This window comes from Macaca thibetana, chromosome 16, assembly GCF_024542745.1.
Source record: "Macaca thibetana thibetana isolate TM-01 chromosome 16, ASM2454274v1, whole genome shotgun sequence".
NCBI classification, from domain to species: domain Eukaryota; kingdom Metazoa; phylum Chordata; class Mammalia; order Primates; family Cercopithecidae; genus Macaca; species Macaca thibetana.
The window spans coordinates 74,547,083-74,683,868 of record NC_065593.1 but is presented as its reverse complement, the minus strand read 5'-3'; the positions used below and the strand labels follow the sequence as shown (position 1 = coordinate 74,683,868).

The window sequence follows — 136,786 nt, the reverse complement described above, 5'->3', positions numbered from 1 at the left end:
CACAGAGGCTGGAGGGCTGCAGAAGGGTGCACATGCGAAGGGACTGACTTCAGGGCGTTGGATGGAGTACAGGGCAGGGACAGATGCTGGGCACTGAAGACAGCACAAGCTCTGATGGGGCCTGGAGGGGCCAGGATACTACACACACAGGGCCAGCAGGCCAGCACACGCGGAAGCAGCAGTGCAGGCGTCCCGCTGCGGATGTAGGCTGCTTGGGGCAGTGGTAGGTCAGTGTAGCGGGCAAGAAGAGCAGGTGGAAATGTGAATGCCAGGCCAAGGCAGCATATGGGCCAGGCTGATTGAAGGCTAGGCCTATGCCTGGTTCATCTTGGGCTCTCCAGCCCCTAGCACATAATAATAGGTGCTCAATAAATGCTTGCAAACAGATGGACTTTGCCTCTAGGTCACTGGGAAACACTGACGCTACCTCCACAGGGGTGACCCAAATGAAAGCAGTGAAAGGAATGCTGGAGTGGCCAGAGAGGCTGGCTGGAGAAGGCCCATGAGGCTTCCGCAGCCTCCCGAGGAGGGGAGGTGAGGGCAGAGCTGAGGAAGGGACAGAAGGATGCGGAGAGCCTCGTCCCCAGGAAGCATTTTGCCGATGGGCAGTCAGGGTAGGAGTGGATCCCTGGGGCCTGGGCTGTGGTCCAGCCTCGCCATGAAATCACCATGTGACCCCAGCAAGTCACCCCCATTCTCTAGGGCTCAGCTCCATCTCTGTGCGTCTGAGAAGTCAGATGAGAAGTTTCCCTTTCAGTCGGACTGTGATGCTGAGATTTGGTGACTGATGTAAAGTGTGGGTGGGGTGGCGTCAGGAAAGGGAAGGAGCATTAAGGGTCAAAGATAGTTTTGGGGAAGATGGTAGAGAAAATGATGTGGCTGTGGGCAGAAATAGGAAGTCTCAGGATAGGGAGCTGAGCTTGGGCAGGAAAGATGACGTGTGGGCGCCTAGGGGAGGCTGGGGAGCTTGGAGGAGACGAGGGCCCAACTCCACAGCAAACGGACAGTGGAGGCAAAAAGGACAGCCAACTGGAACATGCCCCCCGCAGCTGGGTGTGATAGGCTGAAATGTCTCCCTCCCCAAAATATATCCACCCCCTGATCCCCAGAACCTGTGAATACAAGGGTCTTTGCAGATGTGATTAAGTGAGGGTCTTGACATGGAAGGAGATTATCCTGGACTACATGGGTGGACCCTAAATACAGTTCTTTTATTTTCATTTTGTAGAGACGGGGTCTTACCATGTTGCCCAGCATGATCTTGAATTCCTGGCCCCAAGTGATCCTCCCGCCTCAGCCTCCCAAGGCACTGGGATTACAGGTGTGAGCCACTGCATCTGGCCAATGCAGGTGTCTCTGTAAGAGGGAGACAGAGGGACATTAGACACACCGAGGAGAAGGCCGTGTGAAGATGGAGCAGAGAGAGATTTGAACATGCTGGCCTTGAAGACTGGAGTGATGCAGCCACGAGCCAAGGAATGCTGCTGGCCACCAGAAGCTGGAAGAGACCAGAAACGGATTCTCCCCTGAAGCCCGCAGCCAGTGCACAGCTGAGCAGTATGGAGTTTAGACTTCTGGCCTCCAGAACTGTGAGAGAGTAATTTCTGTTGTGTAAGCTACCGAGGGTTTATGGTAATGCCAGCAGTCATTGGAAGTGCATACACTGGCCATCCCACAAATCCTGGGCTCTGAACTCACAGCCAGGTCTCTACCTGGGCTCCAGGTTAAGTGCTTTGAATGTGTTGCCTCTTACTCCTCCAATGAGCGAGAGGGGAGGACCCATTAGTATCCCCACTTCCCAGAGGAGGAAAACGAGGTGTCGAGAAGTCAGATCATCTTCCCAAGGTCATGGAGCAGGTCTGTGACAGAGGCTGATTCTCACTGAGACGGGTGTGACGCCAGGGGGAACACTTCACCATTCTGCCACTCTGTCCCCCAGCTATGAACATAGATTCCTAAAAACGTTATGTACACAAGGGTTCGAGTTCTGGTAAAGGAATTAGGGCCTCCCTCTCTCGGTACCCGAAGTCATAAAAGTTATTACGTATAACAACAGCATTTCAAAATCCCAACTCAGCCACGGGGTGATGGCAGGTTAGTTTGCGCTCCTCCCTCCTAACCCTGCTGTGCCACAGGACAGCAAACTGGGACCCTAAGAAGTGGCGGCTTGCTCCAAGTCTTAAGGCTGGTCCCCTGATGTTAGAGCCAGAATCAGTAGCCAGTTCAGAATCTCCCCAACCAGCACACAGAGTACATTTTCGGAGTAAATCAGGCAGCTGAAATGTGGAAAGAAATGGGGGCTTGGTCACATGATCCTTGCTATTGACAACAGTCCCAAGACCATAGTTCAGAATTCAACTATAAAATCAAATGTACTTTCCAAACACATGCATGATGCCTGCCCTCCACCAGAGGTGGAAGGTGGTCAGGCAAGCCAGACTGGGTGCCACCTAGGTCGCTGGAGATCAGGGGAGGACACTTGACCAGAACAGGCCCATTGCCTGACGGGTGGCCCATGAGGACTCCCTCCAATGGGGCAAAGTATTGAATCCACCAGACTGGCTCCCTGCAGTGGGCTGGACAATTTGTAGAGGACCGGACAGCAGAGAAAGAGACACAGGGGTGAAGGGGCAGGAGAAAACACCCTGTCGCCAGAGCAGCCTCGCATCCTGGCAGCTTTCCCTCCTCACTCTTCATCCTGAAGGAAGCCTCCCTGGGTTCTCCATTCTAACCACGGAAGAGTCGGCCTCTCACGTAGCCCTTAAGGCACAAAACAGAGTCAAATGTACACAGTAGGCATGTTTTCTCCCAGTCCTTGTGCTTGGCATCTTTGCAATCAGATTCCTGCATTTTTGATTCCTTTGTGAAGTGATACACTTACGAATGTCTTACTGGATTAATTTTGCTGCCTGTCACTCTAGCAAATCCACTTCGGGCCAGTCGGATTTGCCAGGGTTTGTTCTCCTTATGGGTCCAGGAGGGCTCCCGGGCGAGCCAGCTTCAGGCGGAGACCACAGCACGTCCCCTTTTTCATACTCCAAAAGCCAAAAGAAGATGGGGTTGGGGCAAGGCAATCTGGGACCGCATTTTCTTTCTATTAATCTTGCCTGAATTACGTGTTGAAAAATTAATGTTAAGGCCGGGCGCAGTGGCTCATGCTGTAATCCCAGCACTTTGGGAGGCCAAGGTGGGCAGACCACTTGAGGCCAGGAGTTCGACCAGCCTGGCCAACATGGCGAACTTTCATCTCTACTAAAAAAATACAAAAATGAGCTGGGCATGGCGGTGGGCACCTGTAATCCCAGCTAGTCGGAGGCTGCGGCTAGGACCCGGGAGGCGGAGATTGCAGTGAGCCGAGGTCACACCAGTGCATTCCAGCGTGGGCAACAGAATGAGACTCTGTCTCAAAAAAAAAAAAAAAAGAGACAAAAGTAAAGAATGTTAAAACCCTTGCCCATTGAGGAATGTTTAATATCTGCCTGAACACAATGCTAACTTTAAAAAATAGCTATTGCTCTTTGGCTTGAGTCACAGAGGGAAAAAGAAAAAAATTTAAAATTAAACAGCTATTGTGTGTTTTCCTGTAGTAAAAATAGAGGAGAGCTGAATTCTGTTGGGCATGGAGTTAATAATAATTTACACCTGTGGTGCTCAGCCAACCACACGGTTGGGGTGCTGGCGAATTTTACCTACAGATCCTATTAATATAAGGTGAACTTCTCCATTTCCACCCTCCCACTTCAACCACCATCAACTCGACTCCTCTCTCAGGGGACTTTTAGCTCCACTATCACCGCAGGGTGGCAAAGGTGATGCCACAGCCCGAGAATTTCACACACTGGTTTCCAGATTTTTGGTTTTTTGTGTGTGTGTGTGTGTGTGTGTGTTTTGTTTGTTTGTTTGACCGAGACAGAGTGTCACCCTTCACCCAGGTTGGAGTGCACTGGCTCCATCCTGGCTCACTGCAACCTCTGCCTCCCGAGTTCAAGTGATTTTCCTGCCTTAGCCTCCTGAGGAGCCAGGATTACAGGTGCACGCCACCATGCCCAGCTAATTTTTCTATTTTTGTTTGTTTGTTTTTGTTTTGTTTTGTTTTGTTTTCAGTAGAAACGGGGTTTCACCATATTAGCCAGGCTGGTCTTGAACTCCCGACATCAGGTGATCCATCCACCTCGGCCTCCCAAAGTGTCAGGCATAAGCCACCACACCCAGCCTGGTTTCCAGTTTCTTGGTGGGGGGAAATTGCCAAAGCAAAACCCAAATGAAATGAAGAGGATGATAGAGAAAGAGGAAAGAAGGAAGGCAAAGCAAAGGGAGTGAAAAAGAAGTAGATAAAAATAGCCGCCCCTCAGCCTGGGCGACATAGGAAGACCCCAACTCTAAGTAAATTTTTAAAAATTCACCAGATGTTGTCGCACGCACCTGTCGCCCTAACTCCTCGGGAGGCTGAGACTGGAAGATCACTTGAGCCCAGGAGGCTGCAGTGAGCTATGATTGCACCACTGTACACCAGCCTGGGCAACCGAGTGAGACCCTGTCTCTAGGGGAAAAAAAAAAAAAGCTACCCCCAATTCCTATCCCATGCCTGGCACTGTAGTGGTTTCTGCATTTGATGTTTAACAACAAACTGAAACTACCTCATAGGTGTTACAGGTAAGGCAAGCAACACCCAGTGAGGCTGGATTTGCCTAAGGCCACACAGCTTAGTAAACACAGAAGCCTGGATCTGAATCCAAGTCCCTCTTAGGCTAAAGCCCATGCTCTTGTTTACTGGTCACAGAAGCACCCTACTCTCATTCCTTAAAGAATCTCACAAAATAAAAGAAAAAAGCAGCACAGCAATTCTCTAGAAAATCCATTAGCAGGCGCGGTGGCTCATGCCTGTAATCCCAGCACTTTGGGAGGCTGAGGCTGGTGGATCACCTGAGGTCAGCAGTTTGAGACCAGCCTGGCCAACATGGCAAAACCCCATCTCTACTGAAAATAGAGAAATTACCAGCCTGGCCAACATGGTCCACCCTGGCCAACATAGTGAAACTTTATCTCTATTAAAAATACAAAAATTAGCTGGGCGTAGTGGCACATGCCTGTAATCCCAGCTACTCGGGAGGCCAAGGCAGGAGAATCACTTGAACCCGGGAGGTGGAAGTTGCAGTGAGCAGAGATTGCGCCACTGCACTCCAGCCTGGGCCACAGAGTGAGACTCCGTCTCAAAACAAACAAACAAACAAAAAATTTAGCTGGGCATGGTGTGGGCACTTGTAATCCCAGCTACTCGGGAGGCCGATTCAGGAGAATTACTTGAACTCGAGAGGCAGAGGTTGCAGTGAGCTGAGATCATGCCACTGCACTCCAGCCTGGGCAACAAGAGTGAAACTCCATCTCAAAAAAAAAAAAAAAAAAAGAAAAAAAAAGAAAAGAAAATCCATTAGTCAGAGTTGAAAGCTTGAGTGAAAAAATGTAGTGAGTTATGTCCTATGCTGGAATCAGCAGTTTGGATCTCTTGTATTGTTGAGCAAAAAGGCCATTAAAGAAATGGAGCACAGTAAGGCTGGCAAGAAAGCGCTGCCCTGCGGGGCTTCATTATAATGAGGCCACAAGGGGCTTCTGGCTGAGATGAAAGATCTTGATGGTCATGGATCCAGCATAACTCAGTCCTTCACGCCTTCTGGTGTGGCCCCTACTCAAGCCCAGGCTTTGAAACGGACTATGTTTACAACCTTTCCCCAATGAGGGCACGATCTCTTTATTCTTTCTCACTTTTTATGATGAAAAGTTTCAAGCATACACAAAATTTGAAAAAAGAGAATCATGAACACCTAAGAATAGAATAATGGACAATTAATATCTTGCCACTTGCTTTATTTCTCTGTCTCTGTCTCTCTCTCTTCCTCGACTTCCTCCTTGGCTTCCTTGATACCCCTCCCTCTGAGAGCACCCGCCTCTCTGCTGCTCCTACTCGGACTGTTCTCTGTCCTTCTCTTGAAGTCAAGGTTTCCTGCTAGCCCACTTTTCTCCTGATTCTAGGCAGTCAGTCCTCTAGGACAGGGGTCCCCAACCTCTGGACCACAGACCAGTATTGGTCCATGGTTTGTTAGGAACTGGGCCACACAGCAGGAGGTGAGCAGTGGGTGAATGAGGGAAGTTTCCTCTGAATTTACAGCCACTCTCCATTGCTTGCATTACCATGAGCTCCACCTCCTGTCAGATCAGAGGTGCCATTAGATTCTCATAGGAGCGCAAATCCTACTGTGAACTGTGCATTCGAGGGATCTAGATTGAGCGCTCCTTATTAGAATCTAATGCTCGATGATCTGTCACTCCTAGCAACCCCAGATCGGACCATCTAGTTGCAGGAAAACAAGCTCACTGCTCCCACTGATTCTACATTATGGTGAGTTGTATAATTATTTCATTATATATTACAATGTAATAATAATAGAAATAAAGTGCACAATAAATGTAACATGCTTTAATCATCCCAAATCCACTATCCCACCTGGTCCGTGGAAAAATTGTCTTCCACAAAACCGGTCCCTGGTGCCAAAAAGATTGGGGACCACTGCCCTAGAACAAGCTCCCTACAACCCATGGCTTCAGCCACTGTGCGTGCAGCTTACATTCTGTGTTTTTGTTTATCAGACCTCTCCACTGAGCTTGAGACCTGTAGATCCAGCTGCCGTTAGATACCCCAAAAGGACCTCAGACGCAGCATGTCCCTCAGAGCCTACCTGGCCCACCCAAGTCTGTTTCTCCCCCTAGATTTTCCATTTCAGGAATGGCTCCATCCAGTTGCTCCACCAGAAACCTGGGGAGCCTGCTAGGTTTCACCCTCTTCCCTCCACCTGCTGCTTCCAGGTGCTCCGTCCAGTTTTCTGCCTGAAGTATCCTTTTCATTCACCTCCTTCTAATTCCATTGCTAATGTATAAGCTCAGGTATCTTGCTTTTCCTGTACATCAGCAGCCCTCACTTTAGTTCTTGCCTCCGGCCAGTTGTCACCCTCACAGGGATTACTGTAATACCACTGAGGTCATGTCATTCTGCTTCTTGTTTTTCTTTTCTTTTCTTTTTTTTTTTGAGATGGAATCTCACTCTGTCACCCAGTCTGGAGTGCAGTGGGACAAACTTAGCTCACTGCAACCACCTCCCGAGTTCAAACGATTCTCCTGCCTCAGCTTCCTGAGTAGTTAGGATTACAGGAGTGTGTCACGCCCGGCTAATTTTTTTTTTTTTTTTTTTGACAGAGTCTTGCTCTGTCGCCCAGGCTGGAGTTCAGTGGTGTGATCTCGGCTCACTGCCACCTCCGCCTCCCAAGTTCAAGTGATTCTCTTCACCTCAGCCTCCCGAGTAGCTGGGATTATAGGCATGCCCTACCATGCTTGGCTGCTTTTCGTATTTTTAGTAGAGATGGGGTTTCACTGTGTTGGCCAGGCTGGTCTCGAACTTGTGACCTGAAGTGATCTGCCCGCCTTGGTCTCTCAAAGTGCTGGGATTACAGGCGTGAGCCACTGCACCCGGCCTCATTCTGCTTCTTGTAATGCTTACTGGTTTTTCATGCCCATGGGATAAAAGCCAAGGGTGTTAATGCGGCACGTGAGGCCCTCCATGACATGTTCCCTGCTCATTTCCTTAGCTTTACCTCTTGCTACTCATCCGCCACCTTTCTGTCTTCCAATTGGCTGGGGTTCTTGCTGCCACCCAACTTGTAAGCCCCACATGCCTCAGTGCCTTTGCACGTGTGGTACCCTCTGTCTAGGACTCCCTTCCATGCCTCTGTCTGACTCATCTTTTATCATAGTCTTTCTTATTTTTGTTTCCCTTACTAAACAGTGAACCTTTGAGGGGTGGGGATCAGGGAATTGTTTCTCCTCCTTACCCTCATCACTTTCCAGAAGGCTATTCAATGAAAAGTGCTTGATCAAAGCTAGATAATGAAAGAACTCCCAGCTTTCTTACTGACACAATGTTCCACCATCTGGCATGCAGCCTTTCCTGCATCTTAAGTCTAGGTAAAGTTAAGACATCTTTAAAGCCCGAGCCCAAACACCTTCTCTTCCACAAAAGTATCCCTGCCAGCCTGGGCAACACAGTGAGACCCTGACTCTACAGTAAATAAATAGTTGGGCACGGTGGCACGCACCTGTGGTCCTAGCTACTTGGGAGGCTGAGGCAGGAAGATCACTTGAGCCCAGGAGGTCAAGGCTGCAGTGAACTGTGATCCTGCTTCTGCACTCCACCCTGGGTGACAGAGCGAGACTCTGTCTCAAAAAAGGAAAGGAAAAAAAAAAAAAAAAAAAAAGACTGGGCACAGTGGCTCGCGTCTGTAATCCTAGCACTTTGTGGGGCCGAGATGGGTGGATATCCTGAGGTCAGGAGTTTGAGATCAGCCTGGCCAACATGGTGAAAACCCGTCTCTACTAAAAAGACAAAAAATTAGCCGGGTGTGGTGGCGGGCACCTGTAGTCCCAGCTACTCGGGAGGCTGAGGCAGGAGAATTGTTTGAACCCAGGAGGTGGAGGTTGCGGTGAGCCGAGATCGCGCCACTGCACTCCAGCCTGGGTGACAGAGTGAAACTCCATCTCAAAAACAAAAAAGAGAGAGAAAAAAAGTGTCCCTGATTCCACCTAGATGAAAGGAATTGCCTTTCTCTGAAGGCTTGGAGCATTTTATCTAGTCCCCTCGAATTATCTTGGCTTAAGTATTTATGCACCTATATTTTCTCCCCTGCTGGACTGTAAGCATCTTAAATTCAACTCCATCTGTGGATCATTTTCTTATCACCCAAAGTGTCCAGCCCATGGGTGATGTGGTAGATATTTAACAAATTCAGTCAAATTCTACAAACATTTTTTGAGCACTTATATATACCCATCAAGTTACTAGACTGAGGATTCAGAGGTAAATGAGACAAATACAGTGATCTCTGACTTCAGGGAGCTTACAGTCTAATCTAGAAGTCAGACTAGAAGACAAATAGTTACACATGTGATGACTGAAATCCGTGCAGTAGGTGAACTCTTGTAAAGCAAGCAAGGAGAGGCATGCTCTTTGCAGGTCAAATGCAGGGCTGATCTTTTGCCTCTAAATGTTTATTTTTTCTTCATATAAAAGTAACCAATCCTCTTGGTAGAAAATTTAGAAAACAGAAAAGTGTAAAGAGGACAAAATACTTTGTGATTCCTATCACTCAGAAAAGCTAACATTTTACCATATTTACTTTTAGTCTCTTTGCTAACTTTGTGGAGTGACTGAAGTCTCAAATTCTTTGAACAGTCTTATTGAGATATAATTCATATACTATAAAATAGTATAATTCATATACTATAAAACTGGAGAACCAGTCTCCATACTGGTAGGTAATCTTCACAGTCAGATTCTCATCACAGTGTGATTCAGATTTGAATTAGGTGAGTCCGATGGGCACTCAAAGAGCTTAACAGGAGCATCTGTGTAGCAATACTGAGTTCACAGCACAGTGGAGTGGAGGAGCTAAGCATCTGTGAACAATAATAGCTTCAAAATAACGTAGAGAGGTCAGGCGAGGTGGCTCATGCCTACAATGCCAGGACTTCGGGAGGCTGAGGTGGGCAGATTATAAGCTCAGGAGTTAAAGAAGCAGCCTGGGCAATATAGTGAGACCTCATCTCTACAAAAAAAAAAAAAAATTAGCCAGGTGTGGTGGTGCATACCTGTGGCCCCAGCTACTTCAGAGGCTGAGGTGGGAGGATCAGTCAAACCTGGGAGGTCAAGGTGGAAGTGAGCTACGATTGTGCCACTGCACTCCGGCCTGGGTGGCAGAGTGAGACCCTATCTCAACAAATAATAGTAATAATAATAATAATAATATTAATGTAGAATGATTTAAGTGCCCTGAAAAAGCAATAACATGGGATAAGTACTCAGAGAAAGAACTGCTTCTAGCCCAGGATGTATAGCAATTGGGAAATCCTCCTTTGAACTAGTCTTGAAGGATGAGTAGGGTTTGCCACGTGGCAAACAGAACAAGAGAGGTGTGGGGCAAAGGAGCCATCTAGTTTAGCTGGAGTGGAGGAAGCTGGAAGGGAAGGCCGGTTAGAAAAAGGTTGATACAGCTGGGCACAGTGGCACACACCTGTAATCTCAGCACTTTGGGAGGCCGAGGCGGGCGGATCACAAGGTCAGGAATTTGAGACCAGCCTGACCAACATGGTGAAACCCTGTCTTTACTAAAAATACAAAAATTAGCCAGGCATGGTGGCGCGTGCCTGTAATCCCAGCTACTGGGGAGGCTGAGGTGACAGAATCGCCTGAACCCAGGAGGCGGAGATTGCAGTGAGCCAAGACCGAGCCACTGCACTCCAGCCTAATGACAGAGTAAGACTCCGTCTCAAAAAAAAAAAAAAAAAGAAAGAAAGAAAAAGGTTGATGCTGGGTCCTGAATGATGTGGATGCCATGCAGGGAGTTTGAACACTCTTCTGTCTCATGCACTACAGAAAGGAATAATGTCCGGTATTCCCGTGTTGGATTAACACTTCTTATTTCCCTTAAGTTGGGCATCCGGCTCTTCCTCTAGAATGTATTTCCTTTTTATATTGATGTGTGGCATCTTCCCCCAGACTATAACCTACTACAAATGCAAGGATTGCCTGCAGAAAATTAGCCTTCATCTGTAATTTCATTAATAGAGCCAATCTGTGGGTGCTGTGAGGTTCATTTTTTCTTTCTTTCTTTCAAGATGGAGTCTTGCTCCATCGCCCAGGCTGGAGTGCAGTGGCGATCTCGGCTCACTGCAGCCTCCACCTCCCAGGCTCAAGCGATTCTCCTGCCTCAGCTTCCTGAGTAGCTGGGACTACAGGCACATGACACCACACCTAGCTAATTTTTGTATTTTTAGTAGAGATGGTGTTTCACCATGTTGGCCAGGCTCGTCTCAAACCGTTGACTTCAGGTGATCCACCCGCCACGGCCTTCCAAAGTGCTGGGATTACAGGTGTGAGCTACCAGCGCCCAGGGAGGTTGATTTTTTCAGAATAAAATTTCAACTAAGTCTGATGGTAAAATCAGCTAGTTAATCCCACAAAACTTACAAGAACTGGGGATTTTCCACGTAGAGTAACAGGAAAGTAAAACGAAACAGCGACTTTTTCTCCCCTCAAGGTCAGCAGTGCTTGGCCTTCAGTTCATCTTATGTTCCTTCTCCCTTTCACGAGTTGGCAGGGGCAGAAAATCAAGCGTGTCTAAAGCTGCAGTGTAGGTCATTACGGCTAAAGCTGCAGTGTAGGTCATTACGGAAGAATCATCAACTTGATAGCTTCTGTTTTCCTACCACGAACATTCATGGGGAAAAGAGAAATCAACATACTCCTCCACTCAGTATAAATGTTAATTCTGTACACAACTTCCCTCAGTATTCTTGTGGCAAACAGAGAAGCTGAACACAGCCTCCTTGAATGGCTAATTTGTATCACATACTTGTTTGAGCCTTTTGTTTTCTTGGTGTACTTCAAAGAAAAAGGAACACTGTGAAACATTCTTGCACAGCATTTGCATGGATACCCCTTACTCCAACCACAATACCGTATTTCAGAGGCCCCACTAATTTCTGAGGAAAAATTACAGCGTGTACTTTTATTTAATTAATTTATTTATTTAGAGCTGGAGTCTTGCTCTGTTGCCCAGGCTGGAGTGCAGTGGCACAATCTTGGCTCAATGCAACCTCCCCATCCCGGGTTAAAGTGATTCTCCTGCTTCAGCCTCCCGAGTTGCTGGGACTATAGGCGCGTGCCACACCCAGCTAATTTTTGTAGTTTTAGTAGAGATGGGGTTTCACTGTTAGCCAGGCTGGTCTCGAATTCCTGACATCAGGTTACCGCCTAGGCCTCCCAAAGTGCTGAGATTACAGGCGTGAGCCACCGCTCCTGGCCTTTATTTTTAATTTTTTTTGAGAAGGAGTTTTGCTTTGTCGCCTAGGCTGGAGTGCAGTAGCACGATCTTGGCTCATTGAAACCTCTGCTTCCCAGATACAAGCAATTCTCCTGCCTCAGCCTCCCAAGTAGCTGGCATTACAGGCATCCGCCACAGGTCCGGCTAATTTTTGTATTTTTAGTAGAGACATTGTTTTACCATGTTGGCTAGGCTGGTCTCAAACTCCTGACCTCAAGCGATCTGCCCACCTTAGTCTCCCGAAGTGCTGGGATTACAGGCGTGAACCACCACGCCTGGCCTATAGCGTGTATTTTAAAACACTGCCCTAGGCCATCTGTTTTTTGAGAATTTGCCAAATTTCCCAAGTCACCAAAACAGACCTCTGGTTTAACCTGTAAACCTTGAGTTTCCTACGTTCTCAGGACCGAAAAGTCTCCCTTTTCTTTTCTAACAACCCACTCTGTGGGCAATGAAACAGGTCATTTTGGGAGAGCATCCTGTACTGACACGACATCCCACGGTGCCAGTTAACCGGGATTGTGCCCACTTTGCTACACGAGTTTGTATTCTTCCTTTTTACACAGATAAATATCCCCTTGTTCCAACAATAGCATAAAAAAGGGTGTTTTTGTTTTTTAAATGACCTCTTGGTTTGTTTGGGGATTCAAATGCTCAAGTGAGTCTAGTTTCAATTTTTAAAGATCTTAAATCTCTCCCAGAAAGACTTCAATGACCTGTTTCCAAAGTCACAGATTTTTAGATATTAATAGTTAGACTCAAAGTCCAAATTTTCTATTCCAGTTTCTCGAGATCAACATAAATTTCATGTTAGAGGTGGGAACCTGGAAAATAATTTTTATTTGCCGGAGAGGTTGGAGCCAGAGCAGCCAGGAGTACAGTCATTAATTTCCTCACACCTGCTTTGCAACACCAAGAGAAAGCCCTTCATTCTGTTTAGGGGAAGAAAAGTACAAGCACAGCTTTATCTATCTGTCTATTTACTTAGAGACAAGGTCTGGATCTATCACCCGGGCTGGAGTGCAGTGGCCCGATGTTGGGTCACTGCAACCTCCACGGCCTCCCGAGTAGCTGGGGGACTACAAGCTGATGCCACCATGCCCACCTAATTTTTGTAAAGACGGGATTTCACCATGTTGCCCAGGCTGGTCTCAAACTCGTGAGCTCAAGTGATCCACCAGCCTTGGCCTCCCAAAGTGCTGGGATTACAGGCGTGAGCCACCGAGCCCAGCCATAGCTTTCAATACACGCCAGTTGAGAAAAGGTGTAAACATGCCAAAAGTGATTTGACAACTGCTAACTTAGCAGAAAGTGTAGAGGGAAAAGATGAGTAGCAACCACAGAAGGTGCACTTGATATGATTTGATGAGAATAGTTTTATCTCTGTGGCTCCCAAACCCACAACCCAGTCTTTTTTTTTTTTTTTTTTTTTTTTTTTTTTTTTTTTTTTTACAGAGTCTTGCTCTGTCGCCCAGGCTGGAGTGCAGTGGCCGGATCTCAGCTCACTGCAAGCTCCGCCTCCCGGGTTTACGCCACTCTCCTGCCTCAGCCTCCCGAGTAGCTGGGACTACAGGTGCCCGCCACCGCGCCCAGCTAGTTTTTTGTATTTTTTAGTAGAGACGGGGTTTCACCATATTAGTCAGGATGGTCTCGATCTCCTGACTTTGTGATCCGCCTGTCTCGGCCTCCCAAAGTGCCGGGATTACAGGCTTGAGCCACCGCGCCTGGCCCAACCCAGTCTAATCAAGTGAAAAACGCCAAATTTCAACAGAGGGAGATTCTACAAAACACCTGACCAGTACTCTTAACTGCCAAAGTCCTCACGCCTGTCATCTCAGCAATTTGGGAGACCGAGGCAGGCAAATCGCTTGAGCTCAGGAGTTCGAGACCAGCCTGGGCAACACGGCGAAACTCTGTCTTTACTAAAAACACAAAAAGTAGCTGGGTGTGGTGGCATGCACCTGTAATCCCAGCTACTTGGGTGGCTGAGGCAAGAGAATCACTTGAACCTGGGAGGCAGAGGCGGCAGTGAGCTGAGATCGGGTCACTGCACTCCAGCCTGGGTGACAGAGGAGTGAGACCCTGTATCAAAAAGAAAAAACAAAAATAAAAAACACCTGCCAAAGTAATCAAAAACAGAAAGTCTGAGAAACAGGAGTCTGTTAATTACCAAGAAGAGCTGAAGGAGACATGACAAGTAAATGTAACGTCGTGTGCTGGATGGATCCTGGAACACAAGTAAGACATTAGGGGAAAACTAAGGAAATAAGAACAAAGTATGGGCTTCAGTTAATAACGTTATCAGTATTGGTTCATTAATTATGACAAATGTACCAAAGTAATGCAAGACGGTAACTACGGGAACTATTATAAGGGGTGTGGAGTATAGGGGAACTCTGCACTGTCTTCAAATTGTTCTGTAAATCATAATCTAATGTAAAGTTTATTTTTTTAAAAAAAGATGAGTGGTCAATGTTGGTTTGTCTCCAAACGTTAATTACAACAGACGTAACAGAATTATTAACACTGTCGCAGCTGGATGAACTGAGCTCAGGTACACCCTAATACAGTTTCAGCGGCCATAAGAGCAGAGAAAACAAGTGGTTTCTCTTCCCCTATTCCCTTGTCAAAATATATTAAGTGGCTGAGAACTTCCTTGGAAGAAGTCCACATCTCCATTTCTAGTAAGAAGTTTCTAGACTAATATTCAAGCCAAGTGGTGCTGGGATTCTGCTGAAGTAGATTTCTGTGCTGTAACTGGGTCTCTAGATGAAACTTTTGCTTTCAAACTTTTAGCATCTGCTTTACGCTTTACAATTACCAAACTGTTAAATAACATCATAGTATTGAATCATTTACAAATGTTTATTAAATGTAATTTTTACAAAGCAAATATTAATAGCAAGAGGCAAATGTTTTGCAAAATATGTACAAAAGTAAAAAGCTGTCATGAACTAGCAACTCATTTTATAAAATCAAACCATTCTTTCCACTTTTAGACCTCCTTTAGAAATAATTTATTGCCCATCCTGAACTAAAGCACTGACAAAAAAATTTACAATTATCAGATAATGTGCTTAGTTCCTGGAAAGTTATAAAAAGACATATGTTTAAAAAAAAAAAAAAAAAACCCTAAGCCACAAGTATTTTATAGAGCTAATACAAATCATGTTTAGTTAGGTACAGTATCTATGGGGTTATTACAAAATATACTTTCTAAGGCTTCTTGTGGTCAATGAGCTCTCAGCAGAGTAGAGTAGTTTAGAAAAGCCATTTCAAACATTTTGCGGTTCTGCCTTCAAGTAAGAGGTAAAAGGTAAATGGCACAGTTCGTTGCACTGTTGCATATACTTTGCAAGGATTAATCTCTACCCCTTTCTTTCCTAGTACCATCAAATAGGCATGATTAAGGACAAATTTATCATTTACTATGGTAAGAAATATTATAAACAAGCTTAATACAAACCAAAGTCACATACCAAGTAAGTAGTATATGACTTTCAGTAATATTCACTGACTGAAAATTCATGCAGTGAGTCCCAGCACACGCTGATCCATCTGTAAACTTCCATCATCAACAGCAGATTTGAATAAGTCACAAAACTCTCCTTACCAAGCCACAAAATACTGCCGTATCATTCATGCTTTCAAAACAATGTTCCATATAAGCTCTCGCATTTGAAACCAGATGGTTAGACCTGAACGCTGCAAGAGTGAACATAACTTAAATGCTAACTATACATTCAAGTACAGACATAAGAATGCTAGTGGTACAAACACTGTACTCCAAATAATGCTGTTAATCACCTACCAGCCTAAGGCTAGTATCTACTTGATGGAACCTGAAAAAGCCATAAAGTCCAACTTGTTTAAAATGTTCAGACTTAGACTTACACTTCAAACTCTAGTATACATTTACTAAGCCCTAACCTCGTACCATAAAAAAATGGGCATGTGCTATATTTGAGACATGCAGACACACCCGCACCCACCCAATCTCTCCCCTCCTGTTTACTAGACTGAAAAGCCACCCTGTATCCTATCCTCAAAAACAAACAAACAAACAAAATCAGTGCTTTTAGTCAAGCAGCACAACACAAGGATGGATCATCTGTGATTAACAGAAGTGAACACCTTGAAATGATGGCAGAGAGACAAACTAAGTACTAAGATTTCTAAGTGAAAAAGACATGAGCAAAACTTCTGGTCTTAATTCCTCAAATAAAACTAAAATAAATGAAATGGTAACAGAGTGACTTTCTCTAAATTTATTAGGGAGTTTGTTACAAACGTTTGGGCTTTACAGGCACGATTTCATGGATTCAAACAAGAAATTAACACTGATATTTAGCCTTCTCATGATATACACAGAAATAACATTGCTACAAACTGCAATGGAGAGAATCTTGTTTCAAATGGCTTGGTTTGGGGTTTTGTCTAAATGTATCATTATATAATGAAAGCACCAATTTGAGGGTTTCTCAAATAGTGATTTGAATTTTAGGACATAACAGTATAACATGGTAACTTTACTCTTCGTATATAAATAAGGCATAATCGGATGTGTAATAATGCTGAAAATACATTTTATCAAAAGCATAAATACAAGTATTTGGGTACACATTGAAAGTTAGGACTTACCCATTTCTTCTCACAAAAAACGATACGGGCATATGGTATCTGTTGAATCTAAATCAGCACTTCTAATCATTTCTGGTATTAAGGTGATCTTATTTCCTTCTACTTTAAACCAACCACTGCCACCAATTGAATAAGGATTTCCCTAAACAGCCTCAATTTGAGAGACTAACCAGAGGACCTTCTCTATGCAAATTACATGCCAATACACCTTAAAATAAGACAAAGTGAATGATTTGTTTCATTCTACATTTGCTTTCTTTGGTTGCAGAGCAATCCAGTGCCCTTTCCAGATAATAAAACTGCAATGAAGATTTCAGTTTAATATTTGGCAGACAGCAACTATGGAGGTTATTAAAAATATTAAAGGGGCAGAGGCATGTTTTGAATTACTCACATTTTCAGAAAACATTTGACAAAACCCTTTATAAAAGTTATGGTCTAAATTTGTTTTATAAGGCAACTGTGTATACATTTCTTCAAGGTCAATGAAGACACGTGTGGTATTTCTTCAGAATTAAATGAGAAGGCATTCAGATTTAAGAACAGAATGTAATACAGGATTAGGCACATTTTATTCCAAATCATAACCATAAAGATTTAGAAAATCAAATACATCAAAGAACTTTATATCCAAATTACTTTTTTAGAGACTGGGGTAAGTTGGCATAGTGAAAATTATGAGCACCTTTTCAATTCTGTTCACTAAATTTCATATCTCTCTCCCTATACTGGTATTTCAAAAGGATTCTATTTTCATGATATAGGTATAAGACTCCTTTCACATGGTTTGAAAATAAAACATATAAAAAAAATGTGGACTACAGCCTTTAGATTGAACTTAAAGTTCTACTGACTGTCAAAACAAGCCCAAGTTGAATATAAGTAATTCACTGCCTCAAAATATAGTCTAGATTTTAAAAGAATGTTGATTCTGAGACATTACATGCAGCAGGGAAGAAAACTGCAAATGCCCAAAATAACACGCTATCTATTTGGTGTTTTAACACTTCTTGGTGGTAAGTCAAAAGGGGGAAACTTGGTGATTTCTGCTTTGTCTGGCAATATCTATGGTTCATATCACAGATCTTAATTATGACTTCAGTAAGATGAAGTGTCCTCTTTCTATAGGGATCTAACTTGAGCCCTCACCGGAGTCAAATGTTTTGGCCATTCAATTTGCTAAATGTAGGGGTAAACTCTCCACTGAACAGTCCAAATGTTACTGTGCACACATTCCGATATTCATCAGCACTGCCGTTATGTTAACTTTGTGAATTTCAACAATGTATTCTTTTTGGCAAGAAGCACTAGATGTAGAACTATTCAAATATGCATGAATGATACCATGAACACCTGCATCACGGTGCCAGGCTACGTATGTGTAGCTCATGTATTACCATGGCATGAAAACACTGGAAGTTATATGGATACAATGATAGTAGAAGTTCAAATGTGAGAAAAGTCAGGTATGTCAAGAACAATCCCTGGTTAGTTTACTGAAGAGCCCCACTCTCGTATCAGACATCAAGACAGAACAGCCACTGACTTAGAAAGGCTGGGTGATCCATAACGACCAATCTTTCAAGGACCAATAAAATACCTGAGTACACAGTCAGCTATACAGTAAAACGACAGATATCACAGTCTTAAAATTTTCAGGAAAAGTAGAAAAGCTGTCAGACTTTTCAAGCTGTTGCCAGCCTTGGACTTCTGTTTCTCTGATCTAACTGTAACACTACATACAGCCTACAAGATAGTATTTCAGTACTGCAAAGCAGCCATTCTGATGAGTTCACTATGAATGTATCTGCAATCACAAAGCTACTTCATCGACACATTTTAATTTGGTAAGCAGTGGGGGGGGGGGTGTCAATGTAATCATCTTCAGGTGCGAACTAAAAAAATTCCTACTTATCCTTAGAAGCATCCTTAAAACATTTAAAATATACCTCAAAAAAGCTGGACTTTCATAAACAACAATTATACAAATGTATACATACTGTATCTTTTAGAGACACACCAAGAATGAACAGGAATCTCAAATAATGCCTTCTTGAATAGTTTGACAGAAAAATACTGCCCTTGGCAAGCTCCAAATAAACAAAACAATCCCACAAATGCCACAGTGTGGAACTGATGGGACTGGACAGGACAGCAAAAGATATCTAGATGTTTGTGATGATACACAATGATTTCCTACAGTAAGGACTGGTCTTTACTGACCAACTGAGATAGGGCTTAAAAGTCAACTATATGACATTCTGGAACAGGTTAAGTTTATTTAGAGAGTTCTGTTACCAAGTTGCTTGCAGTTTTTAGTTGCTGCTATGGCCAGAATGTTTCACATATGGTACATTAAACTACATGATAATTAAATATGAGAAAGGCAAATGCTATTTCACTCATTACGTTTGACCAAAACACGGTAAATAGCATTTGCTTGCCTTTTGCTCTCCCGTACCACCTGTGAATTCTTCATCAGCATCAGACCAAAGACCTTATGTAAACTTGAAAACACGAAGAACATTACCTTCAGAAACACAGAAATCTAAAAGCAAAACAGCTGTTGTGTACACAAGCAATTAAAACATGAAGGCTAAACCTTCTATGAATCTACAGAATGCCATTTATTAGATCAAACTTTTTTCTAATAGCCCTTACAAAATGGGAGGTCACCACAGAGTTAGGCAACAAGTGGCACTGCTGTGTGTAAGGCGGACAGAAGATACCTTACTTGCTTTGGAACTGAATATTCCTAACCTCATCCCTACAAGTATTTAAGGACACCTTTGATACTTGGCACTGCAGGAGAATTCAGTTTGAAAAGTAGAATAATTTAAAGCCTGAAATATGCCTAGTCTGAGGTCAGCTGGGAAGTTTTAACCGGACTTGAATAGAAGCCATGGTGAAACAGATCAAAGCCTGCATTACAGCAAATCTTGGCGATGTGTCACTCAACAGCTTTCAGCCACAAACCAAAGGCCGCAGAAAAAGTACTAAGATTTTCAAGAAGTTAAACATAGAATTAAGATTGTTCTAATTCTGGTTGTAAACTGCTATTTTAAAAAACAAAACAAACAGAAAACATCAAAAACACAAAAAGATACTAAAACAGCAAGTCTTTTGTACATCACTGTAGCATAAGCTGCTTGAGGTTGTCATGCAGAATAGTATCCTTCACATCACGGAAAACAAGGCGGATGTTCTCCGTATTGATAGCAGTGGTGAAGTGGTGGTATAAGGGCTTCTGCTGCTGGTCCCGGCGTTTGTTCCGGAAACATTCCACCAGGAATTTTTGGACGTCTCTTAAGCAGTGGGGATCCCCTTCAAATTCTAGGAAATAGTCTTTGATGCTCACAATTTGCACCTTCTCCTCAAGCAAGTCTGTCTTGTTTAAGAACAGAATTATGGAGACATTGCTGAAAACCCGGTTATTGACGATTGTTTCAAAAATGTTCAGAGACTCTGTAAGGCGATTGGTCAGTCGATCTTCCATAAGCACCTGGTCAAATTCACTTGAGGAAACAAGGAAAAGTATTGATGTGACACTGTCGAAACACTCAAACCAACGTTTCCTTTCTGATCTCTGACCACCTACATCAACCATTTTGAAAGGAACATTTTTAATTTCAAAGTCATATTCATGAATGCCTTTGGTGGGTCTTCTGGCAAGCAGAATATCTTGTTGTGATGGAATATAATCCTGGAAAAGGAAAAATTGTTTTATACTTAGCAATCCAGAAGTAATTCGAATTCTTAATGGACTACTAACTGGACTAGTGAATAGATATGCAACAAAATGACCTTTTAAATGACATTTTCAGATAGATTATGCTTACTATAAAATGTTAAGACTAGTCAGACATGGTGGCTTACGCCTGTAATCCCAGCACTTTGGGAGGCTGAGGCAGGAGGACCACTTGAAGCCAGGAGTTTGAGAGTACACTGAGCAATAGAGCAAGACCCCATTTGTGCTCCCCGCAAAAAAGCCAACATACATTAAAATGTTAGCAGGATGGGTTCAAAATTTACTACAAATGGCCAGAATCTACTTGTTTTCATCCTTGCAATACTACTCCAAATTTAAGCTGAAGTCTTATCAATTGTTCTCACTCGCCCTCACTGCTATATATCTACCTGCAATTTTACTCCCCACTATTAGCCACTCTTGGTTCTAGCCAGAGTGATCTTCCTGTCTGCATATCCACCTTCTCCACACTGCTCCTTGCTCATCTATTAAAAGCCATGGGGGTTGGGTTCGGTGGCTCACACCTGTAATCCCAGCACTTTGGGAGGCTGAGACAGGCGGATCACGAGGTCAGGACATCGAGACTATCCTGGCTAACACAGTGAAACCCCGTCTCGACCAAAAATACAAAAAAAATTAGCCAGGTGTGGTGGCGGGCACCTGTAGTCCCAGCTACTTGGGAGGCTGAGGCAGGAGAGTGGCGTGAACCCGGGAGGTGGAGCTTGCAGTGAGCCTGAGCTGAGATCACGCCACTGCACTCCAGCCTGAGTGACAGAGTGAGACTTCGTCTAAAAAAAAAAAAAAAAAAAAAAAAAAGCCATAGGATCTGATTCCAGTGCCAATTCACAAGGATCACTCCCTAGTTCCAAGTTCTGCCCACCTCTCTCTAACCTATTCTAAAAGTTCCTTTACTGTGCAACCCCACTCACAACTTAGAACTTCTATGTTTTCACTGCTACTGTATTACGTGTGAAAAACCCTTTCTCTCCTATAATTAACTATGTTCCAGCTTTCTTACTTATTGACCCAAGAACTCAAACTAGTCACTTACTCTGAGTGCCAGCACCTGTGTCTGTGAAATGGAGGTGATCACACTTGGCCTGTCTACCTGGGAGGGAGGGCTGTTGCAAGGATCAAATGAGCTCTTCTCTGCACTCTTGGTCAGTGAACACCCCGAACAAACAGAAGCTGCTGGTCACACAAGTCACCAGCTACTCTGTGATGGCACACTTCCTTATGCAATGTAACTGGTTCTTCCTTCTTAGTCTAGCATTTTTCCAAAACTACAACACAGCTTTCTGGTACTACATGGGCAGAACAGCTAATATTTATCATCAAGGTCAAAATATTTTAAAAATCAAGGCAGGATTTAAAACAATGCTGACCGTTATTCACAATGCTGCACTTTATGCCTTTCTGAATAGTGTAATATGATTTTGAAATTTCATTACAACAAGAATACTCACTGCCTCAAAATACTGCAATGGAATTAAGAACATATATATACATACTTTTTTGAGATGCAGACTTGCTCTGTTGCCCAGGCTGGAGTGCAGCTCACTCCAACCTCCACCTCTTGGGTTCAAGCGATTCCCCTGCCTCAGCCTCCCGAGTAGCTGGGACTATAGGCGTGCACCACCACGGCCGGCTAATTTTTTGTATTTTTAGTAAAGATGGGGTTTCACCATTTTGGCCAGGCTGGTCTTGAACTCCTGACCTCAAGTGATTTGGGACGCCATGGCCTCCCAAAGTGCTGGGATTATAGGCGTGAGCCACTGCGCCCAGCCAGAATTAAGAATTTTTAAAAAGTAGGTGGGTTCTTAGCTACTGGCAACCAACAGCCATTCATTAAATAACCCTAGGACTCAAGTGTTAGCTTTTGCATGTTTTCTTCTAGCTTTTGTATACACGCCTACTTTACTTATAATCAGCATATGCAATGTTCAGCCTACCTCTACGTTTTTGCTTAATATTTTGTGAACTGCTCCATATGCTGATACAGTCATACCTCATTTTACAAGACAATCACATAGACCAAATGCATTCATGTGTTGTACTTCACATGAACATTCCCCTACTAGTGGTCATTAAGGTTGTTTCCAATTTTTAGCCATAATGAACAGAAATACTGCAATTAAAATTCTCAAGCACATTATTTTTTCTTTTTTTCTTTTTTTTTTTTGAGACGGAGCCTCGCTCTGTCGCCCAGGCTGGAGCGCAGTGGTGATCTCGGCTCACTGCAAGCTCCGCCTCCAGGGTTCACACCATTCTCCTGCCTCAGCCTCCCGAATAGCCGGGACTACAGGCGCCTGCCACCACGCCCGGCTAATTTTTTGTATTTTTAGTAGAGATGGGGTTTCACCGTGTTAGCCAGGATAGTCTCGATCTCCTGACCTCATGATCCGCCCACCTCGGCCTCCCAAAGTGCTGGGATTACAGGAGTGAGCCACCGCGCCCGGCCTATTTTTAATTTTGGACTATTTCCTAAGATTAAAATAATCAGGGATACGATTATAAGATTAAAGGTTACAAACATTTTAATGACTCTGGATACTTAACACCCAACTGCTTTCTAGAAGGCAATACCAATTTACAGCATACACCTACACCAGCTCCTTCAGAAACATGCTGGCCCTGAGCTTTGAAAAAATATAATTCCATAAAAATAAAAAGTTCTCTATTATTGTCTCTATTAAAGCTAACAATCTAGTTGGCAATCTAAAGTCTGCTTCACATGAAGCGCAGAACTTCATGTAATCAAGTGCTAAATAGTCTGGTAGAGCAGAGTATGTTGATGAGGACACACTCATACCAGCTGTGTGAAGAAGACGACATTTGCCTTATGAGGAGGCAAATGAAGCTGCACTACATTTAGAGAGTAACAGATGACTCTAAGGCAATGATTTTCAAAATTTTCCTAAACAGCAGAAACCTTTCTCCCAGCGAACTCTTCTGTGTACGTCCAATACGGAGGTCAAACAAGCGGAGCTGTTCTGCCTGCAGTGGGCCCCGCTGGCCACAGCGCCAGCTTAGAGCTGCCGGCTCCGAGGAATACCTACAGGAAAATGACAAACTCTCTTTCCAAGGGCGACTCCTCCTACCTCGTGGAGTCTCTTCGGCAGGCCTTCAGAATCTAGCCCTCCTGCTCCGTAACTCAACACAAAGGGGGCATGAATTCGAAAATGTCATTTGTCAAAAGATTTGGAAATCAGTCAGCCCACTGTGTTCTACTTCTGTTTACAAACAAAACACCCAAAGACACTAAAGTATAATAGATAATGCACAATATCATTTTCAAACATAAACTTCTTTCTCTAAACAGTTTTACTTCCAAGAAATAGCAGATAAAGCATTCCTCAAGAAAATGGTAGAGACCTGGACAGTTAGAGGGAGAAAAAAGTGTCATGATTAAACAATATAAATATTTTCATTTTGAAAAAATAAAAATCATTCAATTTTCTGAGCTACCAATCACTCTAAATAAAGCAGGGAAGAATGAGAATGCCATCACTTGAAAAAAAAAAAAAAAAGAGAGAAATAGTTTAATACATAATTTTTCTAAATTTCCTAACATCGATATCCTGACTTCTGCTTTCAAACGGCACTAAACATAAACATTCAGTTTAAACACTTACTGGTTCTCCAAGTTTATCCAAGTTATCCAGGAAATATTTTACAGATTCACCCTAAAAACAAGAAGAAAACAAATAGTTATTAGGGCTTAGAAATGGAAGATCTTGTTACAACAGTTTATATTATACTGTCTAGTTGTATACTTAACCCAAACAGACTTTGTTTAGTCACCAATTTCAGACAGCTAACCTTCCTAAAAACATATAAAACGTCTGTTCTGTCACAGAATGCTATATCTGCAAAGGCAGGCTGATTTCACAAATGCTTTATAGCATCAATATCCCAAGTGATGATCTATTTGGACAGAATTACACGCATGCTTTTTGCTATAACTATGTACCCACAGCGAAGACATATTAGAAAACTGCTTTTGAGATAAAACATAAATTTAAAACTGAAATTTAAGTGACAGTCTTTTTGTCTACATTTTCTAGCTAAAGTGAGTAAGTTAGTAGTGATGGTAGTTATCTTCAGAGACAAACCAAACCAGAGATAAGGTGAGAATACTATACAAAATCCCCCAGTCACAGGCAGGGACAGGAGTGCCTTGCTCAGGAAGTTCCTGGATAGTGCTGCTGGCTTCACATCTCCAATACATCTTCTACCAAGTGGCCTACCCTCTCTGAGCCCAGTTTTCTCTACGAAACCTCCAAGCAATTTCAAACATCTAAACTATATGAGAATACATTCCTAACATGAAAATGCTTGACCAGAGGACACAGAAAACAGGGGAACTATTTTGGGAAAGAAGGGCTCTGTGTCCGAGTCTCCTAGTCCTCACCCGCTGCGTTTCCTTTCCCGAGGGATTCTACAGCTGCAGCACCGCCCCTGCCTGAAGCTACTTCCAAGTGTTCCTGAAAGCAGCACCTCATTTAGTATGCCTGGGAATCATAAGATCTCCTCACACTGCAGGCTCCGGTTTAGTAGGTCTAGGTGGGACCCCAGTTCTCACACTGCAGGCTCCGGTTTAGTAGGTCTAGGTGGGACCCCAGTTTCTGTGATTCAAGGAGTGCCTTGGACCATACTTTGAGTAACAAGACTTGAAAGTAGCAGTTATGTAATTTTTTGGTCTCAAGATCCCACAATATGATTCGGCAATGGCACTGCTAGGTATATACGCAAATGAAAGGAAATGAGGATATGGAGGAGAGAAATATCTGTACTCCCATGTTTACTGCCGCACTCTTCACAACAGCCACGATTTGGAAGCAGCCTAAGTGTCCATCAAAAGATGAATGGATAAAGAAAATGTGATACATATACACAATGGAGTACTACTCAGCTATAAAAAAGAATCAGATTCAGTCATTTGCAACAACATGCATGGAACTGTAGGTCATTACGTTAAGTGAAGTAAGACAGGCATGGAAAGACAAACATTGCATGTTCTCACTTATTTGCGGGAGCTAAAAATCAAAGCAATTGAACCCATGGAGATAGAGAGAAGGACGGTTACCAAAGGCTGGGAAGGGCAGCAGGGGTTGGGGTGGCAGGAGGTGGGGCGGCTAATAGGTACAAAAGATAGTTAAAGTGAGTGAACATGGCCCAATATTTGATAGTAAAACAGGGTGACTATAGTCACTAATAATTTAAGTGTACATTTAGAAATAATTAAAAGAGTATAATTGAATTGTTGGTAACATAAAGAATAAATGCCTGAAGGGAGAGATACCCTATACTTCCATGATGTGATTATTATGCATTGCATGCCTGTATCAAAACAGCTCATGTACGCCAGAAATATATGAATCTATTATGTGCCCACCAAAATTAAAAACAGAAAAATTAAAAAAATAAAAATGGAGGCCATGGAAACATGATGATGTCTCTGGATTCAGTGAGCTCAATAGCTTCTTATCACTTCTTTTTGTCTGTTTTGTGTCCTCATTCAAATTTTATACGAAGCTCAGTACTAGGCAACTAGTTTCCTCTCCTCCTACCTTCCTAAAGTGTCTGGCAGATAAAATATGAATTACTGGGAGAAAGTTACCCTTCAATAATTTTTTCCTAACAATTTCAGAAGTGATCAAAGTCTTCTTGTTGTCTAATATTAATGTTAAGGAAAAGATGTGAATTTCAGTCCTTTCTCTAACAAGGAGTGATCTGGCCAAGTCTCTAAACTTCTTCAGGCCTCCATTTCCCCTAGAGTTACATGAAGAAGTTCAGTGGTTCAATGGATAACCAACCACTTAAGTTCCGCCCTATGCAACAATTTCAGTTAGTTCCACTGATTTAAAGTTAAGTTCTCCTTTCCTCATATGCCATGTGGCTGCTAATCCTAAATCTGCTTTTGTTGTGACTCATTCAAGTGGTGTTGCTTCCACATTCTTTGCTAATAAGTAAACGATTTAAGGTAGTGGGCAAGAATATTATGGGTTTAAGACTCACTTTTCGCTGGTTATAACTTGAGACTTGAGACTTTTCCCAGTTCATTTTATGTTACTGAAGGGAATTTTTGTTTTTGTTTTTTATTTTGAGACAAGATCTCAATCTGTTGCCCAGGCTGGGGTGCAATGGTGCGATCTTGGCTCACTACAACCTCCGCCTCCCGGGTTCAAACCATTCTCTTGCCTTAGCCTCTGGGGTAGCTGGGATTACAGGTGTGTGCCTCCACACCCAGCTAATTTGTTGGCCAGGTTGGTCTTGAACTCCTAACCTCAGGTGATCCACCCATTTCGGCCTCCCAAAGTGCTGAGATTACAGGCATAAGCTACCATGAGTGGCCTGGGAATTTTAAAAATAAACTTTCAAAGAAATTTCATTTCACAGTTAACAGTTTAAAAACTTAAGATGTTTTATTTTGCCTTTAGCTCTTTTTTCTCTGTTCAGAACACTACAGGTAACTTTCTAGGTTACTGCAGTAAGGCTGAAAAGTATAAAGTAGCATGGCACTCTGAAAAGTGTTCCAATATTTCTTTAGCCTTGTGGATATTTCAGCTCCATTTAAATGGCATAGCAGCCAGTGGACCTGGGTTCTAGCCACAAGATAGACTTTATTATTGACAAAGTCAATGAACAATATTAGGTGAGCTTCAGTTACCCTTTGAGTATTAGAAGTCTATGAGGTTCCATGAACCACATTTCACGTAAGTTTTACAAAGTAGTGTCTAAGCTGGAATGGCCTCAATGTTGCCCCCACTTCACAAGAATAATTTGTTATAAACATTCTTTGCTTGTAAAGACAAAATGGGTCAGGAGTCCTAAGCCTGAAGGTAACAGAAAAGCTAAGAACAAAAGTTAGAAAATAATTTCTATTAAACAAATTCATAGTCATAGAGAGGCTTAGCAGCTTATCGACCCAGTTACTGAACAGGTGACATTTGTATTCAACGCTCTCTTCTGCACAGCTAAAATATATAAAGGAAAGGATTCAGAATGCACTTCTTTAAAAGGATATGGAATTTAAGCTGGATAGCCAAAAAACACACAAGAAGAACTGATCTCCTGTTTCAGAACATACTCTAAAACACCACTGGTTTTATGTCAATAAGAAAACAGCAACTCTGCTTATAGAAAATAAGTAAAGAGGAGAGTCTTAGCAAAGTCTGATCCATGCCTGAAGAATAAAACAGAAAGTTTATAGAGATGGGTATCAAATATAGATTTTCTAATAAAAAGAAGGTAAACATACTCTAGAAAGCCATTTGGCAATATGTATTAAGATCTTTCAAATGATCCTCAACACAGCACCACTGAAAAAGTATACACAACTACAGCAGTGCTAGTGAAGTACTATTACGGCAGAAGGAAGAGCTGGTTGAGAGCAAATGGATTGCTCCTTGTATTTCTCTAGATTCTGGACCAGGGGTCTGTCCACAAACTATATAGCCTGAAGGCCAAATCCAGCCCAATGCCTGTTTTTGTATGGCTCATTTTTAAATGGTTGGGGAAAAAAATTAAAAGACTATTTCATGACATGTAAAACTGATATGAAATTCAAACTTCAATATCCATAAATAAAAATGTATTGGAACACAGCCACGCTCACCTGTTGGTATACTGTCTATGGGAACTTCCAGGTTCCAACAGCAGAGGTGAGGGGTGGAGACTGAGGCAGTGTGGCGCTCTCATCACTTTGCACCACTGCTTGGTGCACCACAAACTGCACTGACAGTTAGAACTTGAAAATGTTGCAAGTGTCACCAGTATTGCCACACCATGACATTAAAAAAAAAATAGTAGTAAATACACATCCATCCAAATAAAAAGAAGGCCCTGAACACCACACTTTTAAGGCACAGCGGGATGTAAATAATTTTGCTATCAAATTCCATGGTAAAGCATTATTTATTATGCAATGACACCATAGCTATGCTAGAAGAATACAACGTATGCCAACATTTACAGACTAAGCTTTCTTCAATCCTCCTAATCCACAGAAAAGCAACGGTCATAAAACAAAAACAAAACACACACAAAATTTTAACATAGAATAGCTTATTGTTGCAGAATTTCTTCACCAAAACAAAAAATGAAATGAGACTGCAACCAAAGTGTTTTCAAAGTTTTTGTTAGACAAGCAAGGAATGCCATTTGCCGAGTTAGTAACTCATGTTTGATCGTAACAGCTGAAGAAATATGGCCAGAGAAAATAATCTTGTTTAAGACTATTGGCCTTTCAGTGATATCAGCTGCTCAGAGTTGAGGACACTGGGAACAACCATCAACTGTCAATTAAGAAACATGGCAAATTAGTTCAGTGGTTTTCCTTGGCTTTTGCTGAGTTTATTACCACAATGCTCAGTTGTTGTTTACTTGGGGAAGCAATGCCAAGTTTGAAGTGACTGAAGAACCAGCCTGTATGAATAGACCACACGGAAGAGCTACGTGTGAGAATATTTTCAGAGAAGCTGAGAAAACACTAAATGAGTACAACCTAAACTGGAATATGCTAGGCTGTGTTACAACTGATGGTGGTAAAAATGCGTGGAACAGAAAAGGGGTCAAACATACAAAATGTGTGTAAGGATTATTCACTGCATTACTCATGAGCATGGACCCTGTGGGAAACACAGGAATCTATCATGTGTTCCTGAACGAGTAGTGTCAATGATGAATTTAACACGCTCCTGTGTACTTGACCATCATCAGGTCACGAGTTTTTGTCAGAAACAAAAAGTGAAAATTCTGACAGTTTGATGTCTTAGCAGTGCTAAAGTTTTACTGACATTTTTCTGAGCACAGGGATGGAACTCATTTCTTTTCCTGAACAAGAACTACCCGTAACCACCACTGTTGAACACTGAATGGTTTTGGAAATTAGCCTGAGGGCAGACTTGATTTGATTTCTGAATGAATTCAGTCTAAAATTACAAGGCAAAACGGCATTGTTGGTGAAACTTACACTCTGGTAGTCATTTCGACAGCTAGCATAGTTTTAATCAAAACAATGTCAAACTGCTTTATATACTTCCTTTGCTGTCAAAAGTTAAAACAAGAAGTGAGACTTCCATTCCTATACAAATTCCCAGTGGACATAATATTTCTAAACTCTAACTACAGTTCCAACAGCATCTTTCAGACCCCTATGTAAGTGCAAAGAAAATTTCCACATTTCAAAATCCATTTATGCAAATGAAGAGCTTCTACCTAACCTTCAAGTGGTTAATCTGCAATGTAATGACATGCTAAGAGGCAAACACTGAGAAGAATCTAACAGAATTCTGTAAGTATCTCTCAAGCAATGATTATGCTCAATAAAAATCATATGCTATGGCTGGCACAGTGGCTCACACCTGTAATCCCAGCACTTTGGAAGGCGGCCAAAGCGGGAGGATTGCTTGAGCCCAGGAGTTTAAAACTTGCCTAGGCAACATACTGAGACCTCATCTCTACAAAAAGTTAAAAAATTAGCTTGGTGTGGTGGCATGTGCCTGTAGTCCCAACTACTAGGGAGGCTGAGGTAGGAGGATCACCTGATCCCGGGGGTTGGGGCTGCAATGAGCTGTGATCCTGCCACTGCACTCCAGCCTGGGTGACACAGCAAGACCTTCTCCAAAAAAAAAAAAAAAAAAAAAAAAAAAACATATGCTCATTTGGCAGTATCTGTGTGAAAATATATTTTTGAGGATGAAATGTGTAAAATCTCATTACAGATCAGAATTGAGGAACATTTGCAACTGATTTTGACAAAAAAAAAAAAAGCTAAAATGTTGAATCCCAATAAGCAAAATGTTATCCCTGCAAAAGAATCCAATTTTTTTTCACATTCCTAGCCACAAAAACTCACACACAAGTTTATATTTTTAATCTCATTGATAAAAATTGTTATATAAATACATACATAACGCCCTTGACTTCTTCCCTTGGCATGCAGTGCCTAAAATATTATACTATCTGACCCTTTATGCATTTCTAGACCAATGATTCTTAATCCTGGTAGTAGTCTGTCAGAATTACCTAATGTGCTTATTAAAAATAGATTACCAGGTCTCCAAACAAATCCACCCAATCAAAATCTTAGCAAGTTCCAAGAGAATTGATTGTGACGCAGTCAGACCTAGCATTACTTCAAATCTGGATATATATTTTACTCAAAACTGGATTCCATATTAATTTCATCTTTTAGGATCAATTATACAAAATCTGTTTTTAAAGTCTTCTAAAAATGCCAAGGTAAGAAATTTAGCGTAGTTTTATCTTATTGTAAAAATAGGTTTGTTTTTTGTTTTCTTGAGACAGGGTCTCAAATTTGGTTACCCAGGTTGGAGTAGTGGCACAAATGTCAGCACAGCACACTGTAGCCTTGACCCCTGGGCTCAGGTGATTCTCCCACCTCAGCCTCCAGCATAGCTGGGATTACAGGCACTCGCTACCATGCCTGGCTAATGGTTTGTATTTTTAGTTGAGATGGGGTTTCAGTATGTTGCCCAGGGTGGTCTCAAACTCCTGGACTCAAGCAACCCACCCACCTCAGCCTCCGAGAGTGCTAGGATTACAAGCAGGAGCCACCGCACCCAGCCGTAAGAGTGAATTTCAAGCAGCATTTGCATTCTTCATAATTCACCATGTCTCACAAGAAAACATCAGGCCTTCTTTTGGGATATCTGAATCATAAACAATAAAATTAAGTCTACTTATAGCTTCCTCTTTTAAAAAAACTTAGACAATTCTGACAAATTTTACTTCCTACTGTACTATAGCTCTAGCTGCCTACCTGTCTATACCCCTAGAGCCTATTTTCAAATGTTCACCATAGTCCACAGCTTTCAAGCTAACTCAGACTTTGTGGTTAAAAATTAATGGACCTGATACTCCAGATTAACATTACTGAACGTGCTAAGAAGTGCAAATGGGAAAAGTTATCGTAAGTGCTACTTATATTTTAGCAATAGGACCCTAAGGAACCTGAAACCTCACTTAAACTTACAAAATTAATTTGCTTCTATAATAGACACTTACACATTGCATGATAGGTAAATAAGCAATTAAAAATGCTTAATAAGCAGCACTCCCTGGCCAGGTTCCGTGGCTCAATGCCTGTAATCCCAGCACTTTGGGAGGCTAAGGTGGGAGGATAGCCTGAGCCCAGGAGTTCGAGACCCAGCCTAGGAAACAGAAAGAGATCTCATCTCTACAAAAAAATAAAATTAACCAGGTGTGGTGGTGCACGCCTGTGGTCCCAGCTATTTGGGAGGCTGAGGTGGGAGGATTACTTGAGCCTAGGAGTTCAAGACTACAGTGAGCCATAACTAAAAAGCAGCACTCTCCATCTTTTTATGTGGTAAATAGGTAAAAAACTGCACTATGATGAAAACAGCAGATAAGACACAACAAATAAAAATTATAAGTAATGTGTAAGGTTTTAATTTTCAGAGTTAAAATGAGAGGCCTACCCTGCCAAACATAATTATCATTTTATATATTTGTTAATCGTCACTAAAAACCCAAAAACTATACGATTTTCTATATTTTATACTCCCAAAATAAGACCAAATCACTACTCTCCGCCAAAATAAAAAAAACCCGTAAGATAAAACAAAAATCACATCCAACCCTTAAACCTCAAATCCTTCAAATCAAGACTACACTATCCCTCTGAGTCAAGTCAGAGTCCCAATACCAACATAATTGACAAATACAATCTATCACTTCATCATCTGATCCCCAAAGGGAGTGATGATCTATAAATACTTATCAGTATCAGGAAGCCATGACTAGAAAATACTCTATGGCTTAGACGTAAGACTTTCCATTAAAAACAAAAACAAAACAGTACTCATTTTCACAAATCATAAGCCAAGTTTATATGGACTATAAAACAAAGCCACTTCCAAAGTAAGTATAGTTTAAAAAATATGAAGCAGAGGAGGTTCATTAAAATACAGAACTTCTAGATCATACAAGATCTAATATAGTATGAACCCCCTTTTAAGAAAACTGCACAGAAAATGAGATTATAAGGAAACTCATCAAAATGTAACAGTGGTTATAAAGACATACACATGAACCTTTTCCTAGCATATTCCTTTTTTTTTTTTTGAGACAGAGTTCCGCTCTTGTTGCCCAGGCTGGAGTGCAATGGCACAATCTCAGCTCACTGCAACCTCCGCCTCCCAGGTTCAAGCAATTCTCCTGCCTCAGCCTTCCAAGTAGCTGGGATTACAGGCATGAGTCACCATGCCCAGCTAATTTTGTATTTTTAGTAGAGACAGGGTTTCTCCATGTTGGTCAGGCTGGTCTCGAACTCCTGGCCTCAGGTGATCCGCCTGCCTCGGCCTTCCAAAGTGTTAGGATTACAGGCATGAGCCACCACACCTGGCCTCTTTTTCCCAGCATATTCTTAAGGCTCACTATTTTCTGAAGCAGAAGGAAATAAATCATTTTGTGAAAATCTAGTTTACTGACTTCCTAAGCATTTTTCTACAATTCCGATCTTAACACTAACGCTTTTATGTCCTCTCTTGCCTCGGAAATCCAAAGTGCACCTGTCTTTCTCAAATCATCCAGATCTATTTATACAGTAAAGCCAAATTCCCGCCTCACACCCCTCCCCTGCCCTTTTTTTTTTTTTTTTTTTTTTTTTTTAAAGAGATGGGTTTTCGCTTTGTATCCCAGGCTGGTCTCAAATTCCTGGGTTCAAGCAGTCCTCCCGCCTCAGCCTTCCGAGTAGCTGGGACTACAGGCGGACCACCACATCCAGCCACTGGGGACCCTTTAAAAAACTAAGAAAATCTTTTGCTTAAATTTCCATGGCGGTTTTATCAGTACCTCCTATGGCATGAGTCAGTTTCTACCTCATCGCGATCATCTGTGTACTTGTTTTATTTCCTTTTCTATGAAGGATTGTTCCTGGGGATGGTTTTTGCCTTATTAGTCATTGTATCCCTCGTATTATTTGCATATAGCGTTAAATAATATATACGTTTGAAAAAAATGAGTATCACAGAATTGGACTCTTCTTGAAACTAGGAACACTGACATGCTAATTTCTCCTTTACAACAAAAGGCTTTCCTAAGAATGATGGGAGAGGCAAAAACAAAACCAAATATTCAAAATTTCTATCATTTAAGAAAACAATGCTGGGCGTGGTGGTTCATGCCCATAATCCCAGCACTCTGAGAGGCCAAGGTGGGCAGATCACTTGAGGCCAGGAGTTTGAGACCACGCTGGCCAGCATGGTAAAATCCCATCTACTAAAAGTACAAACATTAGGCAGGCATGGTGATGGGCACCTGTAGTCTCAGATACTTGGGAGGCTGAGGCAGGATAACTGCTTGACCCAGGAGGCAGAGGTTGCAGTGAGCTGAGATCACGCCACTGCACTCCAGCCTGATAGAGTGAGACTGTCTCAAAAAAGACAAAGAAAAAGAAAAAAGAATACCGCCTACCATATAAGGAAGAAAGGGGGGGGGCAGGGGAAAACACTTCACAGGTGATTCTTAAGGTTGCTCATCATCTACTTGCAAGAACCACTGTAATTAGAATTTTCCTAAATGGTAGCAGTTGCCTCTTGAAGTAATTAGCTCACTGGTACTTAGGGCATTTCATGAAATACTTGAGCCTAAAAAGAAGACTATTTCATATACCATGAAAGGTATGACTCTAGATCACTTGTCTTGCTTCAACACTAGGATGACAGCGCCACAACCTTAAGCAACTTTCAGGTCACCAAGAAAGATGAAAGTCAAGGAAAACAGATCAAACTATCTCTAATTCCTGCCTCCCTACTTCACTCTTCAGTTCCACAACACCTTCTTCTTCCAATCTGCAGCCCCCTTTCCCCTACATACACACTTTCCAGAGAGCTACAGCCTCTGCATGCAGTCTCTAGAATCTAGCCTTCCCCAACTAGGTGACAGTTTCCTTAAAGAGGAATACTACAGATTTTTGTTTCTTAAAAAGGAGGTAAAAACAAAAAGAAAGAAAGAAAAAAAAAAAAAGAGGCAGAGTTACTGATATAAAACTGAGAAGTTCACCTGAATGAGAAACGTTAAAGATGTTGGGAGAAACTTGGTGAACACTGAAGGATCGAGGATACTGTTGGGTTGTGCTGCTGAGTCAAAAAGTATTTACCAAGAACTACCTAAAATAGGAGAGATAATAGTATCTGATAAAATGCTGAATTAGTTATGCAGTTAGCATGTCGTGTTTGAATTCTCCAGCTAGTCCCAACTGACTATCTCCAACATTATCTCCTACTTTTCCCTATGAAACAAGCTCCATGCTCATCTCCTCATGCTTCTGGAAAATTCTGTGCATATTCCTACCTCCTCTACCTAACACCATTTCCCCCACACGCCTCTGCCTCCACCTCCCCTTCTCCTTTTCTGGGGTTCTTACTATTATACAGGGAACAAAGGCAAATTTTAAGTTGAAAGACAGCTTGGAGAACAAGTAACCTTATGCTCCATTTTACAGATGAGAAGCCTAAAGGTCAGGGAAGTTAGGTGGCTTAGCCAACAAAACTGTTTTAGTGGCAGAACCAAGAATTTAATATATCCTGATTCTTATTTTTCCCCTACCTCCACTGCAACTTCCCAACTCTCGGTAATCAGACACTTCACTCAGTATCTTTTTCACTTACAGTTTATACCACTCATGGCACTTCTTTATTTTTATATGTAGTCCTATATGTCAAATTTAGACTCCAAATCTCTTTGCTACACCTCCCTGTATCCTAGGATAGCAATTTTACCCTGTACATAGCAATAGCTACATAAACATCTGCTGAATTTTTTGTATTATAACTTCCCTTTTATGACATCCTGTTTCCATCTTACTATTTCTACAAATGTCAGAGTTGTTACAAGCATAATACATTGAACGGGAAGGTTTTTTTTTTTTTTAAAGGCAACTTTCTGCCACTAAATTCCACTTGTTTATAAATGTAAATGCTAAAGACAGAAAAAGAGATCAACTCAAATGTACGTCGCAAAGATCTTCAGTGGCATAAAGTGCATGACTCTTTTCAAAGAAAGTCTGAATGCTTTGAAGAGCACTGTAGGCAGAGGTTCGGGAAGATGCTAAGACAAAATGGGAAGCTCCTACTCCATGTAAGTAACCATTCAGTGTTAACATCAATCAAAAAGACATCCCATAAAAGAGAAATAAAGTATCCTGGTAGTTCAAAGAAAATAATATAAAGATAGAATTTGGAAGGGGCAAAGATGATGACAAAACTTCCTAACTGCTTTTTCTCTGATCAGATTTAGAAACTTTCAGAATATTTTTAAACCTGAAGTTTTAGCAGATCCAAATTCAAAGTAATGACCAAGCAGGGCTATTAACTACTCCAAGATTATATCTCCAGATTCTAGTGAAGAATCACAGATTATGCAGAATTTGAAAGGTTTTGTTTTTGTCATAGACAGTATATATTCTAATGATTAATACTGGGAATTTGACAAAGGTCAAATTCTGACAATGAGAATGTTAGGTAATAATATGCAACACACATGTAATTAACTTCATTTTACTGGATTTTATAGACTATAATGAAGGTCACATTATAATGAAGGTCACACTGAAGTAGGCTATTCAAAAGTTTGTTTGCTACTAAAATAAAACATCATTGCTTAGTCTTGTAAAATGTCCAGAATTTAACTGCAGGCCAATTACGTATGTACGTAAATGGCAGAAATTTCACTTTGAAAAAAACAAGCCAATTATAAAGAACTAAATAAAGTGAATTAAAAAGTATCCAATTTTGGCTGGGTGTGGTGGCTCATGCCTGTAATCTCAGCACTTTGGAAGGCTGAGGTGGGAGGACTGTTTGAGCCCAGGAGTTCAAGACCATCCTGGGCAACATAGCGAGACCCCATCTCAATTTTTTAAAAAAGTATCCAATTTTTATGTGTTGAGATCTTTTTAGCTATGAGGCTAACATCAACTATATGCGTCTTTTAAAAGTAAACAGCTCAAAAAATATTGAAAGTAAAACAATCTTTCTAAGAAGAAACAATCTTATTACCAAGATAATTAAGTAGAGTTTCTTCTGAAACTGAAGTATACATGTGATTCCAAAAATGAAAGTATAATTCAAAGTTAATATCCAGTTTTTCTTTATAGAGAGCCAACCAAGTGCTATAAAGAGCAGGACATCTAAATTAAGTACTAGTACACACAGCCTACTACAGACCTAGGCTATATGATATGGCCTATTGCTTCTAGGCACAAACCTGTATAGCATGTTACTGTACTGAATAGGGCAGGCAACTGTATCACAATGGTAAGTATTAGTGTATCTAAACATAGAAAAGTTTCAGTAAAGATATAGTATGAAAGATTTAAAAATGCTACACCTGTATAGGGCAGCGCCCTTATAATCTTATGGGGCCACCATCTTATATGCAGTCAGTCGTTGACCAAAACATCTTCCTGGCACACGACTGTAAATGTCTGTGTTCTAAAATAGCTAAGCCCAATGGTTTAAAATGGTTTACACACTTCCCATGCATATGTTAAGTCCTTTGTTTTGCAAGTTTGGAACATTTCAAAGAGGAAAAAGAATCAAGTGATATGAGAGAAAACTGGAAATCTAAGTGTATTCATACTTAATCACAACTGTGAGGACCTTTATTAGCATAAGGTTTTTATAGACCTATAATATGCCTTTAATTTCCATCAGAGTTATAATCCCAAAACAAATCCAGGTCAAAATGTTTTCTAAATATTCATTAGGCAGGACTCATTAAGCATATGCTTGGGGAAAGCTATTCAATAGCAAAGTTATTGCCTTGGTTTTAAAAAAGACCTAAGAGTTGGGCATGGCTGTGCATGCCTGTAATTCCAGCTACTCAGTAAGCTGAGGCAGAGGGATCTATTGAGCCCAGGAGTTCTACACCAACCTGGGCAACATAGAGAGACCGTGTGTGTGTGTGTGTGTGTGTGTGCGCGCGTGTATAAAAGAGACCTAGATATAGGCTTTTATCAATAATTCACATACGTATACAGTAATAACTTCAGTCCAGGTTCAATACAAGAGTAGGCTTATAATGGAGTCTATTCAGAAGACTTTCCATCTAGCATGTACTTACATAAAGTTTTCAGCAAGAATTAAATGTCAAACATAAATAGATACAAAATGAAAAACTCTGGGGTTAAGGCTGGTTAATCAACCAAGACTTTTCGATTCAATCCGAGGATATGGCTAGTAAAAAGACAGAAGGTAATATTTGTTACTACTTACACTCAATTTCCCATCCTATCTGTCCTTTCTCTACTGTCTCTCCACATATTAACATAAAAATATGAAATATACCATGATATTGTTCTGCCTAGACTATTTATCTGAAGTCTATTACATGCAATACAAAACCAGGCCTGGTTATATTTTAAGTTTATTCACAGCTTTGAAAATGATTTTAAAGTTAAAAAATCTTGGAACCATCTTATTTCAAACATTTGAAATATACTACCTCGAAGGCCTTCCCAGTCCAGAGGCTGGCTTACATACAGCATACAAAACTCTCCTCCTGGTTCTCAGAGCTTACCATGGACCAGTTTCACTTCTTTTATTTAATGCCTTTCCAACATTCTCATTTTGCCTGGTTGTCACAAGAGACCTATTCTATTGGTCTTTATGTTGACATTGCCTTTTTTGCCCCATGGCTTTCTCTACGACTGCATTTTTCTCTGGGGAAAAAACACAGTATTAGGCTGGGCACAGCAGTTCATGTCTGTAATCCCAGCATTTTGGGAGCCTGAGGCGGGTGGATCACCTGAGGTCAGGAGTTCCACACTAGCCTGGCCAACTTGGTGAAACCCCATCTCTACTCAAAATGCAAAAATTAGCCAGGCATGGTAGCTGACGCCTGTAATCCCAGCTACTCGGGAGGCTGACGCAGGAGAATTGCTTGAAACCAGGAGGCAGAGGTTGCAGTAAGCCAAGATCGTGCCACTGCACTCCAGCCTGGGCAACAGAGCGAAACTCCATCTTAAAAAACAAAACAAAACGAAATAAAATCCACAGTACTTGATGTGATGCATAGCGTATGTTTTCAACAAGGGTAATACTGTCATCGTTATCATTAGAGCATAGTTAGGCTGGGCACACTGGCTGACATCCGTAATCCCAATGCTTTGGGAGGCCAAGGTGGGAGGATCACTTGAACGCAGGAGTTCGAGATCAGCCTGAGCAAAAGAGTAAGACACCATCTCTAAATAAAGAGAAGAAATCAGCTGGGTGTGGGTGTGTGGTAGACCTGTAGTCCAGCTACTAGGAGGCTGAAGCAGAAGGATTACTTGAGCCCAGATGTGCAAGGCCATAGTGAGCTATGATTGCACCACTGCACTCCAGCCTGGGTGACAAAATGAGACCCTGCCTCTAAAAATAATTTTTAAAAATTACAGTATACTTAAAGTACCACCTGTCATGCCTTTCTGTTTAGTTGAGGAGGAGTAAAATGTTTAGTTCATGAGGAACAAAACTTAGAGCCAACAAGCCATTTTCCTTTGTTGTGTAGATATATAAAAATTAAGCAGACTCCAAGTAAATACACAGTTCCAAATTTCTTGCCAGCAATTTCTATGTTTATCAGTTAAAATTTCCAAAAGAGGCCGGGCTTGGTGGCTCATGCCTGTAATCCCAACACTTTGGGAGGCCAGGGTGGGTGGGTCACAAGGTCAGGAGTTTGAGACCAGCCTGGGCCATATGGTGAAACCCTGTCTCTACTAAAAATACAAAAATTAGCTGGGCGCGGTGGCGGGTGCATGTAGTCCCAGCTACTTGGGAGACTGAGGCAGGAGAATCACTTGAACCCCAGAAGTGGAGGTTGCAGTGAGCCAGATCGCCCTGCTGCACACCAGCCTGGGCCACAGAGCAGGACTCCGTCTCAAAAAAAAAAAAAAAAAATCCAAAAGAACTAAAATTAGTTACATTATAAACCATCCCAATATTTGAAAATTTCTTTTTCAAATTAAGTATCTTTTCAGACCAATGTAAGACAGTCTATAATAGCATGAGTAGAACACTACCTTTATCTCATTAAGTTATTTCAATGTTTTCTAGCATATAAGCTACAAAAATAAATTACTGCACATGAAATAAGAGTTTTTTTGGAAAGAACTTACTACTTTATTCTACAAATTGCCTTTTTCTTGTTGCTGCTCACAAATTAATAACTTCCTCTTTATATCAAGTTGCTGTGTTGGCTTTATCACCAAAATAATTTAAGGCTAATAATTTTTTTTTTTTTTTTTGCGATGGAGTCTCGCTCTGTTGCCCAGGCTGGAGTGCAGTGATGCTATCTCGGCTCATCACAAGCTCCGCCTCCCAGGTTCACGCCATTCTCCTGCCTCAGCCTGTGGAGTAGCTGGGACTACAGACGCCCGCCACCATGCCCGGCTGATTTTTTGTATTTTTAGTAGAGATGGGGTTTCACTGTGTTAGCCTGGATGGTCTCGATCTCCTGACCTTGTGGTCCTCCCGTCTCAGCCTCCCAAAGTGCTGGAATTACAGGTGTGAGCCACCGCACCCGGCCCAAGACTAATAATCTTAATGATCCAAGTGTTCTAGGAGTATTTCCACACTCCTATCAAATGTTAACACAAAATGTACAATGCAGTTTAGTAATTCTCCTACTACAGAAGTCACAAAAAAAGGACCTTACTAAAATGCTTCATCGTGGAGAAACAGAGAAAAAGGTTTTAGTTGTATGTTTAGTATTTGTTTTATTTTTTTGAGACGGAGTTTTGCTCTCGTTGCCCAGGCTGGAGTACAATGACACAATCTTGGCTCACTGCAACCTCCACCTCCCTGGTTCTAGTGATTCTCCTGCCTCAGCCTCCTGAGCACCTGGGATTACAGGCATGCACCACCACGCCCAGCTAATTTTATATTTTTAGTAGAGATGGGGTTTCTCCATGTTTGTCAGGCTGGTCTCCAACTCCCGACCTCAGACGATCAGCCCGCCTTGGCCTCCCAAAGTGCTGGGATTACAGGCATGAGCCATGGTACTTAACAAAATTAAGTACAAATTGTAAATGTGAGAAAGGAGTTTAATACTGCACAAATGGGTCAGCTCTGACATTATATATACTGCTGATCAATCAGGTAGCAACATGGTCATATTAAAACCATATTTGCTCCATGTTACCATTTAGCACCACTATCTTCTGTTGGCTAAAAAAATACATATATACAGGGAAGAATTTTCCATTTAAATAAGAAATCCACATCTATTTCTAAAAAATGCCTTGCTGTTCCTCTGAGAAAATCACCTCCTCCAGGAAATGCTAATGTTGCAACATTAAATTAACAGGATATAAAGTTGTACAGAAAGTACAAACAAGCTTATCTCAACAACCAATATTGTATTCAAATACTGGAAGGAAATACACCAAAATGTCAGCGGAGATGTCCTGAGGTGGTAGGATAGTGGCTAACTGGATATTTTACAAGAAACCATGTAGTTTTAAAATTTTAAACTTAAAAAAAAAAAGCTAATTTAGGTTCTGGAGCCTGTAAGTCATTCCCTCAGAACAGACAAACCACTTTCCTACTCTTGAGTTTTCACATAATGATAACAGAGCTTCAGAGTTCTGAGCCTTGAAAAATCCCTCAAGGTTAAAATACTTTTTTGAAAAGGGCCAATCATATATAATCCCATCAGCATAGCAAGAAATATTTAGCTCTGTCAGAACTAGAACCCTTCACTGTAAAAAAAATTTTTTTTGATTCCCAAAAAGAAATGACTTCAATTATTAAAAAGAAAAAAAGAATATGCTGCTTTCCAACACAGGACATACTTCCCAAACGCAGTTTCAATTCCCCTAGTATCTAAACAGAAGGGCCTATAAGAGTGCTTCATAATACCCCAAGTCCTCGTGAATGTACTCCAGATGGAAAATTCTGCTCTGTGATGTTGTGCTAAAAAATACCCTACAAGTCAAACATTACACAATAATCAACACTAATTAAGTAATTCTACACATATGATCACAAAACAGGTGAAAGGAAAACCCAGATGACTTTATTCCCAGTTTAGAATTCGATCATTATCCCAACCAAACTCTCTCCAGCAGAAAATTTCCACACAGCCTATAAGGTGCACTAAATACCTTCCCCATCTTTATCCTTCAACCAGTCAGGCAGCAAAGCAGGCCAACCTCTAAATATTTTCAATAGCTGATGAATGTGAAAATTAGCTCAACATGTATAACGGCACATCAGCTCCTGTTTCTAAGTCCCATCTGGTTAATTTTGTTACTAAGGAAGCAATAAAGCAAGGCAGCGGAGTATCAGGCTTGAGCTTTGGAATCCTACAACCCGGAGTCTGATTCTTGGCTCTATCACTAAAACTAGCTGGGCCAGGCACGGTGGCTCATGCCTGTAATCCCAGCACTTTGGGAGACCAAGGCGGGTGGACTGTTTGAGGCCAGGAGTTCGAGACCAGCCTGGCCAACATGGCAAAACCCTGTCTCTATTAAAACTACAAAAATTAGGTGGGTGTTGTGGTGCATGCCTGTAGTCCCAGCTACTCAGGAACCTGAGGCATAAGGATCGCTTGAATCTGGCAGACAGAGGTTGGAGTGAGCGTACATCATGACACTGCACTCCAGCCTGGATGAAAGAGTGGGACTCTGTCCCAAATAAATAAATAAATATATAAATAAATAAAACTAGCTGTGACCTTAACCTCTGTGTCCTTCACCTCGGTGGCCCTATGCTCTATATATAACATGAACAGAACTCGACTACATGCTCTCTTAGGTCTTTTTTAGGTTAATAAAGAGTAATTCTGCACACTCTTGGCAAAACAGCTGCAAATGTGCAGTATATGATCGCACTGATCATTTCATTTGCTCCCCACTAGATTGGGAGCCCCCATTAAGGCAGCCAGACAGGCAGTTCACTTGGGTTGCTAGGGCCTAGTCTGGGCCAAGAACATACCAGGGGCAGGTATTCAGCACGTCTGCTGAAGAATGAATGAGTGCCATGTATATAACTGATCAGGTTATTACCCTAAATTGGAAATGATCATAAATAAAATAATCAAGTACAAAGTGAAAAACTCTTCTGTATTTGCCTGACCTAACAGATTAACAATCTTATGAATATTTAATACTTCTGAGATTGTAATTCAAATAAACTGGTTAATATAAATACAATGTCCTCTCAAACTTTAAAAAGATCAGAAGTAGTACCATAAAAACCCTAGAAAAAAACCTAGGCAATACCATTCAGGACATAGGTATGGGCAAGGACTTCATGTCTAAAACACCAAAAGCAACGGCAACAAAAGCCAAAATTGACAAATGGGATCTAATTAAACTAAAGAGCTCTGCACAGCAAAAGAAACTACCATCAGAGTGAACAGGCAACCTACAGAATGGGAGAAAATTTTTGCAATCTACTCATCTGACAAAGGGCTAATATCCAGAACCTACAAAGAACTCAAACAAATTTACAAGAAAAAAACAAACAATCCCATCAAAAAGTGGGCAAAGGATATGAACAGACAGTTCTCAAAAGAAGACATTCATACAGCCAACAGACACATGAAAAAATGCTCATCATCACTGGCCATCAGAGAAATGCAAATCAAAACCACAATGAGATACCATCTCACACCAGTTAGAATGGCAATCATTAAAAAGTCAGGAAACAACAGGTGCTGGAGAGGATGTGGAGAAATAGGAACACTTTTACACTGTTGGTGGGATTGTAAACTAGTTCAACCATTATGGAAAACAGTATGGCGATTCCTCAAGGATCTAGAACTAGAAGTACCATATGACCCAACCATCCCATTACTGGGTATATACCCAAAGGATTATAAATCATGCTGCTATAAAGACACATGCATACGTATGTTTATTGCGGCACTATTCACAATAGCAAAGACTTGGAATCAACCCAAATGTCCATCAGTGACAGACTGGATTAAGAAAATGTGGCACATATACACCATGGAATACTATGCAGCCATAAAAAAGGATGAGTTTGTGTCCTTTGTAGGGACATGGATGCAGCTGGAAACCATCATTCTCAGCAAACTATCGCAAGAACAGAAAACCAAACACCGCATGTTCTCACTCATAGGTGGGAACTGAACAATGAGATCACTTGGACTCGGGAAGGGGAACATCACACACCGGGGCCTATCGTGGGGAGGGGGGAGGGGGAGGGATTGCATTGGGAGTTATACCTGATGTAAATGACGAGTTGATGGGTGCAGCATGCCAACATGGCACAAGTATACATATGTAACAAACCTGCACATTATGCACATGTACCCTAGAACTTAAAGTATAATAATAAAAAATAAAAAATAAAAAAAAAAATCAGAAAAACCACAACTTACTAAGCCAGAGGGTTGAAAGTACCGTAAAAGGGACAAGAGAACAGTCGGCTTGACTTCAATTGAATCTTCTCCACTTCCTTGCCTCTCTCTCCTTTTAAGTCCTTCTAGGCTGGCATCTCCCTCAGCAGGGCACCTGCTGCCAGTCAGCATATGCAACTTTCCTGTGCCAAACATCAATGCACATGTCATTCTTCCTAGACCTCTCACCGGCACAGGACACTGCTGACCACTTTTTTCTTCTTGAAACACTTTCCTGGCTTCCATGACATGACATGTTCCTAAATTTCTCCTACCTCTCTGGCCATTTCTGCTAGGATCTCCCCCTCTGAACATTCTCAAAAGATGTGGAGGTTTCTCAAGACTCTACTGTCAGACTGAGTACAGTGGCTCAAGCTTGTAATCCCAACACATTGGGAGGCCAAGACAGGCAGACTGCTTGAGCCCAGGAGTTCAAGATCAGCCTAGGCAACATGGCGAGATCCGGCCTCTACAAAAATGAAAAAAAGACTCTACCATGAGCCCTCATCTCTTTTTACACCCTTTCCCTGAGTAATCATATCAGAAACATTATACTCAGTAATTGTTTCATAGACTTTAAATATCTCCTAGATACAAACACCTCCTGAATTTCTATCTCTAGCCCCAAACTGTTCTGGATTCAAGACTCATGTATCAAGCTGTCTACCTGGTATCTCCACCCAGACATCTCACAGAGATCTCAACCTAGTACTTAAGCTCATTGACTTCTGATGGGGTTATGCCCCAACAAACCCAGCACTTAAGATGAAAATATCGTAAGTCAAAAACACATTTATGGCTGGGTGCAGTGGCTCATGCCTGTAATCACTTTGGGAGGCTGAGGCGGACAGATCACAAGGTCAGGAGTTCGAGACCAGCCTGGCCAATATGGGAAAACCCCGTCTCTACCAAAAATACAGAAATTTACTGGGCCTGGTGGCACGCACCTGTAATCTCAGCTACTTAGGAGGCTGAGGTAGGAGAATCGTTTGAAGCAGGTAGGCAGAGGTTGCAGTGAGCCGAGATTGCGCCACTGCACTCCAGCCTGGGTGACAGAGCGAGACACCATCTCAAAAAAAAAGAAAAAGAAAAAGAAAAAAAACCATTTATTTTTAGAGACAGGGTCTCGCTTTGTCACCCAGGCTTGAGTCACAGTGGCATAATTATGGCTCACTGCAGCCTCAACCTCCTGGGCTTAAGGGATCCTCCCACCTCAGCTCTGAGTAGCTGGGGCCACAGGCATACACCACCGTATACCCAACTATTTTTTTGTATTTTTAGTAGAGATGGGGTCGGGCGGGGGCGGTTCTCACCATGTTGGTGAGGCTGGTCTTGAGTTCTTGGGTTCAAGCAATCTGCCCACCTCCGCCTCCCAATGTGTTGGGATTATAGGTGTGAGCCACCGTGCCTGGCCCAAAAATACATTTAATACATCTAACCCACCAAGCATCACAGCTTAGCCTAGCCTCCCTTAAACATGCTCGGAACACTCATATCAGCTGATGGCTAGGCAAAATCATCTAGCACAAAGCTTATTTTATACTAAAGTGTTGAATATCTCACAACGTTTACTGAATACTATACTGAAAGTGAAAAACATAATGGTTGTATGGGTACCTGAAGTACAGTTTATACTAAATGTGTGTTGCATTTGCACCACCATAAAGTAAAAAAAAAATCATAAGTCAAACCACAGTAAATCAGGGACTGCCTGTAGCCCAAACTAAACTCTTAATCATCCCCCTCAGATATCATTCTCCCATGAATCTGTGATTTGAGTAAACAGCACCAATATCCACCTAGTTGATAAAGCCAGAAACTTGAGTCACTCTTAATATATGCCTTTCTCCCCTACCCCACATTCAATCTATCAGATTCCAATGATTTTCCCTACAAAGTATATCCTGAATCCATTTTCTTCTCTTATCTCTATGGCCACCACCTGACAACAAGCTGCTTGCTCTGCAATAGTCTCCTAACTCTGGAACTGGTTAGGACCAAAAACAGTACCTGGTGCAAAGGCTCTCCCTCACTCCCCTCTAATTTCCACACAGCAGCCTGAGTGATCCTGCTTAAAATCCTTTGGTGGCTTCCTAAGGCAGAGAAACCTCAAACTCCTCAACATGGGCTACAAGGCCTGGCAGTCACAGGCTGCTGCCTGCCTCCTCCACCTCAGTTCTCCCTCACTTGCTCCTCCCTCCTGGCCTGGATCACGTTTTCTAACCGGCAGTAAGTTTTTTTCCAACTGTGCAGACGGTGCTCATTCTGCCTGGAGCATTCTTCCCCCTCCTTTCCTGGAGGACTTTCTCATCCATGGGATCTTAACCTAAATGTTGCCTCCTCAGACCATCCTCCTGGTCTCTCATTGTTTCTTTTCCTTCAGAGCATTTACCACGTGTGTCATTACATATTTGTGTGCATATTTCATTACTCTGACTAGCACCTAAGATCAACGCACAGATTACTTTCATTTGGTTCATTAGCAAACACCTAGCCCACAAAAAGGTAACTGACTCATTTATAGGTGTTCAGTAACATGTGACTGCATGGCTGCTGAAAGCTACCAGTGAACTGTTACCAGACCTGTTTCAGAATAACACATTTCCTGTAATTCACTACCTAGGGCTTTCTTGTCCTCATCACTTTTTACATTCGCTATTTACTTTCCATATAGAATAAAATATAATTACATACAAAAATATCACATGAACGTATTCTTATCAGAAAAAGTATTTTTACAAAATGAAGCTTTTTAATAAAATACTCTTTTTCAAAAAAAAAAAAAAAAGATACAGTTAAGGCCAACTGTGCAAAATACTATACAACAAGGGGAACCTTGGTTCTCTTACTAAACGATTAAACTATAGCACCAACTTTAAAATCGGTTGCAACATTTAATCATAACATACCATAATTGGAGTCAAGACAAAATGGAAGCAAGTATAATTCTCCTTGTTCTAGTCTAGAGTTGAAATGTATATTATCTTTATGGCAACAGTTTAAAGTCCCTACCATGTTTGAAACTGTGGCAAATAGTTTAACAGTAAATGTGGCAAGCTGGTAACAGTTAAAAATAGCAAATTATTTGTATTACAATATTTTTAACTGAATTGGAGAAATCATATTTTCTTTTTAAAATCTGCAATTAGGATAAACAGTATTTGCAACTTTGTGAACATACAGTATCATTCAGGGTTTGTTTGTTTTTTTGAGAAGGAGTCTCGCTCTGTCACCAGGCTAGAGTGCCGTGGCGCAACCTCCGCTCACTGCAACCTCCGACTCCCTGGTTCAAGCCTCAGCCTCCCCGAGCTGGGATTACAAGGCACACGCCACCATGCCCAGCTAATTTTTGTATTTTTAGTACAGACAGGTTTCACCCTGTTGGCCAGGATGGTCTCGCTGTCCTGACATTGTGATCTGCCTGCCTTGGCCGCCCAAAGTGCTGGGATTACAGGCATGAGCCACCCCACCCAGCCAATAATTTAGGTTTTTAAAAACCCATTAAAAATTTAGAGACCATCTTACAGTTGAATAGCAACTTTATCTTTCTAAAGTATACTCCTGTACATTCTCTCATGTGTTAGGCTTACTGTAGCAGAGCTGGCCAGGCAATAACTTGTGAGCAACTCTCTGGCAACATGGAAATTCTGTGGCAGCTGCTCATTGCTAGTAGCTTCCATATATGTTTATTTAATATCAATGAAAAGACACAACAACATTTCACATCATGATGCTTAAATAAAAATCACAAGATGATATATCTGATTTTCTATATAATTTCTGAGCCAATTCATCCTATTTAGCAGAAAATTTTTTTTTTTTTTTTTTTTTTTTGAGGCGGAGTTTCGCTCTGTCTCCCAGGCTGGAGTGCAGTGGCCGGATCTCAGCTCACTGCAAGCTCCGCCTCCCGGGTTTACGCCATTCTCCTGCCTCAGCCTCCCGAGTAGCTGGGACTACAGGCGCCCGCCACCTCGCCCGGCTAGTTTTTTTTGTATTTTTTAGTAGAGACGGGGTTTCACCATGTTAGCCAGGATGGTCTCGATCTCCTGACCTCGTAATCCGCCCGTCTCGGCCTCCCAAAGTGCTGGGATTACAGGCTTGAGCCACCGCGCCCGGCCAGAAAAAATTTTTTAAAGTTACCCAGAGACTAAGAAAACAGTAACCAAGATGTTGAAAAGGAAAGTGAAAGTCTCTCACCCCAATTATTCATTATTCCAGCTCTTTTTCTTTAACCTTTCCAGAAGAGTTTAAAGGGAAAAGAAATGGCCTATTTCCAAGCTAAATATAGCTGCCTTGGCTCAAATAACTCAATGGCATTGTTTTATGATTTTTGGGGAGAGGGAGGTAGTATAGAAGAGTTTTGTTTTTACATTTTTTTCTTTGAGGAGCAAATTTGAAATTTGCTAATTTTGCTCTCTGAGAAAAAGTAGATATCCTCCAGATTAACTTTTTAGTTGGTTTTTACACAAAACAGAAGTGCTGAGATCTCACAAAAAACATGGAATCTAAAAAAAAAAAAAAAAAAAAAAAAAAAAATTCTGTATTTTGTGAACATACGAATTTTTTTACCTTGTAAATGAAGCTCTAACACCCTCTTTAAGTACTCTCAACGCCTCTGCCAAGTCACAGGGCAGAGAAATGACAGAAAGGGAAAGAGTATGTCCGTGTGTGCATGTGGAAGGGGTGTAGGGAGCACCTCAGAGACAACGGTGAAGGAAGAGGGGACGAAAGCAGCACATTCAGTGGGAGTGGTGAACACTCTGCACCTGAGCCACTGGTTATCTCCCCATGCCTCCAGCAGGAAGATAAATGACTTGTCTCACTCTGGTACGTCTGAGGCATTTCAGGAACACATTCTCCAAACAATCAAATAATTCTGGCTACAAATCTCATCGTGATAATGAGAAGGACCAATACTGGTTAGTTTCACCAACCATCTATAAAACAGTCTATTATTTTCAAATGACATTTGATTCTTTAGAGTTTTATGTTTTTACATTTACAAAGACACACTAGGACTAGCCATAAAAATATAGACCTATCGTTTGTAAAACGTTTTCACTTGTTTAAAAAGGCACTGTGAAAAAATGAAGAACCAGCCAGCCGTGGTGGCTCACGCCTGTAATCCCCTCACTTAGGGAGGCCAAAGCGGGTAGGTAACCTGAGGTCAGGAATTCAAGACCAGCATGACCAAAATGGAGAAACCCTGTCTCTACTAAAAATACAAAATTAGCCAGGCATGGTGGCACATGCCGTAATCCCAGCTACTCGGAAGCCTGAGGCAGGAGAATTGCTTGAACCCGGGAGGCAGAGGTTGCCGTGAGCCAAGATCGCGCCACTACACTCCAGCCTGGGTAACAAGAGCGAAACTCCACCTCAAAAAAAAAAAAAAAATGAAGAACCACATCATAAGTTTTTGATCTAAAAATCAAGCACAGCGGTATCACTAGGCAACAAGAACTAACATAACAACGTGGCCGGGCGCAGTAAAGCCTATAATCCCAACACTTTGGGAGGCCAAGGTGGGCAGATCAATTGAGGTCAGGAGTTCCAGACCAGCATGGCCAACATAGTGAAACCCCATCTCTACTAAAAATACAAAAATTAGCCAGGCATGGTGGCGCGGGCCTGTAGTCCCAGCTACTTGGGAGGCCAACGCAGGAGAATCACTTGAACCTGGGAGAGGGAGGTTGCAGTGAGCCAAGACTGCACCACTGCACTCCAGCCTGGGCAACAGAGCGAGACTCCATCTCAAAAAAAAGAACAAATTTAACAAGGAAAACCTCAAATCTCTCTTCAACTTGTGGTCCTACAGACAACATACAATCTAATAAGAAAACACAAGTAATATATTCTACATTATTCAGAATTTTTTATATTGGTAATCAGGTTTAGAGAGTAAATCAAATCAAAGTTTACAGTGCTTTATTTTTCTATGAAGCTATTTAGGTGCATAAAGACCATTAGGAATATTAATAATGTTAATAATATGGTTAATACAAGTCAGGTCTGGGGCTTTACATGGGTGATCTCATGTCCTCGTCACAATAATAATAGTAGGCCCCTAATAATAGATCATCCTCATTTTACAGTTGCAGAATTAGAAATTCAGAGAGGCCAAGGGACTTGCCTGAGCTCACACAGTGAGTGGCAGGCAGAACAGGAACTCTGGCTGCTGCCTTACTCCACGTTATCCCACAGCACGGCACAAAACCAAATCCAATCTTAAGGCCATCACATGAACCCAAATGTAAAAATGTTTTGCAATATATAAAATCATTAAGTTTGAACATGTTTATTAATTTTTTTTTTTTTTTTTTTTTTTTTTTTTTTTTTTTGAGACAAGGTCTTGCTGTGTCTCCCAGGCTGGAGTGCAGCGGTGCAAATCTTAGGCCACTGCAACTCTGCCTCCCAGGCTCAAGCAGTCCTCTTGTTTCAGACCCCCGGGTAGCTGGGACCACAGGTGTGCGCCACTATGCTGGATTAATTTTTGCGTATTTTGTAGAGACAGGGTTTTGGCATGTTGCCCAGGCTGGTCTCAAACTTCTGGACTCAAGCAATCTGCTACCTCAGCCTCCCAAAGTGCTGAGATTACAGATGTGAGTCACTACACTTCGACAAAATATGGTTATTTTTTAATTTGTATGGAAGATAAAAGCTTTTAAAAAGTCACAGCACAACCAAGCACACAGATTTTACTACTTAGATTAAAAAACAAAAATATCTGTAGGCCAGGATTGATAAAAAATGAAAACAAGAACAAAAAACAAACAAACAAAAATCAACAAAGACTTCCACTGAAGTATTTTGGATCTACTGCAGAGTAGATGGGGATGAAAAAGTTTACCCACTGAATGGATTTAAAAATCCTTTTGAGGCTGGGCACAGTGGCTCACGCCTGAAATCCCCCCACTTTAGGAGGCCAAGATGGGAGGATCATTTGAGGCCAGGGGAAAGGCCACCCTGGTCAACATAGTGACCTTGTTTCTGAAAATAACAAAAAAACTAGCCGGGTGTGGTAGTATGTGCTGGTAATCTCAACTACTCAGGAGACTGAGGTGGGAAGATTGCCTGAGCTGGGGAGGTCAAGGCTACATACAGTAAGCCATGGCTATGCCACTGCACACAGCCCTGGGGAACACAGCAAGACCCTGTGTCAAAAAGTAGAAAAAGAAAAACTACTTTCAACTCATTTTGCCAAAAGAAGAGTGATTACATTTGGAAGATTAAGATAAACAGCTACCATCAACGCAACAGATCAGTACTTTGGCCAAGTGCACTAAAGTTCAGTTTTCAAAACAAAACTATTTTCTTGATCCATATCAGCTCATTCTATGCTCTGCTAATGTGGCTATAACAAGTTCTTTTGAATAAAAGGCATCTTGCAAACAAGATAGGTTCACAATATAGACAAAGGTGAATAGTATATAGCTAGGGAAAAACGAAATACTTTCAAGTAGGGAAATAAAAATCACTTCTAATTTCCAGAAATACACACTTAAAAAAAAATTAGGTCACTTTTAACTGGAACAAAAATTTGTGACAAGCCAGGCATGGTGGTGACTCACGCCTGTAGTCCCAGCACTTTGGGAGGCCGAGGTGGGAGATTAATTGAACCCAGGAATTCAAGACCAGCCTGGGCAACCTGGCAAAACCCCATCTCTTAAAAAAACGAAAAAGAAGAAAAAACTGTGACAAATTGCAGTCTCAAGTGCTCATAGGCAGTATGAAAACTGTGACATGATTACACGGGAAGCATTTCAAAGGAGTTCACAAAAAGTTAACAATAGGCTGGGCGTAGTGACTCACGCCTGTAATCCCAACACTTTGGGAGGCTAAGGCGGGCAGATCACTTGAGGTCAGGAGTTCGAGACCAGCCTGGCCAACATGGTGAAACCCTATCTCTACTAAAAATACAAAAAATAGCCAGGTATGGTGGCCCACACCTGTAATCCCAGCTACTCGGGAGGCTGAGGCAGGAGAATTGCTTGAGCCTGGTAGGTGGAGGTTTCAGTGAGTCAAGTTCATGCCACTGCACTCCAATGCGGGCAACAGAGTGAGACTCCATCTCAAAAAGAAAAAAAAAATGTTCTGGTGTCCTCCTTTCTAAAACAAACTCAAATCTGACCAACTACATATAAGACAGGCACTAATTTCCAAATGGCACTATCCTAGAAAAATGCTGGCAATCTCTTTCAGCTAACTGGTTGCCACTAAACTTCTATTTTTCAGAATACATTAAAAACTGTGTTCAGACAGGCACGGTGGCTCACGCCTGTAATCCCAGCACTTTGGGAGGCTGAGACATGCAGATCACCTGAGGTCAGGAATTCGAGACCAACCTGGCCAACATGGTGAAACCCCATCTCTACTAAAATACAAAAATTAGCTGGGTGTGGTGGTACACACCTGTAGTCCCAATTAATCGGGAGGCTGGGTCAGGGCTTAAACCTGGGAATTGGAAGATGCAATGAGCTGGGATCATGCCACTGCACTCTAGCCTGGGCAACACAGCAAGGCTCTGTCTGAAAACAAAAACAAAAACAAAAAAACCTGGGTCCACTGATGAAACATCAGTTGAGAATCACTATTACAGTTAGTTTCAAGGAGGTAAAGATTCAAACTGAACCTTTACCAAGCTGAATAGTGATTAGGATAAAATGTACCATTCAGAGTTAGTAAATTTACTATTAAACATCGCTTAAGATTACTTATATCATTACTATAATAAAGAAGAAATGATACAAGGATATTAGGAAAGTTCAGGATATAAAAATAACTATGTGACTATGAGCGTAACACAAAACACTCTTAAATAAAACCTTACATGCACTTAAAATAATGTGCTAGAACTTAATAGGGAAGTGTTAATTATTTGTATGTATGGGTGGTGGTCAGAAGTTGGGAATGAAAGACAAGAAGAATGCTCCACAGACGCCATGTCTGAGTGCCAGTAAAATGGTGTGGTGGCCGGAGCTGTGGACTAGGAGTCAGCAGATTGGGACTGCGTTGTCTAATCTATTATTATTTACTAGGTCTGTGAATTGAAGCATCTCAAGGAATCTTTCTGAGTCTCCATTTTTTAATCTGTGAAATGGGCATAACAGTATATCTTGTTTTGCTCTTTTTTTGGGGGACCTGACACTTCAGGATTCTGTCTCCTTTTTAAATATAGGACTATATGATCATGAATGTGATAGGGCTTTGAAAAGTGCGAAGCAAATGTTATAAAACATAAGGCATTAAACAGTTATTATATTAAACAATTATTATAATTATCAGTACTATGAATTTTATTTTTATTTATTTTTGAGACAGGATCTCACTGTCGGCCAGGCTGGAGTGCAGTGGTGCAATCACAGCTCACTGCAACCTCAAATTCCTGGGCTCAAGCGATCTCCTTCTCTCAACCTCTTAAGTAGGTGGGACTACAGGCACGTGCCACTGCGCCTGCCTAATTTTTAAAATTATTTGTAGAGACAGGATCTTGCTATGTTGGCCAGGCCGTTCTGGAATTCTTGGCCTCAAGCAATTCTCAGCCTGAATTAATTTTCTAAAGAAAGAAACTGGCACCTGTTTTGGGCTAACAGGACTGGATACCCCAACTTGGTTGGCTGCTGCATATCTGTGAAAGATGAGCAGGGAACATTCAATCCAAGGAGTTCTTTGGCCATTATGCTTTTCTTTAAAGTAAGCTCACAAACCTTTTTCCTGGGTTAGGTTCATACTCTAGGCAAAGAGTTCTGAAACTAAAGTCTACTTTTCATAACAAAACTATTTACTTGTTCCACCTCTTAGTTGTTTAATAACCATTTTCAGAGAATCATAAATTATTGTGCCACTAGCTTTGTTTAGCAATAAAAGGTAATATAGAGAGCAGCAAGTATTTTCCAATTCCCCTTTACAAGAACCCAGACATCCTACAGCCTGACAAGTTTTCACCCAAAAAAATGCAAACATGAAAATTTCAACATAATAGAACACATCAAATGATATCACCTATGTATGCATGCACACACACCTCACAAAGTTGTATTAAAACTATAAGTGTAAACTTAAAGGAACTGACGGAAATTTAAAAAAAGAAATTAAAAAGAAAAAAAAAACCTTTGTGTTTAACGTAAATAAACATAAAGCTCTGGGTTTACAAGATTTGGATAAAATGTAACCACTCTGACATCTGATCAATTTCATCACAAGGAAATTAAAGTCAATTTTAAAATCTCTACCATCTCTGGCTGGGTGAGGTGGCTCACTACTGTAATCCCAGCACTTCAGGAGGCTGAGACAGGAGGAACACCTGAGTTCCAAGGTTACAGGGAACTATGATCACACCACTTGCACTTCAGCCTGTTTAACAGAGTGAGACTCTGTCTCTAAAAACTATTAATAAAGTAAGATAAAAACCTCTACTATCTCTAATGTTATATATAATCTTTATTTTATATGGGATGAAGTATTTAACACTAACCCTAGAACCAAAAGATACCCAATAGGTTTTTAGCAACTCAAAGTCCTTGCTTGACTATACTTAAGAGAAAATGGACCAATCATCCAAAAGAAACATAATATTTTACAACTGAAAGTAGCAATTCTTTACTATTTAAAGCAAATCCAAATTTGCATTAATTTATAAATAAATGACTCTGATTCTTTTTTTTAAGCGGGGGCTGTCCTCACTATGTTGCCCACATTGGACTTGAATTCTTGAGCTCAAGCAATCCTCCTGCCTCCCCAGTAGCTGGGACTACAGGAGCTTCAAATGACTCTTGATTGTATTATATTTCAAATACGTGCTGCAGTGCAAATAAATTTTTTAAAAAATTAGCTGAAACTGAAGTTTCTAGAATACTTAGTTGGACCTCAGCTTTTTAAACGCCAGTCATGGAGCTAAATGGTTACCTTGTTACACAGATTGAGGGAGTAAATCTCTGTGTTAATGAATACACTACCTTATGGGCTTCAAGAAGAATAACATCAGGCACAAAAAGAAGAGAATTAAGTCTAACTGAAGGTACCATGATTAGCAAAAAACAGTTTGGTTTCAGGAATTGCAAAGACAGACTGGCCATTACAGGAAGCTGTATTAATGCTGACAATGTTAAACTGTTTACAGAAAGTAGGAAGCTGTGGGATGTTCCTCCCACTGTCACACACGCTGTCCTGTCCTACGTAACCAGTGTTGCTTATACTTCTCAATAAGCGAATACAAATTAAACAAAAAAATTAGTTGGAAATGACTCCTAGCCATTTTGTTAGCTTTCATCCATATCTCCAATTGTATCATCCAGCCAACCCCTGACTCCCATCTCTTTATTCATCTGAGTTACCAAATTATCTAGTTATTGTCACATGAGAAGGTTTTCTAAAACAGGGTAACTCAAAAGTGCAGTGGCAGGCATACTGAACGTACAGCCAAAGTAGAGTATTTTAAATATTTAATTCAGTACTAAAAGAGGCCACTTCTTACAATATATTATCCTCAATGTGTTGATTTATAGTAACTAGAAAGGTACCTTAAGTTATAACAAGAATGTGAATCTTGTATTTTTCTTTTCCACAGTAAGCTATTTAGCTGACCCATAATGGAACTAACCAAAAAAGGAAATGTTTGCCTTTGGGAACTTAGAAAGAAAAACATTCATGTTTACACCCAAAGTTATTACTAACAAATGAGTAGCCTGCTAAAAACCTAAGCTGTGTTATCAATACCCTATCCCTTGTCCCGAAAATTGATTAAAGGGCAGTTGTTCATCTTAAGCAAAATGTTAAGTCATGTAGAGCCTTAAAACCTGTCAGTTTTTAATTTTCATTAATAAGTTTAATAATCAAATCATTAGTTGAAATGAAAAGGTTAATTTTAATTTTAGTTACTTTATCTGCTAACCTCTTCTATTTCTTCTGATGTTTACTTTTCCTAACCAAAATTCAAAAATATGTTGCTAAACATAACAAAAACACATTCCAAAACCCCCCAAATAAAAATTATAATTATACGAGAACTTTCCACTTCCTAGAAAATTAGGAAATGGTTACAGAAATAATCTGTATTTCTCAAAAGGGCAGAATTAAATTATATTATTTATCTTTACGTTTTTATTTTTTTGAGACAGGGTCTCACTCTGACGCTCAAGTTGGAGTGCTTAGCATGATCCCCAACACTGCAACCTCCACCTCCTGAGTTCAAGCAATTCTTGCGCCTCAGCCTCCTGAGTAGCTAGGACTACAGATACATGCCACCATGCCTGGCTAATTTTTGTTTTTGTTTTCTTTTTTTTTTTTGGTAGAAATGGAGTTTTAACATGTCAGTCAGGCTGGTTTCCAACTCCTGACCTCAAGTGATCTGCCTGCCTCAGCCTCCCAAAGAGCTGGGATTACAGATATTTTACTTTTTTAGAAGACCTCTGTAATTAAGAATGTCTGAAAAATGAGGAAACAAAAGTGTCAGGCACTATGCTAGTGGGAGAGAAAAAGACAAACAAGGCATACCAAAGGACGTCTACATGACTGACAGCTACACATGAAAGTTGTAACTCTAACACACATAATGGGTACCGTGAGGAGTGACAGAAGTAAGCATGCTAGGGAAAGCAAAGGACACAGAGCTCTCCATTCTAGCCAGGAAGACTGGAGATGTTTCAAAGAAGGAGACATAGCCCCTAATGCACTGGTCCTGGGGAAAGGGAGGCATGGGGCAAATTCATCCAAATCACCTATGGCTATTTGCTAAAAATACAGATCCCTGGGTCCCATCCCAGAATCCAGAATCAGATCGTCAGGTATGAAGTCTGAGCATCTACTTGTTTGTTTTAACAAGCATTCCAGTCCATGGGGTCCGTGGGCCACAATGAGTGTGATTATCACTGCATTAAGTGAAGGGCAAGACCTAATAACAGACAGGGTAAAGAATAATTCTGGCAGAGGGACTACGCATGACGACAGCTATAGAAGCAAAAAATTAGGGTATGTGGGAATCAAGAGATTACAGAGTATGTCCAGTGGCCTAATGAAATATATTGGAATCACAGGTAAGCTAGCTAGAGTCTTGACTCACACAAAGAAGCTGAACTCTGTTCTGGAGGTAATGGCAAGCCACCAAAGCTTTCTGAGCAAAGCAATGCTGTGTTTGAACAAGACTGCCTTGGAATCCAAGCAAGAGGAAGCAGGACAATAACATGGAGGGAATGAATACAAGACATGTTACAGAGGTAGAAAAATCAGAACGTGGGGAGCTGCTGCATGTAGATGAGTAGATGGAATTGATGACTTTGAGGAAAATTTTAAGTAAGCCAGTGCCTTCTCAGTGCCTGACACTATGCCAAGCACCACAGCACATCCAAGAGTTTAAGAGCCATTAAGTCAACATAATAATGGAGCATCTATATGTGTCAGGTGCTATTAACAATGCTGAAGCCACGCATAGTGGCTCACACCTGTAATCGCAACATTTTGGGAAGCCAAGACAGGAGGACTGCTTGAGGTCAGGAGTTCAAGACCAGCACAGGCAACATAGCAAGACCCCACCTCTACAAAAAGTTTTAAAAAAATTAGCTGGGTGTGGTGGCACACACCTGTAGTCCGAGCTACTTGGGAGACTGAAGCTGGAAAACCACTTGAGCCCAGGAGTTGAGTCTACAGCGAGCTATGATCACAACGGTGCATTCCAGCCTAGGCAACAGTGAGACCCTGTCTCTTAAAAAACAAAAGCAAAGAAACAAAAAACAATGCTGAGCATAGACTCAGGAAAAAAGAATGTCTGTCCTCCAGAAGTTTAAAATTAGATCTTGCTCTGTTCCTCTTTTCTTGTCTCTACTTTTCATCATGGAAAAAAGTATTTCTGGAACTTATCTCTCCTCATCTTTGAGGACTTCTTTACTCCTTAAGCATCAAGTGGCTCAAGTCAACAACAAGCAGGTCCTCATCCTGAGTGGTTTTACCTACTCGTTCTTAATCACAAAGATACACTTAGGGATGCTTTCTCAATGATGATGACATGACAGTCCTGATGTGAGACAGTTAGACCTAAGCTTCCAAATTTAAAACACTGTCCATGAAACCCAATTTTAATTAAACGGACTTAGGGCAAATATGCAACTTGCCCACAGAGAACTTTCAGGTATGCAGTTCTTCATTTATTCATTTAATCCATATGCACTGTACGCTTATTACAGATGAATGTTTCTTCTCTGACCTGGAAGGATGAATAGAGCCTGAGAAAACTGAGTTGAAAGCGTGTGGTTTGTTGAGAAAATGAACTAAGAAGAAAGGAGAATAAGCAGCACTTAAAAACAGGAGGTAGATGGCCAGGCGCAGTGGCTCACACCTGTAATCTCAACACTTTGGGAGGGCGAGGCAGGTGGATCACCTAAGGTCAGGAGATTGAGACCAGCTTGACCAACATGGAGAAACACTATCTCTACCAAAAATATAAAATTAGCCAGGTGTGGTGGCGCATGCTTGTAATCTCAGCTACTCAGGAGGCTGAAGCAGGAGAATCGCTTGAACCTGGGAGGCGGAGATGAGCCAAGATTGCGCCACTGCACTCCAGCCTGGGCAACAAAAGCAAAACTCTGTCTCAAAAAAACACAAAACAACAAAAAAACGAAAAACAGGAGGTAGGGTGATGGGCGATGGGAAGGGGTATATGGAAGAACTCATGCAAGCAAGTCTACCAAAAATAAAGTAAGAAACATTCATCAAAGGACAAAACTAACCAGAAATCTGGGAATTGGATGGAGGTCATTTGTCAAGTTAAATTCATCATTTTCAACATGCAATACTGGCAGCTATTCATTTTAACAACAATGTGAGACAGAAATAAACACATTACTTGAAAAGACAAGATACAAACATGATAGAAGAGAACTATATAAGACGGTAAATAATCCAATGCTAGTTGAATGACAGATATAAAAGCTATAATTCAGATATAGTCAAAATTAAGGTGTCAGTTTTATAAAAAGCTATCAGGAACACTTTCCTAGAACTTTTAAAAGGCAAGACTGCTTCTAAGTACAAATAATAACAGCAAGGATGGCTGGTTGTACATCACCTTGTAGCCACACCCATTAATGTGGATTAATGTTGGTGACATCATCAAACAACTTCCTAAGCAGTTTATTTATTTACTTTTTTGGAGACGGAGTTTTGCTCTTATTGCCCAGGCTGGAGTGCAGTGGAGCAAACTCGGCTTACCGCAACCTCCACTTCCTGGGTTCAAGCGAGTCTCCTGCCTCAGCCTCCTGAGTAGCTGGGATTACAGGTGCCTGCCACCACGCCCGGCTAATTTTTGTATTTTTTAGTAGAGATGGTGTTTCCCCATGTTGGCCAGGCTGGTCTCGAACTTCTGACATCAGGCAGGTGATCCACCCGCCTCAGACTCCCAAAGTGCTGGGATTACAGGCATGAGCCACCGCACCCACCCAGCAGTTTTACCTTTAACTGTGACTCCATTTTAATCATACTAGAGTAAAACACTTCAGATCTGAATTACTTCCAAATGGCATACAGTCTAGATTTCTATCACTGCTGGAATCTTTCTGGCCTTTGGCAAGTAAAACCCAATCACAGCATTCACAGTTAAAGTACCAAACACTTGATTAAAAATCTGTTTCAACTGTATTCTGTATTTTTAACCTGGACTGGATACTTTTTTTCCAAACCTGTCTTCAATGTTGTGTAACAGCTACAAAGTATTTCATGGGTAGTCTCCTTTAAGGAAAAAGGGGAAAAGTGCCTGGCGCAACGCCAGCAATTTAGGAGGTCAAAGTGGGCGCATCACTTGAGGTCAGGAGTTCCAGATCAGCCTGGCTAACATGGTGAAACTGCCTCTCCTAAAAAGACAAAAATTAGCCAGGTGTGGTGGAACGTGCCTGTAGACCCAGCTACACAGGAGGCTGAGGCACGAGAGTTGCTTGAACCCTGGAGGCAGAGGTTGCAGTGGGCCAAGATTACGCCACTGCGCTGTAGCCTAGGCAACACAGTGAGACTCCATGTCAAAATAAACCCCAAAAAAACCAATTTCTGAGGCTACAATTTTGGATAGATACATTATATTATGGAAGTCAGTGAAAAAGGTGTGCTAAAATCAGATACAGGTTGAGCATCCCTTATCTGAATGCCTGGGACCAGAAGTGTTTTGGATTTGTAATTTTTTCAGATTTTTGAAATATCTGCATACACAAGAGATATGCTGGGAGTGGGACTCAAGTCTAAACTAGAAATTCATTTATGTTTCATATATACCTTAAGACATGTAGCCTAAAGGTAATTTTATGCACTATTTTTACAAGTAGTCATTATAGACTAGGACACATTAGGTCTATCCCTTAGCCTCTCAGTCTGCTCCTCCAACTCAAATACTTTGAGATTTGAGAGCATTTCGAATTTTCGCATTAGGGATGTGCAACCTGTATTACTAAACGTCGCTAAAATAAAACCACACGTTTTAAAAGAGCAAATCTCTTACCAGCTGAAATTCTCGACGCCGGTCATAGGCATTCTGTATGCCGCTGTCTGCCCATAATGCTCTTATAGCAGGAAGATATTGTAAGAAAACCCTTGTTTCCACCATTCCTTGGGCTGCCATGGGGGCCCGGGTATCAAACGACATCATCTTATCTCCATGTTGTTGGTTTGAATTATCTCCCCAGGGAATATGAAGCTTCTCTCGAGCATCAACCAGCACCCTCATACCTTTGTTCAAAAAGAAGAAAAAAAAATGTATGGAGAGGAGTCATTACATATTATCATAAGTTTTTATTTCAGTATTATTTCCTTACACTTCTGAATTATCCCAGACAAATCTTCAAAAATGAAGACCAACATTAAAAACAAATGTAACTTCTCAGAGGTTAAAAAAAAATAACAGTTGCTCACTGTCTTAAAATTAGAGCCTTGAAAAGCAAATACTATTAGCACAATTCCTCTTTCTGAAGGATTTTTAACATGTTCCAATTTATAAAATAACTTCTGGGGTAGAAGGTAGTCAAAAAAGAACCCAACTCAAAAAGGAAAAGGAACTTATGTTGCACAGACCAATGTCCAAGCTCACAAGAAAACGGACACAACCAAGATTTTACGAGCCTAAAAGATGTTCATTTATGACACACTAAGAACCAACTATTACATTATAGCTCCATGTTCTGTTTGTTCCTTCGGCACCGTAACCCAACATTGAGTCTTCTAGGAACACATTCAAAATTTAAAAACTTCTTCCAGCCTAAGTTTCAATCCAGTTTAAGTCACAGGACGGCCTTCAATTTCCCTAAAAGGGAGGAAGAGCAACTGCAAAATAATACAAAATCGGACTCCAGCTCACAGAGGTTAGTCAGTTCAAACTCATATTTCATATCACTGATTTACTACTTTCATTACCTTTGATCAATCTGAACAGTCACTTGGCTATTAGGAAGTCATCTGTTTGAATAGCTGAAAAACTGGTGTTTTTTTGGTTTTTTTTTTTTTTTTTTTTTTGTTTTTTTTAATAGAGACGAGGTCTGGCTATGTTGCCCAGCTGGTCTAGAACTCCTGGGCTCAAGCCATCCTCCCACTGTGGCCTCCCAAAGTGCTGGGATTGCAGGAGTGAGCCACCACGCCCAGCCTGAAAAACTGTTCTTCTGTCAAATTTCATGTCAACTCGGAAAAACTAGATTCCTGACGACTTACATCATCTCGCAACAATGCTCAAGTAGATCACACTTACAACTCAGTGTACATTAAGAAGAGGTGTTTACCTGGCTCACAATCAGTTAACATGCTGATGCTATTCATTAACATAATTCCTTAAGTTCAGCTGCATCAGGTTACAAAGGTTCCTTCAATTAAGGACTGTCAAGGCAGAGTCTGCAGCCTTGAAAGAGACCTTAATTAGTTTTGTGCTAAACATTACAGCAGGATAAATACAACTGTTCTTTATAGTTTAACTGCAGAGGCACTAGGGCTACAGCGGGCTGTGGTCTAGTGATTCTCTCTAGTTCATTACTCCACAATGCCTGGCTCTTCAGGCAGTTTTTCCTTTAACCAAACGCTGGAAGGTGGGGGAGCAGGGGTGACATTAAGAAGTCCCTTATGTACTTCCTGACCAAAAAATCCCACTTAAAAGGACCTGCAATCTGTAGCAAACTCCTAAACTGCTCCCCAGATAAAATAAAATCCAGATGCACCTGAGGTACCAGGCTCTGCACCTAAATTCTGCCAAAATGTCTTTTCTATAGAACACACCTGACACACAGAAACACGAGTGTTAATTATCTTTCAAATGACAAAAACCGTCTTTTTTATTACTTTGAATGCCCAGAAATAAACAACTTGTTTTTAACTTAAGAACAAAGTTTAATTTTAAAACTACTGTCAATAAAGGGCAGAACCAATTATCTAACTCAACACTCATTCATTGTTTCCATCTGTACAGCATCCACATGACTTTTAGGCCAGTCTTCTTACCACTACATTTCATCTAAACAGAAGTAGTAGTACTCCCTTCCCGCCAGCTCCCAGTTACTTAGCGAAAAGGAGAGTCGAACGTGTTGCACAGAAATTACACGTAAACATCCTACCTGACCGTGACACTGGGGCGAAAAAGCACAGAGGCTACTTTTTCAGACTAACTGTACGGGTCCATTCTCTTCTGATTCCAGTACGGTCAACCTGACACCCTCTCAAGTTTCATATCCTTGCTTAAAAGGAGGCTGTCACTCTACGCCCTTGACAAGAAGTATCGGGGGAAAAAGTTCCCTTATTGCGACGGTTCCAGAACTCGCTTGCTTAGGAGACTGCCAAGGAAACAGGGAGTTGGGAGCGCACGCGACCCCATGTGACTGGGGTCACCCAGCGGGGTAACGAGGTTCGGCCCACATCGCCCGAGCAGGGGATGGGGGTGAAGCGGCTGGGGCTGCTGTTCGGTCTTCCTGCCTCATCCGCAGCGGGGAGGACAGAAGAGGTCTCCCCACACCCCGAGGCAGCACCCAGCTCGCCCCACTTCCCTCTCGTAGGGGGCGAGACCAGGACGCGGTGGGGGGTGGGGGAATGGCCGTGACGCCCACCGGGGAGACAAGGAGGAGAGCAGGGCGACCCCGAGCATCCTCTTGCCTGGGGGGCGAGGGCACCCCGGGCGGGCAGGGTCGGTTCCCGGGGCGCGCCCCCTTCCCGCCAGCCCGCCCGCCGGGCCCGGTCCTCCGCCAGCGACAGAGCGGACGAGGGCGGTGCCCGGCCGCGCGCCCGCCGCCGCCCCAGCCCCCTGGCCCCTAACCCCCGGACCCCGTTCCCGGCCCGGCACCTTTGATCACGTTGCTGTAGATGGTGGGGCGGAACTCCTCGCGCGCGCGCTGGTCGAAATCCTGCCCGTGGATGATCCGCATCTGCTTCAGGAAGGTGGACTTGCCGCTCTCGCCTGCGCCCAGCAGCAGGATCTTCACCAGCCGCTTCACGTAAGTCTTTTCCCGAGACAGGCATTTGTCGATCTCCTTGGACTTGCGTTGCTGCTCGGCCTCGCCGCTCGTCAGCAAGCAGCCGGGGAAGCACACGGACAGCACGGACCGCGACGGCAGGAAGTCCGCCATCTTGCCGCCGCCGCCGCCGCCTCGGCGGGCCCCTCCGGCTCCCTCCACCTCCTCCTCCGGCGGCGGGCGGCTCCGGCACCGCGGCTCGAGGGCGGGGTGCGCGGTGGCGGCCCGAGCGCGCCCAGGGAGGGAGGGAACCAGCGAACTGACTCGCAGGGCGGGCCGAGCAGGGCGGGCCAGGAGAGCGGGGGAGGGAGGGAAGGAGGGCGGGCCCGGCCCGGGAGGGGCGGTGGCCCCGGAGCGTGCGCGCTCCCGCTGTCTCCCGGAGGCGCGCGCGCACGCCGTGGCCGCTCCCCCGCCTCCCGCCTTGGGCGGCGAGTCACGCGCTCGGTGTGTCGCTCGGGTGCCCACGGGGAGGGATGAGGAACCGCGGTCACGTGGGCCGGGCTAGGGAGCACAACTTTCTGTTTCCCTTTCATGGTCTGAACCTACTTGTGGGCAGAAGGGCTTGCCCGAGGCCTGGAGGCCGGAGACCAGGTCCCGGACGCGGCTCTTTGGGCTCCCACTCAGCCGCCCTTTCTCCCGCGTTTCGCGCCCGCTGCCCGCTGTTACCGCCCACCCGACCCATTTCGAGGCCACTAACTCGAAAGTTATTTGAACAGAACAGCTGGCTTGAGCCTGGCAGGCCTTTGGTGCATTTTCTTTATTTTATTTTACTTTATTTTTTATTTTTTGAGACGGAATCTCACCCTGTCGCCCAGGCTGGAGTGCAGTGGCGCGATCTCGGCTCACGCAACCTCCGCCCCCCAGGTTCAAGCCATCCTCCCGTCTCAGCCTCCCGAGTAGCTGGGATTACAGGCGTGTGCCATCACACCCGGCTAATTTTTTGTATTTATTTTTAGATACAGGGATCTTCCCCTATGTTGTCCAGGCTGGTCTCGAAGTCCTGAGCTCAAGCATGCCTCTAGCCTTGGCCTCCCACAGTGCGGGGATTCCAGACAGAGCCAGCGGGCCCTGGCCTGATGTGTTTTCTTAAGGTGATTCCTTTGACCTTCTCTAGTCTTCAAATCCCAGAACGGTAACGAGACGTCATCCACCCCCACTTCCAGCTCTTTCTGGCATTTTCAGACCCCTGCCAGGGCCATCTATGAGGGGAAAGAACTGAAGTTGATGTTCACCTGAGACGTGCTACGAGGGACTGTTAATGGCTCACTCGTGCATTCCACCTGGGCTGTGATGTGACTTCGGGGACGCTTGGCCGAGCCGGAATTAGTGAGTGGCAGCAGGAGGGTGAGGTCATGGTGAAAATCCCCTACACCGGACACTGTGATGCAGGCTCTTCCCAACAAGGAAGCAAATACACAAACAACGAGGAATGGGAGCACGCACATTTTAGCTTTCCTGCCAGATTACAGAGGATATGACCCGTCAGGGGACTTTTTTTCTTTCCTAATGGCAGATTCAGGCCAGGACACCTGAAAGGAGGCCAGGAGACAAGCCTCAAGGGACTGCTGTGGGTTGGCAGAGAAACTGCTTAACCGGGACCCCCTAAAACCGACCTCTTCATTCTTAGTATTTAGTTTCAAGTGGAAAAAGCCACTTTGGTCTGTCCTTGTTTTTGGCAATGCAACATAGCTTTGGGCTTCTGTGGCTCAGAAACTTCCTATGTGTGAGGGAGCTGAGGTAAGAGGTCAGCATGCCAAGAAACTCCTGAACAGGTTTAAATTTTAAAATCGGTACTAGTCAGTTACTGTCTGGGGTTGGGTTAATGACTGAGAAGCCTCAACTCAGTAGATTGGCTGCAGTAAACAATGCCTGTAGTAGGATTATCTCCTGTGGCTCTGGCAAGCCTGGAGGTTGGACAACATACGGTATATAAGTACAGTAGGCTCACCTCCGATATCTGTGGATTGATAGAGTCAGAATCACTGAGCAGTGCTGTCAGGCAAAATATATGGTAAAAGCCTGCCCTGGATGGAGAATTTCTCCATCATCCCATCTAGTGTTTGGGAGGCCCTGTTCTCAGCATGCAAGGACTCGCCTCTCCTAGGATTGGGGCATAGAACCTGTCCCCAAGCACTGTTTTTGCATTGACCCCAGGTGCTAATCTGAACTCCAACAAAGACAGAGGAGAGAAACTTGTAGGTTGGTAGTTAACATCTTTTTTCAGAAGTGTGTGTAACATAATGGAAAACCAAGAATGCCTAGGAGGCAGGAAGGTATTCCTGCCCAGCCAGTTCATGTTGTGACATGCAGAGCAGCAGAGAAAGCCATTCAAAGTCCTCCGTGTAAGCTTGCCTTGGAACAAACTTGGCTCACATCGAGTCTGGCTCTTCTACTCAGTGTAGTTTTTTAAAAGAGACCTCTTTGACCTGAAAGTCAAATGAAGGAAGAAGAAGAAGGAGGAAGGAAGAAAGAAAGAAAAAGAGGGCCAGGCACAGTAGCTTATGCCTGTAATCCCAGCACTTTGGGAGGCTGAGGCGGACAGGTCACTTGACGCCAGGAGTTTGAGACCAGCCTGGCCAACATGGTGAAACCTCATCTCTACTAAAAATACAAAAATTAGTGGGGCTTGGTGGTGGGTGCCTGTAGTCCCAGCTACTCGGGAGGCTGAGGCAGGAGAATTGCTTGAACCCAAGAGTTGGAGGTTGCAGTAAGCTGAGATCACGCCACTGTACTCCAGCATGGGTGACAGAGTGAGACTCTCTGTCTCAAAAAAAAAAAGAGGAATGAATGAATGAAAGAAAAAGAGACCTCTTTGGGTCCAACCTGGGGTTTGGCTGCAGCTGTCCAGCTTCTCCTAACTGGTGATCAAGACACCTTGTAAATTGTAAACATAGAAATGAGTTAGAGACTTGGTGGTTTCTCAAAGAGTTGAACATAGAATTGCCATGTGACCCAGTAATTTTGTCCTGGGTATGCCCCCCAAAATACTAAAAAGAATTGAAAACAATGTTCAAACAATAACTTGTATACCCACATTCATGGCAGCACCATTTATAGTAGCCAAAAGATTAGCTGGCCGCAGTGGTTCACGCCTATAATCCAAACACTTAAGCCAGGAGTTCAAGAGCAGCCTGGGCGACATGGTGGAACCCTGTCTCTACAAAAAAATATATAAAAATTAGCTGAAAGTGGTGTGTGCCTGTGGTCCTAGCTACTCAGAAGGCTGAGGTGGGAAAATCACTTGAGCCCAGAAGGCGGAGGCTGCAGTGAGCCGAGATTGCACCACTGCACTTCAGCCTAGGGAACAGAGCCAGACCCTGTCTCAAAAAAAAAAAAAAAAAAAAAAAAAAGCCAGATGTGGTGACACACACCTGTATCCCAGCTACTCAGGAGGCTGAGGCAGGAAGATTGCTTGAATCCAGGAGCTCAAGGCTACAGTGAGCTATGATCATGCCACTGAACTCTAGTCTGTGTGACAGAGCGAGATCCTGTCTCTAAAAAACAAGACACAAAGAGGGGAACAACAGACACTGGGACCTACTTGAGGGTGGAAGGTAGGAGGAGGGAGAGGATTAAAAAAAAATACCTGGCCGGGCCCGGTGGTTCACACCTGTAATCCCAGCACTTTGGGAGGCCAAGGCGGGCGGATCACCTGAGGTCAGGAGTTCGAGACCAGCCTGGCCAATATGGCGAAACCCTGTGTCTACTAAAAATACCAAAAGTTAGCCGAGCATGGTGGCGCATGCCTGTAATCTCAGCTACTCAGGAGGCTGAGACAGGAGAATTGCTTGAACCTGGTAGGCTGAGGTTGCAGCGAGCCCACATCACGCCTTTGCACTCCACCCTGGGCAACAAGAGTGAAACTCTGTCTCAAAAAACAAAACAAAAGAAAACCTATCGCATACTATACTTATTACCTGAGTGACTAAATAATCTGTACACCAAACTTGAGATGAGCAGTTTACCTACATAACAAACTTGTATGTGTACTCCTAAACCTAAAATAAGAGTTTAAAAAACCCCACAACAACAAAAAGGGAATAACCAAAAGATGTCCACATGTCCATCGATGAATGAATGGATAAACAAAATGTCATATATCTGCATTGCAATTATTCTGCCATAAAAAGGAATGAGGTGCTGACACATGCTACCATATGAATGAACTTTGAAAATAGTAGGCTAAGTGAAACAAAAGGCCACATATTATAAGGTTCCACTTATGTGAAATGTCCAGAATAGGCAAATCCATAAAACAGCAGATGAGGTGAGGGAAGATGTGGGGAGACTGCTTAATGGTGCCGAGTTTCGTTTTGGGATGACGAAAATGTTTTTGGAAATAGTGATGATGGTTGCAGAACATTGTGAATGTACTAAATGCCACTGAATTCTACACTGTAAAATCGTCACATGATGAATTTTATGTTATGTGAATTTTGCCACAATAAAACAAAAGAATTGGGGAAAAATAAATATATATTATATATTTATAATATATATACTATAAATATTTATTTTATTTTATTTTATTTTATTTTTCCAAGACAGAGTCTTGCTCTGTCACCTAGAGCTAGGGTGCAGTGGCATGATCTCGGCTCACTGCAACCTCTGCCTTCCGGGTTCAAGCAATTCTCCTGCCTCAGCCTCCTGAGTAGCTGGGATTACAGGCGCTGCCACCATGCCCTGCTAATTTTTGTATTTTTAGTCTGCCTTCCAGGTTCAAGCAATTATCCTGCCTCAGCTTCCTGAGTAGCTGGGATTACAGGCGCTGCCACCATGGCCGGCTAATTTTTGTATTTTTAGTAGAGACAGGGTTTTACCATGTTGGCCAGACTGGTCTCGAACTCCTGACCTCGTTATTCACCCAAAGTGCTGGGATTACAGGCATGAGCCACTGTGCCCAGCCAGAAAAATATTTTCTGTACAAAGTCATTGGCATTTAAGGTTGAAGTGCTCACAGTGTGCAACATTCAAAGAATGAAAGTGCCATTGTGTTTATTTCAAAATAATGCTGACAACTGAAATTCTTTGCAACAGAAGGAAATCTAGCAGTTGCTTCAAGTTACATTGTAATCATAATAATGATATTTTAATTTTCAGGTATATTGTTTTGTAACTTTAAAAAAATCCAAACTTTTTAAGGGAGTATAAAGTCTGCTAGTTAGAATTGAATCTGCTGGATGCTGTATTTCCAACGGACCCAGATGTGAACTCATTGGAAGCATCTGTTTTGTTGCTAGCCCGTTAATCCATATGCAAATGGATTCAGATGCCCTGTGGAGCTGTGATAAAATAGTTGCAGCAGTTGATTAGTTGCAATGTTCGTTTCTTTCTGGAAACTCAGTTTAGTGTCAGTCTTGCAAGATAAATAATTAAAGGTGTGACTGAAAAGGAAATACATTTCCAAATAGCTTTTCTCCTCTTGTCACCCTAGAAAGAAACAAGCTCTTTCCAACAATACTGCCAGTCTTGAAATCTATTTCTAACTCTTCTGGAAAGATAGGCTTCTTATAGTTACAGTTTATTTTCAATTTAAAAAAAAAAAAAGGTCTTACTTTGTGCCAAATAACTTTGGGCTGTTTACAAAAATCAGAATCATCCACAAAGGACAAAAAATGTGTCACCCTCAGACATATTCAGAAGAATGTGCCAAAGGCTGTAGGAACAGTTCCAAAAGAGGAGTTAAAAAAATTTTTTTGATGGGAAATATAATTTAAATAAGTGTTTCCCCTGCCAAGGTGACTACTCACTACTCAGGATGGGACAACGACCATTTACATATGTTTATTTAAAAATCCGTCACATTACTTGATGGTTAAACCTTGTGTTAATCCAACCTTCTTATTAGAAAACTCTCTTTTGTTTCACCATCAGTACAAAATAGGTGGATTCTAACCCTTCCTTACAGATAAAACAGGCGTAGACTTTTCTTACTTTCCATAGGGAAAGGAAGGGAATTCCCAAGCTCTCCCAAAATACAAATCCCTTGCATTTGTGTCATGTTTTAAATGTCTCAAAGCACTTTGACCTACTTTATCTCATTCTCTACTCACAGTAACCTGACTAGGAACACCCAACATTAACCTCGCTCCCATTGAGCAAATGACTCTCTGAAAGCCTCATTCACTGTGGCCAGTTGCAGAGCTGGAACTGGAAGCTGCTTAGTCCAGTGGTTTTTTTTTTTTTTTTTTGGTAAGAGATAAGATCTCACTCTGTTGCCCAGGCTGCAGTGCAGTGGCACTATCATAGCTCACTGTAGCCTCGATCCTCCCACCTCAGCCTTCTAAGTAGCTAGGACTACAGCTGTGCCCTACCAGGCCTGGCAAATTTTTTTAGTTTTAGTATGTTGCCCTGGTTGATTTTGAACTCCTAGGCTCAAGTGATCCTCTTGCCTTGGCCTCCCGCAGTGCTGGGATTATAGACATGAATGACTGTACTCTGCCCCAATGTTCTTGACTTTCTCTGTTGTTGTTTTTTAAGAGACAGGCTCTCACTATGTTGTTCAGGCTGGTCTTGAACTCCTGGCCACAAGCGATCCCCCCACCTTGGCCTCCCAAAGTGCTGAGATTACAGGCATGAGCCACTATGCCTGGCCCTCCGTGCTCTTTTTGATGTACCAAAATTGCCGTAGTGCCCAGAATGCTCAACTGTATGAATTTCAAACCTGAGACAAGTAGCTAACTGGACTTAACCTCCAGGCACCATAGAGTTCAGTACTTTCTTTATTATTTTTCCAGCCTCTTTCAGGCTGACTGCCATCTTGAAGTTCCCCAGCTCAGATGGATCCTGGTAAGATGTTCTGTACTTTTAACTCAGGCTCTGGTTTGTAAAATATTCCAGGTGGCTGATGGAGAAATAAGAAAAGAAGAGCCAAACTTGTTTGTTTGTTTATTTGTATGATGCACAAGCCCCACACATTGTTCACTTACCATGAGGTAGATTTAAAAAGAAAACCGTGTGTGTGTGTGTGTGTGTGTGTGTGTGTGTGTAATGAAATTTGGTGTTGCCTTTACCAGACTAAGCCTCTCATGTGGAAAATTTTGTATGAAACTAGACATGTGGAATCAAATTGTTGGTGGTTTTGTTTGTTGTTGTTAATAACGGAAAACATGACTTTCATTATTGGTTTTATTTTTCTCAGCCTCCAAAAGAGACCTATGGGCTGCTGTTGACCAGCTGAGACCTCAGCTCCCCCAAAGTCAGAAGCTGGTACTGTCTTAAAGGCACACTGGCACTCACAAAATCCTTCCACCTTGCTCACTGCGTGAGATAGGTTTAAGGGCAATCTCTTTATGTAACACTAATCACAAGGCTTCGCCCGTAAATCTGAGATTCGGAAAAACTCAAAACATCATGCTTTCCCCCGCTCCTTTATTTTTACTTACAGCTTTTAAAGCAGAGGGATACGTTTTTAGTATTTTATTGCCTGTCAGTGCGCTGCCCCTTGCCAGAAACGGGTAACGATACTTTTAAATCATTTACGTATTTATTTTTATGAGACAGAGTCTCACTCTGTCACCCAGACTAGAGTGCAATGGCACGATCATAGCTTACTGCAGCCTCCAACTCCTAGGCTCAAGGGGCCCTCCTACCTCAGCCTCCCAAGTTGCTGGGACCACAGGCCACCACATCCAACTAATTATTTTATTTTTTGTAGAGACAGGTTCTCACTTTGTTGTCCAGGCTGGTCTTGAGCTCCCGGCCTCAAATGATTCTCCCACCTCGGCCTCAAAAAGTGCTACGACTACAGAGGAGAGCCACTGTGCCTGGCCTAAGGACGCTTGAACGTAAATTCTGTTTCTCCAGTGAAGTTCAAGTTGGCAGTCTCAATTCATTCCTCCACGTGAAGATCTTCTGCTCGCAACCCGGCAGTAGGTACCAGTTTTCTTTCCCTTGGAACACTGGATTAGCAAGCTTGGACCTGCCCCTTCCAGCAACCACACTTCTGGCTAGCTTGCTCTGCCTACAGGTAGCATCACATGTCATGACCTGTAGACCTGGCCTTTGCCTCAGTGCAGAATGCCAGGGCATGTCCGCTGGTTGAGTTTATCATTGAGCAGAAAGGGCTCACAGAGTGCTGAGATATAGTCCATGCAGCCTTTGTCAGACCATAACATGTGGCCTCCCAGTACAAACAGTATCATAAGTTTTCTTTAAACTCCTGTGTCAGCTGCTACAGAAAGGAAAGGCCTGCTCACGATAGGAGTCAGGGAAAGGTAGCAACTGCTGAGTCAGAATGACAGACTTAAAGGGCTTAGCAGATGAGGCACTGTAGCTGAGGTCTCTCATTTACTTTATTTATTTAGAAACAGGGTCTTGCTCTGTCACCAGGCTGGAATGTAGTGGTGAGGTCACTGCTCACTGCAGCCTTGACCTCCTGGGCTCAAACGATCCTCCTTCCTCAGCCTCCCAAGTAGCTGTGACCACAGGCACGTGCCACCATGCTCTGCTAATTTTTAATTTTTTTGTAGGGATGGGGTCTCACTATGTTGCCCAGGCTGGTCTTGAACTCCTGGGCTCGAGCAGTTTGCCCACCTCAGTCTCCCAAAGTGCTGGGATTACAGGCGTGAACCACTGCAGCTGGCCCTCATATACTTTAGTTATTAGCTTTCTCCTGGTTGTGGAAAAGTTATGCCAGGCCCAAGGAGGAGAAGAGGAGAAAATAAAAACAAAGGAAGGTGCTGGGTGTGTGGCAAGCAATTGTGTATTTGTGATTGTTTCCCCTTTCTTTGCTAATAAGCAGAACTATAATAGGAAAAACTCCCTTAAGATAGTGAGATACTGGGTGTGGTGGCTTATGCCTGTAATTCTAGCATGGTGGGAGGATTGCTAGAACCCAGGAGTTTGAGACCAGCCTGGGCAACATGGCAAGATCCCATCTCTATATCAAAATATATATATGTGTGTGTATATATATATGTATAAACACACATATGTGTACATATATATACATATATACACACACATATATATACATATATACACACACACACACACTTTTAAGATAGCGAGGGAGTTGACTTCTGTGGAAACCAGTATGGATCATAACAGATTTTTTTTTTTTTTTTTGAGGTGGAATCTCACTCTGTCACCCAGACTGGAGTGCAATGGTGCGATCTCGGTTCACTGCAACCTCCGCCTCCCGAGTTCAAGTGATTCTCCTGCCTCAGCTTCCTGAGTAGCTAAGATTATAGGCGCGCGCCACCATGCCTGGCTAATCTTTGTATTTTTAGTAGAGACGGGGTTTCACCATGTTGGTCAGGCTGGTCTCAAACTCCTGACCTCGTGATCCGCCCGCCTCGGCCTCCCAAAGTGCTGAGATTACAGGTTTGAGCCGCCGCGCCCGGCCCATATCAGATTGTTTGCTATTCTTTTGGTTTTCCAGAGAAGAATGCAGTACAGTGGGGAGAACCCCAGGGAGAACTCAGTTAATAGAAGAGAGCTTTGCCTTTCTTATCTGTAAACTGGGAGTTATACACACAGATTTATTGTAGGAGTAGATTACAGAACCCCCAGACTCAGTGTTTGTCCATAAATGGGAGGTTTAGTTTTAGATTTTTTGACGAAGGAACAACAAAATTTCTTTAAAAGCCCTTTGAAGGTTTAGCAATGTTGTTATTGTCAGAATGCTCTTGCTGTATCTTTACAAAGCTCTTCCTTCTGTGGTTTAAACATAGTCGCTCCCTTTCTCATGCTCAGGCTCACAGCCACAGGTGTGTCCCCAGACAGGATCCATTTCTGGTGGAAAGGGCCTGATGCAGCAATAAGAAAAAAAAAACATGGCCAGGCACGGTGGCTCAAGCCTGTAATCCCAGCACTTTGGGAGGCCGAGATGGGCGGATCACGAGGTCAGGAGATCGAGACCATCCTGGCTAACACGTTGAAACCCCGTCTCTACTAAAAAAAAAAAAAAACTAGCCAGGCGACGTGGCAGGCGCCTGTAGTCCCAGCTACTCGGGAGGCTGAGGCAGGAGAATGGCGTGAACCTGGGAGGCGGAGCTTGCAGTGAGCTGAGATCCAGCCACTGCACTCCAGCCTGGGCGAGAGAGCCAGACTCCATCTCAAAAAAAAGAAAAAAAAAAATGCCTATTTAGGGTTATATCCAGAATCTCAACTCTGAAGAGAGGAAGGATTTATTAATTCCTACGAGCCTAAGGAATTACTTCTTCAGCCAGAAAGCAGAGGTTCGAGTAGGGATGCTGGCACTGTACAGTAAGAGCAAGAGCTTTTATCTGAAGGGGCGGGGGGCTTGTGCAAAAGGGGGAAAAAAAAGGAGCGCATTTTATATTCTTTTTTTTTTTTGAGACGGAGTCTCACTCTGTTGCCCAGCCTGGAGTGTAGTGGCATGACCTCGGCTCACTGCAACCTCTGCCTCCCAGGTTCAAGCAATTCTCCTGCCTCAGCCTCCCTAGTAGCTAGGATCACAGGTGTGTGCCACCATGCCTGGCTAATTTTTTTGTATTTTTAGTAGAGACAGGGTTTCACCATGTTAGCCAGGCTGGTCTCGAACTTCTGACCTCAAATGATCTGCCCGCCTCAGCCTCCTGAAGTGTTGGGATTACAGGCATGAGCCACTGCACCCGGTCTGGGCTTTGTATTCTAATCTGGAAACTGGACATTATAATTTCAGAGGGTTTCGTAAGGGTTATATAAAAGAGCAGGCTATCCATGTTACCACATTTTCTTCTATCAAAGTGCTCATTGTCCAGTTGATGGACTGGTATCTATGCCATCAAGGTCAGGGGCAATGGGGGGTGCCTCATGGGCATGAATGTGGATGAGTCAGCCTGCACACCCATGCTCTGTGCACTCCTTCACCCCCAGCAGCTGCCACTGGACAGCCCTCAGGCCTAGGATGGGCACATCAGTGTTGCAGTCCTCCCTCAGCACAGCCCTACACCCAGACCTTGGCCTGCTTGAATGAAGAGCCTTGGAGTTCCCCGTACCCAGGGTTTGGTCTGAGGGGAAGTACAGGCTCTGGTAAGTCCCTTGGCCTTGCTTCATGCGTAGGGGTAGCACCAGGTGAGGGCCAGAGCAGGATCCTCTAAAGCACAGGTGGGCAGGGGCCTCTGTTGCCTGGAGCTAAGAGTGGTACTGGCTGGGAAGACATAATGCAATAGCATCTAAATTGCCCCTGTTTGACAGGGGCTGAACTAGACCTCCAAGTTCCTAGACTCTGAAAGTGGATCCCAATGGGGACACTGAATGTTCAGCTGAAACACTGCCTTGAATGTATGCAGTAGCCAGAGTTTGGCAGGGGCTGTCTGTGCCCTTCCCGTGGGAGCCTGCTGAGGCTCCTGTGGTCACTCCCCTTCCCAAGGCTACCCAGGGCAAGAACCCAAAGGGCACTTTATAGAACAGCAGATATAAAATGCATTTTGGACTGTCCCTCAGTTATTCTGTCACCCTGGATTTCTGCTAAGGGAAGAGCGTTATCCTTAAGGAGTTAAACACACTTCAAGAGGAGGTGAGAGTTCTGCCCTGAGGCAGGGTGTGAAGCCCCTAAGCCCCTTCCTCCATGATTAATGAGCTAAGCATAGGCATTCAGAAGAGTGGAAGGTGCAAAGTGCTCAGATGTATCAAGATTAACACCTACAGGCCGGGCGTGGGCGCGGTGGTTCATGCCTGTAATCCCAGCACTTTGGGAGGCTGAGGAGGGTGGATCATCCAAAGTCAGGAGTTCAAAACCAGCCTGGTCAACATGATAAAACCCCATCTCTGCTAAAAATACAAAAATTAGCCGGGCGTGGTGGTGCGTGCTTGTAGTCCCAGCTACTTGGGAGGCTGAGGCAGGAGAATCGCTTGAACCTGGGAGGGGAGGTTGCAGAGAGCAGCCTGGGGAACAGAGCAAAGCTCCATCTCAAAAAAAAGAAAAGAAAAAATTAACACCTACTGTCTTAGATGGTTTTCTAAGGATCACAGATCCACAGAGACTGGGGGCAAATTTGTTACAACAATTAAGGAATTGGGAAAAGGAGTGCTATTTAATTCCTCTTGGGGACAAACAGTCTTCACCCAATAGACTCACCAAGGACAGCAACATGAGTTCTGATGGAAAATCTAAACAAACTACATACTTAACAATTTTATGTCTTGTTTCCTAATAGATCTGACCCTCAATGGTCCTATTCTTAATTACTTAATCCTTGACATAAAAGACGGAACAAATAATGGTAGTGATCACTTTATCAATAGGCAGAAACTATGAAGTATTTCTACAACACCTTTCCCTCCATCCCTCAACCTAGTCTTCTCTTAAAATAACATTTCCCTTTCCCTTTCCTTTCCTTTCCTTTCCTTTCCTTTCCTTTCCTTCCTCCTTCCCACCCTCCCTTCCTCTCGCTCTTCTCTCTCTCTTTCTCCCCTCCCTCCCTCCCTCCCTCCCTCCCTCCCTCCCTCCCTCCCTCCCTTCCTTCCTTCCTTCCTTCCTTCCTTCCTTCCTTCCTTCCTTCCTTCCTTCCTTCCTTCCTTCTGTCCTTCTGCAGGGGCATGATCTTGGCTCACTGCAACCTCCACCTCCCGGGTTCAAGTGATTCTTTTGCCTCAGCCTCAGGGATTACAGGCACCCACCACCACGCCTGACTAATTTTTATATTTTTAGTAGAGATAGGGTTTCACCATGTTGGCCAGGCTGGTCAGAATAACAACATTTTCTTAGGAAGTTTTTTTTTTTTTTTTTTTTGACAAATTACTATCTTGGTTAATTTTATGTCCATTTAGTGCCAGCCATTTTTCGAGTTTCACCAGCAGTGGTAGAAAACACACAAAGCTCTCCTTGTTTTTGGTTTCCAGTCCATCTTGCCCCCGTTCCCATCCTTTCCTTCCCGCCGCCCCCCCCCCCCCCGCCAGCTCTTCCTTCCCTAGTCTCCTTTCCCAGGCTGCTCAAGGTACCTTGTGTCTGAGGTTCTATGGCATCCTCACTTCTTTCCATCACAGCTCTTGTTACCCTAGATTGTAATTGTCCCCTTCCTTGCCTACCACACCGGAATAGGGGTTCAAGTAAGGGACACAGCTAACTTATTCTGTATCTTCAGCACCTAGCATGACATATAATAAAGGCCCAATAGTGTTTTTTAAAATTTTTTACTTTTTTAGAGACTGCATTTCGTTCTGTCACCCAGGCTGGAGTGCAGCAGCACAATCACAGTTCACTGCAGCCTTGAACTCCTGGGCTCGAGTGATCCTCCTGCCTCAGCCTCTCAAGTAGCTGGAATTACAGTTGTGCACTATCATACCTGGCTAAGTTTTAAATTTTTTGTAGTGACAAGGTCTTGCTGTGTTGCCTAAGCTTGAGTGCAGTGGTATGATCACAGCCGGCTAGTTAAATTTTTTTTTTTTTTTTTAGATGGAGTCTCGCTCTGTTGCCCAGGCTGGAGTGCAGTGGCATGATCTGCAAGCTCCGCCTCCTGGGTTCACGCCATTCTCCTACCTCGGCCTCCCTAGTAGCTGGGGCTACAGGCAACTGCCACCACACCTGGCTAATTTTTTTTGTATGTTTGGTAGAGACTGGGTTTCACCGTCTCGTCCTAGCCAGGATGGTCTCGATTTCCTGACCTTGTGATCCGCCCGCCTCAGCCTTCCAAAGTGCTGGGATTACAGGCATGAGCCACCGCACCTGGCTAAACATTTTCTTTAGAGATGGGATCTTGCTGTGTTGCCCAGGCTCATCTTGAACTCCTGGCCTCAAACAACTTACCTACCTCAGCCTTCCAAAGCACTGGAATTACAGACGTGAGCCACTACACCTGGCCAAGATGCAATAATTGAACATAATTTAAATGAGTATGCATTATCTCCAGGCAGCCACCCTTCTTCCTGCATTTCTGAGGGTTGGGAGCTGGAGTCTCTGTCCACCAGAACTATAGGGAACTATGCAATGACTAGAAAAGAGACTTTTGGCTCATCTCTACTTGTTAGAACCAGAGTCCTGGGTCTTACTACACACTATGCTACCTAAAAATGAGTAAATAGGCCGGGTGCGGTGGCTCACTCCTGTAATCCTAGCACTTTGGAGGCCAAGGAGGGCAGATCACGAGATCAAGAGATCGAGACCATCCTGGCCAACATGGTGAAACCCTGTCTCTACTAAAAATACAAAAATTAGCTGGGCATGGTGGCGCATGCCTGTAGTCCCAGCTACTTGGGAGGCTGAGGCAGGAGAATTGCTTGAACCCAGGAGGCGGAGGTTGCAGTGAGCTGAGATCCTCTGAGATCTCACTGCACTCCAGCCTGGTGACAGAGCGAGACTCCATCTCAAAAAAGAAAAGGGTCGGGGGGTAAATAATACCACATTGTGGGCTATGAAGTGGATCTAATTAAGGATGTATGTATGTTGGGGTGGGGGTGGAAGATTGGGGCACAACAGCATACAACAGACATCAGTCTCGTAGCCTGCTCACAGACAGGCGAGCGGGACAGTCACGTTTCCCTGTGTGGGCCAGGGTAAACCAGAACTTCAGCCATCAATATCAACAGCAGATACTTCATGGATGCCCTCCTATCAGATGTGAGGTGGGGTCAGAAAGAAGTCAGCAGGCATTTTTAAATCCCAGCTCTGGCACCTCATGCATCTATCAGTTCCCGGTCATGACCCACCTAAGTTCTTTGAGCATCATTTACCTTATCTGAAAAATGGAGCTAATTATGCCCACACCTCAGGGTTGCTGAAAGGGTTAAGTATGATAACATATGTAAAGCATCTGGCAAAGTGCCTGTCCCATAACAGGAGTCCAGAAATAGTAGCCTTTGCTGCTAGGTAATGGAGATAAAAAATGGTAACAATGAGTTCATAATATACATACGAAGTTTTAAAAAACCAACACAGAGTTTGCATATGCTGAGTTTTAAAGAAGGTGTGCTGATCATTGCTTCAGGAATGCAGCGACCGGAGCACGGTTAATATAAATACAATGCGAGTCACTGTGTGGGCACCATGGCTGGGATCACCACCATCCAGGCGGTGAAGCGCAAGATTCAGGTTCTGCAGCAGCAGGCAGATGATGCAGAGGAGCGAGCTGAGCGCCTCCAGCGAGAAGTTGAGGGAGAAGGGCGTGCCCGGGGTCAGGGAGAGGCTGAGGTGGTCTCCTTGAACCGTAGGATCCAGCTGGTTGAAGAGGAGCTGGACCATGCTCAGGAGCGCCTGGCCACTGCCTTGCAAAAGCTGGAAGAATTGGAAAAAGCTGCTGATGAGAGTGAGAGAGGTATGAAGGTTATTGAAAACTGGGCCTTAAAAGATGAAGAAAAGATGGAACTCCAGGAAATCCAACTCAAAGAAGCTACGCACATTGCAGAAGAGGCAGATAGGAAGTATGAAGAGGTGGCCTATAAGTTACTGATCATTGAAGGAGACTTGGAATGCACAGAAGAATGAGCTGAGCTGGCAGAGTCCCCTTGCCGAGAGATGGATGAGCAAATTAGACTGATGGACCAGAACCTGAAGTGTCTGAGTGCTGCTGAAGAAAAATACTCTCAAAAAGAAGACAAATATAAGGAAGAGATCAAGATTCTTAGTGATAAACTCAAGGAGGCAGAGACCTGTGCTGAGTTTGCAGAGAGATCGGTAGCCAAGCTATAAAAGACAATTGATGACTTGGAAGATAAACTGAAATGCACCAAAGAGGAACACCTCTGTAGACAAAGGATGCTGGACCAGACTCTGCTTGACCTGAATGAGATGTAGAACACCCCAGTCCCACCCTGCTGCTGCTCCTCCCTCTGACCCAGACTCTGCCTGAGGCCAGCCTGCCCGAAGCTGCCCTTTAACTGAGGCTGATCTTTAACTGGAAGGCTGCTTTCTCCTTTTGCCTCCCCCTTCTTCCCTGTGTCTTTTTCGCCAAACTGTCTCTGCCTCTTCCCGGAGATTCCAGCTGGGCTAGAGGCTGAGCACCTTTGGAAACAACATTTAAGGGAATGTGAGCACAATGCATAATGTCTTTAAAAAGCAGGTGGTGATGTACACATTTTGTCCTTACCTTTTTTGTGGTTTTGTAGCAACATTTGTAAAACATTCCAAATAATTCCACAGCCCTGAAGCAGCAATCGAATCCCTTTCTCACTTTTGGAAGGTGACTTTTCACCTTAGTGCATGCATATTCCCCTCTCCATAGAGGAGAGGAAAAGGTAGAGGCCTGCCTTACTGAGAGCCAAGCAGAGCCGGGGGAGACTCCCCTGTGGGAAGCCTCATTGCTCTGTACAAAGTACTAGCCAAACCAGAAAGGTGATTCCGGGAGGAGTTAGTCAAACAACAACAAGGACAAAAAATGTGCTGTTCACGTTTTCAGCTTTAAGATATCGTTGGATAATGTTATTTCTATTTTTTATTTTTTTCATTAGAAGTGACCAAATTAAGATGGTAAGACCTCTGAGACCAAAATTTTGTCCCATCTTTACCCCGTCTCAACTGCTTACAGAATGGATCTTGTCTCCCTTATGTGGAGGTGACCACGTAATTGCTTTCCTGCCTCCTTGAAAGAAAGAGATTGTGTTTTTGCCACTGATTTAAACCATGTGAAACTCATTACCCTTTTCTGGGTTCGAAGCTGCTGTCTCTAGAAGTGCCATCTCATTGTGCTTTGTATCAGTCAGTGCTGGAGAAATCTTGAATAGCTTATGTACAAAACTTAAAATTTCATATTATTTTGAAACTTTGCTGCTTTGGGTTTGTGGCAGCCTGGCCACCCCATCTGGCTGTGACAGCCTTGGCAGTCCGTGGGCTGGCAGTTTGTTGATCTTTTAAAATTTCTTGCCCTACCCAGTCCCCATTTTCTAGTAAGGTTTCTAGGAGGTCTGTTGGGTGTACATCCTGCAGCTTATTGGCTTAAAATGTACTCTCCTTTCGTGTGGTCTCTTTGGGGTCAATTGGGAGAAAGAGAAATCAATAGTGTGACTGTTTTAATACTGAATATTGATAAGTGACTTTTTGAAATAAAGAACCAGTCCCTCCAAAATATACACACACACACACACACACACACAATGCAAGCCCACCTAGATAATTTTAAATATTCTGGTAGCCACATTAGAAAGGTTAAAAGTCCAGGTGAGGTTTCTTAAAAATTAAAATTGTATAAATAAAAATATTAAAAGAAAGTGAAATTGATTTTGATAATATTTTATCAAGTCCAATATCTCTAAGGTATTATTTCAACATGTAATCAATATAAAGATCATTTAAGAGATACGAGACTAAGTCTTCAAAATCCAGTGTGTCTGGCCAGGCAAGGTGGCTCGTGCCTGTAATCCCAGCACTTTGGGAGGCTGAGGCAGGCAGAATACCTGAGATCAGGAGTTCGAGAGCAGCCTGGCCAACATGGTGAAACCCCATCCCTACTGAAAAATACAAAAATTGGTTGGTGCGTTCCTGTGGTCCCAACTACCCCAGAGGCTGACCCAGAAGAATCATTTGAACCTAGGAAGTGGAGGTTGCAGTGAGCCAAGGTCGCACCACTGCACTCCAGCCTAGGTGACGGAGTGAGACTTCATTTCAAAAAATTGAAAAAAAAACAACAACCACCACCAAAAAAAACCAGTGTGTCTGGAGGAAGAATTGTTTCTGAAAAAATGAAAGGGAAAGAAAGAAAAGAAAATCCAGTGTGTATGTTTTACATTTGCAGCAATCTGAGTTCAGATGTGAAATTTTCATCAGAGATACTTCATCTGTATTTGGATTTCATAAAATTTGCAGTAGAAAAAGTAGATTCACAAAACCAAGCTGCTCCAAATGTGGTCACACAATTTCTAGTCAGAGTTAAGGATCAGTCTTAAAGTTAATTAAAATTAAATAAAATAAATTCCAATTCGTGACACTAGCCACATTTCAAGTGTTCAGTAGTTACCTGGAACTAGCAGTTATTTCCTGGGCTAGTCCATGGCAAGTGGGCAGAAGCTTTGAATGATTGGATATGAGGAAAGGAGTAGGGAAAGGCAGGTGGAATAGCCAGAGAGCTGGCATGCAGCTGGCGTGAGCCTGGGACAATGTGGAAGCCAGTTTGATTATTGGACCAACAAGCTGAGGCTGATGAGTCAGGGTAGAGTCAAATCGGGAAGGGTTTGGACCTCAGGTTATGAGGTTAGCATTTTATTCTGTCGTTAAACAGTAACCACTTGAATATTTCTTTTTTTTCTCTCTCTCTCTTTTTTTCTTTCTTTTTTTTTTTTAGCTAGAGATCTGTCACCCAGGCCGGAGGGCAGTGGTGCCATCTTGGCTCACTGCAACCTCTGCCTCCTGGGTTCAAGCGATTCTCCTGCCTCAGCTTCCCGAGTAGCTGGGATACAGGCATGTGCCACCACGCCTGGCTAATTTTTGTATTTTTAGTAGAGACAGGGTTTCCCCATGTTGGCCAGGCTAGTCTCAAACTCCTGACCTCAAGTGATCCGTCTGCCTCGGCCTCCCAAAGTGCTGGGATTACAGGCATGAGCCACCACGCCCAGCCAACTGGAATATTTCTGAGCAAGGGGCAGGCAATGTGAACACTGTTTTAGGTTAACTGTCTGGCACCAGTGCCTGTGAGGGGATGGAGAAAAAAGAGACACCATCCAGTGAGAGCAGGTTGGAGATGACTGCAGTGGTTCAGGTATGCGGTGAAAGCACCTGGCTAGCATGTGAGCCCATAGAACCATTCAGAGACTTTATAAAGCCATACTCCAAAGGACTTAGAAACCAGCCAGTCTGTTTAGAGATAGCTCTTTAGAGGAAAGAGCCAGAGAGGGCAGGAAGCTTGGGGCCTACGTGTCTGGGAGACTGGGTGGACACTGAAAAGTTCAGCGAACCAGGGTGATTCTGTTGGTTAGGACATGACTCCCTAAGACAGATAACTGAACCCAGACCCTGGAATCTGTATTTTTTTTTAATGGGTTTTTAAAAAGTAAATGTAAAATGCGTGACACCCACCCCACCCTCTGAATCACAGTGACCCTGGACTTTGCCCTGAGTCTCTGAGTTTGTTGAGAAACACTCCTTTGTTCTAGGGAACTCTTTGAGGTGCTGGGTCCAAATGGCATTCGAATTAAAGACACTTCATACTCAGCAGTGAGGGGAAAAGGCTAGAAGGCAACCCCTGGGCTCTCTGGCTTGCTATTTCTTACCCTGACACCTTCCCTGGGAAATGCATTACTTCTAATGTGAATTTAGGTTTTGCTGTGCCTCATGGAAGAGGCTCTGCTGGGGAAATTGCTCCTCCCCTTCCCCTCAGCTTCCCTAATCTTCCACTCCCCTGAGTCTCGCAATGTCCAGTCACCGCGCGCAGACAGTCCAGGTCAAAAGCAAGCCTCTTGGGACTCAGGCTGCTGGCACTCAGCGACTGACCCATGGACTGTGCTTTCTGTTATGTGAAACAAGCCCAACACTGCCTTGTTCAGACATGTGAGGAGTGCCCGCCCTGGGTCGGGCACTGAGCTAGCTGCTGGGAGTAAGAGTTTATGGGGTGATCACAGTCAACCTGGGTGAGGCAAATGTGTCACCCAGCTCCTACAGTGCTAAGTGCTCTGTGCCATGATGGGGGCAGGGACAGCTGCCCAGGACTCTGGGAGTAAGAACCAGCCTGGAGTTTGGCATGAGTTTCAAAAGAAGAGGAAGAGGCTGGGCATGGTGGCTTATGCCTGTAATCCCAGCACTTTGGGAGGCCAAGGCGGGTGGATCACCTGAGGTCAGGAGTTGGAGACCAGCCTGGCTAACACGGCAAAACCCCATCTCTATTAAAAATACAAAAATTAGCTGGGCATGGTGGCATGCACCTGTAGTCCCAGCTACTTGGGAGGCCGAGGATCCCTCAAACCTGGGAGGCAGCCGAGATGGGGCCATTGCATTCCCGCCTAGGCAACAGAGGGGAAGGAGGTCATTCTGGGCTGGGGAACCACGTGGGGTAGAGACACAGAGATGTGGAATAATAATGCAAAGATAATAAGATGATGATAGCGCTTGTTGTCTGCTGAGCTCTTGCTGCATGCTGGGCACCGTTCAAGGGCTTCTCATCTATTAGCCTTCTCCTCATTGCTCAGATGGAAAAACTGAGCTCTGAGCAGTAAAATGCACTTGTCCAAGGTCATACTCAAAGAATGGTGCGCATTCAAACCCATAAAAGCCTGACTCATGTCCACTTCTTTAAGCAGCGCAGATCTGCAAACCACTGAGCGGCCTATTGGGAGCACCGGGGAACCCCACAGTGGTCTACAAAACATTAGGTTTTATTACGGTTTTGATGAGTGGACCAAAGTCATGAAGTGGGGGTGTCATGAGGTACTCTCTATTTCTCATTGGAATAAACTGGAAGAACTGAACTTGTAATTCTGTGCAAGACATGAAGGGGATACTTAAGGTATTGTCATGGCTCTGCCCAGCCTGCAGTATGGAGCCAGCAGTGTGCGGGCAGCCCCCGCCCCTCTCCCCCAGCCCCCAGCATGTTCCAGCAGCTTAGAGCCCCCTGGCTGGGTGGGTCTGGGCAGACGCTTCCTCCCGGAGCTGGCTGGGCACCGCTCCCAGACCCAGGCTTTTCTAGGTCAGGCAGTTCTATCTTCAGGCTGGCCCGAGGATACGGTTTGTGTAAACTGCAGACATCGCAGGCGTGCTGTGTAAACACAGACTATCTCCCACTGCAGCTTTTCCTTTGGGGAGGCTTCCCCTCCAGTTGGGATACTGGATTTCAACTTCTTATCAACTTGTACTTCCTATTCTGATATAAGGAAGCTATTAAAGTCCCTTTCCTGGTATTGCCTTGACCCCATCAGGACTTAACTTGTGTAGAAGCAAATGTCCTTTAGAGGAGAAGTTTTACACACACCACCCAGCAACCCCCCAACCCATCTCCACCCCCCACACACCCTCCCACAATCCCCCACACCCCACCCATCCATCCCCACACCCCCCACCCCTTCACCCCCACACCCCCACCCCTCCACCCCCACAACTCCCACCCCTCCACCCCTACATCCCCCACCCCCCCACCCCTCCACCTCCACACCCCCACCCCTCCACCCCCACACCTCCCACCCCCCCTCCCCCCCCCACACCTCCCACCCCTCCACCCCCACATCCCCCACCCCTCCACCCCCACACCTCCCAACCCTCCACCCCCACATCCCCCACCCCTCCACCCCTACACCCCCCCCCCTCCACCCCACATCCCCCACCCCTCCACCCCCACATCCCCCACCCCCCCACCCCGCCACCTCCACACCCCTACCCCTCCACCCCCACACCTCCCACCCCTCCACCCCCACATCCCCCACCCCTCCACCCCCACCCCTCCCACCCCTCCACCCCCACATCCCCCCACCCCTCCACCCCACACCCCACACCTCTCCACCCCCACACCCCCCCCACCCTTCCACCCCCACACCCCCCACTCCTCCACCCCCACACCTCCCACCATCCATTACCCAGCCTCAAATCCTCCAGTTTAAACAAACCTGCAGGAATTTGTTTTCAAAGCCTTAGGCCCTGAACATTTACTTTCTACTCCAGCTAGTTAAAATGTGTTTTCTTGGCTTTTTGGGCCCTCCTTGATGGGTCCACTGCTTCTTTCAGCTTCTTTCATCTTATTATATCTTTTTTTTTTTTTTTTTTTTTTGAGACAGAGTCTTGCTCTGTCCGCTAGGCTGGAGTGCAGTGGCGAGATCTCAGCGCACTTCAACCTCCGCCTCCCGGGCTCAAATGATTCTCTTGCCTCAGCCTCCCAAGTAGCTGGAATTAACAGGAGTGTGCCGCCATGCCGGGCTAATTTTTTTTTCTTTTTTTTTTTTTTTAGTAGAGACAGGCTTTTACCACGTTAGCCAGGCTGGTCTCGAGCTCCTGACCTCAAGTGATCCGCCCATCTCAGCCTCCCAAAGTGCTGGTGTGAGCCAATGCGCCTGGCCTCATCTTCATTATTTATAAACTTTTTATTCTTTTCAATGTCAGTCTACTCTTCACCGCCCCTAAATCAGGCCCTGCTCGACTATTTTTAAACTTTTCCTCACATTTCCCTGCTTCCTTCTTGCCCTTCTGACTGTGAGTCCTGTCCTCCATCCTCCTTTCTTTCTGAGTTTTGCTGAAGGGAGGAATATGTAGAGAAAGAAATGAGGAAAGACATTCCCTCAAGATCTAGCTTATAGACCAGATAATAATCTGAACATGCCCTGAGCCCTCTAACTTTCATTTCTCTCCCTTTCATCTGAACTCCTGTGGAGCTCATGGTCTCTAGACACAATTCACTACTAGCAGTAGCCAGCCTCCAGGGTGGCCCCAATGTGACTTTATGCCTGGTGTTCATGCATACAGGTCTGGTGGCATGCACCTGTAGTCCCAGCTGCTTGGGAGGCTGAGGCAGGAGGATTGCTTGAGTCCTGGAGCTCTGGGCTATAGTGCACTATACTAACTGGGCGTCTGCAGTAAGTTCGGTATCAATAAGATGACCTCCCAGAAACAAGGGACCACCAGGTTTCCCAAAGGCTTAATAATAAGGGCCCTGGCCAGGCGTGGTGGCTCACACCTATAATCTCAGCACTTTGGGAGATGGAGGCGGGCAGATTACTTGAGGTCAGGAGTTTGAGACCAGTTTGGACAACATGGTGAAATCCTGTCTCTACTAAAAATACAAAAATTAGCTGAGTGTGGTAGTGCACACCTGTGATCCCAGCTACTCGGGAGGCTGAGGCATGAGATTTGCTTGAACCCAGGAGGCAGAGGTTGCAGTGATCTGAGATCATGCCATTGCACTCCAGCCTGGGCAACGAGAGTGACACTCTGTCACAAAATAATAATAATAATAATAATGGTCCCAATAAGGGCTCAATAGATGCCTGATGGTCAGGTGCATCCCCTAGCTCAGTACTGTCATTCAACAGGTTGAATGATAGTGCCATTGTGGCACTTTTCACATGGAAAGACCTTAAAAGCTTTTCCCTGGCACAAGCAGAACTGCTGCCACACAGAGGCCCAGATAATGACACTGCATGAATAAATGTATTTTCTTAGCTAGAGTCATGAGGAATCGTACCCCGATGGGTTGACCCAAACAGGCTGCTACCAAATGTGAGGCCGGGGTTGGGCCACGGGATTTGACTTGTGGTCACTCATGTTCCTTGATCCTCTATGCTCCTATCCTGCCCATTCTGGGGTGCTCAGCTCTCATCATGGACCCAGGGATATTAAAAGTCCCATTCCCTTTATTTGTCAGACACTTGCAAAAACCTCTGGCATCTATTTCACTTAATAGCACAGTCAGTCATGTTCCACATAAACATCAGCTCATTTCAGCTCCTGTCTCCTACTCTGGGAGTTGGAGCTTTGAGAACCTCGGAAAAAAGAGGATGAGGAGACTGTAAAATTGTGGAGTCCTTGTTTAAGAGGATCACTAGCTGGGTGGTGCCAGTGGGACCCCGATGGGATGGGTGCCCAGCAAACCCCAGCGGAGTAGGCTTCTTTGTGTCATTTTGCTCCAGTATTGACCTGAAAACTCCACAATTGTTTTTTTATCTTTCTTTTTTTCTTAGAGATGGACTGTTGCTGTGTTGCCCAGGCTGGCCTTAAACTCCTGGGCTCTTGCTCTACATATTCTCAGTCCAATAAAAAAAGAAAAAAAATATGGCAGGGCACAGTGGCTCACACCTATAATCCCAGCACTTTGGGAGGCCAAGGCAGGAGGATCACTTGAGGGCAGGAGTTCAAGACCAGCCTGAGCAACATGGTGAAACCCTGTCTCTACAAAAAAAAAAAAATACGAAAATTAGCTGGGGATGGTGGTATGTGCCTGTAGTCCCAGCTATTTGGGAGGCTGAGGGAGGAGGATCACTTGTGCCCAGGGAGATCGAGGCTGGGCTCTAGTAAGCTATGATTGTACCACTGCACTCCAGCTTGGGTGACAGAGCGAGACTCTGTTTCAATTAAAAAACAAACAAATAAATAATAATAAAAGAAAAGAGAGGCCGGGCGCGGTGGCTCAAGCCTGTAATCCCAGCACTTTGGGAGGCCGAGACAGGCGGATCACGAGGTCAGGAGATCGAGACCATCCTGGCTAACCCGTTGAAACCCCGTCTCTACTAAAAAATACAAAAAACTAGCTGGGCGAGGTGGCGGGCACCTGTAGTCCCAGTTACTTGGGAGGCTGAGGCAGGAGAATGGCGTAAACCCGGGAGGCGGAGCTTGCAGTGAGCTGAGATCCGGCCACTGCACTCCAGCCCGGGCGACAGAGCGAGACTCTGTCTCAAAAAAAAAAAAAAAAAAGAAAAGAGAAAAAAAATTCCAGGGCTCAAGCTATCCTCCCATCTCAGCCTCCCAAGTAGCTGAGACCACAGGAATGCACCACTATGCCTGACTCTCCCCAGTTTTTTTGTTTGTTTGTTTTTTGTTTTTTTTTTTGAGATACAGTTTTGCTCTGTCGTCCAGACTGAAGTGCAATGGCACAATCTCGGTTCACTGCAACCTCTGCCTCCCGAGTTTAAGTGATTCTTTTGCCTCAGCCTCCCAAGTAGCTGGGACTACAGGTGCCGCCAATACGCCAGGCTAATTTTTGTATTTTTAGTAGAGACAGGGTTTCACCATGTTGCACAGGCTGGTCTCGAACTCCTGACCTCAGGTGATCCACCCGCCTCGGCCTCCCAAAGTGCTGGGATTACAGGCATGAGCCACCATGCCCGGCAACAAGTTTTTAAAATTCATTTTACCCAACATTTGTTGCGTCTTAACTACAGCAGAACCCAAGGCCCTAAGGATTAATATATCAAGGTCCCTGCTTTCCAACATGTTGACATCTAGTGAGGAAGAAAAGTGTAATATATATTTCAGATCATCCTGAGGACCTGGAGAGGGGAGGGAGAGGGCTGAGAGCAAGGGATGAGTATGGAAGTTAGTGGAGTCCAGGTTTCAAATTGGAACATCATGGCCACAGCCACTTAAATGTGATCCTGGTGGCCTGCTCAGCCTTCTGCATCTGGAAGCAGGATGTCAGGCTGGATGGAAAGTGCTGCTTTTACATCCTGTTCCAAGGGCTTCCTGGAAAGACAGAAGAAAGAAAAAGAAAGCACAGGCACTTGAGTCCCAGCCCGCTTCTCTCCCTGGAGCAGTGACTCACCCTGGGAAACAGTCAGTAGAACCCACTAGAGCATCCTGAAACTTGACTTGTTTGTTTTGACCATGGCATGAGACTGGAATATGTCCTGGGGGCTGGCCTTTGGGAAGGGAGACAATAGCTCTACCAGGCTCCTCAACACCCTTCAAGATCCCAAGCACTCCACGGACTCCTGGTGCCTTAGTTGAGCAGAATTTATTGACTCAGTGCCCAGCACTGGAAACCTGGGGGGTGTTAGGCCCTGTGCTGGGAGCTGAGAATTTGAGCATGCTGAGGATCACATCCTTGGGGCAGGAGACTCAGGTTTACAAATTACTGCATGTCACAGACTTATGGGGTCACTGGAGCCAGTTGGAAGCGTAATTTAAAATCAGTGACTGCATCCAGGCACAGTGGCTCACGCCTGTAATCCCAGCACTTGGGAGGCCGAGGCAGGCAGATCACCTGAGGTCAGGAGTTCGAGACTAGCTTGGCCAACATGGCGAAACGCTGTCTCTACTAAACATGCAAAAATTAGACAAGTGTGGTGGTGCATGCCTGTAATCCTAGCTACTTGGGAGGCTGAGGCAGGAGAATCGCTTGAACCCAGGAGGCAGAGGTTGCAGTGAACTGAGATCACACCACTGCATTCCAGCCTGGGTGACAGAGTGAGACTCCGTTTCAAACAAACAAACAAAACAAAACAAAAAAACACCAAAAAATAAAATTGTTGACTGCCACTTTATTTTTTCTTTTTTTATTGCACTGAGAATATGCAGAGCGAGAGCCCAGGAATTTAACACCAGCCTGGGCAACATAGCAAGAGTCTGTCTCTGAGAAAAAAAGAAAAAGAAAAATAATTGTTGAGTTGTCAGGTCAATGGTGGAGCAAAATGACTCGAAGAAGCCTACTCAGTGACTGCCAGGATCCACTTGGCACTCCCAGTAGAGCCCCAGGGGGACTCCACATCCAGTTAGGATCCCAACCCCCCCCCACCCCCTGCTTCCCAGCGAGGAGGGGCTTGAGCCTCCCCAGATGTATGCGTTTCCTGGGGCTACCATAACAAAGAACCAAAAGCTGAGAGGCTTAAAACAACAGACATTTATTATCTCCCAGTTCTGGAGCCTCAAAGTCTAAATGCAAGGCGTCAGCTGGGCCGGCCGTACTCTCTCCGATGGCTCTGGGTTAAGAACGCTTCCTTGTCTCTTCCAGCTTCAGTTGCTGGCCAGCATCCTTGGCATCTCTATTCATATGACTCTCTCTTCCCCACATCTTCACACCACCTCCCCTCTGTATTTCTGTGTCCAAATTTCCTGTTTACCAGGACACTAATCGTATTAGATTAGGGCCCCCTGACCTCATTTTATTATTTTTCATATATATAATGAAAAAATAAATATTATAAATCTAATATAAACTATATTCATATTAATATAATTAATATATTATAAACATAATATATAGCTTATATAAATATTATTTTTATATTATATGATGTATAAATGTTAAATTATAAATCTAATATAAACTATATTCATATTAATATAATTAATATATTATAAACATAATATATAGCTTATATAAATATTATTTTTATATTCTATTATGTATAAATGTTAAATTATAAATCTATTATGTATAAATGTTAAATTATAAATCTAATATAAACTATATTTATATTAATATAATTAATATATTATAAACATAATATATAGCTTATATAAATATTATTTTTATATTCTATTATGCATAAATGTTAAATTATAAATCTAATATAAACTGTATTCATATTAATATAATTAATATATTATAAACATAATATATAGCTTATATAAATATTATTTTTATATTCTATTATGTATAAATGTTAAATTTATATATAATACATGAATATATAACATATTTATGTTTATATTTTATTATATATTATATAAATATATATTAAATGAAATATATTTAAACTATAAATATATAGTAAATAAATATATAACAATATGTACATATATGTGTGTATATATATTTATAAATATAATTGAGATAGTGTCTCACAGTGTTGCCCTGGTTGGTCTCAAACTCCTAGGCTGAAGTGATCCTCCTGCCACAGTCTCCCAAAGTGCTGGGATTACAGGCGTAAGCTGCTGCCCCCAGCCCTGACCCTCATTTTGACCTGATTACTTCTGTAAAGACCTTCTTTCCAGATAAGGCCCATTCTGAAGCAGTGGGCGTCAGGACTTCAGTGGATCCTTTTGTGAGTATGGGAGGGGGTCACAATTCAACCTGTAATGCCAGTCTTAATAAAACTATTCTTGGCAAGACCCGCAGCAACATAAAACTGTTGCCAAAAGTATGAACTGTGCAGCTAGAAGGACTTGGTTTCACACCAAATCCAAACCTCTTGGCAGTTTTCTGAACCTGGCACATCACGGGAGCCTCGGCCTTCTGGGTATCCTCTAAGATAGGGACAATCGTGCTTCTCTCATAGTGCTTGTAGAAAGGGGTCACTATTGATATCTCTAGCTATCTAGCGCCTAGAATGCCAGGATCAATAAATATTTTGTTAAATATATTTATTTATTTATTTATTTATATTTATAGCCTTACTTTTTTTTTTTTTTTTTTTTTTTTTTTGGTAAGAGATAAGGTCTCACTCTCTTACCTGGGCTAGAGTGCAGTGGTGTGATTATGGCTTACTGTAGCCCTGTAGCCTCAAACTCTTGGGCTGAAGTGATCCTCCTGTCTCAGCTTCTCGAGTAGCTGGGGCTGCAGGTGTATGACACCCTGCCCAGCTAATTTTTAAATTTTATTGTAGAGGTGGAATCTCACTACGTTGCTGAACTTAGTCTTGAACTCCTGGCCTCAAGTGAACCTTCTGCCTCAGCCTCCCAAAGCACTAGAATTACAGGTGTCAGCCACCACATCTGGCCTAGTCCTTTCCTTAAGAGGCACTCTCTGGGCAGAAAAGACAATACAGACCTAAACAAGAAATTATAATATATCATGATGTCATAAATAATGGAAATATCTACAAAATACAGTAGAAGTAGAAAGGAAGGCCTGGGGGACTTCCCAGAGGAGGCAACATCTGGAGAATGGTTTTAAAGGTTAAGCAAGAGTTTGGCAGGCATAGGCATGGAGGTGGGAAACAATAGGGCCCCTTCTAGCCATATAAGCAACCTGGCATTATAGGACTATAAAGTGCAAGAGAAGGAGAGGTGGGAGATGAAGTGGAAAGAGCAGGCAGGAAACAGATCATAAGTGACTTCAGGTGCTCTTCAAGTAAGCACAGGCTTTATTTTTCTCCTGTGGATGACGAGGAGGCATTTCAAAGCTTAGAAATATCAATCAAGTCCCAGAAGAAACGGATAACACACTCAATCTGGACAACCAAGGAGAGTTTAATAAATGGACCATGAATAAAGGTTTGAGAAAGGCTGGGCAAAGTGGCTCGCGCCTGTAATTCTAACTTTGGAAGGCCAAGGTGAGAGGATTGCTTGAGCCCTGGAGTTCGAGACCAGCCTGGGAAACATAGTGAGACCCTCATCTCTAAAAATTAAAACGAGAACAAAAAAACCGACCTGGGTGTTGTGGTACACACCTGTTGTCCCAGCTACTTGGGAGGCTGAGTTGGAAGGATCACTTGAACCCAGGGGGTCGAGGCTACAGTGAGCCATGATTGGGCAACTGTACTCTAGCCTAGGCAAGAGTGAGATTCTGTGTCAAAAAAACAAACAAATAAACAAAAAACAAAACAGTTGGGGGGTGGTGTGCAGGGGGATGGAGAAGTGATTAGGGAAACAACAAAGGGCAGCTCAGTGCCCCAGCAGAACCACAGCAGGGAACTCTTACTGCATCTAGGCTGGAAGCAGCAAGTGAAAAGAGTGAGAACCAGAATCCAGTGGCCACCTCATGGACATGCGCTTCGGTAGAGCAAGGCAGCCACTGACAACCCTAGGAGCTCAGGGGTTATATACACCAACCTCTTCCCACCTTCCAATCTTCCTGAACTAGTTGGAAGTCCAAGAGCAAAGAAGTCCAGGTGACAGAGTCTGTAGAAGCCAGCTACTAGGGCATCAGGATGGAGAGGGTGGAGATGGAGAGGGCATCTGGAGAAGCAAAGGAAGGCTGTCCAGCTCAGAGGTCTGCTGGTGGCTTGGCAGAGGCTGGGTGCAGGGAATTGGTAATAGCCTGACAAGAGAAGCTTTGATTCTGAACTCAAGCCTTTGAGAAGGTTTGGAAAGGTAAGGATGGAGCTACAAGAAATTTAGGAGGGAGAATTGACCACATAATGATAGAAGATGAATGAAAAGGAAGAGCCTGGAAGTCTAGAAGTTTAGGCTTTGGGTAAAGGCATGAGTGTTGATGCTGTCAATTCAGGAAGGGAAATCAAGAGAAAGAGAAGGTTTTCATTTTGCTAATGGGCATGGAGGCGAAGGTAGGGGAGAGTGTGATGCTAATAAGCTCAGTTTGGGACTTGTTGAGGAGCCAGAGAGACATTCTAATCAAGATGTCCACAGGCAGTTGGCAATGTAGGTCTACAACTGTACTGTCCAATACAGTAGCCACTTGTAGCTATCGATTTTTTTAATTTTTAATTTTTTTGTTTTCTTTGAGACGGAGTCTTGTTCTGTCTCCCAGGCTGAAATGCAGTGGTGCAATCTCAGTTTACTGCAACCCCTGCCTCCCGGGTTCAAGCAATTCTCCTGCCTCAGTCTCCTGAGTAGCTGGGCTCACAGGCGCCCACCACCGTGCCCAGCTAATTTTTGTATTTTTAGGACAGATGAGGTTTCACCATGTTGGCCAGGGTGGTCTCGAACTCCTGACTTCGTGATCCACCTGCCTCAGCCTCCCAAAGTGTTGGGATTACAGGCGTGAGCTGGCCCTGTAGCTATTAAAATTAAAATTAAATAACGTCTAAAACTCAGTTCCTTAAACACACTAGCCACATTTCTTTTTCTTTTTGTTTTTTTAAATATATAGAGATGAGGTCTCACCATGTTGCCCAGGCTGGTCTCTACTTCCGGGCTCTCACTTCAACCTCCCAAAGTGCAGGGATTATAGGTGTGAGTCACCATGCCTGGCCATTAGCCACATTTCAAGTGCTCAGTGACCACATGTGGCTAGTGGCTACGATATTGGACAGCTGAGTTTATAGAACATTTTCATCATTACAGCGAGTTCTATTGCACAGCGGTCATCTAGAAGATTGGAGAGTAAGTGGGGCTGGAAAGGAGAGAGTTGGACATCATCAACATATAAGGTGGTTCACCATGATGGGATGAGTGAGGTCAGCTTGAAGAGCACGAAGAATGAGAAGAGAGATGGACTAAGAGTGAATTCTTTCATGTCCTTTGCAGGGACATGGATGAAGCTGGAAACCATTCTCAGCAAACTATCACAAGGACAGAAAATCAAATACTGCATGTTCTCACTCATAGGTAGGAATTGAACACTGAGAACACATGGATACAGGGCGGGGAACATCACACACCAAGGCCTGTCATAGGGGGAGGGATAGCATTAGGAGAAATACCTGATGTAAATGACAAGCTGATGGATGCAGCAAACCAACTTGTATCAAAGCTGCACGTTGTGCACATGTACCCTAGAACTTAAAGTATTGAAAGAAAAAAAAAAAGAGTGAACTCTTGCAGAACACACACGTTTACTGGGCAGCTTGAGGAGCCGGCAAAGAAGACCAAGAAATAGCTATCAGATGAAGAATAAGAACTAGAATAGAGTCATGTTCCAGAAACCCAGGAAGAGCCATCAAGAAGGGAGAGGTGAGCAGTGTGAAATGTTGCAGATATAACAAAAAAAGGGGAGCAGGCAGACTGGCCCTCTTTTATAGAGCTGCAAATCCCAACATTTTGGGAGGCTGAGGTGGCCAGATCGCTTGAGCCCAGGAGTTCCAGACCAGCCTGAGCAACAGCGTAAAACCTGATCTCTACAATACATATATACATACATACAAACTAGCTGGGAGTGGATGGCACACACCTGTAGTCTCAGTTATCCAGGAGGTGGAGGGAGGATCACCTGAGCCCCGGAGGTTGAGGCTGCAGTGAGCCATGATCATGCCACTCCAGCCTGGGTGACAGAGTAAGACCCTGTCTGGAAAAACAAACAAACAAACAAACAAACAAACAAAATGAATGCGGGGTGTCTCTTGCAGTTGACATTTGGCAGGACATTTGTGGAGAGAGCAGTTTAAATGAAACAGGGATGGGGCCAATTCCAGATTGCCCCAGATTAGGGAGTAGATGGGAGGAGAGCAAGAGACAACCACTGCCCAGAAGGCACAGAGAAGGGCTGAAAACAGATAGCGTGGTAGCAAACAGATAAAAGTGGTAGCTGAGGGCAGGGAAGGGAGGACCATAATTTTTTAAAAGATAGAAAAGGTGGCCAGGCGCAGTGGCTCATACCTGTAATCCCAGCACTTTGGGAGGTTGAGGCAAGCAGATGACCTGAGGTCAGGAGTTCGAGAGCAGCCTGGTCAACTTGGTGAAACCCTGTCTCTACTAAAAACACAAAAATTAGCCAGGCATGGTGGCAGGCCCCTGTAGTTCCAGCTACTCGGGAGGCTGAGGCAGGAGAATCACTTGAATCCGGGAGGCAGAGGTTGCAGTGAGCCAAGATTGTGCCACTGCACTGCAGTCTGGGTGACAGAGCAAGACTCTGTCTCAAAAAAATAAATAAATAAAAATAAAAATAAATAAATAAATAAATTTAAAAAATAAAGGATAGAAATGACTTTAGCATATTTATAGACCAAGAGAATAGGGGTGGGCAAGGTCAAAAAGGAGATAGGAGGAGAGCACACACAGCTGGAGGGGGTGGCCTTGAAGAGGAAAGAGATACATCACCCTCTAACACTGCAGATGAAGATGCATTTGTGGTGGGGGAGGTAGCAGTCAAGGCTGCCAGCTGCTTAGCTTAGCAAATGCATTGTCACCTGCCAAGAATGAGAGGAGTGAAGCCTTGGTCAGGAGCTTGAGAAGATGGGCTAATGTGTAAGAGCCGCAAAAAGAGCTGCCAAGTTCAAGAGGGGGATGAACAGTTTACGGACCCTAGTCGGATGGTGAGCGTTGGGAGTGTCCTGATGTGATGTCACAGTTATGTTTTGTGAAACGTAACGCAAATGGTCCCACACCTGGGGGACTTGAGGGAGAGTCTTCACACCAGGGTGGGAGGACCCGAAGACTGAAGGAGATGGAATTTGAAACTCCCTGTCTAAAGAAAGAAAGTGGAACTTGTGGAATAGTAAACAAAATCCTTGCAGGTGCTCCCGTTTTCATTTCCTTTGCATATCCTGGCTCAGTCATCTTCCTGCACCCTTCCAGATGTTGCCATTCCCAGGAAAATCAGGGGCAGAGAGCAGCAGGGGTGGGAACCGGAAAGTCCCTGTTGTGAAGCGTCTTGGGTGGATACACCGGCTCCTGTTCCGCCATCTGCTGCTCACGGAAGGAGATGCCTGCCGGAAGCAGAAGGAGGGGCTGGGGGTCTGGAAGGCTGAGCTTGAGTAGCAGGAACATTAGGGATGCTAAGACCCCTAGGGAGGTCTTGGTGGCTGGTGTCTCTGAGGGCCATCAGCTGGTGTCTCTTTGGCCGAAGCAGCCCAGGCAGGGATTGGGAAGGGTTGGGAGTGTGGACTCCAGAACCAGCCTGCCGAGGGCGAAACTCCAGTGCTGCCACTTACCATTCAAAGCTACAGGACCCGGGCGAGTGATTTAAAGCCTCTGTGACTCAGTTTCCCCAAGTGATTTAAAGCCTCTGTGACTGAGTTTCCCCATCTATAAAATGTGGATCATAATTGCTGCTTTCTCATAGGGATGTTTTTGTGAGAATTAAATGAATTGAGAGGTGGGGACCCCAAACACCCAGTAAAGGTGGGTTATGATCCTTTAACTCATGGCTGAGTGCCTGCTACTGGGAATTCAGCTTCGGGTGTCTGAGTCAGAGGAGCCTGGCACTGAACCCTAGCCCTCCACCCAGACCACTCAGTACTCCCTTAAGATCCTAGTGGGTGTGGAGTGTGCCTGCCCTTCCTTCCTTACCTTCCCTTCCTTCTCTTTCTTTCTTTCTCTTTCTTTTCTTTTCTTTTCTTTTCTTTTTTCTTTTCTTTTCTTTTCTTTTCTTTTCTTTTCTTTTCTTTTCTTTTCTTTTCTTTTCTTTTCTTTCTTTCTTTCTTTCTTTCTTTCTTTCTTTCTTTCTTTCTTTCTTTTCTTTCTTTCTTTCTTTCTTTCTCTTTCTTTCTTTCTCTCCTTCCTTTCCTTTCCCCTTCCCCTTCCCTTTTCCCCCCCCCCCTCCCCTCCCCTCCCCTCCCCTCCCCTCCCCCCCCCTCCCCTCCCCTCCCCTTCCCTTCCCTTCCTTTCCCTTCTCTTCCCTTCTCTTCCCTTCCCTTCCCTTCCCTTCCCTTCCCTTCCCTTCCCTTCCCTTCCCTTCCCTTCCCTTCCCTTCCCTTCCCTTCCCTTCCCTTCCCTTCTCTCTTTCTTTCTTTTCCTTCCTTCCTGAGGCAGGGAAGGAAATGTTGCCCTGGCTGGTCTCAAACTCCTAAGCTCAAGCAATCCTCATGCCTTTGCCTGGCCTACGCTTTCATTTCTGATACAGGCTAAGTGAGGACCTTAGCTTAGTCTGAGAGCCAAACGGGCCTGCCTAAAGTCAGAGTGGGGTGGACTCTCCCACCTGGTCACAGTCACGCTGGCCCCAGGCAGGGGCTGGCCTAGGGTGGAGTAATGCATAATAGATGCTGTCTGCAGGAAGCTCAATGCCTAAGAGGAAAGGCATTAATATAAATATGTTATGTATTCATGTTTTATGTATAAATTTAACGGCCGGGCGCAGTGACTCACGCCTGTAATCCCAGCACTTTGGGAGGCCGAGGCAGGCGGATCACGAGGTCAAGAGAATGAGACCATCCTGGCCAACACGATGAAACCCCATTTCTACTAAAAATTACAAAAATTAGCTGGGCATGGTGGCGGGCACCTGTAATCACAGCTACTCGGGAGGCTGAGGCAGGAGAATTGCTTGAACCTGGGAGACGGGGGTTGCAGTGAGCTGAGATCATGCCACTGCACTCCAGCCTGGTGACAGAGCGAGACTACGTCTCAAAAAAATTAAATAAATAAAATAAATAAATAAATAAATTTAACAGTTATATATATTTTTATAAGCTATATATCGTATTTATAATATATTAAATATTTTATTAATATGAATATAGTTTATATTAGATTTATAATATTTATTTTTCATTATATGGTTCTTCCCAAATGTATTAATCCAGTAAGTCATTCCACCTCTCCTAGGGCCCAGCCAGCAAAGGGGCAGAGCCTCAGCAGTTGTTGAGGGGAGGGCAGACTCAAGGAGGGAAAGGGAAATGGGGAGCAAGCCTTCCCCTAACATTCAGCTACTCCATGTCTCTTATGCCTATTCTACAAACACTTTTATGCCACACTTGGGGCAGGGCGTTGCAATCAGTATAATGGTTCGGCAATGGACTTTGGAGCTGGACTACCCAGGTTTTGAATCTGAACTTCGCTACTTCGCAGTTCTGTGCCAAGTCCACACCTGCCTCCAGATTCTCATCTGAACAATGACGAGGCTATCACCATATCCCCCTCAGGGCCTGGTCATGAAGATTAAATGAGTGGTCTTTATATGAATGTTTTACAGATAGACTCTATAAGTGTTGGTTATTACCTTTGCTATTAAATGAAAGGCCTTGAGGGCTTTTTTGTTTGTTTTTTGTTTTTTGAGATAGGGTCTCACTCTGTTGCTCAGGCTGGAATGTAGTGGCGAGGTCTTGACTCACTGCAACCTTGACTTCCTGGGCTCAAGTGATCCTCCCACCTCAGTCTCCCAAGAAGCAGGGACCACAGGCATGTACCACCACACCTGGCTAATTGTGTTTATTTATTTTTTGTAGAGATGGGGCTGTCTCACTATGTTGCCCAGGCTGGTCTCGAACTCCTGGGCTCAAGTGATCCTCCTGCTTTAGCCTCCCAAAGTGCTGGGATTACAGGCATGAGCCACCACACCTGGCCCATGAGGCTCGCATCAGCCTCTCTTTTGAAGAGGGAAAAAGCAAAGTTCCAGCTCTCCAGGAAGAAAAAGGACCTCATGCCACCTTAAGTAAAGGAATTTAAATGACATGTCTGTGCCTCCATGGACAGCGGACAGCTGAGCTTCTCCAGGGCTGGAACCCAGCAGGCAGAAACAGAGGCTCCTGGGGCTGTGTGGTTTCCCATCTCTGGTCTCTGCATCTCTCTCTGAATCTTCTTCTTTTGTGTATTGATGGGGGAACTGCTCTATGCTAGGTATGGAGCCAAGTGCTGGGTAGAGAGAGTGAATAATAAAATCTCTGCCCTGCAGGGACTGAACAAGCCAATGAGCAAGACAGACAATATGGAGAATCACATAAAACTCATCCGCGTTGCAGCGTGGATCAGGATTTTCTTCCTTGTTAAGGCTGAACGATGTTCCATGGCATGTATATAACATTTTATTTGTCGCGTCATCCGTTGATGGGTACTTGGGTGGCTTCCGCCTTCGGGCTATTGTGAATCACGGTGCTATGAACATGGGTGTGCATTTAACCTTTTCCTTTTACAAGTGAAAAAAAAGTATGGTTAAGGAAAGTGGACTAAAAAGAGGCATAATAGAAGGATCTAACCTAGTAGGGGGAGAGAGGGAAGGTTTTCCCTTGAGGAAGGTCTATTTTGGCTGGAGCCCAAAGGATGAGAAGTTAGCTGGGTAAAAGGTAAGTGAAGAATAGTTTTGGCCACACGTAAGAGCCTCGAGGCAAAAAGAAGCTGAGATTGTTCCAGAAATGGAAAGGGAACAGTGTGACCGGGGCACAGAGATCCATAGAGGGGCATGGGGGGGATCCCTGGGGTGGGCAGCACCCAGATTGGGGGGCCATGCGGGACTCATTACAAATGGGCTGTTTTCTAAGAGCTGGGGTAGACAACTGAAGCCCTCTAAGCAGAAAAGTGGAATGTCTAAATATAGAGTTAAAAAAAAAAGTTGCTCCGGCCACAGTGGAGGAATGAATTGGAAGCTGGAAGGAGGTGTGGGGCAGGAGCAAATGCAGGAAGACCAGTGAGGCACCATGGGAGTTGCCCAGGCAAGAGATACTGGTAGGGTGGGTGGCAGTGAAGATGACTGAAATTGATCCATCAAAGAAACATTAAGGAGACAGATTTAATTAATTTAATGATTGATTGGCTCTCAGGAGTAAGGGAGAAAGAGGTCTCTGGTTGACTCCCAGGTCTTTGAGCTGAGCAAGTGAGTAGGTGTTGGTATTACCTGCTGTGATAGGAAACAGTTAAGGAGACATGGACTGTAGGTGCATAGAAATTATTCACTCGGTTTTGGATATCACAAAGTTGAGATCCCAAATGACATGTGAGGTTACGGTGTTGCTGGGTAGACAGCATTGGACATGTGGCTTTCAGAAAAGAGGTCTTGTGTGACATGAGATACAGCTGGAAAGGTAGACTGGGCCATGTTTAAGATAATAATAGCACGCCTGTAATTCCAGCACTTTAGGAGGCCAAGGTGGGCAGTTGCTTGAGCTCAGTAGTTCAAGACCAGCCTGGGGCAACATGGAAAATCCCCATCTCTACAAAAAATACCAAAATTAGCCAGGCATGGTGGTGTGCTCCTGTAGTCCCAGCTACCTGAGAGGCTGAGGCGGGAGGATTGCTTGAGCCCAGGAGTGGAGGTTGCAGTGGGCTGAGATAGCACCACTGCACATTAGCCTGGGCAACAGAACAAGACCCTATTGCAAAAAGAAGGAAGGAAGGAAGGAAGGAAGGAAAGGGAAGGGAAGGGAAGGGGAGGGGAGGGGAGGGAAGGGAGAGATAACAATAGCTGACATTCACCAAATCATCAATATGTGAGAGATATTATCATTTTTCATTTATAGATGAGGATGTTGAAACATGGAGAGGCTGTGAAATTTACCCAAAGTCAAACAACTCATAAGTGGCAGTGCTAGGAATATAAACCCAGACAGACTGATTATTATGTTTCCTGTTGAACCATTCTGTGATCCTGGAATGCTAGAAGAGCAGGTCTGCCCAGCTTAACCTTTTCCTTTTACAAGTGAAAAAAAAAAAAATCATCAAGGATGAGTTACTTGCCCAAGATCACCCCAGCTATTAATAGTTACGGCAGACGTGAGGCTATAATCCAAGTCTTCTGACTCTCAGTACATTCCTTTCTACCATACATTTAATTTCATGTCTTTTAGACTTCTTTTCCCAGATTCATTGTTTTTAGAGATGGAGTCTTGCTCTGTTGTCCAGGTTGGAGTACAGTGACAAGGTCATAGCTCACGGCAGATGTGAACTCCTGAGCTTGAGTGATCCTCCTGCCTGCCTTCTGAGTACCTGGGACTACAGATGTGAGCCACCATGCCTCATGCAGATATTATTACATCTGTAAAAATTTGCTTTTCTCTATTTTCTGAATTTTCAGTAGGGAACACGTATAATATTTATAGTGGGGAAAAAGAGACTTGCGAAAGCAGAGACATCAATATTAAACAGAATTCATCTGACTTTGGTCTAAAGGAGGCATGTGGGGTGTCACGGGGAGGGGGGTCAGAAGACGGGATAGTATTGCCATATTTATCTTTGATAATTTCTAGCAAGTGTTTCTGGGAAATTTCTACCATTGCAGGAACTCCATTCCTTAGGATGGAAAGGAGGAAACATCTCTTATTGTAGGGTAGCACATGGAGGAGGTGACCAGGAGGTCTGTCTTCAGTCAAATAATTCTCCATGAAATCCCTAAAACCCACTCTCCTCCCCACTCCTCCCTTCCTCACCTACTCACTGGCCCACCTTGCCTGGAAATGATGGAGGTGGAGGGAGAAGAACAGAGTTCCAGGCTTATGGGAGCAAGACATCCTTTTACTGTCAAGCAAAGCCAGTTGATTTAGATGGAGAGAGGTGCTCTAAGCAGTGTTTACATTTTTAAACAAAGATGCAAAAGAATGTAAGGATAAGAAGGAGCAAGCTTATCAAACCTGAATACACTTCTTCAGACTGTTCTCCCTCTAGCAGATGTCTTGGACCAAAGTAAAACAATGTAGATTCAAAAAATCAGTTTGATACAGTTATTTATCTTGAAAACTATTGAGATTGCTCCTTTTTGCCCTTTTTTCACCTACCTTGTCCAGTTCATCAAGCTGTCTTCCACTTGTTATTCAAATAGGATCTATTTAGTTTATTTATATCCCAAGTCATTTAAAAAAAAAAAAAAAGTTGTTGTGGCTTACCAATAGATAAAAGCCCAGATAGTAAAAGCCAATTGTATAGGAATCAAAATAGGAAAAGAGTGGAGAAAATATTAGAAATCAAATGTTTATTCCAAGGGAGCCTGATGGCAGGTCTGAAGGGATTTGATGGTCAAGATGAAAAAAGAAACATGATACACATCTCTCTTGAGCAGAGAAACATTCTGAGTTTTTTTAAGGAAAATTAAGTTTTTCTTGGTACTAAACTTTGAAAGAAATTTATCCTATTGTACATGGTAGAGAGATAGAATGGATAATTCTTTGACAACAGTGTTTGGATCTCATTGGTATCGAATCACAATTTTTTTTCAAAGAGAAATTCACACAACTGATTCTTGTTTCTTGCGATCTCGGCTCACTGCAACCTCCGCCTCCCAAGTTCAAGCGATTCTCCCACCTCAGCCTTCCCAGTAGTTGGGATTACGGCCACTATGCCCAGTTAATTTTTTTGTATTTTTAGTACAGAAAGGGTTTCACCATGTTGGCCAGGCTGGTCTCGAACTCCTGACCTCAAGTGATCTGCCTGCCTTGGCCTCCCTAAGGGCTGGGATTACAGGCGTGAGCTACAGCACCCAGTACAATTAATTCTTATAATGATTTTAGATAATAGTGGGAAACTGTAACACTGAACTTTAGCCCAGAGATGCTGATTCACAGTGGAGATATGATCAGTTCCTGAAAGCACACTGGCTTACGCTTAGATTGGCAAGAACTTTTGGAAGCAAATCCTATTTTCTAACGTGTTAGTCATTCTTTCCATTTGCATCTTTGTTTGAAAATGTAAACAGTGTGTCATCAATGTTGTTATCTAAATCATTTTAATTTTTAACAGGAGGCAGTTTTGGGTGAATCCTGTGACATGCTTCTATAGACCTATCTCTACGCCTGTGATGATGATTAATAGGAGGAATTGGGATTATGGTCATTCAGACACAAATCACTTCACTTAGCTCTCATCTGGTACATTTATTTATTGTTGTGTCTCTGTGTCTCTTTTGTTTTCTGTTTTTTTGTTTGTTTTTTGTTTTTTTTTTGAGACAGAGTCTCGCTCTGTCGCCCAGGCTGGAGTGCAGTGGTGTGATCTCGGCTCACTGCAACCTCCACCTCCCGGGTTCACGCCATTCTCCTGCCTCAGCCTCCGGAGTAGCTGGGACTACAGGCACCTGCCACCATGCCCGGCTAATTTGGTTTTTGTATTTTTAGTAGAGACGGGTTTCACCGTGTTAGCCAGGATGGTCTCTATTTCCTGACCTCGTCATCCACCCGCCTTGGCCTCTTAAAAAGTGCTGGGATTACAGGCGTGAGCCACGGTGCCCGGCCATTGTGTCTCTTTTCACAAGTGAGTCGAGAAAGCATTTAGGAGATGCATCAAATAAAATGATAAAGTATAAATTAAAAATCAGGACAAAAAAAAAAAAAAAACAAATTAAATATGGAGTCAAGACCAGGGTGGATATAGGGTGAGGTTGGAGAGAATGAAGATATAAAGGCAATAAACTTCTACTATTGCTTCAAGTTGGCTGCAAATTGACTTTGGGCTTTCTAGAGGGAAGGGGGCAAAGTTCACTTTTTCCCCTCTGGTCTGAAAATGGTGAAGCCCTGTCTCTACTAAAAATACAAAAATTAGCCGGGTGTGGTGGCGTGCGTCTGTAATCCCAGCTACTCAGGAGGCTGAGGGAGGAGAATCACTGGAACCTGGGAGGCAGAGGTTGCAGTGAGCCAAGATTGTGCCACTGCTCTCCGGTCTGAGCAACAGATTAAGACTCCATCCCAAAAACAAACAAACAAACAAACAAACAAGAAAAACAGAAAAGTCTCATTGAAACGTAACTGTATTATTCTTCTAGTCTGTAGCCTGTTACCATCATGAAAAACTAAGTTGCTCTTTTTGACCCAGCAATAGCCCCCAGCGTCTTTCCCTTCTGTGTTGGTTCCTGAAGAAAAGGGGTTTAATTGGCTCACGGTTCTGCAGGCTGTAATGGAAGCATGGTGCCAGAATCCCCTGCAATTCTGGAGAGACCTTAGGGAGCTTTCACTCATGGCTGAAGGCCAAGCAGGAGCAGATATGTCACATGGTGAGAGAGGGAGCAAGAGAGAGAAAGGGGAGGTTCTAGACGCTTTTAAACAACCAGATCTCATGTGAAGTAACTGAAGGAGAACTCCCTTATCACCAAGGGGATGGTGCTAAGTCATTCTTGAGAAATCTGCCCCCATGATCCAATATCTGCCACCATGTCTACCTCCAACGTTGGGGATCACGTTTCAGCATGAGATTTGGAGGGGACACACATCCACACCGTATCAACTTCCATTTCTAAGAGCTCTTGGGGGCATCTCTGAAGTGCTCTGTGCTTCTATTCCATATTGGAACAGAACATTCTGCTTCTGTGTCTACCGTGGGCTTTCACTGCCCGCTCAGAGTTCACTTCCCTCATAACGTTGCTCTCTTGTGGCTTTGCCTCAGCATGGGCCTGATTCCACCCTTTTCAAATTTGTCCAACTCTACCAACTGTCTCAACTGGCTGTTTCCAAGAATGATCATGTCGTTGATTGGTCCAGGTCATCTTTTTTTTTTTTCTTTTGCAGGGTCTCTCTCCGTTATCCAGGTTGGAATGCAGTGGTGCATTCACAGCCCATTGCAGCCTCGACCTGCTGAATTCAAGTGATCCTCCCACCTCATCCTCCTGAGTAGCTGAGATTACAGGCATGCACCACCACCACTGGCTAATTTTAAAAATTTTTTTGCAGAGACGGAGTCTAACTGCGTTGCCCAGGCTCAGGTCATCCTTTTATACCTGGCCGTGTTACAGGTTGATTGCCAGTCTGTGAGTCAAGTCCCATGGTCCAAAATGGAAGCTAAGGGATTGGGTGGGAACGTGAAGGGAGCTGTGGATGAAACCAGTTTCTTTGCAATGAAGTTTAAGTATGGCAAGACATCATCTTTTCATCTGGGAGAGGGATTGAGCAGGAGTGTGGGAAAACCAGTTGCCCTCTTGCCTCTATTGCAAATAAACACTTTTGTCTTTCTGAAAAACTTGTTTTCTAAGTTGCTTAAGTCATTCTATTTGGAAGTATGTCAGAGGCTTTGGGGAGCTCTGCACTAAAAAATATCCCCCCTTTTATTTTGAGACAGAGTTTTGCTCTTGTTGCCCAGGCTAGAGTGCAATGGCGTGCTCTCGGCTCACTCCGCCTCCCAGGTTCAAGCGATTCTCCTGCCTCAGCCTCCCCAGTAGCTGGGATTACAGGCGCCTGCCACCATGTCCAGCTAATTTTTGTATTTTTAGTAGAGACAGGGTTTCACTATGTTGCCCAGGCTGGTCTCGAACTCCCAACCTCAGGTGATCCATCTGCCTCGGCCTCCCGAAGTGTTGGGATTACAGGCGTGAGCCACCGTGTCCGGCAATAATCCTTTTTAAATGTATTAAACACATAGACTTCTGAATGTGTTTGGCTATAATACACCCCACCTGTACCTCCATTTCTTATATTTCTTTATATCAGCTGTTAGAAGCTAACATGCCATTGCTTTTACATCTTGCTACTCAGATTGAAGTTGGCTTGGGCATCACCTGGCAGCCTGTCAGAAGTGCAGAATCTCAGACTCACCCCAGAACTACTGCATCAGAAACTGTACTTGATTTATTAAAATTTAAAAAAGTTTTAATTATTTTAAAAATAATTACATTATTAATGTAATTTAATAAATTTACAATTTTTATAAATTTAAATTTACTTAATAAATTTATAAATTTACTTAATTTAATTTAATAAATTTATAAATTTAAATTAATACATTTAATTAATTAAATTAGAAATTTACACCTTATACAAAAATTAACTCAAGATGGATTAGATACTTAAATGTAAAACCCAAAACCATAAAAACCCGAGAAGAAAACCTAGGCAATACCACTCAAGACATAGGCAAGGGCAAAGACTTCATGACTAAAATGTCAAAAGCAATAGAAACAAAAGCCAAAATTGACAAATGAGGTGTAATTAAACTAGAGAGCTCTACACGGCAAAATAAACTATCATTAAGAGTGAACAGGCAACCTATAGAATGGGAGAAAATTTTTGTAATTTACCCATCTGACAAAGGTCTAAAATCCAGAATTTACAAGGAACTTAAACAAATGTACAAGAAAAAAACAACCCCATCGAAAAGTGGGCAAAGGGTATGAATAGACACTTCTCAAAAGAAGACGTTTATGTGGCCAACAAACATGAAAAAAAGCTCATCATCACTGATCATCAGAGAAATGAAAATCAAAACCACAGTGAGATACCATCTCATGCCAGTCAGAATGGCAGTTATTAAAAAGTCAGGAAACAATAGATGCTGATGAGGCTGTGGAGAAACAGGAACGCTGTTGGTGGGACTGTAAATTAGTTCAACCATTGTGGAAGACAGTATGGCAATTCCTCAAGGATCTAGAACCAGAAATACCATTTAACCCAGCAATACAATTACTGGGTATATACCCAAAGACCCAAAGGAACATAAATCATTCTGCTAGAAAGACATATGCACACGTATGTTCATTGCAGCACTATTTATAATAACAAAGACATGGAACCAACCCAAATGCCCATCAATGTTAGACCGGATAAAGAAAATGTGGCACATATATACCATAGAATATTATGCAGCAATAAAAGTAATGAGATCATGTCCTTTGCAGGGACATGGATGAAGCTGAAAGCCAGTATCCTCAGCAAACTAACACAGAAATAGAAAACCAAATGCCACATGTTCTCACTTATAAGTGGGAGTTGAACACTGAGAGCACATGGACACAGAGAGGTAAACATCACACACCGGGGCCTGTTGGGGAGTGGGGGGTGAGGGGAGGGAACTCAGAGGATGGATCAATAGGTGCATGGCACAGTATACCTGTGTAAAAAGCCTGCATGGTCTGCACATGTGTCCTGTTTTTTTGTTTTTGTTTTTTTTTTTTAGAAGAAGGAAAAAAAATAGAGACAAGGTGTTCATCTGACTTGAGACCAGCCATGTTGCCCAGGCTGGTCTCAAACTCATGAGCTCAAGCAGTCCTCCCAGCTTAGCCTCCCAAAGTGCTGGGATTACAGGCGTGAGCCACCATGTTCAGCCTGTTTATTTTTGAGAGAAGTTCTTGCTCTGTCACCGAGGCTGGAGTGCAGTGGCTCGATCATTGCTCACTGCATACTCAAGCTCCTGGGTACAAGCTATCTTCTCACCTCAACCTCCTGAGTAGCTAGGACTGCAGGCACACACCACAGCATCCGGCTCCTATTTTTATTTTTTTTGTAGAAATGGAGGTCTCACTTTGTTGCCCAGGCTGATCTTGAACTCCTGGCCTCAAGAAATCCTTCTGCCTCAGCCTCCCAAAATGCTGGGATTACACGCATGAGTCACTGCACCTAGCCTATTTATTTATTTTTGAGACAGAGTCTTGCTCTGTTGCCCAGGCTACAGTGCCGTGGTGTGATCACAGCTTACTGCAACCTCAAACTCCCGGTCACAAGAGATCTTCTCACCTCAGCCTACTGAATAGCTAGGACTACAGATGCACGCCACAGCATGCAACTCATATTTTTATTTTATTTTTTTAGAAATGGAGGTCTCCCTTTGTTGCCCAGGCTGATCTTGAATTTCTAGGCTCAAGCGATCCTCCTGCCTCAGCATCAGAAAGCGCTGGGATTGCAGGTGTGAGCCACTGTGCCCAGCCAGAATCTGCACTTTTAACAAGATCCTCAGGAGACGAACATTTGCATTAAATGTTGAGAAACATTGATCTTCAGCAAACTTTGGGAAACACTGAACACGTCTGATCAGTGAATGTGGCTCTGAGAAATAATGTGCCTTATCTAAGTTCCCTAATCAATCAGTAGATCTGGGATTAGAATCCAAGTGTCACAAGTCCTAGTCATATTAACTTTCCAGCACACCATGGGTGTCTCCCTCATCTAGGAAACAAGGAGGCCTGGTTTGATAATTGTTAGAGAAGGAAATTAGCATGTGATGAGGGTAGCCACATGAGTTATCATCCAAACATAGTCACTTTTTTTGTTTTATTTTGTGTTAGTTATAAAATAATTTTCTTTACTAGAGACAGGGTCTCACTATGTTGCTCAGGCTAGTCTCAAACACCTGGGCTCAAGCGATCCACCTGTCTTGACCTCCTAAAGTGCTGGGATTACAGGCATGAGCCACTGCACCCGGCCTAAACATAGTCACTTTTGAGAGTGCAAGAGGGCACCATTAGCTATTTCAGGACAATAAATGCAACCTGACATAAGCTGTCACTCTATATACCTAAAGATATTTGTAATTTACAGGGCCCCCTCATATTTGTTAACTAAACTGCATATATATCTGATGACAAAATAATTTTAAAGTTCTAACTTTTATTTATGTATTTATATTTAGTCATTTATTTTTGAGACAGGATCTCACTCTGTCGCCCAGGCTGGAGTGCACTGGCACGATTTTGGCTCACCATGGTCTCTGCCTCCCAGGCTTAAGTGAGTCTCCTGCCTTAGCCTCCCAAGTAGCTGGAATTACAGGCATGTGCCACTACTGCCCAGCTAATTTTTATATTTTCAGTAGAGATGGGTTTCACCATGTTGGCTAGGCTGGTCTTGACCGCAAATGATCCACCTGCTTCAGCCTCCCAAGGTGCTGAGATTATAGGCTTGAGCCACCGTGCCCGACCTAAAGTTCTAACTTTCAAAAAAAAACCTGATTCTCAAGGAAAAATAATACATGCATCTCATTATAATAAAAAAAAAAACTATCTAACCTCATTAAGAATAAAAGAAGCTGGGCGCGGTGGCTCAAGCCTATAATCCCAGCACTTTGGGAGGCCAAGGCGGGTGGATCACAAGGTCAGGAGATCGAGACCGTCCTGGCTAACAGCATGAAACCCCATCTCTACTAAAAATACAAAAATTAGCTGGGCCTGTAGTCCCAGCTACTTGGGAGGCTGAGGCAGAAGAATGCCATGAACCCGGGAGGTGGAGCTTGCAGTGAGCTGAGATCATGCCACTGCGCTCTAGCCTGGGCTGCAAAGCCAGACTCCATTTCAAAAAAAAAAAAAAAAAAAAAAGAGACAGAAAGCCCAAATTAGGAAAATAAGAGAATATGGGAACCAACCACAGAAACACACGAAGTTGAAATGATTTTGAAATTGCTTTGCTGAACCGATTCAACTAAATTTGAAAACCTGGTTTCCACGTTGTCATTCACTGTGGCCGTGGCCAAGCTAGGGCTGGAAGCTACATCTCAGGGCTTTCTGCCTAGTCATTTCCCTGTGAGTCAACCAGACTTCAGAGTCTCATTTCTGAAACTTTTATTCCAGTACTCTAACCTGGAGCTAGGATGTCTCGGTAGCTTGGTGGAAACATGGCTCTTCCATAGGAATGAGACGCAGATGATCTGAAGACATATCTTCCGAGCATACCTCTTATGACAAATGCCCACATGCCTCCATCTGACATCAGCTTTGTCTGCCATGCTCAGGCCACCTGGCTCTAGAAATAAAAGATGGGAACGTCCCTGATCCTGAATGTTAAACCTGGAAAATCTCCTCCTGCCGGAGATGTAGCTAGCATTCCATATTTAAACTATCTTTAAAGATTTTAATGTTGATAATACTAACAACAACTGGTATTTATTGATTCTTTACTCTTTTGTCCCCTGTCATTGCACCATCCTTATTTTACAGAAATCAAAGCACAGAGGGGTTAAGTAACTTGCCCAAAGTCACACAGAGGGTAAGTAACAGAGTTGATATTTTACCCCAAGTAATCTGATTCCAGAGATTATACTTTACCTCCAGTTATGACTCCAACAGTTTTCATATTATTTTGAGAACTCTGAGAATTATTTTCAGAATTTTATATATATATATATATCAGTATATCAGACTATGTATATAATGGAACCACTACGCCTAGTAAATTTTTTTTTTTTTAGAGTCCCAAGAGACATAAGAGAGAAACTATTGGTTATTGGACATTCACCAAGTGTCAGTCATAGTTCTAAGTGCTTGTACATGAATCAGCTCAGTAATCTTAAAACCAAAACCAGAACCAAACAAACCGCTGCCCGCCCCCTGGGGAGGGTGCAGTGATTCTCACTCATCGGATAAGACAAAGGAAGCCCAGAGAGCTTCCATAACTTGCTTGAGATCCTATAGCTAGATGGCAAATCCAGGGCTCAGAGCCAGCCCATCTGGCCCGTGAGCAGCATTCTTCGCCACCAAGCACACCCCACTGCCAGTCCTTAACCCAGATATTTATTCAGTCCTCACAGCACATGAGTCATTTCCTAACCACTTGCTTTTCTCGTGTTAGCTGGGGAAACTGATGCTGACAAAGTTTAAACATTAGGTTGGTGCAAAAGTAATTGTGGCTTGCCATTTTAATGTGGCTTGCCATTTTAATGGCAAAAACCGAATAATTTGCTTAGTGCCATTCAATGATTTGGGGGCTGGCTAGCCAGGGAGCCAAAGCGTGTTACATCTGTTTTCACTTCCCCAGTCCTTGGTGGTGCAGTCTAAGGCTCGCCCTCTGCCATAGATCCTCCTCTCCCTCCTGGCCACAGCTCCTCCTCCTCCTCCACCCTCTCTCCCTCCTCCTCCTCTCCCTCCTCCTTCTCCCCGGCCCCTCCACCCCCGCCCCGGGGCCCTGCCCTGCGGGTCTCACCTGCCGCTAGGCGGGGTCCCGGCGGGGGGCGGGCAGCGCCCTCTGGCGGCAGGTGGGCGCCCGCGCAGCGCATGCTAATAAGCCCGCGGCGCCGCTCGCGGATTGGCTGGCGCGGATTCCAGCTGCTTTCCAAGTTGGAGGCGCCTAGTTAGGGTCGGGAGGCCCGGCCCACGCCCTCCCCGCCCAGCCACCTCCCCGTCGACCACCCAGGGCTGGAGCGAGGCAGGCTGCCTTTCGAACTTGGGGGGCTTCTCCTCTTGTCTCCCACTGGTGCTCTGGCTGTGAATCCATCCAGGGGCCAGAATGAAAATCCGACACCAAGGCCAGCAGTACAGGCCGAGGATGGCATTTCTCCAAAAGGTAACCCTGGTCCCTCACCTGGGCCCTGGGAGGCAGGCGGGGACCACATCTGGGAAGCATACGAGGACACGTGGGGCAGGAGTGGAGGGCACCCCTTTGGGTCGTTTTGTGCAGCTCGATTTCATTAAGTGACTGGTGTGAGTTGTGATAAAGACAATTCCATTTAGGTTTGCAAGCTGCGTCCTGGGCCTGGAGACGGAGACGGTGATCCACGGACTGCAGTGCAGGCGGCCCGCCCCAGCTCTGAGTCACATAAGGTAACCCAGACAGCCACCTACGAATTTAAAGCTCCTATAAGTTGCCCTTTCTGGATCTAAAGTGTGATATTTGAAAGTTAAAAACGTATCTTACACACATAGATCTTAAAAACGTATCTTACACCACAACCTACTCACAGATGCAAAGGCAGTGGTCATGGTCTTCCATTGCTTGGGGTCCTGGGGCTAGGTTTGAGGTTGAATGTCAGGGTTTCCTTTGCTATAACCTCATTCTGCACCACGTGCTCTCTGTCAGCCAGGCAGCCAATGTGGACTTGGAGGCTGGCATCTGCTGAGCACTGCTCGAGGTACCAGGAACACAGTGATGAGCAAAATGAGCATGGCTCCTGCCCTCAAAGTCCCTTGAGGCTAAGTGGCCCACCCAAGGGCAGCTTAACAGTGCCCAGCCTTGGGGGATGTGGGCTGATGGAGGACTGGGCCCACCACAAGGTACCTTAGGGTGCCGGCAATCAAATATATCTACTTTTTTTTTTTTTGAAACAGAATCTCACTCTGTCACCCAGGCTGGAGTGCAGTGGTGCGATCTTGGCTCACTGCAACCTCCACCTCCCAGGTTCAAGCGATTCTCCTGCCTCAGCCTCCTGAGTAGCCGGGATTACAGGTGTGCACCACCACACCTGGCTAATTTTTGTATTTTTAGTAGGGCGGGGTTTCACTATGTTGGCCAGGCTGATCTCAAACTCCTGACCTCAAGTGATCCGCCCCCGTCGGCCTCCCAAAGTGCTAGGATTACAGGCATGAGTCACTGCACCTGGCCAAATATATCTACCTTCTAGAAGAGTGAAGCTCCCTCAGCCAGCCAATGGCAGAGCTGCAGGTGAATGACATCAGACGGTGTCGACATCCCACCCAGCATCAGGGACTTACACGGGAAGTGCCTGAGCCTCTCTGCTCAGGGGGTTTTCTCTGGTCATAGGAACATGACTGCCACACATGTGGCCAGAGCGCCAGGGAGTGGATGCCCCCTAGATCAACCTGCAAATGATAGTGAAAAATAGTTGCTTGATAAAAAGTACCAAGCTTCCTCCCCGCCCCCCAGGGGGGCTCTTCTGAGGGTGTTCTACCTTGTTTCTCCCAAAGGCTCCCAGTAGGGCAGAACTCAGGTGGCCCACAGGGGTTGCTGCTCATGAATGAGCCCTGTGTTGCCCACCTTACTTGCCCCGTCCCACCTCCCCAGGCACCAGCCGCTTTCGGGGATCAATCTTCCCACCCATGCGAAAGGGTAGTTCAATTATTATCTCCATTTTACAGGTAAGGAAACTGAGGCTGGTAAGGACTAACACTGGAAGAACTGTTGACATGATACAGAAAAACTGGTCTCACTACAATTGTAGAAACATATTTATTTTATTATTATTATTACTATTATTATTATTTGAGGCAAAGTCTGACTCTGTTGCCCAGGCTAGAGTGCAGTGGCGTGATTTCAGCTCACTGCAGCCTTGACCTCCCGGGCTCCAGTGATTCTCCCTTCTCAGCCTCCCAAGTAACTGGGACTACAGGCAGGCACAACCATGCCTGGCTCATTTTTCTTTTTTTTTTTTTTTTGTATTTTTAATAGAGATGGGATTTTGCCATGTTGCCCAGGCTGGCCTCAAACTCCTGAACTCGTGTGATCTGCCTGCCTCAGCCTCCCAAAGTGCTGCGATTACAGGCATGAGTCACTGTGCCCAGCCAGGAGAAACATAAAATTAAGACTGTGGTGAGAGGGAGCTTCCGATTCTACATGAAGAGTCGGGGTAGTCATCTATGAAGAGAGAGCCTTGAAGCTTGGAGGATCCTGAGGCTTCCGCTGGGTAGAGGAAGGAAGACCGTGGCTGCCGAAGCACAGCGATGTATGAGTCTGGCGTGTCTGAGGGCACGCTGATTGCTGTTCGCTGAGCATAGAGTACAAGGGGAGTGTGAGGTGGGACAGGCAGGCAGGGATGGAAAGGAAAGGTCTATGCCTTACAAAGGTGGTGCTATTTTTCCCCAAAGAGCAGGTGAGTGAAGTGGCCAGATTTACATTCAAACGAGGACTCTAATAGAAGCCAGAGGAATGGATGGGATATTTTTTTTTTTTTTTTTTTTTTTTTTTTTTGAGACGGAGTCTCGCTCTGTCACCCAGGCTGGAGTGCTGTGGCCGGATCTCAGCTCACTGCAAGCTCCGCCTCCCGGGTTCACGCCATTCTCCTGCCTCAGCCTCCTGAGTAGCTGGGACTACAGGCGCCGCCACCTCACCCGGCTAGTTTTTTTTTTTGTATTTTTTAGTAGAGACAGGGTTTCACCGTGTTAGCCAGGATGGTCTCGATCTCCTGACCTCGTGATCCGCCCGTCTCGGCCTCCCAAAGTGCTGGGATTACAGGCTTGAGCCACCGCGCCTGGCCGGGATATATTTCTTTCCCTGAGCCGAGAGAATTCACTCAGTGTCTTTCTGTGCTGTCTGCAACTCCAGTCACCTAGGAAATGACAGCTTTTCGTGGGGTCAGAGGGAGTGGTGCTGGTCAGAAGGCCCTTCTCCTGTGATTGTCGAGGCTTTCACACCTATCTCTCCTGTGATGTCCCACCCTCAATGCAGCCTTGTGTAGGTATGTTTACCAGCCACGCTGGCGCCAACCAGCCAAGCTGATGCCCACCTCTGATGCCTGGACTTGTTTAAAATGTGGTGGAGGCTGGGCATGGTGGATCATGCCTATAATTCCAGCACTTTGGAAGGCTGAGGCAGGAGGATGGCTAGTGCCCAGCAGTTTGAGGCCAGCCTGGGCAACAGAATGAGACACTGTCTCTACAAAAAAAAAAAAAAAAAAATTAGCCAGGTTTGGTGGTGCACACCCATAGTCCCAGGTACTCGAGAAGCTGAGGTTGGAGGATCGCTTGAGTCTAGGAGGTCCCGGCTGCAGTGAGCTGTGATTGCACCATTGCACTCCAGTCTGGGTGAAATAGTGAAACACTGTCTCAAAAATACATACGTAGATTTTTTTTTTTTTTTTTAAATGTGTAGAAGGAGATGAAGAATTCCCCTGTCCAGCGGCTCTGCCTGGGGGTGTTAGCTGGTGACACATAGTGAACTAAACAGCAGGGCTGGGCAACCTGCTGTGGCCTCCAGCACATGCAGGGCTCTTGTTTCAGCCTAGCCTCTCATTTCCTGTGTTCCCACAGCCCTGACCACCTGCGGCGAGGTGGAAAAAATTTCCATCTGGACTACTAAAATGCTTTCCTATTTGACTTAAGGAAAACTCGGGGATGTGAGGGTGTTCTTGCAGCAGATGGGGTTCCAGGAAGAGAGTTGAACTTAGATGAGGGCTACAGGAAGGAAGGGTCTTAATAAGGCTTGGGCAGAATTTAGAATTGCTTGTATCATTGGTTCATTCCTCCATGTAACAGACATTTATTGGGCATCTACTATGTGTCAGGTATAGTTAGGCACTGTAATAACACAGACTTCAGGACCTTCAGGACACAGTCCCTGTTCTCAAGTGACTTGTAGTCTAGTGGTAGGAGATGGCCACGTGTATCAACTCAGTGGCATGGCGCAGGTGCCATGCAGACAGCTGGAGGGTAAAGAAGGTGCTTAAGTGTGGGCCTTCACTTTATCCTGGGTGGAATGTCAAGAAAGCGTTCTGAAAGATATGGTGGTGATTTCTCTGGGTCTTGAGGATGTGAGGCTGTTCTTAGGACAGATGGGGTGCCAGGAAGAGAGTTGGGACAAAGGTAGAAGGGGAACGTGAACTTGGCTTGGATCTATTGTGTGTCAGCTGTTGGTCAGAGCCAGATGGTGATGTCCAGTAGGCAATTATGTGTCTGGAGGCAGGGCCTGAAAAACCTGGGAGACACATTAAACGGGTCATTGAGAATGTAATAGAGATGAGAGACGTTTCTGAGGCTGGGTACAGTTAACAGGGCATATTAGACTTGGGCATTTGGACTGTGGCTGGCAGTGCTATAGTTGGGATGTGAGTTGCCTACTAAAAAAAAGAGCACAATGGTTTGGGGTCACTATTTACATCTCTGCACAGCAAACCCATAATTACGATTGTCTTCCAGGAAGCCTGCTCTGGATTACAGGAAAGTTCTAGTCCCCGAAATCTTGTAGAGCGTGACGCCCACTTACTATGGGAAGAAATCATGACTATGGGATGGATGGAATATTGAGACTATCACTTTCTGATACTTTTAGTGACTGTCTGAGTTCTTTAAAATGTTCAATGTTATACCTCACTCAGCTGGAATCTGAGAGGGGTAATGCTAGGCCTGTGATGGAATCAGAGAGAGTCCAATGATGACGTTTTTTTTTTTTTTTTTTTTCCGACGGAGTGAAGCGGTGCGATCTCGGCTCACTGCAACCTCCGCCCCTGGGTTCAAGCGATTCTCCTGCCTCAGCCTCCTGAGTAGCTGAGATTACAGGTGACTGCCACCTCACTTGGCTAATTTTTATATTATTAGTAGAGATGGGGTTTTGCCATGTTGGCCAGGCTGGTCTCGAATGCCTGACCTCAGGTGATCCACCCGCTTTGGCCTCCCAAAGTGCTACGATTATAGATGTGAGCCACTGTGCCCGGCCCAGTGATGGCCCTTTGGTGCAGCATTTGTCTGAGGCCTCAGGAAATAGTTGTGGAGAAGTCAGGATTCTGGGAGAACTGGGCAGCTGTGGTCTGGTCAACGGTGGTGGGGTGGGGTGGGGAGGTGATGGTATGGGGAAGGACCGGGGGTCTTCAATGTGTCTCACGAAAGGAGATAGCTCAGAAGGGATGCACGCTGGACAGAAGAAGGGGTGGCCTGGAGAAAGGCCACAGCTGCACCCTTCCTGGGGAGCTTGAATATCAAGGTGGGTTTTCTCCCGTCGTGAGTGGACACCAAGATCACCTCTCGAAGACCATTCCGGACTCAAGGAGTCAGTCATATTTTTTGTAGTTTAGATTTATTACAATTTAAAAAGGAATCCCTTAAGTGAATTTGCATGGGAAATGGTTGGAGGAAGATTATTCTGTCCCCTCACGGGAAGACTCCTAAAAATGTTCACGACACAGACTCCCCTCTTCCCAGCAAATCCCTCCTTTGTGTAAAGAGACGCCATCGCTGGAAAGCCCCTCTTGATTGTGCTTTTAGAAATAACTCCTGTTAATCTTCTTTGAGGGGTAGTTGCAAATTCTTCAGAGATTTTTTTTTTTTTTTTTAAAACACAAAGGGAAAGAAATAGAGTGACTGTCATTTTTATCAGAGAAGTTTAAATTTCTAACTGGCAAAGTAGGTACAACTCCACCATCCGCCATTTAGCTGCCTCTGCCTCACTACTAAGGAGATGGTTATTTCACCCGATGAAGTACTGTATTTATAATCTGAAAAGTTATGACTGAAAGGATGAGGATGCTTTAAGCCCTGTCATCAGAAACTAGCATAACAGAGAGAGAGAGAGAGAGTGTGTGTGTGTGTGTGCATATGTGTGTGTGTGTGTGTTGGGGAGGAGGGGACCGTTGACTGCTGCTGAAAAGAATCACTCCAGCAGCCTTGGCTCCTCAGTCCCCTGGCCATCCCAGGAAGAGCAGGACCACCTCTCAGCATCCCCCAATACAGTCGGGGGTTGTGCCTTTGCTCCCCTCTCTGCTGTTGGCCTCATGGCTGACCCAGTGGCCAGAAACACTGCCAAGCCCTGACACTGCAGAAAGCCAAGGACTGTGGCTCCAAATCAAGCTGAAATGAATAGCTTTTGTTCCAAAACAATTCTGTGAGCCAAGAAAGTGTCCATGCAGATAAAGCTTGCAGTCAGTCTTGCACAAGGAGCCCCAGCCGTGTTTTGTATGCTGTCTGAGCGGCTGGCGCTGTGCCCGGAATGCTGAGTGGTAAGGCTCTCCTCAGAGCCTTCCCTGTGCACCTGATCTTGGTCCATTTCTTGAGATTGTGGTTCAGCTGCAAATGCTTGTTTAGCAACAGAGATTGAAATAGGAAATCCCTTTCCTTAGTATTGGCATAAGACATTGTTCCATACTCTTTCCCTCCTTGGGAAGATTGGAGCCTTCTAGCTTCAGGAGCAGGCTGGCTGAGAGGGAGGGGGCAATTAGGATTTTTCTGATTCAGCTCTCTTCTGATATATCCAGGTTAGTCTACACCTCCTTCCTATCTGCCTGGCCATATCATGGGCTCCTTCCCAAGTTCACTTTCTCTAGGAAGCATTTATTGACCACCTGTCTTAGTCCATTTTCTGTTGCTATAACAGAGTGTTTAAGATGGGCTAATTTAAAAAGAAAAGAAGCTTATTTGGCTCACGGTTATGGAGGCTGGGAAGACCAAGGGCATGGTGACGGCTTCTGGTAAGAATTTCTTTTTTCTTTGAGACGGAGTCTCGCTCTGTCACCCAGGTGTGCAGTGGCCCGATTTTGGCTCACTGCAAGCTCCGCCTACCGGGTTCACGCCATTGTCCTGCCTCAGCCTCCCTAGCAACTGGGACTACAGGCACCTGCCACCATGCCTGGCTAATTTTTTGTATTTTTAGTAGAGATGGGGTTTCACCGTGTTAGCCAGGATGGTCTCGATCTCCTGACCTCGTGATCCACCCGCCTCGGCCTCCCAAAGTGCTGGGATTAGAGGCGTGAGCCACTGCGCCCGGCCCCTGGTAAGGGATTCCATACTGCATTATAACACGGCAGAAATGTGGAAGGGCAAGTGAGTGCATGCCAAAGAGACCTCAGGGCACTAACTCAGTTCCTTGGAAATGATCTCACTCGCAAACAGCATTAATCCATTTATGAGGCTCTACCCTTATTACCTAATTCCCTTTTAAAAGGCCCCACCTCTCAATACTGTTACGTTAGCGACTAAGTTTCTAACACATGGACTTTTGGGGGACACACTCAAACCCATAGATGCAGCCTGTGATCACAGTCCCTTTTCAGCGCCTGTGCAATTAGGATCTGTATGATTCACATGAGACACACTTTTATTCTGTGCTGTGCATTGATCATCTCTGTCTGTATACTTTATCACCCCAGCTCCCAGAGGACGACGATTATGCTATTTATTTGTAGCAGTCATACCACTGGATCCATAAAAAGTATTCAATTAAATATCTCTCTTTGCATTAGGTTGTCTAGCTGAGTTTTTCTTATGTGTCTTTACTGACTGGTCCCTAGAAGGCATATTGTGACAACGATAACTTCTATCACTAACACTCTTACCCTATTGTCACTGTTCCTATATTGCCCGTAGGGATTATACAACTATTTCACACTCATTATTTTCATTTGATCCCAACCACCCATTTAAATAGAGGGAGCAGATATTAGATGTTTTTTTCCCTAGTGGATGAAAATACTAAGGTTCAGAGAGGTCAATTAACTGGCCCAGTGTCACACAGCTGACATGATCTATTTTTCAATTTCACTGAGGCTAGAAAAACTAGTGATCTCATTCAGAGGACGGCTACGTGCATATATGTTAAAAAGACTTTGTGAACTGAGGGCTCATACAATGCTGCATAGAATTATGATTAATGGCAGAAAAATAGCTACTGCAAGATTGAAACAGTTCAATGAAGACAGAGCAGTATGTATGGATGGCTCTGGATTTTATTGATAAGAGCCAAAGAGTTGATTACATTTGAGGGGCCCTCCAGGTGCAGATGTGTAGCAGGCAGCAGGAGGTGACTCTGAGGAGGGTGGCAAGGACAGAGTAAATGGGTGAGAAATGACCTTCATTCTTACTGTAGGTCTCCTGTATACCCTGATATTTCCTGTCTCCATTCCTTTGCTTCTCTTGTACCCTCATCTTGGGATGCCTCTCCTCACACCAGAGCTTGAGGCTGTATTTCCAGTTGTCTCCTACACATTTCTGTGTATGTGTTCCAGAGCACAGCACAAACAAGTTTTTCTCTTTCAAAACAGGCTCCTTTCTTTTGTGTTTCCTATTTTAGATACTGACTACAACTATTGGCTTGGCAGAGAGGTAGGAAATCTTGGAATCATATTCTCTTGCCTTCACCAAATTGTATATACTATCAACTAAGTTTCAAGCACACAAACTTTTGGGGGTCACATTCAAACCACAGGACCATCCCATGATTGCTGTCCCTTTTGAGCTCCTGTGCAATTAGGATTGCAGTGTCTAAGTACACGAGACTCATCTATAGTGCTTCTAGTGACCATGTTATCTTACTTTTCCTCATTGCCTCTGCCTGAACTGCGCTCTCTCCTGCATGATTATTTCCCGCTGATACAGAAAGGTTTACTCCTCCTTTTTCTCTGCTTGGCCATACCATGGGTTCCCTTCCAAGTTCACTTCCTCTAGGAAGTATTTTTTTTTTTTTTTTTTTTTTTTTTGAGACGGAGTCTCGCTCTGTCGCCCAGGCTGGAGTGCAGTGGCCGGATCTCAGCTCACTGCAAGCTCCGCCTCCCGGGTTTATGCCATTCTCCTGCCTCAGCCTCCCGAGTAGCTGGGACTACAGGCGCCCGCCACCTCGCCCGGCTAGTTTTTTGTATTTTTTTTAGTAGAGACGGGGTTTCACCATGTTAGCCAGGATGGTCTCGATCTCCTGACCTCGTGATTCGCCTGTCTCGGCCTCCCAAAGTGCTGGGATTACAGGCTTGAGCCACCACGCCCGGCCAGGAAGTATTTCTTGATCATCTGTCTTAGTCCATTTTCTGTTGCTCCAGCAGAATACTTGAGACTGGGTAATTTACGAGGAAAAGAAGCTTATTTGGCTCACAATTATGGAGGCTGGGAAGTCCAAGGGCATGGCTATAACCAGCTCATTGGTCTTTCATCTCTGCATGCCCTCCTTTTTTGCATCTATAATTTTGCACATCTAAAACCATCTATAATTTTGCAGAACAAGGCAAACTCTGCTGCCTCTCCATGAGAGCTTCCATTTGTCTATGAATGGCATTGAAGACCTATTGTGTCCTGGATCTATTTGCTCTCCCCTGCATGCCATGCAGTTTTACCCTTTCGTGCCTTTGCACGTGCTTGTTCCTCAGTCTGAAATGCTCCTTTTCTCTGGAGCAGAAGCAGCAACTTCTTGCCAAATAGCCCATGTTCTCTGAGTTAGAATGAATGGGCCATGAGCAGAAGTGTTGTGTGGGTTTTCAGGCCGAAGTCTTGAAGGGCAAGTACCAATTCTCCATGTTTTTCTCTCTTCCCCTGCACAGTGATGGAGCACATGTGATGGAATGAGAAAGTCTAAATGGTAGCAGCCTAGAGAGCTGAGTCAAGACATCAAGGGAGGGCCCTGGACACTGCCCAACTTGACTTAGCATTTTCTTTTCTTTTCTTTTCTTTTTTTTGAGACAGAGTCTTGCTCTGTCGCCCAGGCTGGAGTGCAGTGGCACGATCTCGGCTCACTACAAGCTCCGCCTTCCAGGTTCACGCCATTCTCCTGCCTCAGCCTCCCAAGTAGCTGGGACTACAGGCGCCTGCCACCACGCCCGGCTAATTTTTTGTATTTTTAGTAGAGACGGGGTTTCACCATGTTAGCCAGGATGGTCTCGATCTCCAGACCTCATGATACACCTGCTTCGGCCTCCCAAAGTGCTGAGATTACAGGCGTGAGCCACCACGCCTGGCCGACTTACCATTTTCTTAAGAGAGAGAAACCCTTGTTGGGTTAAACCTGTGTTACCACAGCATAATCTAAATTATCCTGAGTAATGCATTCTTATTTTCTGCCAGTTAAAAATCTTTATCTTTTAAGTATCAGCTTAAATACTCTTTCTTTAAAAGCCTTCCAGAACCAACCCACCCCTAGCCAGAACTGATGTCTTTTCTTTGTGCTTTCACAGCCTGTGTGACTTAAATCTGTTTGACACTTAATGCCTAGTATTGTGGTCGGTCAGGTAGAGTTAGTGACACAATGAGTAAGAGTATGAATTCCAAAGCCAGACTGACTGGTTCACATATCAGCTCTGTCATTTACCAGCAGTGGGACTTTCGATGAGTTACTTAGACTTCCAAAACTTGGGTTCACATTTGTCCTTCCAGAACCTACCAGAGTGTCTGACACAATAATTATATTAAATATGTAAATAATGATGTTAAACAATACCTCCCTCTTTTTTGTCTTGCAGGTTGACCCATCAGTATAAAACATGCAGAACCAAAGATGGCGACCAAAATCCAAAGCCAGAGGGTCCTGGAAATCAGAGGGTCTTACAGCATAACAGGTAGTACAGGCCGTGGCTCAGGCTAGGCATGGAACAGACTGCAGTTCTCTCCTACAAAGCAATTTAGACTGGACGGACAGTACTCTGAAGGAGGAAAGAAAAATGAATCTGATGTTACTTCTTGAAACCACATTTTCTGAAGTCACCATTTTTACGTATCTATCAACTCATCATTTTTATGTATATATCAATATGATTTTATGATCTTTTTTTTTCCTACTAATGTGATGAATTCCCTTGATTGATTTTAGAATATTAAATCACTTTTGTATTCCTGGAATAAATCCTAGATGGATGCTTGATTTTTTCTAATTCCTTAGCAAAAATGCTAATATTTTATTTAGGATTTTGCATCTGTATTCACAAGTGAGAATTTTTTTCCTCTCCTGACACCAACCAATTCTCCAACACAAACTGAGTGTCCTACAATTCAATTCAATTCTGACACTAACTACCCAGAGTTAGCATTAGCCTCCACAGATTTAAGGCCTCAGTCGCACAAGATTGTCCTAATCAGACCCCAGTTGCAAGTCCCGGGCCACCCATACTTCTGGGCAACTGGTTATAATTTGGGGGTTCTTATGACCACCTCCCACAGGCTTGGCAATTTGCTAGAATGATTAGTGGAATGCAAGAAAGTGCTTAATTAATATTACTGGTTTATTACAAAGGATACAATTCAGGAAGAGCCAAATGGAAGCAATGCATGGAGCAAGGCAAGGGAGAATGAGCCCAGAGCTTTCCTGCCCTCTTCGGGCACGCCACTCTCCCAGCACTTTGGTGTGTTCAGCAACCTGGAAGCTCTCTGAACCCCATCATTTAGAGGTTTTATTGGAATTTCATTACATAGGCATGATTTTTTTTTTTTGAGATGGAGTCTTACTCTGTTACCCAGGCTGGAGTGCAGTGGCACCATCTCGGCTCACTGCAACCTCCACCTCCTGGGTTCAAGCGATTCTCCTGCCTCAGCCTCCCGAGTAGTTGAGACTACAGGTGGACACCACCATGCCCAGATAATTGTTGCATCTTTAGTAGAGATGGGGTTTCACCATGTTGGCCAGGCTGGTCTTGAATTCCTGACCTCAAGTGATCCTCCTGCCTTGGCTTCCCAAAGTGCTGGGATTATAGGCAAGAGCTCTACATAGCCATGATTGATTGAATCATTGAACACTGGTGATTACTTCAGTCTCCAGCCCCTTGTCCCTCTCCCCTCCCCAGAAGTCAGTGGGTGGGGATAAAAGTTCCAACCCTCTAATCATGCCTAGTTCTCCTTTTTTTTGTTTTTTTGTTTTTTTTTTAATTATTTATTTTTCTTGGCATGCAAAATAAGAGCTATTGTCTAGGTCTTTCTGGTGACCCCTTCATCCTGAACTACCTAGAAGCCTCCAGCCACTAGTCATTTCATTAGTATACAAAAGACACTCTTGCCACTGTGGAGATTTCAGGAGTTTTGGGAGCCATGTGCAGGGAACCAGGAACAAAACCTAAATATTTATTTTTTCTCATACCACAATGATTGACGTTGGTCTGTAATTTTTTCTTCTTGTAATATCCTAGTCCAGTTTTTCTATCAGGTTATGGCCACATAAAAGGAGTTGGGAGGTATACTCTGTTTTTCTATTCTTTGGTAGAGTTTGTGCAAGTTTATGCAAGATTGGTATTGTTCTTTTTTTTTTTTAGAGACAGGGTCTCACTCTGTCACCCAGACTGGAGTGGCAGTGATGCCATCACAGCTCATTCACTATAACCTTGAACTCCTGGGCTCAAGCAATCCTCCCACCTAAGCCTCCTAAATACCTGGGACTACAGGTGCATGCTGCCATGCCCTGCTAATTTTTAAATTTTTTTGTAGAGGCGATGCCTCACTATATTGTCCAGGCTGCTCTTGAACTCCTAGACTCAAGTGATTCTCCTACCTCAGCCTCCCAAAGTGCTGGGAGTATAGGTGTGAGCCACCACGCACAGCCCATGATATTATTCTTTAAATATTTGGAAGAATTAACTGATGAAGTCATCTCGGGTTTGGAATTTTCTTTGTGAGCAGCTCTTGAATAGATTCCATTTTATTTATTAGATATTGGCTATTCAGATTTTATTTTTTTATGTGGGCTTTGGAAAGTTGTATTTTTCAAGGAATTTGTCTATTCTATCCAAGTTGTCAATATTTGGGTGTGAAGACAATAATATTCTCTTATCTTTGTTATATTTGTGGGATCTGCACTGATATTCCTTTCTAATATTGAAAATTTGTCTTTCTTGTTTCTGTTGATCAGTATTGTTTGGAGTCTATCAATATAAACAATATTTTCAAATAACCAACTTTTGATTTGGTTGATTTTTCTCCATTGTATATGTGTTTTCTATTTCTTTTCTTTCTTTCCTTTTTTTTTTTTTTGAGATGGAGTCTTGCTCTGTTGCCCAGGCTGGAGTGCAGTGGCATGATCTTGGCTCACTGCAAGCTCTGCCTCCTGGGTTCACGCCATTCTCCAGCCTCAGCCTCCTGAGTAGCTGGGATTATAGGCGCCCGCCACCACGCCCGGCTAGTTTTTTGTATTTTTAGTAGAGACGGGGTTTCACCGTGTTAGCCAGGATGGTCTCGATCTCCTGACCTCGTGATCCGCCCGCCCCAGCTTCCAAAAGTGCTGGGATTACAGGTGTGAGCCACTGCACCCGGCAGATTTGTTTTCTATTTCACTGATTTATAATCTTTATTACTTACTTCTATTTTCCTTAGATATAACTGACTGTTCTTTTGTTCTTAAACTAAAAAAATAAATCATTGACTTTCAGCCTTTCCATTTTTCTAATATATAAATTTTTAAGGTTACAAATAGCTCTCTAGTCCCTACATTAGCTGCATCCTATGAGTTTTTAGAAGTTATGTCTTTTATGGGGTCACATTCAGTTCAAAATATTTGCTAATATCTGTCTGGATTTCTTCTTTAATCTATGAGTTATTTAGAAATTTCCAGGCCGTGGATATTATCTTTTTATTATTGACTTCTGACTTAATTTCATTCTGGTCAAACAACATTCTCTGAATGATTTCAATGTTTTGAAATTTGTTGAGGCTTTCTTTATTGCCCATCATATGATCAATTTTGATACGTTTCATGTACACTTAAAAAGTAAATTCACACATGCCTGTAATCCCAGCTACTTGGGAGGCTGAGGCATGAGAATTGCTTGAACCTGAGAGGTGGAGGTTGCAGTGAGCCAAGATTGAACCACTGCACTCCAGCCTGGGCAACAAAAGCAACTACTCCATCTTAAATAAATAAATAAATAAATAAATTCTATCATTATGGGTACAGAATTTGATATATATATAACAACTAAGTCAAGTTTGTTAGTTGTGTCATTTAAATCTTCTAGATCCTTACTGCTCTATTTTCTTGTTCTGTAAGTTACTGAGAAATGTATGTTACAGTCTTCCATTATGATTGTGGATTTGTCACTTTCTTCTTTGAGTTGCTTAATTTTTGCTTTATGTATTCTAAAGTTATAAGTCATATAGATTTGTGACTTGATATCTACTAGTTGGATTGACCATTATAATATGTACCTTTTAATTTGTAGTAATGCTTTTTGCTTCAAAATCTTACTTCATACTGCTATAGATATGCCTGGTTTCTTTTGTTAGACTTTTATAGTCTATCTTTCCTTTTCCTTTTTCTTTAATCATCTGTCTCCATGTATTTAAAGTGTCTCTCTTAGAAGTTACATATAGTTAGGTTTTGTGTTTTTTATTCAGTATGATAATCTTAGTTTTTTTTTGTTTTGTTTTGTTTTAGACGGAGTCTCGCTCTGTCGCCCAGGCTGGAGTGCAGTGGCGTGATCTTGGCTCACTGCAACATCTGACTCCCTGGTTCAGGTGATTCTCCTGCCTCAGCCTCCCGAGTAACTGGGATTACAGGCACGCACCACCACACCCAGCTAATTTTTGTATTTTTAGTAGAGATGAGGTTTCACTGTGTTGGCTAGGATGGTCTTGATGTCCGACTTTGTGATCTGCCCACCTGGGCCTCCCAAAGTTCTGGGATTAGAGACATGAGCCACTGTACCTAGCCAATCTTAGTCTTTTTTTTTTGAGTATTTTGTCTATTTACATAATAGTAAAGTAATTATTGATATAAAGTTGTGTTTATTCTTACTATTTGTTTTCTGCTTGACCATCTGTTTTCTGTTGTTTTTCTTCTTTCCTGCAGTCTTTTGGATTAATAAAATATCTTCTATCATTCTACTCTCTACCTCAAACTTGTTAGTTATACAGTTTTGTTACATGTTCTTTTTCTTTAGCTGTTATCCTAAAGATTAAACAACATGCAATCTTGACTTATTTCTGTGTAATACAAATTATTACTTTTACCAGTTCCCAAAACATTTAAAACTTTAGGAAACTTTAGTTTTATTTATCCCCTTCCTCATTTTGTGTTGTTTAGTTCTACACATATATTTAAATTCCATAAGACATTATAACTATTGGGTTGGCAATAAATATTCATTCATAATTACCTATATATTCATCTATTCTGGTATTTTTTCTCTTTTTTGAGAGACAGGGTCTTGCTCTGTCACCAAGGCTGTACTGGTGTGGTAGCACAATCATGGCTCATTGCAGCCTCAACCTCCTGGGCTCAAGCAGTCTTCCCACCTCGGCCACCTAAGTAGCGGGAACTACAGGCATGTGCCATTATGCCTGGCTAATTTTTAAATTTTTGTAGAGGTGTGGTCTCACTATGTTGCCCAGGCTGGTCTCAAACTCCTGGGCACAAGCAATCCTCCCACTTTGGCATCCCAAAGTTCTGGGATTATAGGTACTCCTGGCCTATATATATATACATATATATACATACACACACACACATACACATACACATTTTAATTGAAATATATATATACACATTTTAATTGAAATATGGTATTCACTCAGAAAACATGTACAGATCAATACATTTTCACAAACAGAATGTGGTACATATATTTTAAAACATTAAATTCTGTTTAAAGAAGCAAAATTTTGTATTTTAGGAACACATTACTTACTGTTCAAACAGATGGTTTCCTGAGGAAATGTGTATGACTTCACACTGTGGGGCTGTCTTTGTCAGCCCTCCCAGATCGCCCCATCTGTGACTTGATTTTTTTTTCTCCTTGTCAAGGTGTCCTCCTCAATTCAATTCACCTCTGCTTCAGGCCAACCGAGACAGTGTCCTTTTGTCAACCTTCTGGCTTCCTGTGCCCTGAGGGATGGAAGCCTTTCTCCACAACCCCCATCAGCTTCTCTTTCTGCATATTGCTGATCTGGAGACCTGCTGTCATTTGTGGCTGCTCTGAGACATGGCCTGGTCATGGGGATAGAGCCTCCCTTGGCACCATTTGTTAGCTGTGCTTTAGCCTCCTGTGGAGATTACAACTGGAAAGGCTGGAGACACTGATAACTGATTCAGCAACAAGAGCTTGAACTGTATGGAAGGAAAGACTGAATATTACAATTTTAGCAGTCATTACTGGGGAAGCCAGGCAGGAGGATCATTTGAGCCCAGGAGTTCGTCACAGCCTGGGTAACAGCAAGACCCTGTCTTATTAAATTTTAGTAATAATAAACTGAATTATGGACAAAATGAAGTTAACAAATGTTTTTTAGCAGTTACCATTCCTTAAGCGCCTACTGTCAGGTGCTCTGCCAGAAACTTCTATAGAGCATCTCATGAATACTCAAAACAATTCTGTGAAGAAAATATCATTACTATCTGATATGGTTTGGCTGTGTTCCCACCCAAATCTCATCTTGAACTGTCGTTCCCATAATCCTTACGTGTCATGGGAGGGACCCAGTGGGAGGTAATTTAGTCATGGGGGTGGTTACCCTCATGCTGTTCTCATGATAATGGGTGAGTTCTCACGAGATCTGATGGTTTTATATGGGACTTTTCTCCTTTTGCTCTACACTTCTCCTTCCTGCTGCCATGTGAAGAAGGATGTGTTTGCTTCCATTTCCACCATGATTGTAAGTTTCCTGAGACCTCACGAGCCATGTTGAACTGTGAGACAATTAAACCTCTTTCCTTTATAAATTACCCAGTCTTGAGTATGTCTGTGTTAGCAGTGTGAGAATGGATTAATACACTATCCAACTTCAAATAAGGAAGTGGAAGCTCAGGGAAGCAATTTGCCTAAGGTCACACATCTAGTAAGTGCAGAGAGTGTTTGGATCAGATTTAATTCATGCTCTTTGCTTAGGTCCAGTCACGTTTTCTATGCCTATCTCAGCTGCTGACACGTGACTCAGTTGCTCCCATTTTCCTTGGAAAAGCAGGAGCTGGAAAGGACCTTAGAGGTCATCCACATCAATCATCTCATTTCACCGATGAGGAAACTGAGACTTGGACCAGGTCAGTGGTTGTCATTCACACCCATGTGCCATCCATACCCACGTGCCAGTCACTCCAAACTATACACATTTCTCCAAAGGCATCTGGGTGTTCCCACCTCTCTGCTTTTGCTATTTTCCCTCTGCTGGAGGTCCCCTTTCTCCTCATTTCACACTGTTAATGATCTTTTCAGCTTCCAAGGTTCACTCCAAGCATCATTTCTCTCATCATCTCCTGAGTATCTGCAGGCTACACTCAGCAGTTTCTACCGTGCAGAGGAGAGTTACCACAGCATGCCTGAGACTGCTATCCTTAGAAAAGCCTGCTTTCAAGGTTGGCCCTTCTAAGGCTGGCATGTAGGAGCTTGGGTTTCAGGAGAGTTCCCATGATTCCCTGATAAGAGTGGTTCACTGTGCCTGGACTGTTTGTGCAAACAGTGTGGCTTGTGTGAAACACCTGCTTTCCTTCTGGGAGTCTGGAATCTTGGTGCATGCTAGGCAGAGGTTGTCTACATGGCCAGCCCCCAGCAAAATCTTTGGGTACTGAGTCTCTAATGAGCTTCCCTGATAATAGACAACATTTCACACTTGTCACAGTGCATTGCTGGAGGAATTAAATGTGTCCTGTGTGATGCCACTGAGAGAGGCTCTTGGAAGCTTGCCCCTGATGGCTTCCAGACTTTGCCCCCATGTGCCTTTTCCCTTTGCTAATTTTGCTTTATATCCTTTCATGGTATAGAATAAAATAAATAGAAAGGGCCATGCATGGAACAAAGATGTTTGTGTGCCAGGGACTGAGAATTATGACTAACCCCAATTCAATAAGCCTGAGGTCCAATAAAAAGGGTGGTAGTGATGGGGGTTAGTCTAAGGCCTGAAGAAAGGGAGGGATGTTAACACTTTAAATACTGATAGTCAAATATGAAGCAGAGACAGGTGGTCGGTGGGATGGAGACCACTATAAACAAAATGTATGGTTTTTGCTATTTGGGAGTAAAAGGTAGCACAATTTCAGGACACTTTATTTATTTATTTATTTATTTAGTTAGTTTTGAGACAGAGTCTTGCTCTGTCGCCGAGGCTGGAGTGCAGTGGTGTGATCTCGGCTCACTGCAACCTCCACCTCCAGGGTTCAAGCGATTCTCTTGCCTCGGCCTCCTGAGTAGCTGGGGTTACAGGTGCATGCCACCATGCCCGGCTATTTTTTGTATTTTTACTAGAGACAGGGTTTCACCATGTTAGCCAGGCTAGTCTTGAACTCCCGACCATCTCCTTGTTCTGATTCCAAGCTCACTATATGTTTCAATACAATATAAGAATCTAGCCTCCCATGTAGATCTTCCTACAGGAAAGAAACACACTGTTGGCAAATACAATGATCCAGTCTGACGGATAATTATATTTTTTCACTAGAAAGGAATTAACTCACTCTCCAGGTTTACACAACAACTTCTTTTAGTTTGGTTAGCATGTGTCCTCTGGATCCTGCTTACCTCTGTGTCAACTAATGGAACCAGCTTTTTGGCCCTACAGTGAGGCATAGGACACTGGAAGAAGACAGTCCAAGGCATTGTTACCCAGTCATCCCCAGTCAGGTCATGTTTGAAACTCCAACAGTTTAGTAATATACTAGTAAGTCAATTTGTAGCTCTACTTGAAGAAGGTTTGTGCCAAACAAGATAGTTTCAGTAATGAAGCTATGTTGAATGATGTTCAAAACAATTGTTCTAAATTTTACTCTATAATGTCAGAGCAAGGTTCCAATGAATATCAATGCAAATATACAACACATTTAAATGGTTTTTAGTTATTCTATTTATACAGTTAGAAAATATTGATCATGTCTTATTAAAATAGGTCCATCTAGGAGACCATGAACAAATTTCTAGGTTTGTCACTAACAATCCCTGAATCTACTGAATTTTAGAATTTCCTTGACACAATTCATATTTTTTCCAAATAATAATTTCCAGTTTTATAAATAACTGTATATTGATAGTGTTTGCTCAATAATATTGAGATGTTATTTACTGTTCATGATGTATGCAGGAGGAAGGCCAAGGCCAGGTTTTGTTCATTTCCTTTTCCAGGTGTTATATGGCTTATGGCACTTCACTAATTAGGAATCATTTTCTCGAACGTTCATAAAACGGAAACTATCCTTACCGAAATCCAGTCAGATGATTTCAAAAAAGTAGATCTGAAATGCCTTTTGAGAGCCGAGAGTGCCTTCTGAGCAGTCCTGTGCCCAGGTGAATGATTTATGTCAGCATTTTGCAAAATGTATTCTGGGAAAAACCACATGGGAGGGATATTAATAGAGTGTTACTTTAAAGTTACTGTGGTCAAAATGCTACAGAAACACCAGACTAAACAAAGTTAAGCAAGTTCATTACTGTAGGCCTTCTCTGAGCGATCTAATATTCTATTAACTGTGTTAAGAGACAGGCAGATCCCAAACTTCCTTCTTTCTCATTTTCTCCTCAGGAACACATCATGGTAAATGCTTCTTTATAGGGACTATTTCCCAACACAGTCTCATACAAGTGTCAGAGAAGGTATATCAGTTTCACACATGAATAGTTTCCATTTTATGAATGGATAGTTTCCGTCTTTATGAACGTTCAAGAAAATGATTCATAATCAGTGAAGTGCCACAAGCCATATAACTCCTGGAAATGGAAATGAACAAAACCTGGCCTTGGCCTTCCTCCACCATACATCATGAACAGTAAATAACATGTCGAAATTATTGAGCAACTAACACCTGTGGTAAGTGGCTGCCCTGGTACAGAATCCAGGCCAGTATTCTCAAACTAGTAGTCTACACTCACGAGTCCCATTTCTCCTTGTAAGATTTTTTTTTTTTTCTTAAGACAGGGCCTCATTCTGTCGCCCACGCTGGAGTGCAGTGGCACGATCTCAACTCACTGCAACCTCCGCCTCCCAGGCTCAAGCCTCAGCCTCCGGAGTAGCTGGGACTACAGGCGTGCACCACCCTGCATGGCCTTTGGTAAAGAGATCTTGATTTTGTCTTCACCCTCCTCTCCCACAGGGAGGACGTTAGGACCCTTTCTACCCCTGTACCTCCAATCCTCCTTCCAAGTGGCATTGTCTGCATAGTTCTTGTACTCCTCTTCCAGGGTCATAGTTCCTTATCTTTTGAACTAATCTTCTTCCCCATATCTGGTCACAATACTAAAGTGCATTTTTTGTTTTGTTTTAGTTACTTGACTGTTCATAAAATTGACAAGTCAGTCGCTCTCCTACATAAGGGAAAAATGGGTCCTAAAAAAAAATATATATATATATATATCTACAGGTCTCGCTGCGTCACCCAGGCTGGAGTGCAGGGGTGCCACCACAGCTCACTTGCAGCCTCGACCTTCCAGGCTCAAGCGATCCTCCCACCTCAGCCTCCCGAGCAGCTGGGACCACAGGCGCACACCACCACGCCCGGCTAATTTTTGTATTTTTTAGTAGAGACGGGGTCTCGCTATGTTGCCCAGGCTGGTCTCTAACTCTTGAGCTCCAGCGATCCTCCCAACTTGGCTTCCCAGAGTGCTGGGATTACAGGCGTGAGGCAATGCGCCCGGCCTAAATTAAATACTTTTTTTTTTTTTTTTTTTTTTTTTTTTTTTTTTTTTTGAGACGGAGTCTCGCTCTGCCGCCCAGGCTGGAGTGCAGTGGCCGGATCTCAGCTCACTGCAAGCTCCGCCTCCTGGGTTCACGCCATTCTCCTGCCTCAGCCTCCCGAGTAGTTGGGACTACAGGCGCCTGCCACCGCGCCCGGCTAGTTTTTTGTATTTTTTAGTAGAGACGGGGTTTCACCGTGTTAGCCAGGATGGTCTCGATCTCCTGGCCTCGTGATCCGCCCGTCTCGGCCTCCCAAAGTGCTGGGATTACAGGCTTGAGCCACCGCGCCCGGCCGTAAATTAAATACTTTTAAGTTGCAGTGTCACCATTATTTTTTTCGAGCCTGTAGGGGTTATATAAAGGAAAGTCCAGAGCTTAGGCATTTGAGGGACCGATCTCGAAGTAGCACTTAGGCGAAAGGAATCCCGGCGCTACGGGCTTCAAGGTGGCCCCTCCGAAAAGCCTTCCACCCTGGCCCCCAATCCCTCGGCGTGCGAGTTCCGTGGAGAAGGCTCCGCCTGCGGCCCCAGAATCTGCATTAGGGGCTCGTGTCCACCCGGCAAGGCCTCCCCTGAGCCCAGAGCAGGGACCTAAGATGCGAGAAACCCTCCGGCAGACAGAAGCCCGCGAACTCAGCGCACTCGCGCTGCCTGAAGGAAGCCGGAAGTGGGCCGCCGGCAGAAGCCGACTTCCTGAGTTCGCATTTCCTCTCTAGGAATCCGGAGGTTTCTGCATCTCTATGGTCTGGGCCTCAAGCGGCGGAGCCTGAGGTCTCTGGTGCAAAGGAAAGTGGCCTCGCAGCGAGGAGGGGAAGGAGCATCGGTTCATCTCTTCGTGATCCCTTTCCTACCCCTTCACACTCGTGCGCACCTGGCAGTACCACCAGCAGAGTCTCGGAAATTGCTTTCATCACGATTTAACAAAATGAAGACACAGGAACACACTAGGACACCGCCAAAGTCAGCAAGTCTCTCTAGCATTTTTCCGGTAGTGTATGCACACATGCATTTAAAAATTTAGATGAAGTCTAACATTCATGCAATAACACAGCTGAAATGACTAGTAATAATAATAATAATAACCCAAAAATGTTTGACATTTGAAGTTCCTTTTGAGTTTGAACCCCAGGCTGGGTCTGAATGAGCTGGTCTCATCTCTCAGCACAGACCCTGCCCTCTGGTCCCTAGGGCCGCGGGCAGGAGAGACACACCTGTCCTTCCATGTGCTCCCAGGGCTCCAGCTGGCCCATCTGTTGATTCGAAGGTTCTTGCTAACCAACTTATATAGACTTTCTTTTTTTTTTTTTTTTTTTGAGATGGAGTCTCGCTCTGTCGCCCAGGCTGGAGTGCAGTGGCCGGATCTCAGCTCACTGCAAGCTCCGCCTCCCGGGTTCATGCCATTCTCCTGCCTCAGCCTCCCGAGTAGCTGGGACTACAGGCGTCCGCCACCTCGCCCGCTAGTTTTTTGTATTTTTTAGTAGAGACGGGGTTTCACCGTGTTAGCCAGGATGGTCTCGATCTACTGACCTCGTGATCCACCCGTCTTGGCCTCCCAAAGTGCTGGGATTACAGGCTTGAGCCACCGCGCCCGGCCTATAGACTTTCTTATCTGTATTTTCCACTCTAAAAAGGGATAGGGAAAACGATGCAAATACAAATAACTGTAGAATCTAGTAAAATTAGAATTGTCTAAGTTTATAAAACATATGGCATCCAACACAAATAAAGGTGTGGTGAAATTAGTTCATTCTGAGCAGACAGAATGTAAATATATGCCATCCTGTTGAAAAACTACTTGGCATTTTATATCAAAAGCCACCGTGACTCATGGGATCCCATCTGTGAAAATTTATCTCAAGCAAATAATGCAAGAGAAAGGAAAAGCTGTATTTTTGAAGTGATTCTGCAATGGACAACTATTGTTTTTGTTTGCCCAACATTCAGTTTTTCTTTTAATGATTTTAACAGTAGGATTTTTCTGTGGGAAACCTGCTAGCCCTCAATCCACTTCTGGGGTGAGCCCATGACGCAGGTCTGGCCAATGAGAATATCCCAGCATGGTGAGGCAGTAAGACATGAAGTCAGGAGCCAGACTGAAGGCCCCCCAGTCCTGGCTCTGCTGCTTAACAGATGCATGAATGTCAGCTTGTTATTCAGCTTCTCTGACTCTCAGTATACTCATTTGTTGAATGGGCACATTAATAGTCCCCTGCATCACAGGGTAAAAATTAAATGAATGAAGCAGGTATAATAATGCTCGTTACGTCCTACCATCATCAGTTCCTGCCTCTGTGACTCTGATCAATATTTTCTCTGTCTAGCACACTTTATCACCACCTTTCCTTTCTTTCCTTTTCTGTTTACTTTCCACATGTTGCAATATTATCTACTGCATTATCCTAGACATTTATTTTATATTTTTCTTTCCTACAGGGAATACCCCGAAGGTGGGACTGTGTCTTATTCACCTTTGTACTCTGGGTGCTTAACACTGTTCCCACCCCAGAAATGGTGCTCAATAAAGTCTTCTTGAAGAAAACAGAATAGCCTCGAGTCCAGAGCTGAGAAAGAAGTTGGAACAACTAGTGAAAAGGTAATAAATCCTAGACGATCAACAAAAGGGGAATAGAGGAAACCACATGAATATGAACAATTTTCTTAAAAAAAACCATAAAAACAAAAAACTTGATTGCTGGGGATTGCAGACTGCCTATCTCCCTATCCCTAGACTGGCTCCCATATGGTGGACAGATGAGTTCTAGGAACAGACTTGTGCCTAAGATTCACTTTCTGAATTACTGCTTCCTTTTTCTGCCTTAGGAATCATCTATTTCCCTGGAGACTAAAAGGAGAAATTAGCGTTCTCTTCAGATCCAGATGGATCCAATCTACCTTCAAGAAAGACCACCCTGCAAGGCCGGTATTCATATGCAAACATTCAGACATAAAATGCAAAGTGTAGAGGAAGCTTAAGATACAGTCAACAAGGCCGGGCATGGTGGCTCACAACTGTAATCCCAGCATTTTGGAAGGCCAAGGCCGGAGGATCCTTTGAGCCCAGGAGTTTGACACCAGCTTGTGCGACATAGCAAGACCCCATCTCAACAAAGATACAGTAAGACACCAGGGAAGGGGCAGGCTTCATTAGGTGCCTGGAGCAGATGTGTCAGGCCGGCCTGGAAACCCTTGAAAACCCTTTCTTTCTTTTTTTTTTTTTGAGACGGAGTCTCGCTCTGTCACCCAGGCTGGAGTGCAGTGGCCGGATCTCAGCTCACTGCAAGCTCCGCCTCCCAGGTTCACGCCATTCTCCTGCCTCAGCCTCCCGAGTAGCTGGGACTACAGGTGCCTGCCACCTTGCCTGGCTAGTTTTTTGTATTTTTTAGTAGGGACGGGGTTTAACCGTGTTAGCCAGGATGGTCTCGATCTCCTGACCTCGTGATCCGCCCGTCTCGGCCTCCCAAAGTGCTGGGATTACAGGCTTGAGCCACGAAAACCCTTTCTAATGAGTGATTGCTCATCTTTTGATGGTGATACTGAATGAGTGATACCAGCATCATTTCTCTGCCGTACAAGACTCTCCTGGAATCCATCTGAGACTCAGAAATTCTCAGAGTTGACAGAGATAGATAGGGGCATAGTTTACCATTGAGTATAGAGTAGATCTCATCTACAACTTTGGACCATGGCCACTGACGCTGGGAACACTCCAAAGACACCCAGTTCCCTGGTCTGTGAGATCATCTGCTTAGTTTAAAGAACAAAATTAGTTGTTAGAAAGTTTTTCCATGAAGTCCTAATTGGTATTAATGTAATGGTGTCCTAATTCAGGTACTGGTAACCCTTAGCAGCCTTCGGTGAGGCAGCCGGAACCTAACAGATAGAGGACTTCTTGACTTAACTAGCTTCTCCTACCACCAGATTCTGCAATTTAGCAAACATTTTCACTTTTTTTTTTTTTTTGAGATGGGATCTCACTCTGTTGCCCAGGCTGGAGTGCATTGTCATGATCTCGGCTCACTGCAACCTCTACCTCCCAGGTTCAAGTGATTCTCCTGCCTCAGCCTCCCAAGTAGCTGGGATTACAGGTGTGTGCCACCACACCCAGCTAATTTTTGTATTTTTAGTAAAGATGGAGTTTCATCATGTTGGCCAGGCTGGTCTCAAACTCCTTACCTCAGGTGATCCGCCTGCTTTGGCCTCCCAAAGTGCTGGGATTATAGGCGTGAGTCACCATGCCTGGCCTAAACATTTTCACTTACAATATTAATTATAATTTGTTAAGAATAATTTGATTTTCTCATAGCAAACAAATGAATTATTAGAAAGTGGAGGCTTTGCCCAGGGGTACGCATGTTAGTAAGCAGCCAAACCAAGACTCAGCCATGGTTTATTTTGTTCCAAATTCTGTGCTCTTTCCATGACTGCAGTGCTCAGCCTCCCTGAACTGGTAGATAACAGTGACCTAAATTCAGTGAAATAAATTCTGGCTGTGTCGGCCAGGCACGGTGGCTCATGCCTGTAATCCCAGCACTTTGGGAGGCCAAGGCGGGCAGATCACTTGGGGTCACGAGTTTGAGGCCAGCCTGGCCAACTTGGTGAAAGCCCAACTCTACTAAACAAACAAATGAACAGAAAACAAAACAAAACAAAAAACCAAAAATCAGCCGGGCATGGTGGCATGAGCCTGTAGTCCCAGCTACTCAGGAGGCTGAGGCAGGAGAATTGCTTGAACTTGGGAGGTGGAGGCTGCAGTGAGCCAAGATTGCACCACTGCACTACAGCCTGGGCAACAGAACGAGACTCTGTCTCGAAATAAATAAATAAATAAATAATAAATTCTGGCTGTGTCTACCTGGGTATGGGATTGATTGATCCATGACTGGGAAATTTTGGACAAGTCTGTTAGAGAGAAGGTGAGGGGCTCTTCTTGAGAGGCTCTTAAGAAGGTAGTAGGCCAGGTGCAGTGGCTTGCGCCTGTAATCTCAGCACTTCGGGAGGTCGAGGTGGGTGGATCACTTGAGCTCAGGAGTTCAAACCTGGGTAACATGGCAAAACTCCATCTTCACCAAAACTACAAAAAAAATTTAGCCGGGCATGGTGGCACGCACCTGTAGTCCCAGCTACTCAGGAGGCTGAGGGCAGAGGATCACTGGAGCCCGGGAGGTTGAGGCCGTGTGAGCCGAGATCACGCCATTGCACTCCAGCCTGGGTGGCAGTAAGACCCCTGGGCGCAGAGAAAAATAAAAAGAAATGAAGATAGCAAATGGGGCAGACTTAAGCTCAGAGGAGGGAAGACCTAACTCATGAGGGATGGGACACTTGGAGCAAACAGAAGGTCCTGGGACCTAGAGGTTTCACGATGATGAACAACAGGTAAGTGAACCCTGAGCAGGACTGAATGCTGGACTTAGAGGAAAAATATGCAAGTTCAAGACTTTCCCAAGATGACTCAGCTCAAAGTTAAGATCGGGATATGGCCATGGAAGTGGTTAGCTGAAGTGAAGCAGAAGCAAAGATCGCTGGAACGGAGGAGGTTGAGGGTCAGAAAGTTGGGAGTTCATCCACTGGGACTCTGAAATCACCCGGGATGGACAAGAGAAGGATGTGGGTAAGGTGCTCAAGTTCTGTGGGGGAAAATCTGGAGAAAGACAAGAGTACTAGGAGGAGTAGGGTGGTGGAGATGGGTGTGTACGCCTCAGAGGAGGAAGGGTTTAGCACCAAAGTGGAAGAACGATGGTTCAGAAGTGGCAGTGGGAAGCTTGGGGAACTCCTAATACCAGCCTGGAAATAGGGTGATGACAGAGGAGCAAAGCAACCTCCCCTGTAATGGGTATGA

At 43.8% G+C, this 136,786-nt stretch overlaps 1 protein-coding gene, 3 long non-coding RNA genes and 1 pseudogene across 9 annotated transcripts; 4 read left to right on the top strand and 1 right to left on the bottom strand.

The window, feature by feature from the left end:
- Positions 1–16,177: 16,177 nt before the first annotated feature.
- On the bottom strand, positions 16,178–63,426 carry GNA13 (G protein subunit alpha 13). Of its 2 annotated transcripts, none has more exons than XM_050762474.1 (4): positions 62,990–63,426; positions 60,182–60,408; positions 23,949–23,999; positions 16,178–20,268 (listed from the first exon to the last, which is right to left on the bottom strand). In XM_050762474.1, the coding sequence occupies exons 1-4, from the start codon at positions 63,270–63,272 to the stop codon at positions 19,696–19,698; spliced, it is 1,134 nt and encodes a 377-aa protein (XP_050618431.1). In that variant the 5' UTR covers positions 63,273–63,426; the 3' UTR covers positions 16,178–19,695. The 2 variants fall into 2 exon arrangements, with proteins under 2 accessions (XP_050618431.1, XP_050618432.1); XM_050762475.1 differs by lacking the exon at positions 62,990–63,426 and adding an exon at positions 62,271–62,733.
- On the top strand, positions 63,070–71,978 carry LOC126938377 (uncharacterized). 2 transcript variants are annotated; one of them, XR_007720072.1, is made up of 3 exons: positions 63,070–63,140; positions 64,115–64,484; positions 70,816–71,978. It is a non-coding gene; the product is annotated as an uncharacterized LOC126938377 (long non-coding RNA). The 2 variants fall into 2 exon arrangements; XR_007720071.1 differs by lacking the exon at positions 70,816–71,978 and having other exon boundaries at positions 64,115–67,627.
- A 1,249-nt stretch (positions 71,979–73,227) lies between these two features.
- On the top strand, positions 73,228–78,920 carry LOC126938364 (tropomyosin alpha-3 chain-like; annotated as a pseudogene). Its single transcript, XR_007720064.1, has 2 exons — positions 73,228–74,138; positions 78,032–78,920. The product of XR_007720064.1 is annotated as a tropomyosin alpha-3 chain-like (transcript).
- Positions 78,921–110,187: 31,267 nt separating this feature from the next.
- Positions 110,188–127,283, top strand: LOC126938375 (uncharacterized). 3 transcript variants are annotated; one of them, XR_007720069.1, is made up of 5 exons: positions 110,188–110,537; positions 110,705–110,794; positions 120,847–120,942; positions 124,737–124,816; positions 126,105–126,144. It is a non-coding gene; the product is annotated as an uncharacterized LOC126938375 (long non-coding RNA). The 3 variants fall into 3 exon arrangements; XR_007720068.1 differs by lacking the exon at positions 124,737–124,816 and having other exon boundaries at positions 126,105–127,283; XR_007720067.1 differs by lacking the exons at positions 124,737–124,816; positions 126,105–126,144 and having other exon boundaries at positions 120,847–123,255.
- A 4,388-nt stretch (positions 127,284–131,671) lies between these two features.
- Positions 131,672–133,906, top strand: LOC126938376 (uncharacterized). The gene is made up of 3 exons (XR_007720070.1): positions 131,672–131,938; positions 133,384–133,543; positions 133,771–133,906. It is a non-coding gene; the product is annotated as an uncharacterized LOC126938376 (long non-coding RNA).
- Positions 133,907–136,786: the final 2,880 nt, after the last annotated feature.

Bases quoted from the DNA above. Each gene is read 5' to 3' on its own strand.
- GNA13 (XM_050762474.1), bottom strand. From the start codon at position 63,272: ATGGCGGACTTCCTGCCGTCGCGGTCCGTGCTGTCCGTGTGCTTCCCC. The intron at 24,000-60,181 runs GTAAGAGATTTG...TCTTGTTTTTAG, and splicing joins GGCGTCGAGAATTTCAGCTG to GGTGAATCTGTAAAATATTT. The intron at 20,269-23,948 runs GTAAGTGTTTAA...TTCCTTTTCCAG, and splicing joins TGGATAAACTTGGAGAACCA to GATTATATTCCATCACAACA.